Source organism: Zalophus californianus, chromosome 12, assembly GCF_009762305.2.
Source record: "Zalophus californianus isolate mZalCal1 chromosome 12, mZalCal1.pri.v2, whole genome shotgun sequence".
Classification (NCBI taxonomy): domain Eukaryota; kingdom Metazoa; phylum Chordata; class Mammalia; order Carnivora; family Otariidae; genus Zalophus; species Zalophus californianus.
In genome coordinates this window covers 52,264,226-52,408,404 of record NC_045606.1, presented here as the reverse complement: position 1 = coordinate 52,408,404, position 144,179 = coordinate 52,264,226, and the positions used below count along the sequence as shown (strand labels likewise).

The window sequence follows — 144,179 nt, the reverse complement described above, 5'->3', positions numbered from 1 at the left end:
AAAGGGGATATGGACATGTAAGTAACACCCATTGCTCTCCTGGGCCCTGGCTTTCCCATCTCCACCAGGTAACACACTCGGAGCCCGTACAGCTGTAACCGGCGCCTTGCCGGGTCTTTACTTTTTCGTCCTCTCCTCGTCCTCTCTCTGCCATCCCCAGGTTGTATCTTTTAGAGGGAAGCGGTCGCTGGAGGTAGAGCTGGACGAGTCTAGTGCCTGGGAGACTGGGGGCCTCCGCACGAGCGGGAACAACTCCGTTGAACAAGGTTGAGCGGCGCCGTGGGGAGGGCGAGGCAGGGCATCCCGACTGGGGCAGCCGCCCAGCTAGGTTCGAGAAGCGCAGCCTTGGGGGTCTCGGCTTCTGTGAGCCCTGCCTGGCCGCTGCGTGCCGCTGCCCTCGCTGCGCAGTGCTGTCGCAACTACGGCATGGGGTGTGCCCATCTGGCGGCCCCGAGACCCGGAGGTTGTAGAGTTAGTTCTCCCAACGTCAGCTCTGACTCTTTTCCTTTGTTCCTTGAGGTGGAACCGATTCAAGTTTCAGCTAAGGGCAGTCCTGGTGAATCGCTGCAGCAACCTTCTTTCATCTTTCTAACATCTTTTTTAAACTAAAAAACTAAAAGAAAAAATACAGCATCCTTCCACTTGGTTTCCCTTCTAGATAGTTTTTCCTCTAGCAGTGAACAAGTCTTTCTTTCGAAACTGCTAATGTTGATCCCAAAGTTATTTTGATTGCATTAACTTAACTTATGGGGTGGGGGTGGGGGTGAGGGTAGGTGTCTTTTTCTTATGCAAAAATGCCCCTTTCCGGTGAGACCAGATTTAACTATCTCCGTGTTTGTCCTTTTCTACCTCGTTTTTCACCACTCCTGAGCATTATCTCCCAATCTTTTTTTGCTAGTCCAGCCACCAATTTGTATTGTACCCGTTCCTGTAAATTCTTGGAATTCATTGAAGATTCTTAGGGTTAAACTTTTTTGTGTGTGATTTAAACTTATAAACAAGTGAAGAAGCTATCGTTTATTTAAGACGAGGCTGTAGTTTAAATGCCAAAAGAGGGAAGATAGGAAAAAAAAACCTTTGTAAAATATATCTGAACCTAATGGTTTGTACAACTGGAGAATCGTTCTAGATTAGTTACCAATTAATTATAACTCCGCCAGTGTATGGGTGCGAGGTGCAGCTGTCCAGGAGACGATTTTGTATAGTATTTTTCTTGTACATTACTTCCAGTAAATATTTGAAAATATATTGAAGTAAAGTTGATTTTTTTTTTGGTCACAAAAAATATTAAGAGTTATTGTTGCAGTTCTGATGAGCTGCAGGTATTTTGAACTCACTTCTGGAGGTGCAGAGCCACAAACGCACTTTCGGGGCTTAGTTTTGCTCGAATATGAATTTAGATAGGTATCAAACTGTAACTAAGACAATATTTGATAAATGTGGGATGACATTTAATTTAATGAAGCATGTACTTCTTTGCATTTGCTGGCAGTTCAGGCATAGTTAAAGTGAAAGTTCTCCTATATTTCATAATAACTGGGTCTGCCAAAACCCATGTATTAAATAAATTGTCCAAGTGAAACTCAACTAATTTTGGCCTTTGTGTATTTCCTGAAGGTAATATTGTTAACTGTTAATAAACACTCCTGACACTACATTTAAATGTTTGCAGATTCTGCAAACTAATTGCTCATTGTAATGTTGAAATAATTTGGATATTTCACATTGAAATGAAAGCCTTTCTCTGGAACATTTTAGACTTGCATTTTAAATGCATGAGATGTAATTGATTTATTTGTAATATTTTAAATGGTATTAATAAACTCAGATAAAAGACTAGGCCAGTTAATTTGTATTTTTTTTCCTTTTTAAACTATGGACATTTGCATTTTATCTTCAGTTAAATGTCTAATTTAAACAAAATATAACCCTGTTTTTTTGTGGTAATATTTAAATAACTGCCTTTAAGATATTACTTAGATGGAATGATCTATTTGGTAAAGCTGTGTTCTCTGTTTACCGAGATTAAGATTATAGTGTCTAAGAAATGTAATTAATTATTTACCAGTAGATTTAGCTCAAAGCATCAGGATTTACTGACCTCTTCAAATTTGTACTAAGTCACCAAACAATTCGAAGAAATTTCCCTGTTCTGCTTCCTTCTCTCCAGAAGGAGTCAGGTTGTTGGCCATTGATTGTATTTGGTATTTAAAAGGCCAAGCCTTACATTGGTAGATCAATACATCTAAAATAAAAACATGGGTTTGGGGATAACTTTTGTTGTTAGGGGGTGGAGGAGGTCAAGCTAACAAAAGCTTGTTTTTGGCATTCCATGTCTTAGCTAAAGATTATGTAGAGGTAAATATCAGTAGTAGATTCCTGTTGAAATGAGTTATCTGTTCTTTTAAAGTCTCTAAACAGCCACCAAAGAAAAGGAAGGTTAAACCTTAATCTATTTACTAGGCTATTGTTCATAGGTGTCAATGATGCCAATAAAAAAATATTGTCTTGTTATGTCTAAGTGCATTTAAGCAATGAGTGTTCCTTGAGCCATACTTTGAAACATAAAATACTTTAAATGTTGATTGATGTTATATCAAACTATTTCATTATTAGATTAATATTATTATTTTGAATCAAATTGAATAAAAAGTTAGTGTGTTCAGATTCTTCTAAGTTTAGCTTCTTTCTTTCTGTTTGCATTCTCTCCGCCCCAAGTTCAGTCTTGGTGTACTTCTTGACCTGAAAAATTTCCACGGAAATTTCTATAAAGTCATTATTATCCATAGAAACAGAAGTGAAAAAATAGAGAGTACTATGAATATTGTAAACTCAGAAGAAAAAAACAATTAGGGATAAAATATTTTAGAATAATGCAGTTTGTAACCAAGTAGCACACTGCTTTAATCCTGTTGTCTTTGCAGATGCTTGAGATCTCCAGTCCTTATGGTTTTAGGCAAGCAGGGTTAGCCCTGATTCTTTGGTATACTATAGTTCTAAGTAATGGTTTTAAAAAGTAAAATAGTCTCTTTCTGTCACTTTCTTCCTAGGAATAACACGCAGAACACAGTTTAAGTGTTGTTTCTTTTTTATTGAAAGTTGCAATGCTGAGGGATTCCGAGAAAGCGGCTCTGAAGGAGTTAAATGTAGTGGCAGGTAAGAGGAAAGCTGCTTGGTACATTTATAATATAAGTTGCATTACATACAGAATCACATTTGATTTAAGAAGTGGGTAATGACAAGGAGAGATATTGTCTGGAAGATTTCTTTGGGGGTAGTTGAAGGGGGACAGATTGCAAACTTTCGCTTTTCTCTTTCCCCTCCTCCTCCTCCCCCTTCTAGCTCTGGTTTATTTTGTTTTGATGGTTATTGAGCAGTATTTCTAGGTTCACTTTGTGGAGGGTGGGCAGGGTTCCCTTTTGGGGATGAACATCCTCTTCAGAGGACAGAAGGTGCAAAATTGTGATTTCTTTCTGCTTTGTCTGTGGTAAAGCACCTCTTAAGAGTGCCTGAAGGCTCTCACAAATGAAGCCAAAGGCTGGATCTCACTTTGAACCAAGAGACGAGCTTCCAGTCTTCAGATCAAGGTAGAGTTAAACTAGTTGTTGACCTAGAGGTCAGGCCAGCTTTATCAGTGCACCCTCCAGAGACTGGAACAGGGCTATGGCTCAACCCAGCCTTTCTGTTGATCTGCCTCATTTCTTCCCCAAACTTTCTTCCCTACCTTGCTTTATCCTTTGCTGGTTCAATTTCTCTCTCTCTCTCTCTGATCTTCATCTTAGGGACATGACTGTGACTTTTGACATTGGACTATCGACAAAAATATTTTACGCTAGAAGCTTAATTTAAGCCAATGTGATGAGTTACTCTCCCTTATCAACTGATATTAGAAAAAGTTCTTAGATGGTTTTGCCTTCCTTCAACTTTATTCTTACCCCAATCTTGGTATAACTTCCCAACTGGGCTTCCCTTGGGGAGAGAATGCTGAAATTAAAAATTAAAGACAAGCAGGTGATGAGACTGGACTCCTGAGTGGGCAGATCGATAATACTGCCATCAACATTTTCATCTCCCTGAGGATCTTTTGGTGAGATTACTGAATAGAATGTTACAGAAGTCCTGTGGAGGAATTCCTTTAAATTAAATATTTTATTTTGTAGGATTAGCTCAAAGGTCAGATGATCTTTTAGGTTGGTAAGTTAAGGCAGGAAATTTAGAGGAACAAAATTGTAGACGTGATTATTCTCTGGTTGCCTAAGGTGCTAGAGATAGATATAATGAAAGAAGTTCTACATTTTGCTCAATTTTTCATATGAATAGCCTCAAAGAGGGGTTAATTTGATACAGGTATTTTGAATAAACTGGGGTTTTTATATTCCTGCTGTTTTTTGCTGCTTCTGTCCAGACAGGCATCATTATTTCTCCCGGCACCCGTAAGAAAAACTCAGGTATGATCAACGCTTTCTTTTCTTTCTTTCTTTTTTTTAAATATGATTTCCGCAGTTGCCTGCCTTTCTTTCTTTAAAATATAGCCCAGCAGATGAATTCTATCACTGTATCTAGAAAAAAAGAAAATCGTGTTAAGTAAGGAATCAAAAGCAGTGAGGTGTGGAGTAATGGTGTACTCATTTTTAAGTTAGGACTGTCTCTGGGTGGCATCTTTTGAGGACTTTGCTTGTTATACAATTGTTGCTGTTGTTTAAAAATAAGATTCAGAATTTGCTTGCGCCCTATTTATTCCCTGCTTCCGGATTAAAGGAAGGCCGGTAATTCCTTGCTATCCTGGCCTTCAGCCGCTGCGGCTTAAGGGGATGCGCGTCAGTGGCCATCTCTTTAGGTTCGCTGCATTCCCGGTGCGCACAAGTGTTGATTTGCTGTAGCGTGGGGGAGGGGGGAAATCTATTTTCTTTGGTCCCTGGGCGCGTGTTTAATCTAATTTAATTTTCTGCGGAGTCTCCTGGAGGTGAGGAAGCAGCCTTATACATTTAGCTTTGGTTCCTAAGGACTGTCGGGGCTTCCAGAGCTCTAGGGACCGCGAGGAGAGCCTGGGGTGATTGAGAGCCAGGAATAAAGCTCCCGCTCAAAGCTGCCGCTTTTCACTGCTGTTCTAAAGCCATTCTTTCAAGCCCATCTAGGGGGGCTTCCTTTAAGCCCACTCCCTAACTTTGCTTCTCAGGCAAGCAAGCACTTCTTGCTGCGCGGGAGGGAACGGCGGAGGCGCCCTCTGCTTCCCAGGCAGGAGCTCTTAGCTGAGGTCCGGACTGCCCAAAGTTTCCCTCATTCTCTTTTTCTATGAATTCGGGGGGAGGTTTTGAACCCGGGAGAATTTTCCCAGCCTTTCTAAACGCTACCTCCTCTTTCCTCCCCGCTCCTTGACGGGCCGGCTGACCTCAGAAAGATTCCTCTGAGACCGCCCCCCCCCCCCCCCGGAAGAGCTCCGATCGGGCGAGCCACATCGTCCACTCGGGGGTTAGAGCGAAGGGTCGGCCGCAGTCTGGGAATCTCCCCGCGAGTCCCAGCCCCCGCCCGCTGTCCCCAAGGTGCCGCGGGTCGCAGCTGCCCGTGTAGCGCCCTTGCACACAAAGGCGTAGCGGGCGCCTCCGCTGGCTGCACGGACAACGAGCGCCACCATGCGCCCCGCGTTCGCTCTGCAGCGTGCCGAGCGCCTGCCTTGCCCGCCCGACCCCGGCCAGAGCTTCCCAGAGCCTCTGGCCTCGCGCGAACCGACCGTGGGAATCGCGGCGGTGAGACTCCCCGGAGCTCACCTCCCCGCTCTCTAAAGACGCTCGGGTCGGAGTGGCTGGGGGAATTGCCTTTCCTTTCCTTGCTCTCCAAATTCTCAGCATCCGCGAGCGCCTGGACCTCGCGGCCTTTCTGTCCCACCCTATCTCGGGGTGGCACGCCCTGCGCTGCGTCCTGCCAGTGCCACCAGGGCCTTCCGCGGCAAGGACGGGCCTAGGTCGTTCTTCCCAAACTTGCTTGGATTTCTCTTCGCGACGACTGCCTGCCCTTCTTCACCTTCAGTGTTCTTTTCTTGGCCAAACTGCTGAATTCACTCGCACCCGCCCCCAACCCTTGCGGCGTTCTACAAAGTGCAGCGTCCTCCTTCCGCGGGAAGTTTTAGTCTTGTCACTTTATTATTGGTTTGCCAAACTCAAATCAAGGAACTTCCGCACCTTTACCCACACTGTTATCATACAGGAAGCAAAACCAAGTCTGATTGGCTGTGAAAAAAAACTGCCCTTTTTGATTTCGGGAATCAAACAACAGTACAGCCATCTCATTGACTACTTAGGAGAACATTAGATAGATAGATAGATAGATAGATAGATAGATAGATAGATAGATAGATAAAGAAGTAGCTATAGTTATAGATTTAAAAATAGATCTATTGAGGGGAGAGAGAGAGAGAAAATCATTGTACCTGTTGAACAATACTCAACTTTTCTTTACCGCGTTGCATCCTAAAACCCAGCAACTTCCCTCGGGCTTTCTTCTCCCTCTTTGCCTCTTGACCCTTTGGGCAGCTAGATATTTGGGGAGTGCTAGCAACATTCTCCAGGCCCCATATTTTGGTGATAACTGAAGGAAAGGAAGGACGAAAGCACCCTTTAAAGGGCTTTACTTGGAGCATGTCCTGCAGCTCTATGAGCGGCCTGAGGAAAGGAGCCGGCTCCTTTCTTAGGCGCCTCTAGGACTTAGACCCTCTTGTCTTGGAAGTTCATTGTACATGTTTGGATCCATGGGTTATACTTTGTATGGTGGAGGTATGCCAAGGATTAAAATTGGCACTAATTGATGGTTATGCACGCACCATCTATATGCATTTAAGGCACCCTGTGATGCTGCTGCACCGTAAACATTTCCTCACCGCTCATATCCACGGAGTTCTCAGAGCAGTACACCTGCGCATGATGTGGCGCCAGCCTCCTAGCGCCTGTGGTTAAATCCACGAACTCAGCTGGCGCGTATCTCCCTAGCGGGTAAGTCAGGGGAATGACCTATCAGGTCTGCAGTGAGGGCCTCGAGTGCCAAGCCCCTGCAGCCGCCGATATAGAAACATTCTGGCCGCCAGAAGCTCTAGGATATACTTGACGCGACCACCTCTGGAGCCGCCACCACCCTCCTCCCTCCAAGTAGCCGATGACTCGAGCGCATGTTCCCACCCCTCTCTCCGGGGTCCGGAAAGCCAGGAAGCGCTGGAATGCCTCGTTCTCTCACCCTATTGTGCCTAGGTGTTGCAAACCACTGGAGGACAGAGCTTTGCGCTTTGATCTCATGTCCCAGTCATTCTTTAGCACAGAGGGGTGAGTTTAAATTAAATTTCTTTCTTTACTGATAAGTTCTAATGGGCCTCAGAAGGTGAATAATTATGCAGTAACATTTCATGGGTTGTTGGAATGGGAATTCCCACTGAGCTGTCACCAGGAACAGAATTTCCCGGTAGGCTCAATGCTAAATGAAGCTTCTCAAGGAAGCTACAAGTGTCTTTCAGATCTCAGTGCAAATGATAGTCCTTCCCTGCTCTCACCTTTCTTGCCCCTGCAAAACAGTTTGTCGTCACATTTTTCCATTTAAATTTACCTGTGGCTTAAAAATACTTAAAAAAAAACCTCTACTAAAGATCTTATATTTTAAGGTTAGAAAATATTTGCTTTGATTATTAAATATGCGTACCTATTAAGACAAAGCACACACTGATGAAAGCTGGGACCACATTTTCCTAGAAAGAGGGCAGGTGAGCCACCTGGGACCTGTCTCCGAATATCTGAATTTAGTCTTGCCATTTCTTGTCACTTATTTTAGTGAATTAGGCTTTTTTGCTTGAATCCTGAGAAAAAGGGTCAAACTGGGAGCTGCCGCAATCGGTGTTCTGAACCTATCCAGTTTGCGAGTTCAGAAATGGACTTTTCCTTGGGCGGGGGGGGTAGATTAAAAGTAAAAAACACCTTTGCTACTTTATTCAAAAAATAGTCATCTACCTGTTAGAAAATGTGAAGTTAATTTTTAAGATGTTTGTTTTTAATTCCCCCCAAGATATTGAGAAACAACATCAACTCTATGAATATTTAAATGGATGATGACATTTTGATACTCAAAAGGAAATCAGACTCAAACTAAATCAAAGAAATCTAAATTTGTAATTTAAAAGCACAATGGAACTCTTTATTGTTTTGTTTCTTAAAGAAAATCCTTTCTACCCCATTCACATCAGTGTTTCATTGCATAGCATTTTCCTTGTTTACTTTTCTCCCCTTTAAATTTCTTTCTTTAAATGAATTAAGCTCCCACCAGCTTTAAGATTTCTAAATCAGCACATAGAAATTGGAGCCCGCTTATCAAGTTTTCACTTTTCTTTTGGCAACTAATTTGAAAGGGCCCAAACAATGAGTTGATTTACATTATGTTCATTTCACTCTGTACTCTATGTGAATGTTGAAAAAAAAAAAAAAACAACTCAATAATTCACCTAGGGTTATCTTTGCGTCTTTGAGGGAACTGATCCTTCCAGCTTTAAGTTTTAGCCACTCCATTTTAAGCAGTGAAATAGAAGAAAGAAAGTAGATGTTTTCCCCCCCTAGAGTTCAGATGATTGTGTAGTTCAACTGAAAGTAAAGGATTTGTACTGTGCAATTTTGCACCCAATTTAATGTCCCTAATTATGCAGGTACCCTATCATCAGGTTTCCTATCATTTCAGGAAGTTTTGTGCTCATTCTTCTACACTGATCAATGCTTCATTTCTCTCCTACATACCTATCCCTTATTTTGGCTTTTTTTTTTTTTTCCATAAGCAGTTTCTTTCCCCTTTCAATTTAACAAACAACGGCCTTTGTAAGGGAGGGGGAACCTGGTGGCAGGTGGAAATGTATTTAAAAGATATTCACATTGGTTTAGTAATGTTTTAAAAATATTAAGTTGTAAAAATGCTCTTTAACAGAATTTGTCTATAGATATATAAAGTTTCTATTTAAAAAATAAAGTTTCTATTTGGGGGAAATAATCATTTTAATAACATTAAGTTATATTTCTTCCAACTTTAATAATGTTCTTGTAGGTAACAATTCAGTAGCTTTTGTTCTGTGAGGCAAATTAAATTTTGCTCTTTCTTCTAATAAATATTTGGCTTAAAGCTGCAGTAAAGTTTGAGTAAGGTACACGTATATTTTATTTCCTATGCCTTCAATAGTGACATATTGTAGTTCATTATCACAATTGAATGTTGTAATAGTAATGAACAGAGAGCAGTAAAATAACCTTGTAAATATTTTGTCAACAGAACATCATATATTCTTCAGTTGCATATACTTTATAGAAAGCATATAATTTATTTAGTATATGGTATAATTATTAAATGTGAACACACTTTGCTTAGTGGTATGTTTACTTGAGTGTTTTACTATGTATATTCACGAAAATCAGAAGCAGTGAAGTGTTCCGTTCTTAAAATTCCACCTGTTGTTTTGCAGAGAAAATTTTAGTTTCATAAGAGGAGTGTAATAGTGTCCCCTGTTGCAAAGAAATGGTATTTATATCAGTGAAGTTGTTTGGGAACTCCTTATTTTATAGTTCAAAAGCAGTGGCATGGTTCTTTTTACTTCATTTTTTAAAGTAAACTTTCCATTTTGAAATAATTTTAGATTTATAGAAAAATTATAAAAATAGTACTGTGAATTCTGGTAGTTTTCCCTATTATCATTTTACCTTACTATGGTATATTTGTCAAACCTAAGAAATCAATATTGGTATATAATTTTTTAAAAATAAAGAATAGAAGTCAACGATGTTGCATGGCATATCAGTCAGTGGCAGACTGTAGTTTAGAAAAATGCTGACCTCTTTTTGGTCAGCTTGCCTATGCAGACACTACATAAGAGTAAGTTACATGGAAACCTATTCCTCAGGGATGTGCCTTAAAAGTATAGTTTTTTAGAATGAAAGTTTTTATTTCTTTCATAGTTAATTAAAATACAAGAAAACATAACAGCTCAGTTTTTCTTATTTATGGAAGCATCAGATTAAATTTTGAATGTTTGACAGTTTCACTTCAAATTATCAAATATTTGTTCTTAGCAATGTTTTATTTGTAGCCTAGACCTATTTTTTATTCTACAATTTAGAATGGTTTATTTACTCATTATTATTGTCCTTAATGTAGTAACTACAAAATACAAGTAATCTAGTGATTCTATTTATTCCCTCCATATTTTTCAAGTTAAATTTTGGGGTTATTTTTGCTAAGGAACTAGTTTGTCAGAGTACAGAAAGCGTTAAAACCTAATTGTTGTCTTTTTCTCTTTTTAAGCACAGATAAATATATCTCCTATAGGAGCAATACATTTGCATGGGTTTTTGTCCTAAGTAAGATTATAAAGAATTTCATTAAAAAAAAGGAAAGTATTCTTTATTTGGAATGTGTTTTTACTATACCTAGGGTTGCCAGATGAAATACAGGATATACAGTGAGATGTGAATTTTAGATAAACAACAAATAATTTTTTAGTAGTAGTATGCCCCATGCAATATTTGCAACATACTTATACTAAACATGATTTGTTGTTTTTTTGAAATTCAAATTTCAGAATTGGATGTCCTGATTTTTCATTTCTTCATCTTTTCAAATGAAATTTATGTATCCATAAAGACAAAGCTAAAAAAAAAAAAGACAATATAAAAACAAAATAACTTGTGCCTATTCATGGAAATGCTAAGAACATAATGAAATTAGGATTTACTTGTTACCTGCAGGGTGGAATTATAAAATTGATTTTCCTATTACTCTTTTGTGTTTCTTATTTTTCAGCTCATTTGGCTTCATTCTGAGTTATCCTTATACATTTAGACTACTAGTACTATCTTGCGTTCTAAGATACTCTATTTAGCTAGCTTTCAAGAAAGTATTATTATGCTGATGTTTGCTGTTCATTATCTCCACACTTCTTTGTAGTATTAATGCTATAAAAAGGGAGGTATCTTTAAAAAATCCTAATTTCTACTATTTAGATCCTTGTAGTTGAGACCCTATACTGAAGTTTTGCTCATGTAAATTCTATTCCTTAGGTACTTTACACCCATGTCCTGGATTAACTGACTTAGTTAAAGTGCACAAACATGGACACCTATTATTTCCAGAAGCCATGTATAAGCCGTAGCAGCAGTACTGCGTATCAAATTCCCTTGCTCGGTATTCCATAAAGTATAACTAAAGAATCAGAAGTTAAAGTTCTCTATCCCGGGAGAGTTTGTTTTTCCTTCTGTGGAAGCATTGCTATAGGAAATAGAGGTAATATCCACAAATTTGTTCATGACATTTTCTCTTAATATAATAGTTTTCTTTCTTGTGGTTCATTTTCCTGTTAATTTTCCTAATCATTTCTTGTCTTTTGATAATTATTGTTTGTGATTATCCCCAGAAATGATAGGTAAAATTCTGTCTAGCTTACATACAGTACAGGCTAGTAAAGGGTGAGGAAGAGAACGAAACTGGCATCTAAGGTTTATCCATCTTGCCTTCACACAGCTCAGAAAGTGAAAACAATATTAACAGCCATGTATACCAATCAGATAAATCATTAAAAACAATATATGTAGTTTTTTATCTATAAACAGGAAATTTATCAAGGACCCAAAGCTGCTGCTTTCACTAGGCAACACATTTAATTACTGTGAGGTTTCAGAGAAACTGGTAAGTGGGAAGTTTAGGAAAACTTATTTTGGATGGTGGCTTAATGATCATTCCTTGGAAAATTAAATTGTTAGTAGGTTCCCACAAACCATTCTACTTTTTTTCTTCTTTATTTTGTTTTATAAAACCAATTCATTTTTTAAAATATGAAATATTTAAAAAAATATTTTTAGAAAGATAATTACCCCTCTGGATTTTAAGAGAGGCATTCACAAACAAGTGCAAATTTGTCAAATCATATTACCTGCATTCTAATCCAAATACTTTCCATTTCAATAAAAGTTTTAAAATTCATTTCTTTGGAGACAATTAGATGCTCACTGAAGATATTCTAGAAAGCACAAGAAATTGTGAAGCAGAGGAAACAAATTACCTTAACCCTACTTCTGAGATGTAACAATTGTCTTTATTTATAATCCTTTTTAATTTTTTCTTGCATATATGTACAAGAGTGTAACTTACTTTTTTCCCACTAATATTAAAATAAATTTCCCTCACTATTAAAAATTATGTGCAAACATAATTTAATTTTATTTTTAAAAATTTTTTTCTTTTATTTACTTATTTATTTATATTTATTTATTTATTTTTATTATTCTGTTATGTTAATCACCATACATTACATCATTAGTTTTTGATGTAGTGTTCCATGATTCGTTGTTTGCGTATAACACCCAGTGCTCCATGCAGTATGTGCCCTCTTTAATACTCATCACCAGGCTAACCCATCCCCCCGCCCCCCTCCCCTCTAGAACACTCAAACTGAGGGTTTTTAATTTTTTTTAAAATGACTTATTTATTTGACAGAGAGAGACACAGCAAGAGAGGGAACACAAGCAGGGGGAGTGAGAGAGGGAGAAGCAGGCTTCCCGTGGAGCAGGGAGCCCGATGCGGGGCTCAATCCCAGGACCCTGGGAGCATGACTGAGCCGAAGGCAGACACCAACAACTGAGCCACCTAGACGCCCCGCAAACATAATTTTAAAAGGTTGTAAAATACTGTATGGGCTGCATGTATCAAAATTTTACCTGCTTCCCTAATACTGGGCATTTAGTTGTTTCCAAATGATTGAACATCCTCATGCACATTTTGTTCTAATTTCTGATTATTTCCTTAGGATACTAGAGGAGAAAGGAATTCTTGAGGAATAAGAACATTTTAAAGGCTTTGGATAGAGGGGTGCCTGGCTAGCTCAGTCGGAAAAATGAACTCTTGATCTGGAGGTTGTGAGTTCAAGCCCCACCTGAATGTAGCAATTACATACATACATACATAAAAAAATAAAGGCTCTAGATAGATTACCAGATTACTGTCCTGGAAGTATGTAGCAGTTTATACTCCAGGAAACAGGAGTTGAAAGAACCAGCTTTAAACGCACTGAATTCTTAATCTTTGTCCAATTAATAAGGAAGAAATAAATTTCATTATCGCTTTAAGTCGCAAATTTTAGATTCCTAATTTTTTTCCATATGTTTATTTGCTATTTTAATTCCCTTTGTTGTGAATTGTCCTTCTATCATTTTACCCTTTTTTGTTTGAAAGATTTTTATTTATTTGAGAGAGAGCAAGCACAAGTGGGGGAAGAGGCAGAGGGAGAGGGAGAGGGACAAGCAGACTCCCCACTGAGCATGGAGCCCCACCTGGGGCTCAATCCCAGGACCTCGAGGTTGTGCAAAAGTTAGCCGCTCAACCTACTGAGCCACCCATGCACCCCCTATGGTTATACCCTTTTTTGAATGAGAGTCCACTTGATTGCAAAATGAGACAGATGGTCTGGGCCAATGGAGAACATTCTGGGGCAAGAATTGCTGGCTCTGGAAGCAGAAAATCTCTTTAAGGCTTCATACCATACAGTTTCCTTAAACTGAGATTTGAAAATTGGTTTCCTTTTATTAGTACTAGAATAACAACAGGAAGTGGCAGAATGGAACCTTATTTATGCTATCATTTTACAGAAGAATTTTGGGGAAACAACCAGTTCTATTTCCTAACTACAAATAGACATTGTTTTGCACTGTCACATGCTACAAAAATATAGATTCAGTTGAACATGGTAGCTTTAACTGGTTGAAAAGTAAAAATAGATTCAGTCAATAAGTTTATAGGATAGGGGCACCTGGGTGGCTCAGTTGCTTAAGTGCCTGACTCTTGATTTCAGCATAGGTCATGATCTCAGAATGGCAAGATGGAGCCCTGCTTCAGCTGGGCTCCATGCCCAGTGGGGAGTCTGCTAGAGATTTTCTCTCCCTCTGCCCCTTCCCCCTGCTTGTGTGCACTCTCTCTCTCTCTCTAAAAAAATAAAATCTTCAAAAAAATAAGTTTATAGGGTAATCAAAAAAATAACTTTAAGATTTTTATAGTTTATTAACTGAATTGGCCAGATGTTTTGGCCCCTGGATGCATGAAGCCACAGAACTGACCTTTGAAGAGAGTTCATTCATTCATGGTCATCATAGAGAACTCTGATTTGAATGAGCTCTGATAGCTGGACAAAAAGATCTATTTCAAAATCTTAATGTTTTTTGGACATTGGAGAAATAGTGTCCAAGAATAAAGTCTGTTCTACTCAATTACTAATTAATTCTGTTTTTTAAGTTTCTTACAAAATTCTAAATGAGTTATTGTATTGTATTGTATTGTATTGTATTGTATTGTATTGTATTGTATTGTATTGTATTGTATTGTATTGTAATACATAGGTGACATGTACATTCGCACTTGAAAACGCTTAAATATAACCACTAACGAGTCTTAAACTCTTGAGGCACCTGGCTGTCTCAGTTGGTAGAGCACATGACTCTTGATCTCTGGGATGTGAGTTCGAGGCTTACGTTGGGTGTAGAGATTACTTAGAAATAAAATCTTAAAAAAAAATAGTCTTAAACTCTTGAGTTGTTGGATTAGGAAAGGAAGAAGAGGGTGAGTAGATTGGACATACATCATATCTAATATAGCTTCAACTTATAGTATAGACAACAGTATTTTATAGTGATATTTTATTTTATTTTTTTAAAGATTTTATTTATTTGAGAGAGAGAATGAGAGAGAGAGAGAGCACACGAGAGGGGTAGGGTCAGAGGGAGAAGCAGACTCCCTGCTGAGCAGGGAGCCCAATGCGGGACTCGATCCTGGGACTCCAGGATCATGACCTGAGCCGAAGGCAGTCGCTTAACCAACTGAGCCACCCAGGCACCCCTTATAGTGATATTTTAAATGATATATTTGCTTTTGTTCAGAAATTTAAAAAAAATCAAATCAACAAATACTAAATGCCTACTTTGTGTTCTACTAGTACTTTGGGTTAAAAATAAGCCTTGAGGGCGCCTGGGTGGCTCAGATGGTTAAGCGTCTGCCTTCGGCTCAGGTCATGATCCCAGGGTCCTGGGATCGAGTCCCACGTCGGGCTCCCTGCTCAGCGGGAAGCCTGCTTCTCCCTCTGCCTCTCTCTCTCTCTCTCTCTCTGTCTTTCATGAATAAATAAATAAATAAAATCTTTAAAAAAAATAAGCCTTGAGCATGATCATGAATCAGTCATAATTTGAGAACTTACTTATAATTGTAAAACAAAAGTAAAATATTCCTTGAGTTCCTTCTCTAAGGGAAAAATTATGATTTGAAAAAAATAATCACCCCATCATCCTGCCCTTATGACTCTAAAGTTAACTATTTAAAAATTTAACAATATGTAGGCATTGTAGAAAATGCTCAAAGTGTGTTAAAATAACTTAAACCTTGGTGTGTGAGTATATATGTATTTACCGGGAACTAAACCCAATGTATTTGGATCTCAAATTGTTATGTGGGGACAGAGATTAATTTAGTTTGTCCTCCAAATACAGTTACTTAATTATTAAGTAAATTTAAATACTCTGCTGTGTTTAACAAACTAAGAGAGCTCACTGATGATGCTGAATCTATTTAGAAAAGTAATAGCTCTTTCTTTTAACTATATACAGAAATTTCCAAACGCACTAAAAAGAGACCAAAACAATGAGGACAAGAGTGTGTGCCTTTTTAAAACTGGCATGCAACAGAGAAAATAAGTTAACACTTACTGGACTTACTTGTTCTATCCATGCTCAAGCTTATAATTTTTATTCATGAATTCTATATATAAAAAGACTGGGTTTTTTTTGGTCTAGAACAATGTTTTTCAACTTTTTTGGGTTGTTGTTTTTTGGTTAACAAACTCCTTTGAGACTCTGATGCAGGCTATGGATCTTATCTTAAAAAATATGCTCATCTCAACACTTCTCTGATGCCTACAAATGGACCTTACATTTAGAGTTAGAGGTGTACTCTTGAGTCCTTAGTTTGTATGCTCTACTAAAATGTTACACGTTTAGGAGGAATTTCACTTGAGTAAATTCAAGAAAGTGTCTTTTATCTTTGGTTCTGTCATCTAGATTGATAAAAATTAACATGAAGAAAGGAGAAGGGTTGGGGCGCCTGGGTGGCTCCGTTGGTGAAGCATCTGCCTTTGGATCAGGTCATGATCCGTGGCCCTGGGATTGAGTCCCGGGTGGGGCTCCCTGCTCAGCAAGGAGCCTGCTTCTCCCTCTTCCTCTGCCCCTCCCCACTGCTCATGCATGTGCGGCTCGCGCGCTCTCTCTCTCCCTCTCATGTGCTCTCTCAAATAAATAAAATCTAAAAAAAAAAAAAAAAAAAAAGAAGGGTTAACTCTTGCCTATCAGAATGTGGAGTTTCCATTTTACAATGTGAAGATTCCAATTTTACTTAAGGAGCAACTTGAAATACGTAAGAAGTGGGGTGCGGTGTTGTCCCTCACATTTCAGAAGTATATGATCAAAATTTTGTGACGTTTGTACTTCTCATGCTTGTTCTGTATCTGCTGGGGTTGTGATATAATTTAGTAGTGGTTTCGCCAAATGTTTTAATTTTCTCTAAGTTAATGTCCTAAAGCCTGCCAATATGGAAATATATAGAATTTTATAGTTCATCATTAAATTTAAATTTCAAAACCCCAGTTTTAAAACAATTGCGTTTCTTGAGGCGGTAATTATTTTAGAGTATTTGGAAAGTCATTTGTATGAATAGTAGTCTGAGTATGGTTAAGCAAACCTAAACCACTTTTGATGACTCTACCTTAGCCAATACTTTACTCAATGCAGAGGTTATTACTTTTTTCAGTTACATTTGTAAATCTGTCTTGGTTTCTGCATGATACAGCTGTCAAGATCTTTTTTTATCTTAACCAAAGAAAGGAATGATGCATTAGCAAGTGGGTTGCAAGTGGAACAAAAGAGTTATGATAAACACCCTGAAAATAAAGATAGCAGGGATGATTCAACAATGAGAGACAATGTATGTAGATACCAGGGTCTAATCTTCCCATACACTCTGTGTGTGTGTGTGTGTGTGTGTGTGTGTGTTTGTGTTTGTGTGTGTGTATGGTGTGTGCAGGGGAAGACTGAAGGGTTGTGGGGAAAATATGCTATTGCTGGAGCAGCTGTATTTCTAACTCTTCCAAATTGTAATTGGGTTGTGTACAAGAATTTTTCAGAGTGTGGGTGAGCAGAAAAAAATCCAGCTTCACATCAGAATGTTAACCAAAGAGGAACCATGTACCTTTGTATTTTTGTAGTGTAAGGAGGAGGCAAATAGCAAGTTGTTTCCTATGTGAATAGCTCAAAAGTACCTTACCATTTCCAATTCCATCTTTGCGGGATAACAGGTTAGCTGAGTGTGTGGAATCCTCATTCTGTCACTTCATTGGTGTTTGACCTTGGAAAGGTTCCTAAATTACTCTGTGCCTCACCTTCCTCACTTAGTAAAATTTGAATAATAATAGAATGTAGCCTATTGTCAGTAAGCTAATACTTATAAGGCTCAACCACAGTGCTCAGTGAATGTGAACTTCTTTTTAGTACTTCTACCTTACTTTATATTATTGATCTATTATTGTTACTACTACTAACAGGAGCATTCCATTTTATAAAGGAAGACATTTACCTTCTCTTTGTTATTTTGGAGGTTTTCTCCTTTCTCTATACTTGGGAATCCTGCTGACCTTGCTGTTATTCTTGATGACTCCACTCTTGCTCCTGCCTTCCTTTGGTGTCCTTGTACAAACCATCTGTGAGAGCCAGGCCTTTTCTTTTTGGCTAATATGTCACTTATTAACCCTTCTCTTCTCAGGGCACTTAGCTCAGGAAGTCAGGGACTAAAGGAATTTATGAAACTAATGTAGGCAAAGGTGTAATTCTGCCTGAACTGGGGCTGTGGAACTAGGAATTTAATTGAAATTTGTACCACTTTTTTAAGTTTTCTGAGGATATGATGGTGGAATGTTTTTCCCTTCCATTCCTTAGCAATCAGCTTTTTTTCCATTTTTTAACGTTTGAGTGTTTTCAAATACTTTTTCTTCTTTCTTTGGGGTTTTTTTTTTCTTTCTCACTTTTTTTTTCATTTTTGCTTCACAATTGTCCAGAATGTTTTGGTAATTTAACAACTTCAATCCTTTTCTGGGAATCTTTTCTTGACTTTCAACTGGGCAGAAAATATTTTAGCCATGTATTATATTACTGTGATGTAGTAAAGCTGATCAAACAAAATACCTCCATTCAATAACAAACTTTACTTGCCTTATAAACGATAGCATTCCATCATTTATACCTACAAAAACACAGATCAGTTTACTAGACTATTCTTTCCCTCGGTTTAATAATGTAACAGTAATTGCATTATTTACGCCTAATTGTCTAACTTTTGCTTTTCTGTAATTTCAATAAACTTCTTTAAATAGATCCTCAAGTAGTTAAAAAGAAAAACATTTTATTATGATTAAACTGAACCTTGATAATTGAGTATAAGTCATTAAGAAAACATGCCCAACAAATTCAGTTACATTGGTGATGCTTTTTAGCATATTTCCACAGACATTATAGTCAAAGATACTATGATTTTGTCCAAGAAGTGTGTCTCTTTAAATTTTTTTTTTTTGGCTTGGAATTCTAGTATTTCCGCAATTTTTCCCATGTAAAAAGCATCCAAATCCACAATACTTAGACATGTAAGTAAACACTAAAGGAAAAACAGATCTCATACCTTGGGCTGAATTCAGTGTTCTTCCAGTGGTGTGGACGTACAGAGTTTTTTAGGGTGTGGCTAGTTAATTTTATTAGACCATGTAACTACTGCCCTAACTTTGGTTGGATCCTCGCAATGACCCAGTGTACTTCTGTGAGCAATGACTGCGCACTCCATTCAGCTAGCCATCTTCCCAAATTAACTGTAGACAAAAGTCCTTGGGGCTGTGATTGAGACTGTGGGCTCTGGAGTTAGACAAGGGTATGAATCGTAGAGTCCAAGACTCAACAAGTTATACTTTCTTTAAGCTTCAGTTTTCTTCTCTTTAAAGAGAGATAATATTAATAATAAATGCCATTATAAAGTTGATATGAGGACTAATAATTAGTGCTTCTCCCACACCTATGTGAAAAATTTCAAAAAATGTTAGCTCATTAGAAGCAGAAGTTTAAAATGGTTTTAGGAAAATTCAAAAATGCACTGGGCCAGAAGTGTGTGAAAGCTCATATATTTGCAGTATGAAGGATGCTGTTTTTATTTGCTAGCACGTAAAGTTATTTAGTGGAAAGAGAATAAGGTTAAGAAAGTCGAACTTAGTATAAAGTTCCATTTAATAAATCTAGTCTTAGGGTAAGAGGAAATAGCAGCAATAGCAGAATCCAGCAGCAAAAGTAAAGGGAGGGGGATAAACACTTCTAAATCCTGGACTAGCAGTGGGTATAGGTAGCACGTTGTGACGGAAAAGCACAGTACTTGGAGGTAAGGTATGTGAGTTTCTGCTCTCTTATCAACATATGATGATGATGTTGGACTGGATGTTTTCAGGGTTTGCTTCGAGCTGTTAATATAAATCTGAAAAATTTTCTTATATGTGGAATAAATGTTTAAATAGGCTATTTAAATGTTTAAATAGATAGCTTCCCAAAGGTGTCCACATACTCATTCCTGGAACCTGTGAATGTCACAGGAGCTACCTTACATGTCAAAAGGGACTCTGCAGATGTGATTAAGAATCTTGGGATGGGAACATTATCGTGGATTTTCTATGTGAGCCCAACAAAATCACAAAGGACCTTATAAGAGAGGAAGGTCAGAGATATATGTGACAAAGGAAGCCAGAGATCAGAGAGAGGTAGGCCAAAGAACATGGGAAGCTTCTAGAAGTTAGAAAAGAACAAGGGACAGATCTGTCCCCAGAGCCCACAGAGACTGATTTTAGACTTTTGACTCCAGAACTATAAGACAGTAAATCCATGTTGTTTTAACAATAAGTTTATGGTAGTTTGTTATAGCAGCAATAGGAAACAAGCAATGGAAAAGCAATACAAGCTTTATCAGTGTGGTTTTGCTAAAAGGAGGCAAATTGTGTTACTTGAGATACTATGTAGAGACATCTGGTGAACCATGCTTTTTCTATATGTATATAATTATGGCTTTTAAATGAACTTGTTGGTTTAATTTTTTTAATGTTGAAATAATTTGGTATTTTTTGGTTTTGTTTTATTTTTAAGATTTTATTTATTTGAGAAAGAAAGAGAGAGAGGTATCATGAACGGGGGGGGAGGGGCAGAGGGAGAGGGTAAAGCAGACTCCGCTGAGCAGGGAGCTGGATGTGGGGCTCGATCCCAGGACTCCAAGATCATGACCTGAGCCGAAGGCAGACACTTAACTGACTGAGCCACCCAGGCACCCCAGGAATTTGGTACTTGAGCGTACAATTCCAAGTTCCTTTTCCTTGTGGGCCAAATTTCCTATAAGATTTTTATCTATATTACAACACATTCCCTAGTCTTGAGGACTTCCTGGTCTTAGGAAAAGACTGATTTCTGCCAGCCATGATTCATAGCCTAAACTTATTCAGACTGACCTCAATCCAAACCTGGCTAAGCATCCTTGCCCTCTGCTTGTCTTTTACCTTTGGGTTTGGATATAGTTACAAGAGACAAGAATGAAGCACTAGTTTTGAAAGGGGTGGGGGGAGTACCTTTAAATACCTGGCCTAGAAAGTCCTAAATGCAGTGAAGGCAGCTGACCAGAGGTCAGGATCCATCAGAGCCATCCTCTAAATGTTAGTATGTTATAGTAGCCCTCAGACCTCACCACATTTTATACTTTGTACCACCCTTCCTTCCTAAGAGAGAGAGCTAGCTATTTAGTGAGTCTTACAAAAAACTGAAACACTGAAGAGGGTACCATGGAAGAAGGTACCCATGAAATACAAACAATTTAGCAAGGGTAAGGTATGGCACAGATGTTAGTGAGAAGAAAAAACACCATGTCACATCTGTTCTATAACTAACCCAACTGATCCACTTTATATCTTGCCACTCCTTAAAATAAGCTGTAGTGTCTTTTTATGTTAAGTCAACTTAGTATTATGTTAAGTCAAATTAGGTCATAGCTAATAACTTGGTTTTTAGCTTACTCAATATGTTAGTTTAATAGTATACACAGAGTGCTTTGGATATGACCTACTGTATGAAAATATTTCCCATTCGTGTCCACCTATGTGGACATTCATTGTTTTAATCCTGAACTATTATTCCAAAAGGTTTGTGAGGTGGAATCATTGGTTGATTAGAAAGTTCACTCATAAGAACAAGTCAAGGGAAGAAACTGGGAGAGATGAAAGTGAAAGAATGAAGATAGAGGCATTGGGAGACATGGTTTTCAAGCCTTTACTATTTCTTCTACCATTAATAATAATTAACAGATTATTTCAAAATTAAATTAAGCCAACTCATGTACTATAATAAAACTCTAAAATAAATTAAATTAAAATTAAAATTGTCATATGAATGGAAATAAAATTTTTTATGGACTTACACTAGCTTAGAATAGAAGTAAACTATCCAGTGGGTCACCGATGACTAGAAATACTCATAACTAAATGGCATGATGTGGTTGTTAAAGCAAAAACAATTTGGAGCCCACCAGGTCATCTTTTCAGTAAATGTGTGTGCCTCATTTTGACAGCTGTCTTCAAAAACTGAATCACCTAGCATTTATTGTATCTAAGGCACTGTAAGAAGATAATGCATCTTGAATTTGCTGATTTGGTACCCTGAATAATGTGGCATTCATTACTCAAAGCGCTTAAATAAATATCAAGTTGTGAACTATAAACCTAAACATATTATTATTTAATAATTAATTTATAAGAACTTTAATGAGTGATTTAAAATTTAAAAATTAGATTTGAATCTGAAGTACCTTTTCATTTCTTTTTTTTAAAAGATAAAATTCTCAATCCCTAATTTAGCTTCTTTTTCAGTTATAGAACACCTGCTTTAAGAAAAAGTATGGGAATTAAATAGAATTATAAAATTGATAATGTATGTGTACATGATGGTTCATTTTGTTTTTTTTTTTTAAGATTTATTTATTTTGACAGAGAGACAGAGAGAGAGGGAACACAAGCAGGGGGAGTGGGAGAGGGAGAAGCAGGTTTCCCGCTGAGCAGAGAGCCCAATGCGGGGCTCGATCCCAGGACCCTGGGATCATGACCTGAGCCGAAGGCAGTTGCTTAACGACTGAGACACCCAGGCACCCCATGACTGTTCATTTTGAAAAAATTATCACAAGTGTCCCCAAAATCCTGAGCTCTTCAAAGTACAAAATTCCATAGTTGATTGGAATAATTTGGGGGACAAGGTGCTAAACTAGTGTTTTAATTAAAATGATATATTTAAAAACCATTTAAAGAACAGTACAGCAATTTTATACTTTTGAATTGTGTCAGTCCCAAAAGCAGCTGGTCTTTACTTACTTTCCACCTTTATTCGCTGATTACCCCCACAGATTCTTATGAACTGTTGGGGACACCAATTCTCAGTATGGCTGCTTGTTCTGGTGAGAGAAGTGACTTTAAGAGAATGCTGCCTATGGAGCATCCTTTAAAATCTTTTGTAATAAAATGTGAATAAAAATTAGGTGGGGCTATTAATTAGAAAGGAAGGTGTATTATTGATGTCTGTAGGTATGACCATGGGGTTGGTGTTGACAGGTTCAAGGGGAAAGTAGGCATTGCAGGTATAAGCATACCTTAGAGATATTGCGAGTTTGGTTCCAGATCACCGCAATAAAGCAAATATCACAATAAAGTGAATCAAATGAATTTTTTGGTTTCCCAGTACATATAAAAGTTATGTTTACCCTATACTGTAGTCTATTAAATATGCAATAGCATTATTTCTATAAAGCCCCACAATGTACATACCTTAATTTAAAAAATACTTTATTCCTAAAAATGCTAGCCATCATCTGAGTTTTCAGCAAGACATAATTTCTTTGCTGGCGGGGGGTACTGCCTGGATTTTGATGGCTGCTGACTGGTTAGGCTGTGGTTGCTGAAGTTGGAGTGGTTGTGGCAATTTCTTAAAATAAGACAATAGTGAAGTTTGCTGATTCAATGGACTCTTCCTTTTATGAACGATTTCTCTGTAGCATGTGATGCTGTTTGATAGCATTTTACCTACAGAACTTCTTTCAAAATTGGAGTCAGTCCTCTCAAACCCTGCTGCTTTATCAACTAAGTTTATGTAATATTTTAAAACCTTTCTTGTCATTTCAACAATCTTTACAGCGCCTTCACCAGGAATGGATTCCATCTCAAGAAACCACTTTCTTTTCTTACCCATTTGAAGCAATTCCTCATCCATTCAAATTTTATCATAAGATTGCAGCAATTCAGTCCCATCTTCAGGCTCCACATCTAGTTCTAGTTCTCTTGCTATTTCTACCACATCTGCAGTTACTTCCTCCACTGAAGTCTTGAACCCCTCCACACCATCCATGAAGGCTGGATTCGACTCTTTCTAAACCCCTGTTCATGTTGATATTTTGACCGCTTCCCATGTATCACAAATGTTCTTAATGGAATCTAGAATGGTGAGTCCTTTCCAGAAGATAATCCATTCACTTTGCCCAGATTCATCAGAGGAATCACTATGTATGGCAGCTATAGCCTTATGTAATGTATTTCTTAAATAATAAGACTTGAAAGTTGAAATTACTCCTTGATCCATGGGGCTGCAGAGTAGATGCTGTGTTAACAAACATAAAAAGAACATTTATCTTATTGTACATCTCCATCAGAGCTCTTGGGTGACTAAATGCATTGTCAGTGAGTGGTAATATTTTGAAAGAATTTTTTTCCTGAGCAGTAGGTCTCAACAGTGGGCTTAAAATATTCAGTAAACCATGTTGTAGACAGATGTTCTTGTCATCCAGGCTTTGCTATTCCACTTATGGAGCACAGGCAGAGTAGATTTAGCATAATTCTTATGGGCCATAGGATTTTCAGAATGGCAAATGAGCACTGACTTCAACTTAAAGTCACCCGTTAGCCTCATTAGCGCCTCTAACAAGAGTCAGTCTGTGAAGCCAGCCTATGAAGACAGGCATTGACTTCTCTCTAGCCATGAAAGTCCTACATGGTGTGTTCCCCAATGTAAGACTGTTTCATTTACATTGAAAATCTGTTGTTTAGTAGATACCTTCATTGATTTTAGTATATGTGCTGCCGAAGCGAGCACGATACCTTCATTAATTATCTGAGCTAGATCTTCTGGGTAACTTGCTGCACATTTATAGCAGCACTTGCTGTTTCACCTTGCTTTTTTTTTTTTTTTTTTGAGAGAGAGAAAGAGAGAAGGAGGGAACAGGGGAAGGGCAGAGGGACAGGGAGAGAGAGAATCTCATGGAGCCCGATGCAGGGCTTGATGTCACGACTCTGAGATCATGACCTGAGCCAAAAGCAAGAGTCAGACACTTAACCAACGGGGCCACCCAGACACCCCTCACCTTGCACTTTTATGTTATAGAGATGGCCTCTTTTCTTAAGCCTCATGAACCAACCTCTGCTAGTTTCAAACTTCTTCTGCAGCTTCCTCAGACTTCACAGAATTGAAGAGAGTTAGGACCTTGCTCTGGATTAGGCTTTGGTTTAAGGGGATGTTGTAGCTGGTGTGATCCTTTATCCAAAACACAAAATTTCCTCCATAAATCTGTTTCATTTTTTTTTTGAAGATTTTATTTATTTATTTGAGATAGAGAGAATGAGAGAGAGCACGAGAGGGAAGAGGGTCAGAGGGAGAAACAGACTCCCTGCCGAGCAGGTAGCCCGATGCAGGACTCGATCCCGGGATTCCAGGATCATGACCTGAGCCGAAGGCAGTCGCTTAACCAACTGAGCCACCCAGGCGCCCAATCTGTTTCACTTTTTTATCATCTTTTGTGTGTTCATTGGAGTACAACTTTTAATTTCCTTCAAGAACTTTTCCTTTGCATTTCCAATTTGGCTAACTGGTGCAAGAGGCCTAGCTTTTGGCCTATCTTAGCTTTCGACATGCCTTCTTCATTAAGCTTGATCATTTCTAGCTTTTGGTTTAGAGTGAGACATGGGTGACTCTTCCTTTCACTTGAACACTTATGGCCATTGTAGGGTTATTGGCCTAATTTCATTATTGTGTCTCAGGGAATAGGGGGGCTTGAGGAGAGGAAAGAGATAGGGCAATGGCCAGCAGGTGAGGCAGTTAGAACACACACACATCTATCAATTAAATTCACCATCTTAATGTGTGTAGTTTTTGGTGACCCAAAACAATTACAATAGCAACATCAAAGATCACTGATCACAGATTACCATAACAAATATAATAATAATAATGATGAAAAAGTTTGAAATGTTTTGAGAATTACAAAAATGTGACACAGAGACAGGAAGTGAGCAAATGCTATTAAAAAATGGCACTGATAGACTTGCTAAATGCAGGATTGCCACAAATCTTCAATTTGTAAAAAATGCAGTATCGAGGGGTACCTGGCTAGCTCAGTTGGTAGAGCATATGACTCTTGATCTCAGGGCTGTGAGTTCAAGGCTCACATTGGGTGTGGAGACTACTTTAAAAGTTGAATTGCAATAATGAAGTGCAATAACAAAACTCTATAAAATGAGGTATGCCTGTGTTTGCTAATCTAGGAGGGATTACAGAATTGGAGCCTGAGGTTCTCCTGCTCTGAGGTTTTTAAGCAAAACCATACAGTACTGTGCTTTTCCTCCTGCCCTCCCTACTCTGGAAACAGAAACCACCGAGACCTCTACATCCATCTATAATAGCAAAGTAGCCACAGCAAGAGACATGAACAGGTATTTCTCTCCAAGAAGACATACAATGGCCAAGAGACACATGAAAAGATGCTCAACATCACTCAGCATCAGGGAAATACAAATAAAAACCACAATGAGATACCACCTCATACTGGTTAGAATGGCTAAAATTAATAACTCAGGAAACAACAGATGTTGGTGAGGATGTGGAGAAAGGGGAACCCTCTTACACTCTTGGTAGGAATGCAAACTGATGCAGCCACTCTGGAAAACAGTAGGGAGGTTCCTCAAGAAGTTAAAAATAGAGCTACCCTACGACCCAGCATTTGTACTACTAGGTATTTATCCAAAGGCTACAAGCATAATGGTTTGAAGGGGCACATGCACCCCAATGTTTATAGCGGCAATGTCCACAATAGCCAAACTATGGAAAGAGTCCAGATGTCCATGGAGAGATGAATGGCTAAAGAATATATATATATATATCATATTTATATATATAATGAAATATTACTCAGCCATCAAAAAGAATGAAATCTTGCCATTTGCAACAATGTGGATGGAACTGGAGGGTATTATGCCAAGTAAAATAAGTCAGTCAGAGAAAGATGAATACCATTTGATTTCACTCATATATGGAACTTATGAAATAGAACAGATGAACACAGGGTAAGGGAAAGAAAAATAAGACAAAAAGAGAGGGAGGCAAATCATAAGAGACTCTTAACTACAGGAAACAAACTGAGAGCTGCTGGAGGGGCGCTGGTTGGGGGGATGGGTTAATTGGGTGACGGACATTAAGGAGAACACTTGATGGAATGAGCACTGGGTGTTGTATGCAACTGATGAATCACTAAATTCTACCTCTGAGACTAATAATACAGTATATGTTAATTAAGTTGAATTTAAATAAATAAAAAAAGTAGCCATAGGCTTTCAGTGTTAATGCTTCTAAACAATAAATCTGTTCTCAACCCCCACTCCTATTTTTATTTTCCATTTAAAAAAAGTGGCATATGCACAAATGGTTTTATTTTTTTTTCACAATATTTCTGATTATTGGCCGAGTATACTTTAGAGAAGCTGGCTGTGTCACTGTAAGTGGAAAAAGATACAATTAAAAATAGAGATAATATCACTAGATGAAATTACATATTTAAGTAAGTGGAAAATATGACTCAGTTTACCAATATTATTTACACTGAACTTATAGATAATATATTACATAAAATAAAGTACATGTAAAATTTAAACAAATTACTTGATTGAATAATAGAAGATGGCTTTTTAAAATTTTCATCAATAATAAAACTAACTCTTATTTTAAGAAGTAAGTGTTCATACACAAATATGCCTGTAATTCTGCAAAACCTAAAGCTTGGAATAATGAAATCTTCCAGATGGATCATGTGAGGCATTTCACTTACTGGTAAATTGGAAGATAACTATGTAATTTTGACAGAAATTTTACATTGTAATCCTCCCTATCCCCCTAATAAAGGGATATAACTGAATTTTGGGAAGCACTGGATATTCATTAAAAGAAATATTAAGAGAGAGATTATGAGAAAGTCCTATGGTCTGAAGAATAGGACTTGCTCAAAGTGCTTTAATATGTGTCACAAAATGCTGGAAGCTCCAAGGTAAAATCATTCAGCTCCAATTACATCTCTCTCTTTACTAAAATCTTTCAATTTAATTAATTGGATAATTTTTCTCTCTTGGAATATATTCCCAATTTTATAGCCGAAGTTGACAGGAAAACAGATTCATTTTGTAGGAAACTGCTTTACAAACACATGGGTCAGAACATTTTTACAAAGGAGAGAAGCAGGCATTATCTCACATGAGTTTAGCAAATTTTGTTTCCTTTAAAAAATCTGAAGAGAAGATGTTGTGTACATAGAACATGTCTGTACTTGAATAGCATGATTCTAGATATTGATACATGTAACAAAAGAGATCAAAGCATGCCAAATAATTACTAAGTACTTTCTTTGCATTACACAAAGATAAAATATGTGCTAACTCCAACAGCATCACTGCACTGACTGTGCATTTACTAATTTAAAATATATATCTCGATTTCTCAGGAGTTCTTGATGAGTTCCCTGTTCCTTTATTTTCCCATTGTGCAGGACCACTATCAGATCTGCATTCTGTATTGTGGAGAGTCTGTGAGCAACCACTAGGCAAGTCCTCCCCTTTCTGGCCTTATTGAGGGCATACTGAACCACCTGGAAGAGAAAAGGACCTGTGATTGCTAGCTTGACTTAGATGCTAATAAACTTACCCAAATCAAATTGGTAAAGGTAATCTAGTAACATTCTTTGTGTATTTGCTTATCCCCAAAGGCAACTGCCCTGCTTTGTGAAATACTCACCATACTCAATAGAAATCTAGAAAAAGTAATTATAGACACATTTAGACTTCTAAATAGAAAAGCTTTTGTGATAATAAAAATGAGGTGGTTGTCTGTATGTAACTAGGTGGTTCCAAACTGAAGAGTCAGAAAGTAGTATTTCCACACCTAAGTAGAATGTCTAATTTACTTACTTCATTTCTTCTCATAGTATTTATTTATTTATTTTGGTAGAATTTAGCTATAAAATCATTCTGGCTAAAGTCTCAGCTATGATGGGTTATAAGGTACAGGAGAAATGAGAGTGGAGGCTGAAAACCAATATTTGTTGAATATATAAAATATTCATCCCAATGATGGATATCTAATTTAAGTCCCTGCAATAACCCCATAAGGTAGGGGATATTTTTTTTTTGTGATGAATAAACTGAGATTCGAAAAGTCCAGGTCACTTGACCAAGGTCATACCGCTAGTAATTGATGAATCCAGGATTACAGCTCAGGTATGTTTGATTCAAAAAATCATGTTTTTTCTTTCATTAACACACTGTCTCCTTAGAAGTCAAGAATGATAATCATTTACAAATAGCAATTGTGTGATGTTTAATCACATAAGCTCTAAGATCAGACACCCTCTATTAAAATTCAGGGAAGTTACTTAACTTTTCTAAGCCTTAGTATGCTAACCTATAAAACGCACATGGCTAATAAAACAAACTAATTCATCAAGTTGTGAGGATTGAGATAATAGCATATAACGGGCACTTGGTAAATTACCAATGTTCATTTAACAAGTAAGTGCCTACTGTGTGCAAGAAACCATTAGAACACAAGGACATAGCAAAATTAAACATCTGAAGGAGCCTGCAGTGTAGGTCTATTGTCAGTCTCTTTTTTCCCTTGTTTTCTTCTCAAACAGAGCTAACTGTCTATAGAAGATGGAGTAACTAACAGGCTCTGACACTGCAGTGTAGATTACTCTTTTATGCATGCAGATTGCCTTATTAATTTGTTTGGTATCATAAACATAATGATAAATAGGAAAGTTATTTTTCTTGGGCTTTTTCCTTGACTGGAGAAACATTTCAAGAATTGGGCCTTTCTGATAAATCAAGTGAGAAAACCTTTCTAGAACATAAGACGCCCTGTGTCCCAAACTCCCTCCCACCTACCCACCAGCCTCTATCTTTTTTTTTTTAAAGGCCAAAACCTTAATTAGAACTTGTGACCCTATGATTACAGTTCTCTCCAGGTCTTTCTTGCCCCAAACTGACCTTGATTTCTTCCACAATACTCCACTCTCTTATTTGATATAATATTCTGAGATGAAATAAGAGAAAGTTACCTTTTCATTCTCATTATCAAGGGCTGAAGTGGCCTCATCCAACAGTAAAATTTTTGGTTTCCGGAGAAGAGCCCTTGCGATAGCTAGTCTTTGTTTCTGGCCTCCAGAAAGCAGTGTTCCTTTGAGTCCAACTTGTGTGTTGTATTTCTATTACAGGAACATGCAATTAAGAAAGCAAGGCTTGGTTATTTAAATTAGCATGGCAACTGTGGGCGAGAACCATCTAAATATTTCAAATTTTGCTACTCTTGAAAATTTGTGTCCCAACAAGTGCTGAAATCTGTTCTTGAGCTCTGTTGCAAATAAACGCTAAACCAGCAGTAAACACTACCATCTCATTTACATATCTACGCAGATCAACAAACAGCAGACCTTTGCCATTAGGCTTCTACAAAGGGTCTTGTTTGAATTAAAGCATAAGAAAAAAATTACTGGCGAATATTCCCAGTAAACACAAATCTTTTTGCATTAAATTCTATTACCTTCTATTTTCAGGTCAAAATGATTTAAAGTATATAAAAACAAGGAAATCATTGGGTTTCTTCACTCTGGCTCTCACCAAACCAGGGGCACATCTCTCCAGGGACTGGGATCCTGTTCTCCGTCCCGCAGGTATCTTCCTAGCAGTAAATTAGGTTGGTGTCTGTAGACAGTCCGTTCATCTTTTCGGGCCATAATAGTGACATTTAGCACTCCCAATGTTTCCGTGGCCCTCCTACTTACTAGTGACCTTTTCTCCAGTGTTTTCCTCCACAGAAGAATAAAGAAACTGCTGGAGGAGTATCCTGAAGCTGTTGTAGTCTGCTAAATCATGACCAGTCAGTTCAGTTGGTACAAGCAGGCTCCCACTTGCCTTCTAGATTGTCCCATTGACTCTACTTCCCTCCAAGGTTTCACACTGTTTTCTAGTACCCCTTGACAATTGTCTAACAAATATATACTATTGATATCTAGACAAGAATGTGTGGATGGATTGATTCCACTGGGAAAGCAAGTCTAATTATACAACCTTGTAAAGGTGGATCCTGTAGCAGCATCATAGAGAAGATGCAGCATGTGATTAATATGCTGTTTGTCTTAGTGACTTAGAGAAGCTTGAATTAATTGCCTTTCCCTCCACATCTGACTGCCTTCAAGGGGTACCATTTGGGCGGAGTGGGTATCGAGAGAGCCTGTCACACAGCCTTATGATAAATGTGTCTACTTCACCTCAGAGTTCATTTTTCAATTTAAAATGCACAGTTGTTTGCTTTATATAAAACAATGGTGTCTGAGTTACTAAAGACCAGTAAAAGTGTCTTCTCTGAAGTGAATGCTCTCCAAAAAAAACAGACTTTTATCTCCTCTGTGCTTTTATCTAGGACTGCCAGCACACTGGGCCCCTTCCTTCTAAAATACATTTTATTAAATTTGGAATCACGGGGCAGGATAATCAGATAAAACTATGTCATTCATTTCCACACACCACAAAGTTCCCGTCCAAATTAGAGAATCCAACCCTAAACCAAAAACTGAGAGAGGATTGGGTGGAAATGATAATGGTTTATAGCTCTTCCTGCCAGTCTAGCTTAAATTGTACATGGGTTGTTCTAGTGTAGCTGAAGAAGATAACAATACTAGCTTAGAAATCCCTTTGCATTTCCTGGCCTTCTCTGGATTGCAGGAAGATCTTAGCATCAAGAATGAATTGGATGAAGATTAAATTCAGATGTTTTTGTCCATCATTAAGCAGAACAGATTATAAATGTCAATGTACACATTGTCTCAATACCAACCTAAAAACATTTGCAGATACTTAGAGTGAAGGTTTTCATTTTTTAATGAAGAATCACAGGGGCACCTGGGTGGCTCAGTCAGTTAAGCGTCTGCCTTCAGCTCGGGTCATGATCCTGGAGTCTTGGGATCCGGCCCAGCATTGGGCTCCCTGCTCAGTGGACAGCCTGCTTCTCCCTCTGCCCCTTACCCTGCTCATGCTCATGTGCCCTCTTTCAAATAAATAAATGAATAAAAGCTTTAAAAAAAAGAACTACAGAGTTTCATTTTCCTGTTTAAAGATTTTATTTATTTTTATGAGAAAGAGAGAGAGCGCACAAGCAGAGGAAGTAGCAGCAGAAGTCTGCAGTAGCAGAAGTAGAGGGAGAGGGAGAAGCAGGCTCCCCGCTGAGCAGGGAGTCTGACTCAACTCAGGAGGGCTCCATCCCAGTCCCCTGAGATCATGACCTGAGCCAATGCTTAACCAACTGAGCCACCCAGGTGCCCCTCATTCTGCTGTTTAAACTGAAAATCTAAATCAATTTTCTGGCAAACACTGGGATGGATGGTGAGTGTCCTGAAATATGCAACCTGTTTATGACATGCTTAAGGAACAATGACTCCTCAATATGAACCTGGGGCTAAAAGCCAATTGGGTTCTGGAGAGAACATCAGAAAATCTAATCCTAAACCAACTGTATTCTAGAGAATCCCTGCAAACCCTGGAGAGAAATTTAGGGTAGTTTCAGTGGTTGAAGTCTTATTCAAGGAGCCATGATGTGTCCTGACTGAGAGCTGCATCTATACCTGGTAAGCTTCTCAGAGGATCCTCAAGACCAAGGTGGTGTTGCTTCAACTCCCCTCCTAGGCAGGTATTTCTGGATGTCTGCAGGTCATCTCCATGGTATATAGTATAGATGTTACCCTTAGCATTCTCCAAATTGATGCCTTGCTATTCACCCTCTGAGTTTGAGTTGCCAGTCAGGTCCACAATCCCTTACCAGAAACGCTTAGGTCTATATCTGCTTAAGAATTCTTTTTTGGGGGGCGCCTGGTTGGCTCACTTAGTTAAGCTTCTGACTCTTGATTTCGGCTCAGGTTATGATCTCAGGGTTGTGAGATCGAGCCCCTTGTTGGGCTCTGTGCTTAAGATTCTCTCTCCTGCTCTGCCCCTCCCTTCCGCTCTCTCTCTCTCAAAAAAAAAAAAAAAAAAGCAAACAACCTGTTTGACGTTATTTATTTTGTAATCTCTATACCCAGTGTGGGGCTTGAACTCACAACCCTGAGATCAAGAGTCACATGCTCTACCAACTGAGCCAGCCAAGTGCCCCTTGTTTGTTTGACTTTAGAAGAAAATATACCACAAATTGTATATACTATAATATATATTTAGTATGTGATATATAATAACACCCCCAGAAGTTCTGGGGAAGCAAGTGGTAATCAAACATATGAATATTTGTACAGAAATATTTGATTATTCATTCTAAGTAGGATTAATAAAGACTATATATGGCTTCACAACATTTTGGCCACAAAATAAGTTTGCACCAAACATACAAAATTTGTGTGTAAGGGATGGAGTTTAACAGCTTTTGGAAATTGGAACTGGGGAACAGAAAATGTGGACCTGCATTGCTCTCATCCAGAATGTTGTAAAGCACCAGGGCGTGTCCTTTTAATGCCAATCTCTGCCATTACCACAAAGGCCACAGTGCCTCCTGGATGAGCAAACAAGAGGCTGAATTTCAGCAGCAATTTTTTGCTTTAAAATCTGATCACATTATTTCTTTGCCTAAAACTGTCTAGTGGTTTCCTATTTCCAATAAGACAGAGTCCAAACTTCTTAGCCTAATATATCAGAAACTTCACATTTAGTCTCTGGTCATGTTTTGGCCTCTTCTCAATTCCCCAATTTATGCCTTATGCTCAGGATTTTAAATTTATTTCCTTCCAAACACCTGAAACTCTTTCACATGTATATGTTTCCATGTGAGCTTATTCTGTCTTCTAAGTATGGATTTGTCTCCTCTCTGCCTGGGGAACTCCTACTCATTCTTCAAAATCTGGTTTAAAACAACATCTTCTGTGTGATTTTCTCTGAGCTCCTAAAGAATTTGTCATTCCTTCCTTTGTAAGCTCATCACACACTCTGTGTGCTTTTATTCCAGCAGGCTGTCCAGTGTATCATACACTTTCTTGCTCACTTTTCACAGACATTCCTGAGCCACGTCTTGGTAATTCCACTTTTCCAATATCTTTTAAATCCTTTTCCTTGTTTTATTTCACTTTATAATTACTAATTCAGGCACTCATAACATTGGAAATAGCTCCTAAATCATCTCCCAACTCCCTCTCTTTTCCTCACTACAACAAATGATCATTTACATTCCTGCTAGATGTGATGTCCAATGTCCTATTCCAAAATGATATTTTGGCACCAGATTTCTTTATGGTTCTACATATTTTTTTTTCGGTAATGGTGATATGAAGGTAAACTAAAGTTAAAAACGCTGAGAAACAAGTCATTCTTTCTTTTAGGAAATAACATCATCTTGGTTTCCAAAGTTTATTGAAAAAAGTTAGCACACTGAGTCTCTGCAAAATGTAGTTTTGGGTAAATCTGGGAAATAGGACAACAAAAATAATGAAAGATAACAAACAATTTAAAAGTCAAATGTTATGACTATGTGGGAGGTGACAGGAGTGGTGGGGACTCTTCTAAGTAAGGTGGCCATGGAGGGTCTTGGCAAAGATGATATTTCAAGGAGCTCGAAAGTTAAGGAGCTGGCTCTGCAAAGAGCCAGAAGAAGGGCGGTCCTGGCTGAAGAAACATTTACAGCAAGTGTAAATGTCCTGAGGTAGGGAAAAACTTGGTGTGTTCATGAGATAGAAAAGAGGACAGTGTGGCTGGAGGAGAATGAGCATATGGTAAGGAAGGAACTGGAGAGGCAAGCAGGACCAGATCACAGAAAGCTTTGCCAGCCACATAAGAAATTTGAACATTATTCTAAGTGCAAAGGGATGCCATTAGGAAGTTTTAAACAGGAAGGGACAGAATCTAATTTATGTTTTTAAAAGATCCCCCTAGTTAGCGTGAGGAAGAAGAATTACAATGGAGCAGACCGGTAGCAGGAAGACAGACTAAGATGCTACTGGAGTGGTCCAGGGGTGGGGGGGATGATGGTGGTGTAGACATGAGTAGAGTGTATATGGATAAAAGGTAAAGAATCAAATCAATCAAATCAATTAATATTCAGTGAATACAGTTTGGTTTTGGAAAAACTAGTCCCAGAAACATCTCAATCTTTGCTTTTTACATATAACTTTGTATTAGATGCTAGCAATAAATAAATTGTATAATTCAAGTAGCACATAAAAGCACTTAGGCTTACGTGGCAGCTTTGTAATTCAAGATTTCAGATATTTTTCTTACCTCAGGGAGACCCTCAATAAAAGAATGAATATTTGCTGCATTTGCTACTTCTTTTATTTCATCTAATGGCACAACACGGCTGTTATCACCATAGGCAATGTTGTCAGCAATGCTACAGTTGAAGAGTACAGGCTCTTGAGAAACAGTTGCTATTTGGGAACGGAGCCATTGTACATTCAATTCCTTTGCATCCACACCATCAAAGAGCTGCCAAAAGCAAAATGGAGAATGGTATGTGAAGATCCAATAACTGTATCATGTTACAGTTCACTATATTCAAACATATACAAATTATAACAAGAAGGGTAGGAATTCAAGCTACCTCACAGTAAAATGCTATCCAAGGATGGATCATAAATCGTACTGTACAGAAGCAGAGTGTAACTGACTAAAATGCCAACTCCTAAACTTACTTGACATTTCTACAAACAGCCACATAGTCTAGAGACTTGCCTGGATTAAAGTCTAGAGTAAAGCCTGGTGCTTTGTGCTGAAGTCAGAAGGAAAATGAACAACCTCTACTGTAATAGGACCCCACTTTATTAAAGCCCAGAGAGAGAAGGTGTAGACTGATATAATAGTCCACATATAGAGGTATGTCACTTTGTACACAACCATGCTTATTCACATGAACATATAACAACATTCAACTGGCATTTGATGAGGATACCTACTAGCTGATGGGGACTCTTCAGGTATCAGGGAAATAGTGGTAAGCAAGACAAAGCTCTTGCCCTCCTGCAGCTTATATTCTAGTGGAGACAGGCAGGCAATAAACACACTAACAAATAAGCAACTCAAAAAAGAAAGTGTTATGAAAACAGGATAATGGGATTGAGAGTGACTGAGGATGTGGGGAGGAAGTGGGAAGCAGGTTGGTGAATGTGTTATTTTCTACAGAGTAATCTAAGAAACCCGACCTAAGGAAGTAACATTTAGATTGAGACTTGAATGATAAGGAATCAGCAAAAAGGTTAGAGCGAGAAAATTCCAATCAGGGAAACAGCAAGAATGAAGGCCATTAAGTGAGTTTAAAGAACACAAAGAAGCCAGTGAGACAACACACGGTATCTAAGGTGGGGAGTTTGGAGAGAGAGGCAGGAACCAGATCATGAAGGACCATGATTGATGGAATGGACTCTGTTTTATTCTAACTGTGGTAGGAAATCATTGGAAGGTTTAAAGGAGGGATGTGCTATGTTATGTGCAAATAGATGACTGTTACCTAATTTTGGACTAAGTGTTAACTCAGTGTTACCACTGGTAACAAGGGAGCTATTCTGGACCATTTTGTTTTGCAAATAGTCATTGAGAATCTGTGATGGGGGAAAAAAAAACCACCCTGTAAACTGCAGGAGAATGAGGATGAATATGACAGTCTTTGACTTTTAGGGGCTTAGGATTTTTTGTGGGGAGGAGGAGGCAGAACAGGATGGCGTGTGTGTGTGTGTATGTGATATGGTGCTGGTTGGGGGGAGAGGATATTGAAAACCTGAATGTAAGGAAGAGTAAGAAAGGTGCCAGGTGAGAAAAAGTCACTGGGATTCTAAGGAGAAAGAGGCTGCATCTTTTCTGAGATCAGGATGCAGGACTTAACGGAGCTGATTTAGGTAAGCCCTAACCATGCTTAAAAGTTTGAGAATTGGTGGGCGGAGAAGGCCAGTGGGAGTAGTAGGAAGCCTGAATCAGGGCGGCAGAGGACATTGATCTCTGTCTTAAACCAAGAGGATAAAGAAAGAGCCTAGATACAGATATCGGAACCTTCCTCTACAAGAATTCCGTATCTTGTAAGATCAAATTTCTTTTTTTCTTAAAATTTCTCATTTGTAGACTTTTAATTTTTTTAAATTTTTAAAAAAATTTGAGTCTAGTTGACACCCAATGTCACATTAGTTTCAGGTGTGCAATATAGTGATTCCACTTCTCTATACATTATGCCGTGCTCACCACAAGTGTAGCTACCATCTGTCACCATTCAAGGCTAGTACAGTATTACCGGCCATATTTCCTACGTTGTGCCCTTTATTCTTGTGACTTATTCATTCCATAACTGGAAGCCTCTATCTCCCACGTACCCCGCTTCATCCATTCTACCCATCCCCCTCCTTCCCTCTGGCTACTATCTGTTTGTTCCTCTGTGTTTATAGGTCTAATTCTGCTAGTTTATTTGTTTATTCATTTGTTTTGTTTTTTAGATTTCATATATGAGTGAAATCATGTGGTATTTGTCTTTCTCAGTCTGACTTACTTCACTTAACATAATACGCTCTAGGTCCATCCATGTTGTCACAAATAGCAAGATCTCATCTTTTTTTATGGCTGAGTTATATTCCATTGCATATATATATATATATATATATATATATATATATATATATCACGTCTTCCTTATCCATTTGTCTATCAATGGACACTTAGTTTGCTTCCATATCTTGGTATTATAAATAATGCTGCAATAAACACAGTGGTGCACATATCTTTTCAAATTAGTGTTTTCATTTTCTTTGGGTAAATATCCCGTAGTGGAATTATTGGATCATATGGTATTTCTATTTATAATTTTTTGAGGGACCTTCATATTCTTTTCCACAGTGGCTATATCAATTTACATCCCTACCAACAGTGCATGAGGGTTCATTTTCCTCCACATTCTTGCCAACATCTGTTATTTTTTATCTTTTTGATTCTAGTCATTCTGACAGGTATAAGGTGATATCTCATTGTGGTTTTAATTTACATTTCCCTGATGACTAGTGATGTTGACCACCTTTTTATGTGTTGTTGGCTATCTGTATGTCTTTGGAAAAATATCTCTTCAGGTCCTCTGCCCATTTTTAAACTGGATTTTTTTTTTTTTCTTTTTGGTATCGAGTTGTAGAAGTTCTTTATATATTTTGGACATTAACCCTTTACTGGAGATATCATTTGCAAATATCTTCTCCCATTCAGTAGGCTGCCTTTTTATTTTGTTGTTTTCCTTCACTGTGCAAAAGCTTATTTTGATGTAGTCCCAAGAGTTTATTTTTGCTTTCATTTCCCTTGCCTTAGATGATATATTTAGAAAAATGTTGGCTATAGCCAATGTCAGAGAAATTACTGCCTCTGTTCTCTTCTAGGACTGTTGTAGTTTTAGGTCTCACATGCAGGTAATCTACTTTGAGTTGTTTTATGTATGTTAGAAAGTGGTCCAGTTTCATCCTTTTGCATGTAACTGTCCAGTTTTCCTAGCACATTTATTGAAGGGACTGTCTTTTCCCTATTCTATATTCTTTTGTCAAAGGTGTGGCTTTATTTCTGGACTCTGTATTATGTTCCATTGATCTATGCGTCTGTTTTTGTGCCAGTACCATACTGTTTTGATTACTACAACTTTGTAATATAACTTGAGGTCTGGAATTGTGATGCCTCCAGCTTTGCTCTTCTTTTTTTTTAAAGATTGTTTGGGCTATTTGGGGTCTTTTGTGGTTCCATACAAATTTTAGGATTGTTTTAACAGCTTTGTGGAAAATGCTGTTGGTATTTTGATAGACATTGCATTAAATCCATAGATTGTTTTGGGTAGTACAGACATTTTAACAATATTTGTTCTTCCAATTGATGAGCATGGCATATCTTTCCATTTGTTTGTGTTGTCTTCAATTTAAGATCAAAATTTCTGTCACCATCATGACTGAAGAATCTTTGAGTCTTTGTATTTTGTATTTAGCCTCAAAGCCCTATCCATCATTTTTGTTATTGGTTTGCTTGTCCGCTTAGTTAAGGGAGAGAGTTTTTTTTTTTTTTTTTTTAAACTACTGCAGTGTTTGCCCTATTCAAACCGGTAAGGATGATTAAGCCCAAGGGAATGTTTAAGAATAGCACCACTAAACCCTAGATAAGCAGTACTTAAAATCAGTCTTACCACTTGTCCTTGCACAGGGTCATAAAATCTCTGCAGAAGTTGGATAGAAGTGCTTTTTCCACAGCCACTGCTCCCAACAAATGCTACTGTCTTCCCTTTCTCAATACTGAGGGATAAGCCACAAAGGATGAGAACATCCTGGCGACATGGATAGAAAAAAGAGACCTCTCGAAACTCTATATTCCCTTCACATGTATCCTGCGAAAGAAAGTTGGCAGGGTTTAGAATGATAACTTAAAAGATTGTAACACATTATAGCACATTGGCTGAGTGTTTCCTGAAAATTATGCGTATTTCCACAACCATTTTATTTTAAACAGTATTCCTCTCTATAGAGCTGTTGACTGCATGATCATTTCTGTCACTTTTGTTTAGATTTTTACATCTGTACTTCTTGTCTCCATCACTGGACTTCACCAACTTCCTAAAAAGCACTTGTTTCCTTTGGTTTCACTACCTAGACATAGTCTAATCTGCAGACTAGCTGTTTGACCAAATGTTCTGAATAATTGTATATATCTTTAAAAATTTAGTTTGTCTTTTACAGACCTTTATTGCTTAATTCGGAATAGCTGGGGTCCTCATAAACTATATGTATAAATGTTATTTTTCTAAGTTGGACCATGTTTTACAGTTAATATATATTATGCTTTGAATTTGGGCTTATCTTTGTTTTCAATTGATCATTATTTGGCAGTGATGCCTAAAAGTTTATTTTTCTCTCTATGCTTCAATCTCTTTTGATAATTTGTAAACCAATACTTAATATATACTAGGGATGTTTACAAAAGACTTTCCAGACCTATCACTAAATGATTAACTTTCCCTTTATATATTTGGTTCTAAGATTTTGGATTCTTTTGAACTTCATGTTTGCTTGCCCTCATTCAATTTCATTTGAAATAGTCTGGTTTAATAGTCATGCTCAGCATATTCTGAACCCAGCATACAGGCAGCAGGCAGGGGTAGGTGGAGGACAAGAGCATCAAAAAATGTTTGATAATGATACTCTGTTGTCAAAAGAAAGAAATGTTAGGATATATGCCAAAATGTTAAGTGCTGTAGTAGCTTATTTTTAGCTTATTCAGTGCTTTCTGCTTTTCCCTGAAATGAATATTATTTATGCAAAAATGTTTAACAAAATCAACCCGGAAACTACAGAATAATGAAGAGTGCATTATTTTTGTGTACGCTCTGTGCCTTTGGAAAAGGCATAGAGAGATTTTACACTACTAGACTTTAATACATTTTAAAATTTATTCTTACTATTTTAAACATTTTTTTACAAGATTACTTATTTTTTTGAAAGAGAAAGAGAGAGCTCGAGCAGGGGGAGGGGCAGAGGGAGAAGGAGACTCCCCACTGAGCAGGGAGACTGACTTGGGGCTCAATTCCAGGACATCAAGATCACGACCTGAGCCAAAGGCAGACACTTAACCGACTGAGCCACCCAGGCAACCCTATTTTAAACATTTTATTATGGAAAATTTCAAACATCTACAAAAGCAGAGAGAGAAAAATGTAATGGATTATCTCCCAGCTGCAAAAATTATCAACATTTGCCAGTTTTGCTTTCCCAGATTTTAATTTTTAAAAGCACAGGGAGTGATATTTAGAAGTATTTGTATATTAAATAAATTAATTTTATAGTCTTTATAAGAAACATTTCCATATTCCATGCCATGTAATGTAGTTCTATGAAGACATTTATCTATGAGATACTCAATCCCTTTACTGTAATGTTCTGAGAGAAATGAGTAGCAATGTTATTATACATCTAAATCGTAAGATTAAAGAAAAGTTTTCTATATCCTTTACTTTCTAAAAGACAAATATGAAATCTTATTTTGACTATGATGTATCGTTGAGCATTTTATTTTGAGAATTTCAAGATCTTTTTATTTCTGTAACTAAGGGCTGGCATTCCTTTTAATAATTAGGCAGCTTTAGGGATAATATACAATTTTAAGCTATCATACATATAAATCTACTGTTAAAATGGATTCTTTTGAACTTCATGTTTGCTTGCCCTCATTCAATTTCATTTGAAATAGTCTGGTTTAATAGTCATGCTCAGCATATTCTGAACCCAGCATACAGGCAGCAGGCAGGGGTAGGTGGAGGACAAGAGCATCAAAAAATGTTTGATAATGATACTCTGTTGTCAAAAGAAAGAAATGATAATTTTGGGGGATATAATTTTAATTATATGGGGAAATAATTTTAATGAAAAATTTCTTCTAAATATATACCTAATGGCTATTCTTACTTTTAAATTTAAACTGTCTTGATAAGTCTTAAAATTGAATATATATTTAATGTATAAGATACTATTAAGAGGCTTGTTTTGAAATTATACAATCTCACTATTATTTCTCTTTTAATATTCATGGTCTTTTAGAGTTTGTGGTTAAATATGTGTGTCTGTGTATTGTGAATTTAATAAATATAGTTCCTTTTTTTCCCTCTTCTTATTGCAGATATATTTTCCCATAAAATATGGTATCGAAACAGCAGGCATTATTCACTTTGTATGAATTATCAGAGAAAAAAATGAATTAACTCTAATGCAAATCTTCATCCAAGACTTCATCCAATACATCCAGCCAAAGCTTCAGCTGTCTAAATAAAATTAAATATATAAATCAATTCTTTGTTCAAGAACATTCTCAAGGCGTCAGGCAAATAAGCTAGAAGTATATTTTTTAAGATAAAATATGTATATGTTTTAGTAGTAGAGGTGAAAATTTGCTTAAGACAAGATCCCCTTTCTCTGTAGCCATAACAGTTATTTTATACAAGTTTTTAATTCTTTAGAGCACTATCTTTTGCAAAGTTATCAAATAATACCTTCATTTAAGTCTCTATATAGAAAGCATTCATGTGTATAATTAATAATGTGGACATTTAAAATCATATTTGTGCTTACTGGTTTTTTCCCTTCTTGACTATAGCTGTCTATAGTTGGTTTCTTTTCCAGCAAAGCAAACAGATGTGCAGCCCCAGATTTGGCTCTCGAATATTCAGGTGCCAAAACAAGTGTTTCTCCAATGGCCATAGCTCCATAAGCAATTGCAGTAAAAACTCTATCAAAAGATAAAGCATTTGAATCTTAGGTCCATTTTCAAACAATAGAACTCTAAAAAAGTAAAAAAATAGAACCCTGAAAAAGCAGGCACAGGAATATAAATAAAGAAACACCACTAATGTTGAAGCCCCAACAATGGTATCTTTTTTGTTTGTTTGTTTTTAGTAAATTTATTTATTTTAGAAAGAGAGAGAGGGAGACAGAAAGAGAGAGAGAGAGAGAGAGTGCACAAGTAGGGGGAAGGGCAGAGGGAGAGAGTGAGGGAGAGAAATCTCAAGCAGATTCCCCAGTGAGTACGGAGTCTGACATGGGGCTCGATCCCATGACCCCGACATCATGACCAGAGCCAAAACCAAGAGTCAGACACTTAACCAACACAGGTGCCCCAGTGATATCTCTTTTGTAATTTTCTACCACACAGTGATCATCCCTAGCGTTGTATACCAAAATAACCTTTGGAGCTCAGGTAATCTTAAAAGTTTCTCTTCCAATTAGAGACAAAGATCAAAGGCACTAAACTAGTGAATATAAAACTTCTTAGCCACCTTGATATAAGGCTCACTCGCTTGGAGATTTGACAGAGAATTCAACTGACAATGGGAAGAATGAGTCTCTAGTAGTGAGATCTGAATTTACACAGGAGATATGAATGGATATTTTTCCTTCTTTTTTTGCATATAATGTAGTTAGAACAGACAGTTGATGCCAGATGATTTGTTATCTGCCTGAAGTGCTACATGCCTTAAAGAGAGCAAAGCGTGGAGATTGTACTTTGTTAAGGTCCTCAAAAAATCTGACTAAAACATACCTTAGCAAGCCTGGAAGAAGAGCTTAGATCTTTTAGGTTTGCTATACAGATTATGATCTGTTTCAAAACATGTTTTAATTATAAAATAGTAAGTATGCAAATGATGTCTGAAAGCATGCAGATATTCACAGATATGTGGCATATCATGTGGCCATGGTCAAATATTTTTCTCTCATTTTCATTTTAGCCATGGAAACATTTTAATAGAATAAAAAAATGTATAATCCATAGCAGAACTGAAAGTATAATTCAGCTAAGACTGTACAAGTTCCAGTGGCAATATTTGTTTATTTATCATTGAACTATAATTGACATACAATATTACATTAGTTTTAGGGGTACAGCATAGTGATTCAACATTTTTTATATATTATAAAATGATCACCACAGTAAGTCTAGTTACATCTGTCACCATATAAAGTTACTGTAATATTATTGACTATATTTCCAGTGTTGTACTTTATATCCTTGTGGCTTACTTATTTTATAACTGGAAGTTTGTATCTCATAGTTCCCTTTACCTATTTTGCCCATCCCCCTACCCCTCTCCCCTGGCAAGTAAAAAGATCACAGAACCCAGTTTCTTATTTGCCGTGCTGGATCACAGCAAGGTAAACATGTTCTGGTCTCCTTGTGAATTTCTCTGGAGATGGAACCTACCAATGGGTGGATGTTGATGCAATCTCTTCAATGACCTAAACCTCAGATCCTGAATCCTGTTGTCTTTTTTTTTTTTAAGATTTCATTTATTTATTTGAGAGAGAGAGAATGAGAGATAGCACGAGAGGGAAGAGGGTCAGAGGGAGAAGCAGACTCCCTGCCGAGCAGGGAGCCTGACGTGGAACTCGATCCCGGGACTCCAGGATCATGACCTGATCCGAAGGCAGCCGCCTAACCAACTGAGCCACCCAGGCGCCCTCTTGTTGTCTTTTCAAAGGTCAAGCACAATATAAAATATAAAAACCACTTTACTTGGATGTCTGACGCTTATTGTAGCCATTAGTTCTGTGATGTCAAGGCATTTTTAGTACTAATGTATATGGAAATTGTTTAAAGCTCAAAATGCCATTCAAAATACTCAATATCCAGTTATAAATATCAGAAGTGATTACTGAGTTTAGGTAACACATCAGAGTTTTTGTTGTTGTTGTTGTTGTTGTTGTTGTTTTAATGCAAGGGAAAAATCTGACTGAATCAGACTTAAGCCTCAGTCTGATCCAAAAGTCAGCAGGTGAGATAGGAAGATCATTGGATTATGAGTCAGGAGACCTGGATTCTAGTCCCACAGGGATAGAGGCTTCTCAGAACAACAGAGAACATCCTTCCTCCTCTGATTTCAGACATGCCAAAATACCTACCTGTCCTAAAATTCCCACAACAAAATTCAGTTTAAGCATTAAGGATAAATATACAGAGGTCAATGTCTTTGTTAGGTCCCTCTTTAAAAAAAAAAAAAGATTTTATTTATTTCAGAGAGAGCGAGAGAGAGCAAGCAGGGGGAGAGGAGAGAGAGAATCCCAAGCCAACTCTGTGCTCAGCATGGAGCCCAACTCAGACCTCGATCCCACGACCCTGAGATCATGACCTGAGCCGAAATCAGGATTTGGATGCTCACCTGACTGAGCCACCCAGATGCCCCTGTTAAAATGTCCTTCTCTTAAAACGGAAGTTTACTGAGAAGGGGAGAAGGGCCTTCCATTTAGAACTTGTATCTGTGGGGTGCCTGGGTGGCTCAGTTGGTTAAGCGACTGCCTTCGGCTCAGGTCATGATCCCAGAGTCCCGGGATCGAGTCCCACATCGGGCTCCCTGCTCAGTAAGGGAGCCTGCTTCTCCCTCTGACCCTCCCCCCTCTCATGTACTCTCTCTCTCTCATTCTCTCTCTCTCAAATAAATAAATAAATCTTAAAAAAAAAAAAAAAGAACTTGTATCTGTGAGAGATAAATGACCTGAAGGATGCACATTAGAGGAAGAAAAGTTTCAGTAGAGAAGGGAGAGTATCAACTAAAAGCCCCAATGCTGTCTTTATTGTGTTATGTATTGAAGGGAAGGTAAGTCCAGATGGGGGTTGATGTTAATGAGGATTATACTAAGGAGCCTAATTTTGTGGTGAAGGAACTATCTGGGGGTTGAGTCAGGACATTAATCTTTTATATGTTTTTTCCCAGGTGGGTTCTATATAAACATAGGCCAATGCTGGTCTGCTACAGAATGTGCCCTAGCTGACTCTGGCCCAATTAGCTAGAATGAACTAAATTGTGATTCAACTTTATTCAAAAGCTATTTATTGCACAACAAACAGTACTTCAACTTTGTGGGTTGGCCAGGGTTGAGGGAGAATATTGAGCAGTAAGAGGTCTTAGAAAGGATTTTCAGGTGCTGGGCTTCTTTTTCCCTAGTTTTATGGGTTCCCCATGGGCTCATGGGGCCATTATCATTGCATCCTCACTACAGTGATTCTTTCAAGCATGTCCAAGCAATGGGGGAAAAATCCCCTTGCCTATCACTGCTGCTAAAATCAAATTGGAATTTTACAAAGATTCTTTGTCTAGAAACAACACAAAACACAGAAATGAATAATCCTAATTTTAACACAGCTGATCCAAACAGGAATACCCTGGATAGTTTATTGGTTCAAATCTATTTGTCTCCCCTTAATCTTGCTTCCATACCCAGTTTGTAAACCTTTGGTGACTTACTCTAAGAGTAAGTATACTGGGGGGTTAAAGCCTAGGCTCTGAAGCCAGACCACTAAGACTATATCCAAACTCCACTGTTTATTTACTACCTGTGTGAACTTGGGGCATGTTCTGTGCTCCTGTTTCCTTATTGGCAAACAGGAGATAATAGGTCTATCTACATTTTACAGCATTGTTGTGAGAATTAAATACATTTATAATATAAAGTGTTCAAGTTGTTATTACTCTCAGAACTGAAAGTTAATGGGACACTTTTTGTTGGCAAATAAGCTTTCATACTTCTATAGAGATACATCAGCCCACCAGGTCAAATCACAACTTCTGAAGCCCACACTCAGTAATTTTTTTCTTTTTGACTAGAAAGCAGAGTATTTTTCCTCACAGAGGTGGCCATTATAATTATACCCATACTCATGCTCTTTTCCCCTAACATCCATGTAACACTCCAAAGATTCTTTTCTTCCCACCCTAAATCCTTTCCTCAACACATGGAAGAGAGAAAATACACAAATTTTATTTGGTACTTTGGGTTTGAGAGAATGTTTTCATATATATGATGCCACTTGATCACCTAGGAGATAAGTAAGGCAGGAAGTCTTATCCCTTCTTAACAAACGGGGAGACTCGAGCTCTGAGAAATTAAGCATTTGTCCAGGATCACACGGTTATAAACAGGTAGGGCTGGGACCTGAACCCCCTTGTTCACTGTACTTTCCCTTACATGGTGTTCCTTCCAGTGGAAAGTTGGTTTGAACTATCTCTCCCTGCATGTTGGGGCTTGTTACCACTTTGTTTCCCATTTTAGAATCTTCAGAAGGCCCTCAATAATCCAATCTGCCTTGATTTGTCTCCTTTAGATTCCTTCAGTGGTTGATCCCTCTATCTACTCTCCTTATCTTGTCTTCTTCTCTTCTGGATAATCCCTGAGGAAGAGCTGGGTACAAGTTGGGTGGCTGCCACGGCAGTGAACACTGAAAGAAGACTTTCCTGTTTTCCTTGTTTTGGCTACTTAAGGCTGCTCTACCAATTATAATGACAACACACACAGTTCTTCCATGGCTGCTTGGCCTACCAGAGCAAAGATGGTGGTGGAGGCCTAGCTTGTCTCCTTCCATCCCTTAGTATTTCAAGGCCTCAACCAACTATTAATAATCACTGAAAACCCATTATGCTGATTATTATATGGCCAATAACCACATTTACTATTCAGAGTCCAAAGGATTTCTTGTCAAGAACTTTATTTGGAATTCTGGAGGACTAGGCCACCACATATGAAATGCCTGGTTCTGCTTCTCAGCAAGTTTTCAAAGTTGTGGCTTTTATTATTACTGTACTGAAGGCTGCTGTGCCTGATTCTTTCTTACCTATCTGCTTCCTGCTAATATGTCTAGCAAAGAAGGAAGAAATAAAGATAGAGGGAAGTTCTGAAGTAGAGGTATGGAAAGTTACAAAAACCTCTGCTTGGACACCTACTGGTTTCTGACCTAAATTGTAAAAGGCAAGTCAGCTAGAATCTAACCTAAAGATGCTAATGGAAAATCAGACAGGAGAAAATAAACTTATTTTGTATTTTTCAAAATCTGTACATTCATAGTGTACATCGAAAGTTTTGCCAGGGCTAACAGAGGTGGGGGAGGTGGGGAGAGTTTTACTATACATAGGTGTGTGAAAACCTAAATAAGAGATTTTCTAAATGCCTACTCAGTGTTGCAAGCCAGCAGAATGAAAATGTTATCACCTTTTTAAAATGCTTATCTCAGGGAAACTTCTATAGTAACAGAGATGGATGAAGACAGCTTCTACCATTAGAAATGTATGTTGTCTTTTTTTTTTTTTTTAAGAGGAAAAAGCTAAGGCTGATAGTAGCCTTGCTGATAAACTAACATTATGAGTACATCAAAGGATTCTGCTGTTAAAATTGTGCATTTTCCTTTCCCAAGGCACACTGTCATTTCTGACAGAGACAGCTTACCCATTCCTGTAGCTATAAATCATGAAAGTATGTTCACATTTATTGGATGAATAAAACATCTATTTTTTAAATAATAAATTAAAATATGACTTTACCAATTTTTATATAATTCTAGGAAAGTTTCTGGTAGTGGCCAAAAGAAAACCCTAAGGTTTTAAGCAGGTATGGAAAACAGCCTGGCATTTAGTTCCTATGCTCATATTTCTTAAAGTGTGATCCTCAGATTCTGTGCTTCAGAATAATCTGGATGTTTGTTAAAATGTAGGTTCCTGGCCCTATATCAAATCTACAAATCTCTGGGTTAAGTTTGTGAGGTGAGACCTGGGTATCTGCGCTTTTAACCAGCTCCTTGATTGTTGAGTTGGGAAACCACTGATTAGAGAACAGCACAAAGTTCTTTTTACCTAAGGAGGGTTCTAATAGGAGGAAGTTTTCTTTGTAAACTCCTTCCATTCAATTAGTTGATTAGATAGAAAACTGTCTGTCACCCTAGATTCTGGAAGGCACAGAGTCTACTAGGCCAGGTATAATTGAGTGTGTCCAAAGGACAACTGTAACACATTCATGGTAGTTGGGGGCCACAGTGAGTCTCTAGCTCACCCTAGATTCTGGAAGGCACAGAGTCTACTAGGCCAGGTATAATTGAGTGTGTCCAAAGGACAATTGTAACACATTCATGGTAGGTGGGGGCCACAGTGAGTCTCTAGCTCAGATAGCTCCCTATTTCTTTCTTTCCGCAGGGTACTGGGAAATACCAATGTGATACTGTTCATTAACCACTGCCCTTATATTAATAGTCCTACATATGTTCTGATAGCTAAAAATGCTTATGTCTACAGAAATGACCCATTTTAATGAATTTAATGAAAAGAGATTCAGGATATATGGTAGATTAGTAGGCGGAGTTTTTGTATTGGAGCCTTTTGATTCCCCTATATTTTTGGGGTCATAAAATAACATTAAGCAAGTTGCTTGTTCTATTTATGTTAAGAATCAGCCCATCTCTGGGTATTCACATGTTGGAAAACTAAGAAAGAATTAAAAAAAAAATTTACAGAAGATCTGTGAACGTTTTCTATAAAATTAGTAATAACAATAATCATAATGACAATAATAATAAAAGAAGCCTGCTTTAACAAAGCCTCTGGCATCTTGAATTGTGACTATGAGAGCAAGTTAGGAAACTTGCATCTTTAATCTTTTTTATTTTTGTTTTTAAGTTTTTATTTAAGTAATCTCTACACCCACATGGGGCTCAAACTCACAATCCTAAGGTCAAGAGTTGCATGCTCTTCCAACTGAGCCAGACAGGCGCCCTGAGGTTTGAGTCTTAATTTTCCCCATCTGTAAACTGGGAATCATATTGCACATAGTAGTTGAGAGGCTTAAGCAGATAATACCTGACAAATCCCTAATATTGAGTAAGGACTCAATCCAGGTTTGCTGTTATAGTGATTATTATATGAAACAGAATGATGTCAATTGCCAGCATGACTGTAATTAGCATGATTTTGAGGAAAAATAGGAGCCAGTCAAGGAAACAGAGGAGGAAGAGCCAATGACAAGGAAGAAAAGCCTAGAGAAGAAAATGTTTGAGGAAGGAGAGTATCAAATGTTGCTGAGAGGTCAAATTAGGTAGATGGGAGAATGAACAGTGGATAACTGTCTGGGTGGGTGAGATGGAGGACAGTGGTGACTCTGATAACAAGTGGCATGGTGGGAACCAAGGCTTGACTGGAATGAATTTAGGAGAGACTGTGGAGATGAGAAGGTGTAGAGAACAAAAATAGGCAACTCTGGAATTTGTTTTGCTGCAAAGGAGAGCAGAGAGCCACTCAAAATAGGTAGAAGGGGACTTAGGGTCATGGGAGAGATTTCTTTCTTAAGACAGATGATTATAAAACAAAAAAATAGTGACAGAAAAACTAGTGTGAAGAGAGGATTGCTGGAAACTGCTGGAACTCATCATAAATAGGGACAGTTACTTCTTCCACAGAGATGGCAGGCATGATAGACCATGTGGGTAGCCTGGTGAGTTTGGTGATGGGAAGATGAGGTTCTCTTTTTTTTTTTTTTGAGAGAGAGAGAGAGAGAGAGAGAGAGAGAGTGGGGAGGGGCAATGGGAGAGAGAATCTTAAGCAGGCTCCATGCTCAGCCTGGAGCCCAGTGCAGGGCTTGATCTCAAGACCACGAAATCAAGAGTCAGATGCTTAACCGACTGAGCCACTCAGGTGCCCCAAGGTGGTTCTCTCTTGACTGCTTTGTTATACTACCTTCAGGTAAACCTATTAAAAATTAATTTGGTTTACAACAGGGTTTTTTAATGTATTTTTATTTATTTTTAAAATATTAATTTATTTGAGAGAGAGAGAGAGAGAGCCCGAGTGGAGTAGGGGGCAGAGGGAGAGAATATCCAAGAAGACTCCCGCTGAGTGGAGAGCCCCATGCGACGCAGGGTTCCATCTCACAAACCATGAGATCAGGACCTGAGCCGAAACCAAGTTGGACACTTAACTGACTGAGCCACCTAGGCGCCCCTACAATGGTTTTTAAATATGAAAATTCTTCTGTGAGAACTGATAAAATCATTAGACATCCTACATTAGTATGAATGTATTTAATTGGCTAGCCTTCAACTAATACTAAAGACCAGTAACCCTGAAGAAATGAGACCCTAGGGATTTAAAGACGGCTACAGAAAGTTCAGAGCAAAATGAGGAAAATATGTTCTGAGTCAAACATTTGGCTTGCAAACTTTTGGAATACAACCAACTTTTAAGCTTGTGATTGCCTGTATCAGAGAACCAAGGGAAAAACTTGCTAATTTAGTGCAGGCTGGTGAGCTGAATAAATTACTGTAGGCGATTCTACATTTGGCTTCTTGTTAATCTAAGTAAATTAGTCTGTGTAATCAGAATGAAGCCCAATACTAAATGTCGTACTGTGGTTTATGTATTCATTCAGGCAATACTGCAAACTGTTTTAAAGTGTAGGAAAACACAGAACAAGGAGCCTACAATTTCTGTTGAAATTTCAAATACAGATATTCCATTTTACAAGGAAATCTGCTTCCAGGAAACTGCTAAGGGGACTTATAGTCAGGTAAGATTCAGGAATACTGGGTTGGTGAACTGTGGACTATTTTCTTCGGAGTGCTTAGCAAAAAAACTTCCTGGGAACTCAGTTAATATTTGATAAATAAATAAATACATAATCACATGAACAGAAACCAAAATTATTGCAAGTTATTCTGAAATTATTTGGCTTCTAATGACTTAAAATAAAAGGATTTTATGTGTTTATCTCAGACAAAGAGAAAGAGTCAGCACGAGTGGGGGAGAGGGGCAGAGGGAGAAGGAGAAGCAGACTCCCGGCTGAGCAGGGAGCCCAACATGGGGCTATTTCCGAAGACCCCAGGATCATGACCTGAGCCGAAGGTAGATGCTCAACTGACTGAGCCATCCAGGTGCCTGGGCTTCAAATGACTTTAAGTCATTTCCTCAAATTGAATACATATACTCAAAGTACAACTATGTGCCATCACTGAGGAATTCAAAAGACTGTGCCTGAGTCTTGGGAGGCAAACCCCAAAGGGGAGTTCTCAACATATTTTGCCAAATGACACCATGTTTGGAACAGGTGTAATCTCCCAAGTCAGTATTCCGAAGAGGCTGATCCTTGCTTTGATGTGTGTTTTGGTGGGCTTGTAAAAAAACATAACATTACTTTTGGAGTCAAATAATGTATAGATTTCTCTAGCTCTAAATATTTAGCAGTGACATTTATGATACAGATTAGCAACGTTCTGTCATCTTAGGGAGTCTTAGGAAGTTCAGAATTAACATTCAAAATTAATTTTTCTAATTTCAGAAGTTGAAGTTAGGTGTTCTAGAAAGTAAAGCAACTATGCTCAAACAAATGCCTTGAGAAGAGGCAGCCATTGGAATGCCATGATCAATTCCAAATGTGACTTTTCTAAAGGGAAGTACTCATTTATATGTGTTTCTTCTGAAGCAATTTGCTTAGCAAAGAACACAACCTCACAAATGAACAGTCTTATTTGATAATGCCATCTCCACCCTGGGAGTTCCATGATGTCTTACAAATTCTTGAAGGAATGGATGACAACAAGGCATGTTTTGCCCCTACATTCCCACATTCTAGTAAACTGAAGTAGGGAGAAATTCATCTGTGAGTTTTACTCCGATTACTGATACTATGTCAGTATCAGTTTACCAGGTAGACTGCGCTTAGAGATATTAAATAACAAATTAATATTTAAAAACTTTCTTAGCATGTATTTCCCACATATGTGATTTAAATGATCAATAAAGTATAAAGTAGGCATCTTTCTGGTTAATTTAAGTACATAACCCATTTGCAGGATTTAAATATTTGCACAACTTACACGAACATGCCCTCTGGGGTCACTCGTCCAGCTTGAATTAAATAGGCTCCAAATCGAAACCCCACTGCATAGGCAAAATATACAAAAGCATGGCTGAATGCATAACAGCTTCCAAAGATCTGTGCTTTCTTCAAGGTATTTCTGAAATGCACAAAATTTACTAAGTAATGGCGCATAAGGTATAGCAAGTTCATTTTAATAAATGTAGAGTAATGAATACAGAAGACTAGACATGTTACTTAAGGGATATACAAGTTATATACAAAATATATGAGTTTTTAAAAGTGAGAATTATTATATAGAAAACAGACAATATAATGATTGTATAGTTCTATACTCTATAGTTCATTGTAACAAAGTTGCAATGTCTGTCTATTTTCCAAATGAATGGACAAGGTCTGTGAATGAACAGCTAATGAAAGAGGTAAAGAGATTTGGTTTTGAAGTATTTAGAAATATTTTCTCTCATAACCTTTCACTAGCACAATAAGTAGTGGAAATTAAAGGGTGGTACCAACCACAAGCATGAGTGTAAAAGAGTATAAAGCTATCTCTCTGCTAAAGTAATACAAATAGTATCACTAAGTAAATGTGATAAGGAGGACTAGTTTAAAATTAAAAGGAGTGATAACATTTGTCATATATACATTCATTTTAAAATGTGAACTATTTTAGAAATTCAATATAAAAGACTGAGCAATCTTATTTTCTTTCTTGAATATGTTATTTTCCTCAATTTTGTTTCAGGAAAATAATAAACATGTGCAGTTAGTAGTAGTTCATAGCAACATGGGAGGACTAAAATATTCTACCTGTGCCTGTTTTCAATTGCTTTTTCTAGTCTCCTCTTGGTGAAGTCATATGAAAAATTATGATATACCATTATTAGGAAAGATTCCAGAGCAAATGAATTGGCAGGCAAACCACTGTTGTCATCCAGGAAGACTGCCTTTACAGGGACAACTATAGTTAATGAAGTCAGTATGAATCTACCATCACCTGTGCTGCATCTGAAGTGTCTCCTCATATGCTTGCTCAAAGGCTTTTTCTCTTGTTAATGACACTATAGTCCGAATATTTTCCACAGCTTCAGTTGCTATCTTATAAAATAGGACAATAAAATAAAGAAATAAAATTAGTAATGGTTAAACTCTGGTTGTGATTTCCAGTCATTTATACTGGGGGCATATTCAGTGTAGCATTAAGTCAATAAATTTTCCTGACAAGTTTTCTTAGCTTCTTTTTTTCTTTCCCAAAAACATTTTAGGAAAATAACATTTTAGGATAATATCCTAGAATAACATTCTAGGATAATAGGCTCAAGAAAAATTTATTTTGAAAAGATTTAGTCCACTGATCTAAATTCAGTCCCCTTGGAGTCTTCACTGAATTTCTATAAAACTGGTTCCAGGGGCGCCTGGGTGGCTCAGTCTGGCTGCCTTCAGCTCAGATCATGATCCTGGGGTCGTGGGATCAAGCCCCACATCAGGCTCCCTGCTCAGCGGGGAGTCTGATGCTCCCTCTGCCTCTGACCCTCCTCCCTGCTTGTGCTCTCTCTCTCTGTTTCAAATAAATAAATAAGCAAACAAAAAAAGGATTTAAATTGGTTCCATAGGCAGAGATCAAACATTAGCATTATGTTCATATGTAATTATGTGAAGAAATCATGAGATAATTCAAGAAGACAGTAGAGAGAATCAAATAATCGATTCTGGCACAAAAATGCAAATACCAACCAAAAAACCTCAGGAACACTGCAGTAAAGTAATATGGGTAAGGCTATTAAATGCTATATAAGTTACAGCCATTTCTCTTTTTTTTTTTTTTTTAAAGATTTTATTTATTTCTTAGAGAGAGAAAGACAGAAAGCACGAGAGGGAAGAGGGTCAGAGGGAGAAGCAGACTCCCTGCTGAGCAGGAAGCCCGATGTGGGACTCGATCCCGGGACTCCAGGATCATGACCTGAGCCGAAGGCAGTCGCTTAACCAACTGAGCCACCCAGGCGCCCAAGTTACAGCCATTTCTCATTTTGATGTCTGCGAACTTAAAAAGATATTTAATTTAAATATAATTAATGCCTTTCTTTCTTTCGTTCTTTCTTTCTGTCTGTCTCTCTCTTTCTTTCTTTCTTTCTGTCTTTCTGTCTTTCTTTCTGTCTCTCTTTCTTTTTTCTTTTGGAGACAGAGAGAGAGCACGGGATGGGGCAAAGGGAGAGGGAGAGAGAGAATCCTCAAGCAGATTCCCTGCTGAGTGCAGAGCCTGACTTGGGACTCAATCCCAGGACCCTAAGATCATGACCTGAGCTGAAATCAAGAGTTGGCCACTTAACTGACTGAGCCAGACAGGTGCCCCAATTCTTTTCCAAATTTCTATAATTTTTGAAAAGAAGGAATAATCACATGAGAACCAAAATGGAGGAAACTTTTGGCTTAGAATAACTTGTTGGACATGAGAACACATGTTGACGTCAAAGAGAAACTTCCTGCTTTCCCATTCTATTTCCATAATGGCAGAGTAGACTGTGGGACAGAGGAAGACCTAGGTGGTGACCCAGTGTTATTTAAAGAATAACTGGGTTATAGGAGAGAACCAGATTTCTGGATGGTGGGCAGGATACTGGGTTTCTGCTCTCAAATTTGACTTTGAGTTGTTCTAAATTCTCATTAATTTCAGAGTAAGTTCAAAGTAACCTCCATTTGTAACACATACTGTAGTATGCAAGAAAAATGGATAAAAATGCTGAAGACTTGAGGGAAAAAATAAGCAAAAAAATCTTTGTGATCATTTTTCACAATGGAGAAAGGACTAATATCATTATAGAATCCTAGAAAATAATCTTCTTGGGATGCCTGGGTGGCTCAGTTGGTTAAGCGACTGCCTTCAACTCAGGTCATGATCCCAGGGTCCTGGGATTGAGCCCCGCATTGGGCTCCCTGCTCACCGGGGAGCCTGCTTCTCCCTCTGCCTGCCACTCCCCCTGCTTGTGCTCTGTATCTCTCTGGCAAATAAATAAAATCTTAAGGAAAAAAAAACAACACTTCTTTAAAAAAAAAAGAAAGGAAATAGTCTTCTGTAAAAAAACAAAAAACTAATACAGCTATTTTAAGTCTGAAAAGTAAAACATTTGATGCTTTCTCCAAATCTACATATGCAACTGAAGACGGACCGATATGTTTTATTGGTCCCTATTCTAAGTTTTGGTGTTTGGTAAATAGATTAAAAGCTACTGAGAAAAACTACAGATTATTTGTTTATTAGAGTTATTGATTGTATAGTCTGGGGTTATTCAAATAATCCAAAAAGGAAAAATTGAAGGACACATATACAATTAAAGCTCATGATATAAAAATTAAGATGAGTAAAATATAATTAATTAGGGCTCCAATAATTTGGAGGTTGTGATAATTTACACCACAGGGAGGGCCAAACAACTTTTCACTGTCTCTGAGGCAAAATATGCTAAAATAGTTCAGTCTGTACTGCCCAAGCAGACATTCCAAAGGTCCTTATCTAGTCCAAGGAAGGTGGAAATGTCCAAGGGTCACACAAACCAGATTTCAATGAGTCATGTGCTTGGCATCCCAATTCATGAATATTCATGCTACTTATAATGTTCCAGCTGTTATAGTCACTGTGATATAGACCATAACTGGTATGAAAATCATTTTCAGATTCAGAGGGTGTTCACCCAAGTGATAAAAGTCTTTGAAACTATATAATTAGAGGAATAGCTTAAAGACCTGTGTATGGATGACTTAGAGAAGACTTGGCATTTACATGATGCAGTTTCCTAAAGGCTGCTATGAGAAACAGGCTTTGGACCTCTACTGAGATGAAAGCCAAGAAGGGTAGAAGGCCACCAACAAATAGACAAACAAACAAATACCACAACCAAAAACTGCCTACCATCCAAAGGCTATTCAAGGGTAGGCAGCCTGAGAAAGTAATGTACTGCTTGCCACTGGGGAGAGAGGATTGGAAAAAGATGGACACTTGACAGAGATATTGTGCAAGGGATTTCTTCTTTGGGTAAGTGGTTGGATCAAATGACATTTCTTTCAATTATTAGATGTTATGAAACTACAACACTAATGTCCCCTAAACTTCCAATACAATGATTATTTTTATAAATATGATTGTTCCTGAGAAGCATTTTCCCAGTAACTAAAATGTTCATTTCGATCAGTATAAAGATGGTCCTTGTTTCTAAAACTTTATTTTAGGCACTATCAGTAACAGCAAATTGCCTTATATTCAGTATCTTTTATTTCCTCTACATTTTGAGAAATTAAATAACTAAAATTGTTTAAGAAAATTTAATTATTCAACAATCAGAGAATGTGGAATCATGATGTTAGCCATTTCCCTCATGATATGGTAATATGGCTGGCTTTACTGTGTGTCTTCCAGACACTATTCTAAGTGTCTTGCATATGATAATGCTAAGTGTTTTGTGTAATACTCAGAAAAATCTGCAAGTGGTATTATTATTATTCCTTATTATTATTCTTACAGAGGAAGAACTTGAAGTCCAGAAAGGTTGACATAACTTGCTCATATCACACATTCGTTAGTGATAGAGTCTGAAATCTAATTCAGCCAATTTGACTCTAGAGCCTATACTCTAAATCACAAATCCTATTACTATAGCATATCTATACCCCATCCTAAACTAGTCTGATGCATTTCAATACATATACACCACTTTATAGATAACCTAAGAAAGGAAGTTAGCATACTGTAAAAAATGGGAACTCTCATTGTTTTCCTCTTAAAATGTTATGATGGTAACAATCTTTATTTTACCTTCCCAGCATGCTTAAGTTGCTGCTTATCCTTATTGGCAAATCCAGTCATAGCTGTGGTTTCAATCATTCCTGTCAGAGCAAGTACTGGAGCAATACTCAGAATCAAGAGTGTCATCTCCCATCCATATATGAAGGAAATGATAATTGACAGTCCCATGTTAGTTGTATTTTGTGTTAAGACACCAACCCTTGAACCTGTTGCCTATAATAAGACAGATTTTGGGGAAAAAAAGTCAATTAATTTTAAATTTACAAGAATTCCTATTATAGTTTCTTACAAAACAAGGCAGGCTTTCTTTTTTAGGATTTATACTTACATTTTTACTTTGAACCTGTACTTAGAAATTAAATAATACCCATACTTTAAAAACTGTCCTCTACTAAGGAGTCATTATGCTTTGTCTACCTTATTTATTTTTTAAAAGATTATTTATTTGACAGAGAGAGAGAGAGAGAGAGCGCACAAGCTGGGGGAGTGGCGGAGGGAGAAGCAAGCTCCCTGCTGAGCAGGTAGCCCAATGCGATACGGGGCTGGATCCCAGGACTCTGGGATCATGACCTTAGTCGAAGGCAGATGCTTAATGGACTGAGCCACCCAGGCGCCCTGCTTTGTCTATCTATGTTGAATGTTGTCCTTTGACATGTCCTTATCATTCTCTGAATATGTCCTTACTTTCTGACACAGAAAGATTCTGCAGGCTCTACCCCTGGAATCTATCATTTCTCTAAGGAGTCCTGGTTCCTTTTGGTGGATAATGTTATTTAGAAGTCCAATATATGGTGTTAGTTCTGCTCATTATTAATAGCATATCAGTGGACAGAACTGGGGAATGTGTATGTGTGTGTGTGTATAGATGCAGGCACAAACTGAAATATATATTTCTCTACTTATATGAATCATGAATTCACATCGATACCGCCAATTACAATCCAGCACCATGAAGTTATTTTCAATTTTCTTCCTTCTTATATTTGTTATGCCCTTCTGCAACAGTGAGAAACTTCGTTCCCATTTTCTTTAATTGATTTATGTGATCAAACTCTCTATATGTAACCAATCTGATATCACGGCCCCTGATTCTCCCCTGCATGGATACCCTTCTCCTTCTGCTCTGGCTTGGCCTTCCCACACCAGGCTGCCAGCACACATGGATGAGCAACTCACCATACGTGGGCTCCAAAACCCAACATTCCCCTTTCTTCTACACTGATGGAGGGGCTGGCACTCTTAGTCACTATACCGTAGTAGTGAATTGAATGATTGATACTATTCATTAAGGTGTATACTTTTTTTTAAAGGATTTTATTTATTTATTTGACAGAAAGACACAGTGAGAGAGGGAACACAAGCAGGGGGAGTGGGAGAGGGAGAAGCAGACTTCCCGCGGAGCAGGGAGCCCCATGCGGGGCTCGATTCCAGGACCGTGGGATCATGACCCGAGCCGAAGGCAGACGCTTAACGATTGAGCCAGCAAGGCGCCCCATTAAGGTGTATACTTTGGATATCGTATCTTGTATTCCATTTTCTGCATTTTATTTGGTTTCACTGAGCAGAGGTTTAAAGGAGCATTATCAAGATATATTGAAAAGGAGTTGGAAACATCATGGTATAAGGTAACTTAAAAGAAATTCTGAAAAGAATCCCAAATAAGTAGAAATATCTTTATAACTATTTTATGAGAACTATATGTCTTATGAATCAGCTTTCAGTGGGACACATGATAAGTAATAAACTGAAATGTTGAATTCCTTTAGTGCTCAGATGAAAAAACGAGACTCCATTCACCTAGAAAAATAGCTATAATCAACAACAATATCAATTCACATTTTAAAAGATTTGTTATGATCCTGAAAATATGACCATTGGAAAAGGTTTAGATAATGTTAAAATTTACATCCTTCCAGACAAATACACATACACATTCAGGTCAGGATTATTATGTGTAGTTAGCTTTGTATCCTGCTTTAATCCCTTTACATTATGCTGCAAGCTTTTAACCTGGGTGATTAAATAGTCTTCAGAAAATATTCAGGGGGTGCCTGGGTGGCTCAGTCGTTAAGCATCTGTCTTCAGCTCAGGTCATGGTCCCAGTGTCCTGGGATGGAGCCCGATGTTGGTGGGAAGCCTGCTTCTCCCTCTCCCACTCCCCCTGCTTGTGTTCCCTCTCTTGCTGTGTCTCTGTCAAATAAATAAAATCTTTAAAAAAATATTTAGATTGCTTCCAACTTTTCACTATTAAAAATAAAGATGTAATGAGCATTTCTGTGCAAAATCTTCATGCTCATCTTTTATTTCTTAATGTTAAATACCTAGACTAGAGTTATACATTAAAGGGTATATACTCTTACATTCTTGATAGATATTATCAAATTGCTTCTCTAGAAGATTATATCAGATTTCACTAAAGTACCCTCAAATTAGTATCATCATTAAAATAACAACAATAGGGCACTTGGGTGGATCAGTCCGTTAAAGGTCTGCCTTTGGCACATGTCATGATCCTGGGGTCCTGGGATCAAATCCTGCATATCGGGCTCCCTGCTCAGCGGGGAGTCTGCTTCTCCCTTTACCCTTCCCCCCCTTCTTGTGATCTCTCTCACACACACTCTCTCTCTCAAATAAATAAGTAAAATTAAAAAAAATAACAACAACAAAAAGCCCTGTGTCCCCCAAGGCTGTGCCTTTTTCCTAAAATATTTTTCTGGCTTCAGCTTCAAGATTCATTTGGTAATCTGCTATTTCCCTATTTCTCACTAAAAGAAAATTCCAAAAAAGTAAAAACAAGTAATAAGAGCAAACACCAAACAAACCATTAAATAATGAAAACTAAGACAGACAGGTAAACTATTTTAAGTGTCTTAGGGTATTATACACTAATTCTAAGACCTATGAGGCTGAAATAGGACTGTCATTTGCTACTTAATGCTGACTTACACTCTGACTCTTGAGATTTGAAGGATGATGCTGGAGAAACATGAAATTGTATGTTATGGGATGAATTGTGTCTCTCTCTAACCCCAAATTCATATGTTGTGGTCCTGACTCCTGGTTCCTCAGAATGTCACTATATTTGGAAATGAGGTCTTTAAGGAGGTAATTAAGTTAAAATGAGGTCTCGAGTGTGAGCCCTACTCCAATGTAAGTTATGGAAATTTGAATGCAGACATGTGCTCTTGCATGGGAAAGACCATATGAGGACACAGCTAGAATATAGCTGTCTATAAGACAAGCAGAGAGGACCCCCAAATGAAACCAATCCTGCTGACACCTTGATCTTGGGCTTCTAACAATCAGAACTGCGAGGAAATAAATTACTGTTGTATAAGCCACCCAGTCTGTGGTACTTTATAATGGCAGCCCTAGCAAATGAATATACTAACTTGTTCCTCTCCTCCCACCCCCTGCCTTTTGGTGATGGTGGTAGGATAAGAAGAATCTGAATATATTTTTCCTGTTCCAGGAATAATTAACAGAAAATAATAGACATCTGGCCTTGAAAAATACAACAAGAACTAAAGGAAAACAGAAAATAGCCTTAAAGACCTAGAGGACAGTGTACCTCTGGAAAGAATTTAGGACTAGAATCACAGGAATTTTTTTTTAAGATTTTATTTATTTATTTGACAGAGAGAGAGAGAGAGAGCACAAGCAGGGGGAGTGGCAGGCAGAGGGAGAAGCAGGCTCCCTACTGAGTAAGGAGCCCAATGTAGAGCTCGATCCCAGGACCCTGGGATCATTACCTGAGCCGAAAGCAGACGCTTAACTGACTGAGCCACCCAGATACCCTGGAATCACAGGAAATTTAAACTTCCTTAGATTCTTTGGCAACATGCACAAAGATACAAGTTTTTCTTGGAAATTAAGAGCAGAAAGTCATGACTAAATAATTATTTAGATAACAATTTATGGATTATTACTATGTCTATGGCAATTTGCTAAATGCAGATAATACAACTTTTTTTTAAAAGATTTTATTTATTTTATAGAGAGAGAGTGGGAGGGGGGTGCGGTGGAACGAGAGGGAGAGAGTATCAAGCAGACTCCCTGCTGAGCACGGAGCCCAATGCTGGGCTCAGTTTCACAACCCTGAGAGCACAACCTGAGCTGAAACGAAAAGTTGGCTGCTTAACAAACTGTGCCACCTGAGCACCCTGAGAATACAAATTTTATAAGAAAATTATAGTGTACAAAGAGGAATGGCTAGTATAAGAAAATAAATGGAAGAAAACTCAGAATGCAATTGTAGAAATAAAATAAAATTCCATATGATAAGATTTCTGCTTCTGGGATAACAAGAAATGGATTTATCCTGTCATATGAAACAAGGGCAGAGATGGGAAACAAACAAGGTGAGCCCAGTGACTGCTCCAGTTTGGCCCTTGAAAGAGCGTCCAGGCTGGAGTGTAGGGTGAGCAAACTGAGACAGAGCCCAACAGACTCCCTAAATTAAGTAGACAAAACTGAGAATCTGGGCCAGCTAAGGAACCTAGAGTTCACAGGACAGAACACCAGAGAAGGGAGAGGTACACAGAAAGAGAAATCTGGAGATCTGCAGAGGGTCTTCTTTGAATATCAGCTGAGAGTCTTGTGTGAGGGCTGGGAATAGTGCTCAGTCACACCTGCCAGAGGAAAACCTCATGCCCTCATGCCCTCAGAGCATTGGGTAGAGTATATAAGGGTCTTTCCTCAGTAGTAGGTTCTAGTCCTGCCTAACAAACCTTAAAATTAAGACCCAAAGGATTGAGCTGTTTCCAGGTAACTTAACTGAATCCCAGAACAAAACAAGAATGTTTATAGAAATACAAAAATATCCAGCACCCAAAAATGTTATATTCTCAATGTGTGACATCTAGTCAAAATTTACTAGATATATAAAAAAGCAAAACAGGACCCATGATGGCATAAAAATCAATCAATTGACACTGATCCAGAACTGACACAAATGTTAGACTTAGTAGATAATGACAATAAAAGTTATTACTAGATAACATATATTCAAAAAGTTAAGAGATAAGGAACATATAAAGAAGACCCACATCAAAATTTTACAAATGCAAATTTCAGTGTCCATAAAGTTTTACTGGAGCATAGTCATGCCCTTTCTTTACCTATTGTGAGTGGCTGTCTTAGAATTATAATGATAGTGTTGAGTAGTTGCTAGAGTAACCATATGTGCGACTGTCCTCACTTTGTACTGCTTCTCAGTGTGCTACAAATCTGTGATGCAATTATAATTTGACAGCATGTTTAGTGCCACATGAATTGCTGTACTATGACATTTTATCTTAGTTTTAAAAATTACCATTGTATATCCATCATCTAAAAATAAGAAAGGAAGAGAAAAGTAGACCTTGAATGTCCTACTTTTAAGGCATAGTGGACTGTGGATTACTTTTTCTGATCAGATGCCACAGTGTTGTGTTTATTATGACATTCTATAGTACTACCAAATATACAAAATATGTCAACATTTCCAGACTAAGCATTCATCACAATATTCTTAATTTACAGGAAAGCAACATTCATAAGACTTAGAAAATTTAAAATGGAATATCTCATTTTAGTAGAATTTCTTCATAAAACTAAAAAGTGAAGATGAAGCTGAAACCAAAGTAAGTTTTTGAGTGGCTCATTCATTAGCTAAGCAAAGAAAATCATTTACGAATCGTGAGTTAACTAAATCATGTTTAATTGCGGCAGTGGAAGAAATGTGTTCAGCGAGCATAAACCTGTATCAGACGATTAGCCCCTAGGTGAGAACAGTTGCTCAGAAAGTTGACAACACTGCAGCATCACCAATAGTCAATCAAAAACCAGGTATATTTTTTTGAATAGTTTTCCCTGGCTCTTGATGGATTGACATATGTTACTGATACTGCTCAGTTGTTGGTTTCTGAGGAGCCAATGCTGAGTCTGAAGTGACTAAAAAATTTGCTGCTCTAAATGGTTTGTGTTGATCAACTATAGGTGATAATATTTTCTAAGAAGTTAAATGAAAAGGAAGTGAGTATAACCTGAAGTGGAATCTGCTAAGATATATTACAACTAATGGTATAAAAATATTTGTGGAGTAGAAAAAAAGGCTTACTTGGACAAATCTACAAAGTTTGTGAAAATGTAAGATGTGTAGAGACTCGGTTTATTCCCTGTATTACTTATCAACAAGTATTTTGTGGAAAATAATTTATCACACATTATTGGACAATTATGGTCAATGATGAAGTTCATTTGGTCTTATAGACTTAACCATCTTTATTTCTATTTCTGTCAAAATTGGAAGCTGGATATTTTGACTTGTCTTACCACACAACAGTTTGAGGGTTTAGTAGTGATAGTTTCACTGCAATATTCTGAGTTCAGGGCTGAGACTAAAATTTTCCTTTACAAAAAGAATCCCCTTTAACCACTATTGCTCTGGATATTAGCTTTTGCTTAGACTTGATAATGTTTCTTAATGAATTCAACCTAAAATGGTAAGGCAAAACAGCAATTATATGCCAACCTTATACTGTGGTAGAGTCATTTTGATGATGACTAACATTGTTTGAATCACAAGTAATATCAAACTGTTTTATACACTTCCCATGTCAAAAAGTTCAATCAGGAAATGAGGTCACCCTTGTCCAAGTAATGATATCCTAGCTCTGGCTAGAATCCAATCAATTTATCTGGCTCTTGGAATTAAATGAAATTTTTATGATTTCTTGGGACAATATAATTATAGTTCTGATAAGAAGAATTCTTGGAACCAACATTGTATCTGTCAGTGGTATATATCAAGTGTACATTACGGCATGAATAACACACTTTCTTGTGGACAAAAATGAGGTAACACTTTTGGGTGATGAAAAGGGGTTGCTAGAATATACAGAAATAATACTTTATAGTTTTGTGGAACCTAGTATTCCAAAGAATCTAAAATGGCTTTGTACCCTTAATAACACTATATATTACATAGAAAATAGTCTGTTGACAGATGTATGACAATAAACCATTACTTTGAGCTCAAATAGTATCAGTTAAATTGGTTGTATTCAATCGAGTATTTCAGGAATCATGTTGTTCTGAGTTTATTTCACTAACATGTTTTTCTCATGACTCTCAAAGTACCACAATTTCTAAAAATGGCTAAGGGTGTATATGTTTTTTGGCCATTAGTAAAGGTTTCAAAGTTCAAAGTAATTTTTAGGTTTCAAAGTAATATTTATTATTATTAGGGAGCGATTTTTTGAACATTTACCCTAATACATTTGATAAAATAAAATTTAACTGAAATTGCATGATGAAGAAATTGAGATGGAATATGTCATAAGTTGAAAAGATAGGAACTATGACCCCGAATTAGTATTTCTTAATTCATCTCTAGTGTGTTTTTGTGAAAAAATAAATAGCAGACAAATAGGATTTGTAAATAATTCTTCCTTCAGTAGAAATAGTATTCATTCAAGTTAGATATGAATCTGCCTTTATATTGCAAAGCAAGCGTTTATGTGAATTACATGCCAGTAGACATAGTCTCACTCTTGGAAAACTTCTTTGCTTGTCTTGCTTTTTAAATTCGACAGCTTTAAAATCTCCCATCAGTATTTCAACCATTTAATTTTTAGCTATTACTTTTCAATGAAAATGATCTGACTTGCCCAGAAATTGTTATGAGACCAACATTTACAAATTGCAACAAGAAACTTTCCAGTGATCAAATGGTATTAGCCAGATGCTTGTAAGTAATCAGGCTGACAAATATTTTCATTAATTTTTCTCAATGAGAGACAACACCATTTGTTAAAAACAACTAATGAATGTAAGGCGAGTGATGTTGGTCTTTCAGTTCTAATTTGTTTTTTTGGCTGAAGTAAATACTTGATAAAAGAGAAGATGTCATACATGTCTAACATAGCTGCTAGTAGGAATGCCTATTTCACTGGAATTTTAAAAAATTTGAATGATAGGTAGTAAGAGAAAAATATCAGCATGGTAAAGAAAAAAGTAGCAGTACATCAAAAACTTATGATGTATTATATGCTGGCTAACTGAACATAAGAAAAAAGGAGCAAATTTTATGGAATGGAGATTCAACTGGAATTATAGGGATATTTTTCCCTAAGGGAGTGAACCCTGTAATTCCTAAACACAGAAATTGTCATTCAGATAATTCTATTGTGCTATGGAAGATTAATGCTATGCTCATTACTTGACTATTAAGTGAAATTTTATTCATCATTTTTTCCACTTATGCCAGTAAAATGGATCTTCTCAGCCCTATTTTAAAATTTAAATTCTGTCTAATAAATTTAGAACCTTGCCTTCCAAATAATGAAAAGGAGTTCCAGGAAGAAATGAAGATGATGCCACTTTTCCCCTTGAGCTTTTTCTACATCATAAAATTAGTTTTGCAAGACATTATGGCTGCTTGGGAATATTCACAAATGTAACCAACTTGTTCTATTTTGTGGTAAGACAAATCTATCCTTGGAAGGAAAAACTACACTTTCTTCTTTTATTAAAACTTCTAAATTATGTGTATGTTTTCATTTGGCTATGTTTTCTTGTCTTACTATTCAATTCTTAGCTCTTTAACTCATTCTTGGTATCTTCTTTAGTCCTCTGGTTATCCTCTTATATGTGCTAAATCTTTTTTTCCCCCTTTTTATTATTTTTTATGTGACCATATAGTTGACATACAAGGTTACATTAATTTCAGGTATACAATGTAGTGATTCAATAATATCTTTTTTTCTTGTTGTTAAAAATATCCTGAACTGAAAGACTTCCTTATATCTTTCATTGAGAGCTCCCAGTTAGCCCTGAGACTTACCTGGTCTCCTTAAGGAAGCGGGTCATCTTAGTATAGCTTACAAATATGTACAGATACGTGTATGTGCACACATACACACTGCATACATACATCATTTAAGAATAAAAGCAAAAAAAAAAAAAAACCAACCCCCAAGAAAGCAATATACATACTCCTTGGATTTGTGCTATATCTATGGCTAATATTGTTGTCAAGGCTCCCGTGCTGTTTTCCTTATCATCAAACCAGGAAATATCCTAGAGAAAAAGGAGAATTAACATGTGGTTATGAAAAAAAAAAAACAAACCAAAACAAAACAAAGAAACATATGGTTATCAAAAAGATTCTTTTCTGACTTGTGATTCTGTTGTAATAAGTCAGAAGGCATTTACCTGCCCCCTCACTCACAGGTATTTAATTCTTATAAATACTATGGATCAAATGACTTTTGTTTCTTCACAAAGATTCATACTTAGATACAAAATGAAGAACGTAAGCCCAGTAGCTTGGAACATTACCAATGCTACAATACTGTACAATAATCAACATCAAAAATGGTCACTTTGAACCACCAAGGAAGTTGTAATTTTACTCCACAAGTAATTTGTGAAGAGAAGACTATTAAAAAGTTAATGCACAAAACAATTTAGAAATATTTCCAAACAAAAACAAATACTGCTAAAATGTCTATATTATCCAAAGCAATCTATACATTTAAAGCAATCTCTATCAAAATACCACCAGCATTTTTCATGGACCAGGAACAAACAATTCTAAAATTTGTATGGAACCACAAAAGACCCTAAATAGCGAAAGCAACCTTGAAAAATAAAAGCAAAGCTGGAGGCATCACAATTCCAGACTTCAAGCTGTATTACAAGACAATATAGTACTGGCATCAAGACAATAATAGTACTGGCACAGAAAGAGACACATAGATCAGTGGGACAGAAAAGAAAACCCAGAAATGGACCCACAACCATATGGTCAACTAATAATCTTCGACAAAGCAGAAAAGAATATCCAATGGAAAAAAGTTTCTTCAACAAATGGTGTTGGAAAAACTGGACAGAGACATGCAGAAGAATGAAATTGAAACAATTTCTTACTCCATACACAAAAATAAATTCAAAATGGATGAAAGACCTAAATGTGAGACAGGACACCATCAAAATCTTAGAGAAGAACAGAGGCAGCAACCTCTTTGACATTGACTGTAGCAATTTCTTACTAGACACTTCTCTGGAGACAAGGAAAACAAAAGCAAAAATGAATGATTGAGACTTCAGCTTCTGCACAGCGAAGGAAACAATCAACAAAACTAAAAGACAACCTATGGAATGGGAGAAGGTATTTGCAAATGACATATCTGATAAAGGGTTAGTATCCAAAATCTATCATGAATTTATCAAACTCAACACCCCCAAAAGAAATAATGCAGTCAAGAAATGGGCAGAAGACACGAACAGACATTTTTTCCAAAGAAGACAGTACAGATAGCTAACAGACACATGAAAAGATGCTCAACATCACTCATTATCAGGGAAATACAAATAAAAACCACAATAAGATACCACCTCACACCTGTTGGAATGGCTAAAATAACAACAATGGAGACAGCAGATGTTGGCAAGGATGTGGAGAAAGGGGAACCCTCTTACACTGTTGGTGGGCATGCCACTGTGGAAAACATCATGGAGTTTCCTCAAAAAGTTAAAAATAGAATTACCCTATGACCTAGCAATTACACTACTAGGTTTATCCAAAGAACACAAAAGTACTGATTGTAAGGGGCACATGCACCCTGATGTTTATAGCAGCATTATCAACAATAGCAAATTATGGAAAGAGCCCAAATGTCTATCAACAGATGAACTGATAAAGAAGATGTGGTATATATATATATATATATATATATATATATATACAATGGAATATTACTCAGCCATCAAAAAGAATGAAATATTGCCATTTGCAATGATGGGGATGGAGCTACAGCATATTATACTAAGTGAAGTAAGTCAGAGAAAGATAAATACCATATGATTTCACTCATGGAATTTAAGAAACAAAACATATAAACGTAGGGCGTGGGGAAAAAAGAGAGAAGGAAGCAAACTGTAAGAGACTCTTAACTATAGAGAACAAACTGAGGGTTGATGGAGGGTGGGGGATGGGCTAAATGAGTGATGGGTATTGGGGAGGGCACTTGTGATCAGCACTGGCTGTTGTAAGTGATTAATCACTAAATTCTACACCTGAAACCAATTTTACCATGTATGTTAACTAACTAGAATTTAAATAAAAACTTGAAATTAAAAAAAAATTTCCAAACCTTTCTGTCTAAACTGATGAATGATAAAAAGTCTATCTCCTTCTCTTTAAGACCCACATAGGCAAGATATTCCCTGACACTTCATATTACTTCCTAGATCTTATAAGCACGGGGCATTGTGAGAGGCTAAAGAGGCAAAAAGGCCAATGTAAAACCCCTGTGGCCAAGAATCATGTGATCTGAAGGAGATAAGTCAAAAATATAAGCAAAAAAAGGATAATGTTATAGCCAATTTTATTTTCAACAGAAAATAGAGATAGCACATCTTAGCACTTCTCAGCCTGAGGAATTCTGATTTCCTTTTATTAGCTATTGAATGTTTCCTCCCACTCACTCAAACCACTTATATCTCTTGTGGATTAAAATCATGTGGAGCCTGTCTCTGAAAAATGACTTATTTTTAGTAAGTGAAGAGTAAAAGAATTGTTGGCTTATAACTCAGCCAGGGCCCTGACACCCAGGTTACATGTTTCTGCCAACTAAGTAAACAGAAGCATAACAGAATGAGGGCTGTGTATTAATCACACAGTTATGTGAGAAGAAAACTCCCGTGGAGGAATATGGCAACAGTGAGGGTGGGTACAACCTCAGTATGACAGCACTACTCTGGAAGTACAACCTCAGAATGACAGCCCCTGCACTGGAAAAGTGTTCCAAAGAGTTAAGGATCCAAGCTACCCAAAGAGCATCCTATAGAGATCACAATTTGCACTACCAATCATCATTTTGAAAACACAATTCAAGAGCCTAACATACTGTGAACACACATCAGCAATGATAATAATTATAGCATTCTTGAACTGGAAGACATTACCTGTTTTTTTTTTTATTGTATACTCAAAAAAAGTAAGATAAACTTTACATTTTCTAATTATTTCTATATTTCAACATGGCATGGAATGCACAAAGAAATTTTAGATACACTATAAAGTAAAAATCTAGAAAGGATAATTTATTATGGAATATTACATTCTTGATTCTAGAGTAACTTGTATAACACACTAGGCATAGGATATATATGTGACGAGTCTTAGTCATTATCTATGTTCAATCAATAAGATGTCCAAGATTACTTTCCAATAAGTCAGCAATGTGTACTCCAGGGACTGTATTCCAGCGTAGGCAATATATGCTAAAACACTTAGAGTTTCTGGAACATAGCTGGTGTTGAGTAAAAATTAGCTTGCTTTTTCTTTTCCTGATGGTAAAATGATTGTAAGTAAGACTATCAGGTTTTTTGAGACTAGTAAATCCATTTTTTCCCTATAATTCAATAATTATACTAGAAGTAAAAAAATACAGTAACATTATGATGCATACATAGTTGGTACATATTTTCTCAATTAATCATCATAACTGTATGAGGTAGATACTATGACTATCCATATTTTATAAATGAGGAAGCCAAGGTACTGAGGGATTAAATAACTTGCTCAAGGCCACATAGCTGGCAAGTGCTGAGGCCAGGATTTGAACTTAGGCAACCAGATGCCAGAGTTTTTAATCAACTATCATGTTCTACCTCCCATTTAACTGAAGCATTATAGTTGAGTCTCATTACCTGTTTCTCTTGCTTCAGGACTTGTTACCTCAAATCCTTTTGGAGGTAGCTTTTTGAAATCCCTTAGTGATCACCGTTAATTCTATCATCTCATGATTTAGAGACCCCCAAAGAAGCCCTAGCCAATCTAATTTAAAGAGAAATAGGCAAAAATACATATCTGTTCAGAAATCCAGCAGATCTTTAGGTCAATATTTATCGTTAAGAAATTAAATTTAGCTTTGAGCAATGAATTATTTTCAACCATTGAAGTCAGCAACACTGAGAACATTCTTTTCAATTGGAAGGATGTCAAGTAATCAAATAAAATACAGATTTTATACCTGCAAAAAGACCACACCTGATTCCATAAATACCTCTACCTCAAACGAAGTTTCAAAATAGTTATAAAAAACGGTGCAAGTTTCAGGATGCTTTCTAAGCCTTAAAAAGTCTTAGGACAAAAACCAGGTAATAAGAGTTAGGCAAAAGTACACATTAGGAGTCCCTTAATATAGACAAAACTGAAACTGGGAAGGTATTTATAAAGAAAAGGCCCGATATCTTACTCTTCTTTTTCCCCAATTTGAAAAAGCAAAGATAAGAAGCAAAAAGAATGCTAAAGCATGAAGAGGACAACCAAACAATGAGCTAAAAGGGACTGAGTTGAATTTATGGGCAAATTTAATAACATCTGCTGAATAGCTCAGAGTTTCTGTGTGTGTCTTTGAATGTGTGTGTTTTTTGAAGGATCATAGTTTCTCGTTTATAAATCAGGGAATTCTTATGGGCAGAAGCTACTTTATCCAAGAATGTTACTGTCCAGCTATTTACATAGCTAATGGTAGGCAGAGCATTAATGTCTAGTATTAACCTTCACGATATTGGATTAACAGTAACCACTGGTTAAACTGGCTCCTGGGCTTGAGACTCCACCAAAAGCACACTCTGAACCTCTAGAGACAAAGTTCAAAGCAGTGTTTGGAAAAGTTATATATATTCTTTTGTTCAAAACATTCAGACATTCAGGGTACACTGTCAAAAATTCCTGGAAATTGAAAAAAATAAATTTCCTTGAATGTGGAAAAACAAAAATGAGCAGAAACTGTCAATAAGTGTGAAATATAGTATTAGTTAATTAAAATCCTACCTAATTCCATCAAATATTTGAGTAAAGGATATGAAGTGTTCATAAATAAAAAACAAAATTAAAGTATAACTTTAACTTGAGTGAGTTGTGCAGGCATTAAATGGTTTTATGATCCCTCAAGTATATTTTTGTTTTTCTGGATTAAGGAGAGTCTTCAATTATCTCTGACAGACTTTTGAGCAGAGAATGTCAGGCCCCAACTGCTTCAGAGCATCAAGTTGCTCTGAGAAAACTTGCACTTGCTTTACTGAATTTTGTAGCTTGTAGTTCCCCGAAAGCAAAAAGGCCTAGGATTTTTTTTTCTTTCTCAAAGATTTTATTAAAGGTCTTTACGGATTAAAATCCAGTCTCCAGGTCCAGCTGCCAAAGAGACCCTGTTATGCTGTGGGTACTGGCTGTGGCATAGCAGGCGGCTCTGGCTTCCCACCCTTCTGTTCCGAGATGGGGGTGGTGGGCAGTATCTCAACTTTGGGTTCCACAATGCTCACATGATCCGGCAGGGGCTTCTTAGAAGGCCAAGTACTTTTGTTACTAGGCAGCCCTCTGAGCACTATTGCTAAACATCACAAGATGTAAAAACTGGCTTTGACGACTCAGCTGGAGTGACAGTAATTCTATTTCTGAAAAGCAATGACCTTGGCAGGAAGCTATTTCCTCCTGCACAGGGAGCTTTGGTGACAGAACGTATGGTAAAGGGCTCCGAATGAATATTAGCTTTCAGGGAACCCAATACAGGGAACGCAGCCTCCTGAAAGAATTTTAGAAGTGCCGATCTCAGACATTCCTGCCACTTGCCCCCAAGATTCACTTCTTAAGATTACTACTTGATCTACCTAGTTTTACTTATTTCACAGGTGGCATTGATCATCTGTGTATGGCAGGCCAACCTGCCTCAATTCAGGACTTTTCTGATGAGGACAGAGAGATTGGCTGCTTTCAGAAGCATGGAGTGAAAAAACTTAAGTTATGCACATGGACGAGACCTAGAAGAATTACCTCCTCCTTTTAAAATATGTTCCCTGAGATATTGTAGCTCTTAATTCTTCTCAGGTTTTATATGACCTTTCAATCTGATCCTAAAACACTACATTATACATTTAAAAAAAGGATTTGTCAAGATAAATACAAGGAGAAAGGAATTCTGTTTTCTATTTTCAAACAATTTTGAACTTGCTCCTGTTAGAAAAATATACTGTAAGAACTCTGATGTTAGATGCTGCTTAGAACACAAAGAGCATGGTCTTAAGGGATCAAAGGAAAGATTGTGTCAAGAAATTGACTTGAAAAACTACAAGTTGGAATATTTAAAAATACATTTTAAATAAAATAAAAAATCAACTAAACACTGACCTGATACAACATGGCTTTAAATGCCAAATGTCTTAATCTCATAGTTAAAATTTCCCCTGCTCTGCCATAAAATAATCCCTGGAAAACAAAAAGAAAATCTGTATTTATTCTTAATTCTCTTTTCTATTTCTTTGTAACATTTAGTCACTACATTTACTTATTTATATTTTATTTATTATATTGTTATTTTTAACTCAGAGAGGATGACATAAAAAATAATCATGTTCAAGATTGTTTAATTCATTAAAAGCTTACCTGAATGAAATAACTAACAAAGCAAATAACACCCAAAATGACAAATATCATGGAATATATCTCAGCATCATGCTTTAATGTGGTTTTATCATCATTTTCAAACATCTGAAAAGGAATAGATTTTTTTATCAGGTGATTGGAAGAAAATCTAAAAGAAATAAAAAACTGCAATGTCTATCAGGAATTTTGAATGGATTTCAACATAAGAATAAGATTATATATACATTTTGGGGGAAAATAAGTGCACCATTATTCTATCCACTATGTTCATTACACATGATAAAAAATGACTTGCTGTCAAATTTCTCACTTAAGCTATGTAAATATGAGATCAGACAATGAGTCTTCTATCTGCTATTATTATCGCAGTATATTTTCAAAGAAATCACCAGTTTGTTTGAATTACTATTTCTAATAATTGCTAATAACTTAAGTTTCTTAATATTCTTCTATTTATGTACTAAATGTACTAAAGTACAATGTACTTAAATGTACTTTAAATGTAATGTGAGACCTTTATACATGTCCCTAGAAATTGTTCCTAAGATTAGTAATTATACATATATTGGCATCTATGTTGACAAAGCGTAGCTGTGCAAATCTGGGAGACTGAAGACTTAACGTGACTGTGTTCTTGAATCCATCAGCTCTCCTGAGTCCCTTGGCACAATCCCAAGCTCTTGTTATTTCCTCTCCTTGAGCTGGCTGGTAATAAAAAACGGCCATTGTTCGGACTAGTTGAAAGAAGAGTAGTTGTATTTGTCTATTTTATTGCTTCAGTGCTTTGGAATGCTGATACAGCACTGGAGTCAAAATTAGAAAACAAAGTAATTTCTTTACTGATTGCCCAGTCAACAAGGCCCAGCCAAGACTTCACAATAGAGGCTGGCTTATCCCCTGAGAACGTTTGTTAACCTTCCTATCATGGATCCTACACTATGGGTGACCCACTGCAAGTCCCAATTTCCCCACTGCTGGGTCAAAGTACAACAGGTCTGTTCTCTCAGACTATATTTTGTTTAAAATTGTTAAAAATATTAGCAAATTAGCCTTACTTACAGTTATGATTTTTGCAAAGATGATGGAAAATACTGGATGAACAGTTCCATTTAGAACAGCAGCCAATGTCCCCAGAACCACAGAAAGCCATTCAGACTTGATTAATTTAAAAATTTTAAACAGAGAAACTTCAGGAAGACTTGTCTATGAATAAAATACTTTGGTTAAAACCCCAGTTTGAGAGCATAATGGAACCTAGAGAAGTTAGCCAATTTTAAACAGATTTGTAATGTAAAATATCAAATATAATAGGTGGCAGAGTAAATGTAGAATATTTCTTAGAAAAATTTCACCACCCACATGACTTGATGTCCTCAACATGTAAATCTTACCCCAAAGCGACTATTTGTGCAATTTATCCTTTTGGTATTTCACTGTTACTGTCATTTAAAAAGTACAGATTAACTCAAATTCTGACAGCTAATACTCTCAGAAGAAATGATAGGCATATTTTCTTTATTCCTAGATGGAATATTATACCCTAGGATAAGACAAAAGGAACTAAGCATAGACCGAAAGTAAAAATTTTACTAGCATTTCAAGCTTGAAAGTTTTCCAGTTTCATGACTTATTTTCAGAAACATTTTTTCTAATATCTTAGTTTAAAGCTTGTTTTGGGGTTCCCATTCACAAGTAAAATTCTGCAATATCTGAGCATATTACTTTAAATCACCAAGCCTCAGTTTCTTCATCTCTCCAAGGGGGATGATATCAGCTCCTATAGTCTCAGATTATTTTTATTAATTTTTTAAATATTTTATTTATTTGAGAGAGAGAGAGAGAACACAAGCAGGGGAGAGCACAAGCGGGGGAGAGGGAGAAGCAGACTCCCCACGGAGTAGGGAGCCCGATGTGGGGCTCAATCCCAGGACCCTGGGATCATGACCTGAGATGAAGGCAGCCTCTTAACCAACTGAGCCACCCAGGCACCCATCGGATTATTTTTAGAATTAAGTTTAACTCGGTATTATTATAGAGGAAGGATTATATTGTGCAAAAATCCCAGGTCTTATACAGAGAAAGCAAAATGCAAGTAACTATTTTGGTATCTGTCAGCTCTTTCTGGGATGTGTGGAGGGTGAATGGGGAGATAGCAGTCATGATGATCAGAGGATAAATAATATGATAATGATTTCTCCTTGCTCTTGTAAACATATGTAGTGGATTTATTTCAGAAACCTAAAAAAATCTTGTGAATAACTTTGTTGTGAGTAATTACTTTGACTAGTAGACAGCAAACTACTAGGCATTTCATATATTAAAACTTCCTCTTGACATTCACTCTTGAAGTAATGACATTTATGAACCTAATAAGAGAATTCTTCAGGAATGACTACAAAATAGTTGTAATTCTTGCTTTAATACTAGTCTGGCAACTGTAATGTAAACCCTATTGTTTGAACAATAGAACTTTTAAAATTCTAAAGTCTTCATAGTCTATTTTCAGGATGGGTAAACCACAGTTATATTGGGTTACTTAATAATTTGACTATTATCTTTCCTTCTGAAGTTTTCTGAAGATCATCATCACAAAAAGTCTTACTTTTCAGTTAGGTGACTGTTCAAAAGAATATACAGAAATTTAAAAAGTTGCATACCAACTCTTTGTCAAGCACTGAGCAGAGATTTTCTGTCAAAGTTTTTATAAAATTACCTCATTTTGTAATGAAACTAAGACTTAGTGTGTCCCAGGACATAACAACAGTAAATTAGAGACAGTAAATATAGGTAGGCTATCTCACTCCTACAAAATAATGTATCCTTTTGTCTTTGGAAAAATATACAATAGCAGGTTAAAGAAATGGGTATTACTTAATGTTATAAAGATAGAAAAGGATAAAGTAAGACAAAAACAAAATGAAAAATTTCAGTAAGATCATGAAAGTTTCTGTGCTCCCTAAATATGTTTCAGGTTATAGCATGTTTTAAGAGAATCTGATATAAAAATATATGAAATTATAGATATTTTGTAAAGAGATACAAAAGGGCTTTAAAAAATTAAAAACCGGGCGCCTGGGTGGCTTAGTCAGTTAAGAGTCTGACTCTTGATTTTGGCATAGGTCATGATCTCAGGTTTGTGAGATCAAGCCCTGCATCTGGCTCTGTGCTCAGGGGAAAGTCTGCTTGAGATTATCTCCTTCTTCCCCTCCCGCTGGCCCTCCTCCTGCTGCTGCTCTCTCTCTCTCTAAAATAAATAAATAAATAAATAAATAAATAAATAAATAAATAAATAAATAAATAATCTTTAAAAAGTTAAAAAACAAACCCTCCTAAAGAATTTTAAATTTCATATATTTTAGAGCCATAATGAATTATTACTGTTTTCATACAACAAACTATATATTTAAAATGTACAACTTGGTAAGTTTAGATATAACTATACACCCATGAAACCATTAGATAATGAGCATATCCATTACCTCCAAAATTTTCTACTGCCTTTTGTAATCCCCCTCTCCCACACCTCTCAGCTGCCAATCCTCTTCCCCTACAATCACTGACATGCTTTCTGTCACTACAGATTATTTTGCATTTTCTAAAAATTTATATAAATGAAATCATAAAGTGTGTATTCTTTTTCATCTGCTTCTTTTGTTCAACATAATTACTTTGAGATTTATTCATAATATTGTATAAATTAACATTTCATTCATTTTTACTGCTGAGCAGTTTTCCATTGTATGGATATGCCAAAATTTATATATCCATTCACCTGTTGACATGAATTTGGCTATTACAAATAACACTGCTATGGATATTCAAATTCAAGACTTTTTGTGGACATATGCTTTCATTTCTCTCAGGTAAATACCTAGAGATAGAATGGCTGGACCAGGTAGTAGGTGTATGTTCAACTTTTTAAGAAATTGCCAAACTGCTTCCCAAAATGAGTTTACCATTTCATATTCCCACCAGCAAAATGTGGAGTACTGGTGGCTTGACATCATTGCCAACACTTACTAGAGTCAGTCTTTTTAGATTTCACCATTCTATTAGGTGTGTCATGATATCTCAATTACAAGTTTAATTTGCACTAATGACTAATGACGTTTGGCATCTTTTTGTATGCTTGTTTCCCATATGCACATCTTCTTTGGCAAAATGTCTATTCAAATCTTTTGTCCATTTTTCATTTGGATTGCTGGTATTCTTATTGTGCTTTGGGAGTTCTCTGGATATTTTGGACACAAATCCTTTATCAGATATGTGACTTACATATATTTTCTCCCAGATTATGGCCTATCTTTTCATCTCTTAAAAGTGTTTTACAAATAGCAAAGGTCTTGATTTTGGTGAAGTTTAATTTGTAATTTTTTTCTCTTTTATAAATTGTGCTTTTGGTGTTGTATCTAGGAAATCTTTGCTAAATTCAAAGTCACAAAGATTTTCTAATGGAAGTTTTCTAACTTTAGGTTTTATAGCAAGCTCCGTAATCCATTTTGAGTTGATTTTTATCTGTGATCTGAGGTATGGATTGAGGATGATTATTCTGTATATAGTTGTATAGAGGTATGGCATCATTTCTTGAAAAGACTATACATTCACTATTGAATTGCCTTTGGACTTTGATCTAAATATAATTAAACATATATGTGTGGGTCTATTTCTTAACTCTATTCTGCTCTATTGATCTATTTGTTTATTTTTGTGCTAGTGGCATTTTATTTTGATTACTATAGCTGTATACTAAGAATTGAAATTAGGTAGTACAAATCTTCCAACTTTGTTCTTTTTCAAAGTTGTTTTGCTTATTTTTTCCTTTTGATTTTCCATTCAGAAGCAGTTCGTCAAATTTTACAAAAAAGCCTGCTGAAATATTGATTGGTATTGCCTTGAACCTGTAGATCAGCTTGAGGAGAACTGACATCTCAATGATATTGAATCTTCTTATTCATTCTTACTCTTGATATACATGGTATATTCCTCAATTTATTTAGCTCTCCTTTCATTTTTCTTTGTGATATTTTATATATTTCAGTGTGTGGATCTTATAATTTTTTATCAAATTTATCCCCAAGTATTTCATATTTTTGATACTACTGTATATGACATTATTTTTAAAATTTCAATTCCTATTTTTTATTTTTGTATATTGATCATGTATTCTGCAACCTTGCTAAGCTCAATTACCTGTTTTAGTGCCTTTTTTGGGGTGCATTCCATAGGATTGTTTACATAAATAATCATGTTATCTTTGAATAAAGACATTTTTATATCTTTCTTTCCTATCTGGATTCTTTTCATTTTCTGGCCTTATTGCATAGGCTGGAACTTGGCACAATGTTGATTAAAAGTGGTGGGAAGTGTACATCTTGCCTTGTTCTTGATCTTAGTCTTTCACCGTTGAGAATGATATTAGCTGTAGATCTTTTGTTGTTGCCCTTTATCAGGTTGAGACAATTTCTTTCAATCCCTAGTTTGCTGAGAGTTATCAGGAATAGACAGTGCATTTTGTCAAATGAATTTTCTGCATTGATTGAGATGATTAGTTTTTTCTTTTAATTTTTTTAATAAGAGGAATTACATCAATTTCTTAATGTTAAACCAAACTTGTACTTCTTAGATAAATCCTACTTGGTGATGATGTATTATTTTTTTTATATAGTGTTCATTAGATTTACCAAAATTTTGTTAAGAATTTTTCCATCTATGTTCATTGTTGGATATTTATCTATAATTTTGTTTCCTTGTAACATCTTTGGTAATTTTGATACCAGAGTAATGTTGGTCTCATAGAATAGGAGCTCCTTTCTCTTCAATTTTCTGTTCGGTAGAATTCACCAGTTAAGCCAACTGGACCTGAAGTTTTCTTTAAGGAAAATGTTTTCACTACAGATTCAATTTCCTTTGAGCAGATGTAGATTATTCAAGCTATTATTCTTTTTTAATTAATTTATTCTTGAGTGGGCTTTGGTAGTTTGTGCCTTTCAAAGAATTTGTCCATTTCATCTGAGTTGTAGGATTTATTTGCTTAAATGTTTTCATAAGATTATCTTATTATTCTTTTAATATCTGTAGAGCCTGTAATGATGTCGCCACTCTCATTCTTGATATTGGTAATTTGTGTGTTTTTTCTTAACTTGTTTAGTCAGTCCAGTGGTTTTTCAGTTTATTGATGCTCTCAAAGAACCAGCTTTGGATTTCATTAATTTTTTTTCATTATGATTTTCTTCCTTCTAGTCTCTTAAGGGGTAACTTTATTAATTTGAGGTCTTTCCTTTTTATATAATATAGGTGTTTAGTTGTATAAATTTCTTTCTCAATACTACTTTAAGTCTCATATCATATATTTTTTTAAAATGTTATTTTTTTAAAAGTTTTAATTTAAATTCCAGTTGGTTAACATACAGTGTAATATTAGTTTCAGGTGTACAATATAGTGTTTCAACACTTCCATCCATCACCTGGTGCTCATCATGACACGTGCACTCCTTAATCCCCATCACCTATTTAATCCACCCCCCCATCGCCTCCCTGGTAACCATCAATTTGTTCTCTATAGTTAAGAGTCATTGTTTATTCAAATGTTTTTGCCTTTCCTTTGGGAACATATGAAATACAGTTATAATAACTGTTTACTGTTCCTACTAATTCTACCAAGTGTGTCATTTCTGGGTCTATTTCTATTGATTCAGTTACTCTTCATTTTGGGAACTATTTTCCTGCTTCTTTACTTGTCTGGTGATTTTTGATTAGATGCCAGACACTAAATTTTACTCACTGGGTTTTTTTGAATTCTTTTTTTTTTTTAAGGAGACTTGTTGCTGAGTGAGGAACCCAGCGCAGGGCTCTATCCCAGAACCCCAAGATCATGACCTGAGCCAAAGTCAGGCACTTAACCAACTGAGCCACCCAGGCACCCCAAAGATTTTATTTTTTTAAGTAATCTCTACATCAAACATGGGGCTTGAATTACAACCCTAAAAACAGGAGTTGTATGCTCTACCAACTGAGCTAGCCAGGTGCCCCAGGACTTTTGAATTCTTATATATATTATTGAGCTTTGTACTGGAACACATTTAAATTACTTGGAAATAGTTTGATCCTTTTGATGTTTGCTTTTAGGTTTTGTTAGTTGGGTTCAGAGCTGCATTTAGAATGGGGCTATTTCTACCCCTCCCACCCCACCTCCCAGGGTAATATTTTCCTTAATATCCAACTCTACAACCCATGAATTTAGAAACTGCTCACTCTGGCTCATTTAATAAGAATTACTATTAAACTGGTGGTTACCAGAGGGGAGGGATGGGTTAAATAGGTGATGGGGATTAAGGAGTGCTCTTGTCCTGATGAGTACCAGGTGATGTATGGAAGTGTTAAATCACTATATTGTACACTTGAAACTAATATAACACTGTATGTTAACTAACTGGAACAGTTTTTTTTTTTTTTAAAGATTTTATTTATTTATTTGAGAGAGAGAATGAGAGAGACAGTACATGAGAGGGGGTAAGGTCAGAGGGAGAAGCAGACTCCCCGCTGAGCAGGGAGTCCGATGTGGGACTCGATCCCGGGACTCCAGGATCATGACCTGAGCCGAAGGCAGTCGCCTAACCAACTGAGCCACCCGGGCGCCCTAACTGGAACAGTTTTAATAAAACTGTTTTGAGACAGTTTTAAAATAAAAACTTAAAAAAGAATAAGAACTACTCCTGACCCTTTGTGAGCCTTTGTGAAAGGATTATTCCTTTCATTCTTTCTGGTAGATCTTTCCTCTGTCTTTGGAAGTTTTCTCAATAAATGGGCTGATCAGTACTCAGATGAAGACTCAATGGAGAACCTATGGAGATCTCTGGAACTCTGACCAGTTCTCTCTTCGTTCTTTGCTCTGAGGATGCTCCCTAATTTGGCTTCCTGTGTCCTGCATGTGTTTCCCTTCTAGCTCTGAGGCTTAGAAACAACCCAGGCAGTAACATGGACCAATGATAAAATTCTCCTCATTTGTTTCCCTTTCCTCAGGGATCACGATCTTGTTCTGCCTGATGTCCAATGTTAGAAAACTGTTTCACATGTGTTGTTTCGTTTTTAGGTGTTTCAAGCAGAAAGGTAAATCCAGTCCCTGTTAACCTACCTTGGCTGGAAGCAGAAATCTCTAATTTCATCTGGTTTTCACAGCAATTGACACAAATGATCTCTTCCTCTTTTTTTATTATTTATTTTTTAGGAAACAAGGGGAAATTACATTTTTTATTTATTTTTTAAAAGGTTATTTTATTTAAATTCAATTAATTATCATTTAGTGTATTATTAGTTTCAGAGTTAGAGTTCAGTGATTCATCAGTTGCATATAACACCCAGTGCTCATTATTATATCATGTGCCCTCCTTGATGCCCAACACCCATTTACCCCTCTCCCAGCCCCCTCCCCTCCAGTAACCCTCAGTTTGTTTCCTAAAGCTGTAACACTTTTCTTCATCAGCTTCTATGATACTACACTTTCTTGGCTTTCCTTTTATTTTCCAGTCATTCTTTAGGCTCCTTTGTTGGCTACTGCTTTTCAACCTGAATTAAAATTTTTCCTATCCTAGCTGCTTCTCCATCTATAATTTATTTCTCATTAGAGAGCTTTAATCAGATCCATCGGGTCCATTACTTAACCACCATCATCTCTTCCCTGCCCTGTTCTCCTTGATCCCACCCTGGTTCCCAAATACCATTCTCCACACAGCAGCCAAATCAGATAAATCAGTACATGCACTCTTCTGAATAAGATTCTCTTAATGCAACAGTTCTCAACCTGCTTTGTGTCATGAACCCCTTTGGAAGACTGGTGAAGTCTGAGGATTCCTTACCAGAAGAATTTATAACAATGTGCTAAATAATCCATAGGTCTCAAAGAAAACCAATTAATTGAAATATAGTATTCAAAATATTTAACAAAAAATTCAAAGTTGTGGTAGTTATGGTTGTGCTTCATTATTAGCACATTAAATAACAAGATATAATAGTGATAAGTGTGAAGATATTCTAACATATCTATAACAACTATAATGTGATATCAAAATTTCTGTGATTTTTAGGGGTGCCTGGGTGGCTCAGTCGGTTAAGCATCTGACTCTTGATTTGGGCTCAGGTCATGATCTCAGAGTCGTGAGATCAAGCCCAACATCGGCTCTGAGCTCAGTGGGGAGTCTGCTTGAGATTCTCTCTCTCTCTCTCTGCTATTCCCCCGCTCATGTGCACTCTCTCTAATAAATGAGTAAATCTTTTAAAAAAATTTCTGTGATTTTCACTGGTGACATCATAGGCACTGGTAATACTAATGTAGTTTGTTGTTCATATTCATAATTAAATTAATTTTTTATCAACAATAGGTGGGAAAAAAAGTTACGATTTTTTTTATATTCAGGATAGTTGCCTTTGAATTCTATCCAGATTTTCCTGTAGGTCGTGGACCACTGGTTAAAAACCCCTGATAACTTTCTGTTAGAGTAAGAAAATCTAAAACTGTTATTGTGGTCTACAAGGTACTACAAGATCTGGTCCCTGAGTATCTCACACAACTCTCTGCCCATACCTCTCTTCTTAGTCACTGTGACCCTCAACTCCAGGCCATTATATTAGTTATTCCCTCTATTTAAAATAATACCATCTCTCTCTTGGTTACTGATTTATTACCTCTTGGGTCCAAATCCACCCTTTTGCCTTATAAACATTTTTCCTCTACCAGTTAAGAAGATGTCAAGCCCTGTCTGTTGAGGGTACTGGAAAAACACTGCAGGAGGAGGGAATTTTTCTTCCTGTTCTTTCTGGGGTGGCTTCCTGGGAAGGCTCCTCCAGGATAAGCTTTTCTCTCTGCTGCTCTGCTTGCAGTTTTGTCAGAGTAGGTGCCTGCTCAGTACAGTTTTCTCCTATGTTTGGCCACAAACTGCTTTCTCCAGTTCTTGGCTTGGCCAGGAGAGATGTAACCAGGGGACCCAGACAGCATCAGCCTGTGGTTTAGCCAGGTCACAAATGTCTGCAGAGGGCAACCTCTCCAGCTTCTGGTTCCAACAGTGCCCCATAGCTTCTGCTGGAACCTAATAAGTTCTGGCATCAGGACAGATTTCCAGCAAACTCCACCAGTGAGGTACCTTAGCAACTTCTCTGCCATCCAGTGAACCAAAGCTGTGCCCTCTGAAGTAAGGCATGAATCTCAGCCTTTTTGGGGGAGAAGAATGAGGACTCTTCCTTGGGTCTCTATGTCAACCTCAGTAGTGGTTGCTACTTTTATCTGCTACCTCTGCATTCTTTAGTGTTCTCTTAATTTTCACTAGCCAATTCCTGTTATGCCCAGAGGAACTAGAAAAAGAAGGACAAGTCCATTCTTAGAAAGTTTTCTTGCCCCCAAAATGACCTGTGACATAAATGGTCTTATTTGAGGGCCACTTTCTTAGAGCATCAGAGTGATATTACAGTGAAGTTTGGGAAAGACTGATGCTTTTGTACACTTAGTATTATAGTAATATTTTATCATAAATTCTAGATATTATAAGAATTAAATAAAAATAATTGGAGGACATGTGGATAAAACTTGTTGATAGTTGAACCATTACCTCTTTATATTGGATGGATTCCTCAGACTTGTCAGGAAGGTCTGACTTGATGCTATTTGTAGAGCACAAAGGAACTGAGTTGATACTTTTTTCAGTAGACATTGATTCCATCTGTTCATCAGCTTTTTTAATATCCTTAAATGAAGAATTTACATGTTACTATTAGAACACTGTTTCCAAAATTCAAAAGACTTTTATTAAGCATCCCTCTAAAACTGTATCACCTCTGATACTGAAAGTCCTATATTCCTGTACAGCTCTTACTGAAGTTTTCAGGCTTGATAGAGAGCTAATAAGTCCAACTTATACTAAAATGTTAGTGGGTGACAATAGCTTATTGTGCCTTCTTTTTCAAAGACCTGTACAATTAACTGGAGAAAACAATGCCTTAGTTCAAAACAATTATTCCACTAGTAGGGACAGATTTTAGTAAAAAGAGCTCTGTGAGGGACATGACTCAAAGATACTCTTTCTGACTCCTTTTTCCTAGCCTTTTATGGAGCTTATAAATTTATAACATATAGCTAGGCACTTAAATGTGATGCTGACCCTGGGCCTGAGAGAAATCTCAGGAGACAATAACACTTTCCAGGCCTGCAACTGCAGCCCATTCCAAACTGTTCAGAAAGCAAAATCAGTAGGATCAACTCCTAGAGAGTAAGAAATCCCAGAGACAACAACTTAAAAAAAAAACAAAACAAAACTGTTTAAATCACAGGATAGGATGAAGTTCTATACCAGACTGCTCTAAGTCTAGTTTTTGCTTTTCTTGCTACTCAGAGAAATGAGACCAAATTTCATGAAATAAAGGAACTATGTATTTTCTGCTCATCACTATGTGGTGTGAGTAAATCTGTGGCTTCCCCATGAAGAGACGGGGAGGGGAGACAGAAAGCCTTAGGTGGATTTAGGTGCAAAGGAGAATATGCACGTGGAAGGCTTTCCAGTGACTGTGATTCTTGGACAAGCTTAACAACTGTTAATCAGGCATCTCAAAGTACAGTAAACTTTAAGCAGCCTTATAGTATCCTAACATCTTTAATCAGACATTATTCTATGCTATCACTTTCTCTTTTTTTTCTATAAATTTCTCTACCAAGAAAGAAATCTTTTACTTGGCTTTTTTCAGGAGCTATTTACTTTGTGGCAACTTTAAAATAAAATTTCGACCTCTTCTCGTGATAAATTTTTCTAAGAAGGCCGAGAAGGCTGCTAGACAAAATAATGATGACAGGAAGTTTTGGTATGTATCTATCTATACCTGTTTTTATTTAATTTTCATGTGAAAAATCACTAAAGGAATAGGTCTGAAAATAATCACGTATGACTAAAGGAATCGGTTTGAAAATAATCATGTATGTTCAAGATAAATAATTACAGCATTAATCTTCATGGTTTGAACTTCTGTAAAAAGTTTGATTGGATAATGCTAATATTAGTAATATAATAAAATTTAGTATGCCAACAATGATTCTAAGCACTTCACATGAATGACTCATTTAATACTCACAGTAATTCATAAATAAGCTACTATTATTTTCCCCATGTTACAGATTGGAAAACTGAGGCACAGAGAATTTAAATAACTCGCCTAAGGTCCTAAAATTACTAAGTGGCAGAGTCAGGATTTTCAAGTTAACAGTGTCTCCAGAGCCCATAATCCTAACCACTGCTATACTGTTTCCTGGGATTGATTCTCTTAGCAACATTAACTTCTTAGTACTTATGATCATCATGGATTCTAATAAACTGATTCATCTGGATACTATAGGCATAGTGGCAAATACACATTTCTAGAGTTTCAGAAATGAGTTACTGTCTATGTAGATATCATGAATTGTTATATTTACTATGCAGTACCCAGAATATTGTGGTTGTTCACTGAATATTAAAAATGGTATTGTTTTATCAGAATGAACATTACTTTAGGTAATGAGAGACTACTAATCCATTTTGAATAAGGTATTTTAAGTATTTAATACATTTATACCACAGACACTCCATTTTTATTTTCCTTACATTGTGAAACTCTTTAACCTAAGACCTAATAATAGAGTTTTTTGTTTAGTTATAATAAAAAAAATGTGGTTTATATACACATGTTACTTCAAAGAGATCTGAGTGTTTAAAAAAATCTCAAAATATGGTTAAACTTAACCGTAGCTATTTTCTTTTATTATTGTACTTATTTGAAAATATTGAACTTCATAATTTCATAAATTATTAAGTCTACTCTGGAATGAAAATCATGTAAATTCAACTGGCATATAACAGCTAACTTTTATTTTTAACGGAAAATACAGCCTAATGTGAAATAAAATTGGAAATGGCAGTTTTTGAATCAATATAAGATTATATTTTCAAACTTTTTTTTATTATCACTGCTTTATAGCAGATGTTTAAAAATAATTCATTCTAGCATTGTGGAGAAAGCTAGGGTTTTAAATGTGAAGTTTCAAGTTTGATGAGGAGATGGAGGGTCATAACTTTCTAAATTTCCTAATTTGTGAAATATTATTTATTAAGTTTTAAATTTTAATTCCAGTATCGTTAACATATAGTGTTATATTAGTTTCACATGTACAGTATAGTGATTCAACAATTCTATACATTACTCAGTGCTGGTCATGATAAGTGTACTCTTTAATCCCCATCACCTATTTAGTTTACCCTTCCCCCCCCCCAACCACCTCCCCTCTGGTAATCATCAGTTTGTTCTCTATAGTTAAAGAGTCTCTTTCTTGGTTTCTCTCTCTCTTTTTTTTTTCCTTTTACTTATTTGTTTTGTTTCTTAAATTCCACACATGAATGAAATGGTATTTGTCTTTCTCTGATTGACCTACTTCACTGAGCATTATATTCTCTAGCTCCATCCATGTTGTTGCCAATGGCAAGATTGCATTACTATTTATGGCTGAATAATATTCCATTGTATATATACACCACATCTTCTTTATCCATTTATCAATCAGTGAACACTTGGGTTGCTTCCATAATTTGGCTATTGGTTTTTTTTTTTCATAATTTGGCTATTGTAAATAAAGCTGCAATAAACATAGGGGGTGGATGTTTCCCTTTGAATTAGTGTTTTTGCATTTTTAGGGTAAATATCAAGTAGTGCAATTACTGGGTCAGAGCGCAGTTCTATTTTTAACTTTTTGAGGACCCTCCATACAGTTTTTCACAATGGCTTCACCAGTGTGCATTTCCACCAATAGTGCATGAGGGTTCCTTTTTCTCCACATCTTCACCAACACTTGTTGTTTCTTGTGTTTTTTGTTTTAGCCATTCTGACAGGTGTGAGATGATATCTTATTGTAGTTTTGATTTGCATTTCCCTATGGTGAGTAGTGTTGAGCAGCTTTTCATGTTGGCCATCTGAATGTCTTCTTTGGATAAATGTCTATTTATGTCTTCTGCCCATTTTTTAACTGGATTTGTTTTTTTGGTGTTGTATAAATCCTTTATATATGAAATAATAATATTGACATCAAAAATATAATCAGAAAGTTGAAAAAGTAAAATAAACCGCAAAGGGGTGAGATTTGTTGTCTGTACATGACCCCTTGCAAAGTAGACTGCCTTCCAGGTCAAGAGAAGAAGACTTCTTCTTCTTCTTGGAGGAGGAAGTTAGCTACAGCCTAATTCCTATAATTTACATTAATGTGTTCTAATGAAAAAACTATGTGAGATCACCTGGCATGCAGAAATGTGGATCCTAAAAAAAGGAATTTGCCAGAGTGCCTCCAGCATTATCATGACTCCTTCTGAATGGGTACCATAAGCTTTCTGATCTACCTGAGAGGATGTGGTTTATATACACATACATTTGTGTGTACATCCCTTCATTCAGCAGGCATTTACTGAATGTCCATTGTGTGTCAGGCACTGTGTTAGGTGATTCTGACACAATAAAGTAAGTCAGAGTAAAAAAAAAACAAAAAACTCTTCTGCCTGGTTTCTAAGAACTTCCATGATTTGGCTTTCTAATACAACTGTTTTTGATTGTTCTCCCAACATTCATCTTTACTCATGGAAGGAAGGCTGGTCTTTCTGTTTGTTGCACACCAAGTTCCTTCTTACCTCCGTGGTGCTGTTCCAGCTATGCAGACTTCTCTTCCTCTTCTAACTCCCACCTTCCAGTCTTGAGACCTCTTCATGAAACCTTCCATGGGTAATCTAACTCCCCTTCTCCCCACCAACTTTGGTTATTTCTACATTTTGTAACATCCGTATGAAAGAGTCTGCATTTTGCCTCTGTAGCTAAGTTTTCAGTATTTAAGTAGGGATTATGTGTTAAATTTGTGTTCTAATAAAAAGATGACAGTATATAGAGTTAGACTGTTCTGGATCTGCCATGTACAAGCTTTGAAGCCTATTTGCAGTGTGCCTGGCAACTATTAGGTACTATGAACCCATTAATTCTTTAATTTTCATTATATTATCTAGCACAATGCTGAGGATATTAGTCACATTGAATTTCTTCATTGAGGAATTATAAATAAACCTTGGTTGCTTTGTGAAAACTAAGATTATGATTCAGGACTTCTGTGGAATGATCTCTGAAAAGTTAAAAAAAACCCTGCTAACATAGCATTATGTCACATAAACATACCTGTGACATTGCAAGTGAATAATATAGACCTTGCTTTGCTATTAGTTCAGCATGTGTTCCTTTTTCCACCACCATCCCATCTTTCATAGTCACAATGAGATCTGCACTTCGAATAGTGGAAAGCCGGTGTGCTATGACAATTGTAGTCCGACCTTTGCTTGCCTACAAAACAGTAAGTATAGAAAATAAACATGAAATTAATACAAATAACAAACTCTGCAATATTCAAGAAAGCTTATTGTAGTATTATTTTATTGCTTTTAAAGATTCATTTGAGAGAGAGAGAGAGAGACAGAGTATACATGCAAGTAAGAGGGAGGGGTAGGGTGAGAATCTCAAGCAGATTCCCCATGGAGCTCAGAGCCTGACACAGGGCTTGATCTCACAACCCTGAGATCATGACCTGAGCCAAAATCAAGAATCAGATGCTCAACCAACTAAGTCACCCATATGCCCCTGTAGTATTATTTTAAATATCAAGGAAACTTATCTGTGAATATAGAAATTTAGACTTTAATAGATTAGGAAGGCCAAAAAATTAGCATAAAAAGAAAATCAGAAAGTTAATTAGATTCTAATTTGGTGGATTTAAAAAATTATAGTATCCTGAACTAGACAGGAAACTAAAGATCATTTAATCTGAGCTATGTAATAGTTGCCTGGCTATTAGTAACTAAAAGTAATTAATTCAGTAACTTAAACTCACTTTTTCTTCATCTCTAAAATGGGGATATTACTAAACTAGTGGGGTATGAAATTCAAGGTAATATATGTCTTCACCTCTTTTAACAAGTATCTTACAGATGTGGAAAAGTACACATAAATGTATAGATCAACACATTTTGACAAACCAAATACATCCAGATGCATAGTATCCAGATTAAAAAAAGGTCATTGCCAGCACTCTGAAACTCTTCAGGCTCTCTTCAATCATTGTTACTGCTCATCCACACCAACGGTAATCACTATCTTGACTTTAAATAGCATAGATTAGTTTTGATTTGCTGTTGTCGGTAATCACTATCCTGACTTTAAACAGCATAGATTAGTTTTGATTTTCTGTTGTTATTTTATATAAGTGGAACCATGCAATATATACCCTTCTGTGTTTGTGAATTTTTGTTCAACATTATGTTTTTTGATATTCATCCATTTGTTTTATATAGTTATAGATCATTCATTCTTATTACTGAACAAAATTCCATTTGTATATACCACAATTTATTTATCCATACTATTGTCAGTTGGCATTTGGATAGTTCCAGGGTTTTTCCTGTTATGAATAGATTCCTATACATTTTTATTGGATGAACATATGTAGAGAATTCTTCTAGTTATATACTGAGAAGAACTGCCCAGCTTTTTTAGGTTCTGCCAAACAGCTCTTTAATAAAGTGGCTGTCCTAATTTATAAACTCCCAAAAGTGCAGGAGAGTTATGGCTACTCTATATTCTAACACTTGGTACTTTCTGTCTTTGTCTGGTAGGTAGGTACTATCATATTGTGGCTTTATTTGCATTTCCCTGATGACTGATAAAGTTGAACAACTTTTCATATGGTTGGTGACAATTTGGATATTCTTTGTTGTGAATTGTCAGGTTTTGCTTGGTTTTCTGTTGGAACTGTCTTATTCTAGTTAATTTTCAGGACTTGTTTATATATTCTATATATGAGGACTTAGTCACATACTATTACAATGATTTCCCCCCCTAAAATGGTTGTCTTTCCACTCTCTTAATGATGTCTTTCTGAATAGAATTAAAAAAATTTTAGTGAAGTGCAATTTATCAACTTTTTGCATAATTTATGTATTTTGTGTCCTATTTTAAGAAATCTTTATCTACTCTAATGTCACATAGATGTTTTCCTATCTTTTACCTTACTATGTTTATCATTTTGTCTTTCATATTTAGATCTATAATTTATCTGGAATTGACTTCTGTGTGTGGTGCAAAGTAGGAATCAATGTACATTTTCCCATTTGGTTAAACAAATGTCCTAACAGCATTTCTGAAAAGACCATTCTTACTTTATTGCACTGCAGAGTTGTCTTTGTCATTAAATCAGGTGACCATTACTTTGTGTCTGTTTTTGTATTCTGTATACTGTTCTACTATTCAGTTTGTCTGTTATTGCACCAATGCTATACTGTCTTAACTACTACAAATTTAAAACAGGTCTTGATATCTGTTAATCTGAGTCTTCCAGCTTTATTGCCCCTCTACAAGACTATCTTGACTATTCTTGAAATAATGTATTTTCTATAAATGCCTAGCACAATAATGGATACTTTTGGCATACTAAAGGCACACTAAAAATTTTCTGGTGCTCAAGAACTGATAGCTAATATTATTACTATTAGTAGTACTGCTATATTACTGCTATTTACTTTTATAGTTCTTATTTTTATTTTTATCAATTACAGAAAAGGAAATTGGGAGTTCAGAAAATGTAAGAAGCTTCCTTAAGGCTCAGCCAGTCACTGGAAGGACTGGTACTAGAATCTGGTATGGTGTTCTCTAGTCTCTGAAAAGGGTCGCTCCATGCAGATGTACTTAATAAAGCAGATTAAGTATTTCTTTCAAATTCTATTCCAAATCTATAAGAGAAGAAAACTTTTCAGAACAACTTATTAAGATTAAATAATAATGTGGAAACAGATTAATAACAAAATATTATATGGAAGTTTATGTATCATGTTATAACTATGTTAAAAAATTTATCCATAGAAGATTATACCTATATGAAAATATACCAACATACTCATAGTGCCTGTATTTAATTACTGGGCCTATGGATTGTATTCTTCTTTTCTCAATTTTCTTAATTATTTAACATAAATGTGTTTCATTTTTGTTTAAAAGCAAGAAAGCTAAATCAATAAAAATAAAAGCAAGAAAGCTAAAATAATTTGGGTAAGTTCTATTTCTAATAACTTTGTTCCTATGAGTAATATATATATGTACACCAGAAACAAACAGATGTAATTATGAAGAACTGAAAATAGTTACACTGTTATGTCTTTTTTTTTTTTTACCATTATTTTTACAGTACCTTCTTTAAAATAAAAAAAGAAAGGTATATTTTGAAGCATTTGGTTTATGTTATGATGACCATCTGGAGAATTATCCAGACTAGGACACTCTTGAGTTGGACAAAAGTGGCAAACTGGAACTTTCTCAGGACAATCTGGAGATATGGTCATATAACTAAAATTAAAACCTTTGGGATTCATGGTCTAGGGTCAGAAAAGTTACCGTGAGCCCAGAAATGGACCCTCAACTCTATGGTCAACCAATCGTTGACAAAGCAGGAAAGAATATCCAATGGAAAAAAGACAGTCTCTTCAATAAATGGTGCTGGGAAAATTGGACAGCCACATGCAGAAGAATGAAACTGATATTCTCTTACACCATTATACAAAGATAAACTCAAAATGGATGAAAGATCTAAATGTGAGACAGGAATACATCAAAATCCTAGAGGAGAACACAGGCAGCAACATCTTAGACCTTGGACAAAGCAACTTTTTGCAAGGCACGTCTCTGAAGGCAAGGGAAACAAAAGCAAAAATGAGCTATTGGGACTTCATCAAGATAAAAAGCCTCTGCACAGCAAAGGAAACAATCAATAAAACTAAAAGGCAACCTACAGAATGGGAGAAGATATTTGCAAATGACATTACAGATAAAGGGCTGGTATCCAAGATCTATAAAGAACTTCTCAAACTCAACACCCAAAAAACAAATAATCCAGTCAAGAAATAGGCAGAAGACATGAACAGACACTTCTCCAAAGAAGACATACAAATGGCCAACAGACACATGAAAAAATGCTCCACATCACTTGCCATGAGGGAAATACAAATCATAACCACAATGAGATACCACCTTACACCAGTCAAAATGGCTAAAATTAACAAGACAGGGAACAAAAAATGTTGGTGAGAATGTGGAGAAAAAGGAACCCTGTTGGTGGGAATGCAAGCTGGTGCAGCCACTCTGGAAAACAGTATGGAGGTTCCTCAGGACATTAAAAATAGAGCTACCCTACGACCCAGCAATTGCACTACTGGATATTTACCCCAAAGATACAGATGTAGGGAAAAGAAGGGGCACCTGCACCCCAATGTTCATAGCAGCCATGTCCACAATAGCCAAACTGTGGAAGGAGCCAAGATGTCCTTCAACAGATGAATGGATAAAGAAGATGTGGTTCATATACACAATGGAATATTGCTCAGCAATCAGAAAGGATGAATATCTACCATTTTCATCGACATGGATGGAACTGGAGGGTATTATGCTAAGGGAAATAAGTCAATCAGAGAAACAGAATTATCATATGGTTTCCTAATATGTGGAACATAAGGAATAGTGCAGAGGACAATAGGGGAAGGGAGGGAAAACTGAATGGGAAGAAATCAGAAAGACAAACCATATGAGACTCTTAACTCTGGGAAACAAATTGAGGGTTGTGGAAAGAGAGGTGGGTGGGTGGATGGGGTAACTGGATGATGGAAATTAAGGAGGGCACATGATATGATGAGCACTGGGTGATATATTCAACTCATGAATTATTGAACATTATATCAAAAACTAATGATGTATTATATCTTGGCTAATTGAATTTAAATTAAAAAAATTCCAGTGAAATCATATAAATCATTCAAGTTCCAAATGGCAATAGAGAGGTGGTTAACTACTTAAGTTGGGTATTCTACCTGGACTTTAATTTTTAAAATTACTTAGGGAACTAGGATTGGGGATGGAGATAACTACAAATCATCAAGGCTAGGCTTCTGCATTAAGCAGATATTGTTACTAATTTTGGTTCTTGAAATATAGTCATCTGTGAACACACATACACATATAAAAATATATTTATGTCAGGAGTACATACACACATATATACATATTCAATATAGGTATATACATGCCTGATGTGTGTGTGTGTGTGTGTGTGTATGTGTGTGTGTGCATGTATGCATGTTTTGTACTCAACCATGCCAACTAAGAATGTTATAATTTGGGTTAGTAAGGAGGAATGACACCTAAAGCTCAGAACTGAGGACAGGTCACTATATCACAGTCAAAATTTCCTCCTAGTCATGGTGGCAGTAGAGACCAATTTCATGGGTATATGAACTATGCAGTTGCTCAAGGCCCTGTGCTTGGAAGGATCCCACTCTTGGTTTATGCTCTGCTGTTGTCATCTCATAATTCTTAATAATTTTTGATTAATAAATAAATAAAATCTTTAAAAAATAATTTTTGATTAAGAGGCCCCACATTGTCTTTTCTCACTGGGCTTCATAAACTATGTAGCTGGCCCTATACACTGGTAAAAGTAAAAAGGTTTCTATGTAGGTGGACCTTAGCTGGTTTGTGTCAAGCATAGATATTACGAGTCCTTAAAACAGGTAGATTAAAAAAGGAAAAAAAAGGGTAGTTTAACATCTATCCAAGGTAGGGTCTCTCCCTGTCATGACTTCAATAACATTATAATAATGAGACTCTATAATTATTATTCAAAGCATCTAAATGTGTATTATATTTAACCTACATCTCCTATCACATAGACTAGATAATACAGATAGTTGTTTCTACCTCCAGCAGCCCTTTTTCATTCTTCTTTTCTAAAAATATGAGATAATGAGATATGACTAGCACCTATGACTAGGGGTGGGGAGAGGGAGAGAGAGAAGCTTAAGCAGGCTCCACTCTCAGCATGGAGCCTGATGTGGGGCTCTATCGCATGACCCTGAGATCATGGCCTGAGCCAAAATCAAGAGTCAGACACTTAACTGACTGAGCCACCCAGGTACCCCCATAAATAACTGATTTTAAATTATTAATCAAATATCTTCAAGCTGCAGACCCTTGAGTCTTTACTGAGAGCAATTCTAAAGCCCTTGACAGAGCTAATAAGGGGGGCAAAAAAAGAATTACAACATAAAGTAAAAAATGTATAACAGAAATTATATAAAAATATTACAGGGGAACAGAAGTAATTAACTGTTTAGATGAATACAGAAAGGTTGCCAAATAGATGACTTTTGAGTAGGGTCTTAATGAATGGACAGATATTTGCCAAGTGGGAAAAAGAGAGGAGGGGCAATTATGATAGAGGCTACAGCAAGACCAGGTAGTTGGGCCTAAAAGAACATGGATTTCTGAAAAATACTGAGGTTCACATATAGCAGAGGTGTGTGAAGAATGGAACATGGGGCTAGGAATAGAATATTTGGGGCTAGTTCATATAAAGCAATGTTAAGTAGTGTTTCTTCTGTAGGGACTACAACTTATTGGAGGTTTCAGAATGGGGGAATTGTTTATATAAATGATATCTGTCCTTTATAAACTACCCAACACTCTGTATCTACATATGGATACAGGACTTTCAAGGTCTTTCTCAACCCTTAGACTCTATTTTTTCCCCTAGAGGTCAATCTTACCATGTTTTTGAGATTTAAGAGATTATAAATGATCAAGGTAAAAATGATTGATGCTGTAATGAATAAATATAGGCATGATATTTTGGATTATTTTTGCTGCTTTTTTTGGTCTTTTTACTCAAGACAACTGAATATAAATATGTTAAATATTAAATACATATATTGAATTATATATGTGTGTGTATAATTTTAATTTCAGGTGACTCACATTGATTTTATCTTTTTTTTAAAAAAGATTTACTTATTTATTTATTTAATTTGAGAGAGAGCGAGAGAGACAGAGAGAGAGAGAGAGAGCACAGAGGGAGAGGGAGAAGCTGACTCCCTGCTGACTAGAGGGCCCAATGCAAGGTTCTATCTCAGGACCCTGAGATTGTCACCTGAGCTGAAGGCAGACGCTTAACCAACTGACCCACCCAGGGTCCTAGTTTTGTTATCTTTAAAAAAGAAGTAGGGAGACCATAAAATTAATTATTAATTACTGATGGCAAAAATAATTCTTACTTTTGAAAACATATTTTAAAGAGTGTTAAGAGTGTAAAAGGTTCTATAACATTCCTCTATTTGGTTTTGCTCACGCAGTCCTGTCAGCTGTCTGGGAAGGTAGGTTTCTGAGAGACAGGAAAATTGAGGCTCACAGAAATTAAGTAATGGATGCTAGTTCATATAGCGGGTAGGTGGCAATGCTGCAACACAACTCAGGTCCTTTGAATGCTCTAAGTTCACAAACTCTGCTGCATCTCTGTGACATGATGTGTTCCTGTTAATGTGACTAAAGCCCTTTGCATTGACTGCTTCCCATACCCTGCAAATTTTCTTTTCCTGTATCTTGTACCAGCACTAAAGACAGGCCTTCATTTGGCAAGTGTATATCTTTGTAACAGTTCTATACATGAACGAAGTATACCTATTTAAACTCCCTCTGTTGAAACGTGGATAATGATAAGAATTACTGATCTTTAAGAGTGATCTTATAATACTCGACATACATGCCAAAAGAGCTATTTTTGATTCTATAACATATACTTCATTTAAACAATATTTATAAATATACCCTCTGATAGTTTATTATGTATAATTTAAAAGATGGGTGGTTTCTAAATTTTATAAAAAACAAAAAAGTGAATATTTTGGAAAAAGATAATACCAAAGCAATGCCTCAAAAAATGAAGAGTCAATTGTATTTTTAAAATAAGACAGACTTTTGTTTTCAACCCAAGATGGACTATCAAGAATAAGATTTAAAATAAATAAATAAATGAATAAATAAATAAATAAAAGAAAAAATAAAAATAGACAATACATGGGGTGCCTGGCTGGCTCAGTCACTACAGCATGTGACCCTTGATCTTGGGATCATGAGTTCGAGTCCCACATTGGGCGTAGAAATTACTTAATAAAATATTTTTAATAGTAGATGGGCTGCTGAAGCGAGCACAAAACAAATTTTTTTAAATAAAAAAATTAAAATAGATAATACCTTCACATAGTTCAAAAATCAAAACAATAAATAAAAAAGTAGACATTGAGAATTCTGCTTCCATGCATGTCTTGCCTCACCTGGTTTTCTTTCTTTTTTTTTGAAACAGACAGGGTTTTATTAGTGTCAGGTATACAATATAGTGATTCAGTAATTCCATACATTACCCAGTGCTCATCACTGACAAGTGCACTCCTTAATCCCCATCCCCTATTTCACCTGGTTTTCTAATTTCCTCTCCCATAGGTCACTGCTTTTAACAGTTATAATGTTCATTTTTGAAAATACAAGCAAATGCAATTATGTATGCCCATCCTTTCTTACACAGAGGTTAACACACTATATACATTATTAGGCACCTAAAAAAAACAAAACAAAATTAATAATATATAGTGGAGACTTTTTCTTATCACTACGTAGCGAGTTTCCTGGTATAACATGGTGAAGAAACTACTCAAAGCTAGAAAAGAGCTCTTTGAAAGGATTAGAGGACACCATACCCAGCACTCATAGAGGACAGGAAATAATGCCTGTTCTGAACAGCATGACCCTAAAACTTCAAAATGCGTAGAGGTATTGAGTAGAGTACAAAGAGTCATGCCTCAGCAGTAAAGAATAATTTGCTCTAGACCTAACATGGCTCTAATCTAGCCTAACAAAAATTAAAAGCAAAGCCAAAAAAAATAAAAAGGTCAAACTGTTCTTAACTTAAAATTCCATCTCTCAACAAATGTTAAAAAAAAAAAACAACCCAGCACCCAACAATGAAAAATTCACTATTTTTGACATACATTAAAAAAATGACCAGGCAAGCAAAACAGCAAGAAAATACAACCAATAATGAGGAGAAAAATCAATTAATCAAACTGCCCCAGAACTAATACAGATGTAAGAATTAGTACACAAGGACATTAAAACAATCATGGTAGCTCTATCCCATATGTCCAAAAAATTAAGTAGAGACATCTAAACTATAAAAATGACCATAATCATTTTCTAGGTATGAAAAATACAATATCTATGAAAAAAACGTAGATGGGAATGATGAATTAAATATTGCAGAAGAAAAGGCATGTGAACTCAAAGACAGCGATTGAAACTATTTAAAATTAAACACAAAGAGAAAAGAGAATAAAAAATATATTAAGAAAATATCAGTGAGGTGGGAGACAAAATCAACCAGCCTAAGGTATGTGTAATTGGTATCCCTGAGGTGGGATAAAAATATTTGCAGAACAATGGTAAAATGTTTCTACATTTGATGAAAGCTATGATCCCACAGATCCAAGAAGCTCAACACAGGAAACATGAAGGAAACTACTCCAAGGCATATCAAAATCAAATTATTTAGTAGTAAAGAAGAAAATCCTAAAAGCAGCCATAGGGGGAAAAAAAAGACACATTACATAGAAAGGAGCAGAGATAAAAATGACAGTAGATTTCTCATCAGAAAAAAATGCATGCATGCAAAAATAACCCAAAAACTCTATCAAGCCTGAAAACTTCAGCAAGAGCTGCACAGGAACCAGACTTTCAGTATCAGAGGCAATGCAGTTTTAAAGGGATGCTTAATAAAAGTCTTTTGAATTTTGAAAACAGTATTCTAATAGTAACATGTAAATTCTTCATTTAAGGATATTAAAAAAGCTGATGAACAGATGGAATCAATGTCTATTGAAAAAAGTATCAACTCAGTTCCTCTGTGCTCTATGAATAGCATCAAGTCAGACCTTCCTCACAAGTCTGAGGAATCCATCCAATATAAAGAGGTAACAGTTTAACTATCAACAAGTTTTATCCACATGTTCTCCAATTAATTTTTATTTAATTCTTGTAATATTTAGAATTTACGATAAAATATTACTATAACACTAAATGTACAATGCATGTCTATCCCAAACTTTACTGTAATATATCACTGTGATACCCTAAGAAAGTGGCCCTCAAATAAGACCATTTATGTCACAGGTCATTTTGGGGGAAAGAAAACTCTTAAGAATGGGCTTGTTCTTCTTTTTCTAGTTCCTTTAGGTGTAACAGGAATTGAGATTAAGAGTCGCATGCCAGGTGTCTGGCAAACTACAGATTTAATGCAATCACTATCAAAATACCAACAGGATTTTTCACAGAACTAGAACCAATAATGCTAAATTTGTAAGGAGCCACAAAGTATTTTAACTATACTGGAATTAAAATTAAAAAATAAAACAGAATAAAGAGCAAAGGATATAACCAGAGTAAAGAGGTTTATTTCATAATGATAAAGGGGTCAATTCATTAAAAGAACATGACAGTCTTGAATGTTTACGCACATAATAGGGCTCCAAAATACATGGCACCAAAATGAATACAACTGTAAGAACAAATCCACAATAATAATTAAATAATTCAATACCCCTCTTTCAGTAATTTATAGAAGTAGAAAGAGAATTTGTAAGGATAAGGAAGACTTGAATAATACGATCAACCAACTTAATATAACTGATGTTTATAGAACATTCTACCCAACAGCAAAATGCACATTACTTCCAAGTCAACATAAAATATTTAGCAAGATAGATCATATTCTGTGCCACAAAACAAGTCTTAATAAAATTAAAAGGATTCAAGTCATAGAAAGTATGTTCTCTGACCACACCGGAATTATATTAGAAATTAATACAGAAAGATCTCTGGAAAATCCCCAAGTACTTGGAAACCAAATAATAATTCTCAAGTAAATGACCTCAAATTCAGCCTAAGAAAACAACACCAAAAGAGCAAGTTAAGCTCAAAATAAGCAGAAGACAGGAAATAATAAAGATCCAAGTAGAAACCAATAAAATATAAAAGAGGAAAATAAGCCATAAAGAGACAAATACATCAATATAACAGAACAGAGAGTCCAGAAAAAGACCTACACATATATGGAAAATTCAATTTTTCACAAAGGTGCAAAGGCAATTCAGTGGAGAAAAGACAGTCTTTTCAGCAAATGGTGCTGGAACAACTGGAAGTCTATATGCAAACAAAACCAACAACAATAAAACAAACTTCAAACCATATCTGGCACCGTGGACAGAAATTAACACAAAGTTGATCCCAAACCTAAATGTAAGAACTAAAACTATAATACTTCTAGAAAAAAATGTAGGGAATAATCTTTGTGATCTTGGGTTTGGCAAAAGTTTCTTAAATAGAACACTAAAAGCTTGATTTATAAAAGAAAAAATTATAAATTAAACTTCCCAAATTAAAAAGTTCTGTTCTTTGGATGATGCTCTTAAGTGAACAGAAAGACAAATCTCAGATGGGAAGAAATATTTTCCAATCTTTTTTCTGATAAAAATACTTGTATCCAGAAATACAAAGAATATATAAAGAACTCTCAGAACTCCGTGATAAGAAAACAAATGACCCAGGGTGCCTGGGTGGCTCAGTTGGTTAAACGACTGCCTTTGGCTCAGGTCATGATCCTGGAGTCCCGGGATCGGGTCCCGCATTGGGCTCCCTGCTCGACAGGGAGCCTGCTTCTCCCTCTGACCCTCTCCCCTCTCATGTGCTCTCTCTATCTCATTCTCTCTCTCAAATAAATAAATAAAATCTTAAAAAAAAAAGAAAACAAATGACCCAGTTAAAAAATGGGCACAACATCTGAACAGACACATTAACAAAGAAGAGATACTGATGGTCAAGATAAAATATAAAAATAATAGCACATAAAAATGTTCAACATCACTAGTCATCAGGATAATGCAAATTAAAATAATAATGAAATACCACTACACATTTATTCTGATGGCTAACATTAAAATGCATGGTTATCCCAAGTGTTGGCACAGATGTGGAGTAGCTGTAATTCTCATATATTATAGGAATGTAAAAGGAAAATAATTTGGTAGTTCATTTATTTAAACATACTCTTACCATAAGGCCTACCCCTTTAAATCCTAGATATTTACCCAAGAGAAATAAAAGTGCATGTCCACAGACTTAAATATGAATGTTCAGAGCGACCTTATATGTAATATCCAAAAACTGCAAACAAACTAAATAACTTTAACGGGCATCAATACCAATGAGCTCAAACAGTGGTACATCTATACAATGAAATACTATTCACCAGTAAAGAGGAACTCTTGATACATTTCACAACATCAACAGGTCTGAAAACAATTATGCTGAGTGCTAGAAGTCAGGCAGGACAGAATACATGATGTATGATTCCATTTACACAAAGTTTCAAAAAATACATAGTAATCTATACTGGCAGTAAACAAATTAGTGGTTGACAAGAGTGGGGCTGGGTGGGGAGAGGGAGGATTGGGAGGGAGTGTTTACAAAAAGCACTTAAAAATTTGGGGGGTGATTGGTTCATTATGTTGACTGTGGTGGTTTCACAGGGGTACATGTATGCCCAAACTTTCCTAATTGTATACTCTCGTATGCGCAGTTTAAGTCAATTAAATCTCAAAAAAAGCTGTTAAAAAAAACAATGTCAAACAAAAGAAGCATCTGTATTTATAGCACCCAAGTTGGCCATTCTTGAAGTTCTCGAAGAATCCTGAATGGGATTGAGGCATTTTATTGAATGTTATGCAAATGTAATGATAAAGTGGATTGAGGAGCAACTAACTGTATTGTAGGTAGGAAGATTTATTTTTCTTAATTGCTGCAAGGTCTGATAATATACACATAATTATGTTGTTAATTGGCACAAGCATATGTGAGTTTCTCTAGATTATATTTATGTGTAACATAGTACGCCAAAAAGAGGTCAAAACACTAAAATGCTTAGTGCTTCCTTTATTTTTCATATTGCCAAATATATAGATGTTTTATTAAAATAATAAGTGAAAGATAATTGGGAAGAGAGTTTTTATTGTTTGCTTTTTGTTTTCCTCAGTTTCCTATTTACTTGTATGTGGTAATTCTAAGCCTTGCTACACAGAAACATCCTAATGAATGGTACAGTAAAATTGGTAAAAATGTGATTTTTTGGCTTTATTTTAATTAATTAATTAATTAATTAAAGATTTTATTCATTCACCCAACAGAGAGAGAGACAGCAAGAGAGGGAACACAAGCAGGCGGAGTGGGAGAGGGAGAAGCAGGCTCCTCGCCGAGCAGGGAGCCCGATGCGGGGCTCGAGCCCAGGACCCTGGGATCATGACCCAAGCTGAAGGCAGACACCCAATGACTGAGCCACCCAGGCGCCCCTGCTTTAGTTTTTTTTAAATAAACTTTATTTTAGAATAGTTCTAGATTTAGGGAAAATTTGCAAAGATACTAGAGTATTCATGTACCCTGCACACAGTATCCCCCCGTGTCAAAATCTGACATTTCTATAGTGTGTTACAACAAATGAACCAGTAGCAATACATTATTAACTAAACTCCATACTTTATTCAGATTTCCTTAATTTTTACTTATTATTCTTTTTCTGCTCCCTGATCTCCTTCTCAATACATTACATTTAGCCATTATGTCTCCTCAGGCTCCTCTTGGCTGTGACAATTTCTCAGATATTCCTTATTTTTTATGAACTTGATAGTTCTGAGGAATACCAGTCAGATACTCTGTAGAATGTCCCTCAATTTGGATTTGTCTGATGTGCCTAGTTTTTAGAGGTAAGACATTCAGCCTACACTGATCGCACTTTTCTCATTCAAACTTCAAGTTTAATTGTATTCTGGGTCTTGGAGACCCTGAGACTGGCCTACAGCATCCTAAAGGGGAATGAACATAAGAATGGGGTTGTTGAGTAGGCATGCATTAGGACTACCTGTGCAAAGGTGAAAACACTCAGACACCCAGGCTCCTGGCCCATATCTCTCTCATTTATTCAATTACATTCCCTTGAGGTGACAAATGTTATTTTCTAAAAGCAACCAGATCTCAAACCTTATTGATGAGGCTATAAGATGTTACCAATTAGCTTAATAATTTCACAATACTATTAAACACTTCTCAAAGCAAATTGATATGTATGAAATTTACTTAAAAAATATAAAAAGGGCACATATAACACAGATACTCTAAGGAGAATCTAGAGAAAAGGAAATTGTAAAATCAATTAGGAGACTGCAGTTAGAAAAGATTTGAGAATGGTGTGCAGCACCATGACATAATCAGAATTACGAAGTTTCCTGATGCAGATTGTATTATTCTAGACCTTCTTTTCTTCATGGGAGGCTCACTTCACAGGCATTTTTGTAGACCTCTCTTCTAATATTTCTTCGCTTCTTAGCCATTACATATGGAACAAATTTACTTATTTTGCAAAAGTTCGTGCTGTTGTCTGACATCTGGAAACTGACAGTAAGGGATGACATTTCTCTAGTTGTGCCTTAGTGAGCATTGACGTTCCTGCAAACTGGAAGGTCCTGCATTTACCCATCTGTACCACTTTTACTCTGCCAGGTTCATGGTCTAAACTAAATATTTGATTCAGGTATATATTATATTACAGTTTATTATAGCATGAATTAGTGTCTGAGTCTTTCAAATCACAAAAATGCCTAATACTTTAAAAGGGAAAAAACTAGGGGTCTCTGGCTGGCTCGGTCAGTAGAGCGTCTGATTCTTGATCTTGGGGGTTGTTTGAGTCCCACATTGGGAGTAGAGGTCATTTAAAAAAATTACAAAATAAAAAGGGAAAAAACTATGCTCTAAAAAACCTATAAAATGGGCTTCCAATTATCTTACACACGCAGGGTACTATAAAGTGCACTACAAAAATACAGCTCCACTACATCACCAAAAATGTGATCTAGAACTGATGTACTAGCCGTAGGAAACAACCCTAATTGACTAATTGTTTCAGACTTAAAACATAGGAGAAATTTTGGAAGTCAAGACCTCCTAGAAAACTGGTTAAAGAAATTTGAGCTGATGCTTTGTTTTTTAACAAGAAGTACTGTAAAAATAAAGGAGATAGCGGAATCCATTCCACTGATTTTTCAGATGTCTCAGAGAAGATGTGGTAGATTTTCAATGTCTTTGTTGCTATTCTTCTAGAGAGTACCAATTTGAAAGAATTTCCTAGTATCTTCTCCTCCTTCATAGTTTAAACAAAGCTAAAAGCCAGACAATTAGGTATTTAACAAAAAAAGGTCAACAGGAAGGTAGGTCTCTATTTGACACTGTGCTGGCATTTGTTTTTTTAGATTACTTTGCAATTCCATGCACAACAATAAATCACCAGGTAATTAGCCTGCACTTTGAAATAGAGGGTGTTTTAAAACAACCCTCATGGAAATGCCAGGACAGAGATAAGGGCCAGAGGAGGCTAGCTAGCTTTTCACCAGTGGTGATCATGTGCCTTGAATAAAGGTGGGCAAAAGGAAAAGAAAGAACAATGTAAAGCTGTGAGCATTTCAGAGGGCCTGAATTTGACTGGTGGGTCAATTAACAGGGGTAATATACTCTCTGAAGAAGCCTGTAAACACAGAGTTCTCATGTCCCACAGCAAGCAAGGGGTGGGAAACCTATGGAAGGCACGTTCCCACTGACTGCCCCCTTCGCAGGTTGGCTCAGGTTAACTTGGGGCGCTCTGATGACATATACTCCCTAATGCAATACAGTCTTATGGTCTTCAAATTCTTTTTTTTAAGCTGCAAAATCCTTTTATCAAATAAAAGCACATGTGGAAGCTTAATAGATTTAAATTAACCATACAGATTAATGGTTAGTTGCCATTTGAATTTTTGGGATGGTGGTGCACAGCTCTACCTGCTCATCCACCCCATCTCTCTACCTTCTTCCACTCCTCAAGAGGCTCCTGGAGGCGCACCCGGGTGTCTCAAGTCAGTTAAATGTTTGACTTCAGCTCAGGTCATGATCTCAGGGTCCTTGGATCAAGCCCCATGTCGGGCTCCCTACTCAGTGGGGAGTCTGCTTCTCCCTCTACCCCCCCCCCCCCGCTCATGCGCGCAGGCTCTCTCTAATAAATAAATAAAATCTTAAAAAAAAAAGAGGCTCCTGGAAAACCCTAGTACCCTAGTTCTCCAAGAATATAGTCCAAAAAAAACCTCTCATTACTGTTTTACAAATTTCCATCTCTTTGAGCTACTGAATTTCAATTGACCATCTGCTATAAGAAGGTCTTTATGGTAGTTTTATGGAAACACAGGATTTTTGGTGTCTTAACTACCTTTTTATGATGTTGAAAGCCAACTGGCTTGCCATTCTTCTGAGTCAACACTGGTTCCATAGCTGAACAATACAGAATTACTGTCAGGTCACTTCACCTGTCCAAAAATGCTTTCTCTTTTGTAAAATGGAGTGGCAAATAGCAAAATATCAGCCCCTTAGAAGCCATATTTAATAAGTGACTCACCTCCTACTCAACCTCTTCTTTTCAGTTTGCAGGAATCTACTCATATGAATACACACACACACACACACACACACACACACACACACACACACACTTAGGTTAAGACTATTTAGAGAGTAAAACACATTCAAAATCTAAACTCTTTGATGAGATGAGGCCACATGTACTACCTAATTAGGAATATGGAATAGTATTCCAAAGTACGAAGTTTTCTTTTTATAACCTGAAATATCTCCATTCTCCCTTCCAAATAAGTTAACAAATCAGTTAATAATTGATAATAATAAAATTATTCATAGCCATTTAATACCTTTCTCCTTTATTAAACAAATATCTGTGGAGAAATTACAACAAGAAGTAAATGGTGGGCAAGAAGAGAAAATGCTACAATAATTAGCTCATCTTTCTCCCCAAAGGGAATTATATCTTATTTAGCCCAGAATACTGACCTATAAATAATATATTAGAGATATCTTATTTGGTAGCAATTAGAAAAATTAATATCTTATATAGAAGGTTTTCTTGTGGGGGAAGACGAGACTTAGGAATAATTTAAATTTACAGAAATCATCAAGATACTTACTTGTATCATGGAAAAATGTTTTGCTATATTGTTAAGGCTTTTTATTGTATTTTTTTAAGACTCTGAAATGTCCTGCTAAGTAATAACGATTTAAACCCATTTGTGAAAGAAAAACCCATGAACTATATATATACAATAGGATCAAAATAAGCAGCTTAAGGGGACAAAAGTGAGTCTATTATAAGCTGACATGGGAGCCTCAATTTGGGGGATGGTTTTTTTCTTTCCCAAGGAGGCAATGTGGTTTTAGAAAAAGCCTAGTATTTTGTTTTTCTGTTTTTTTTAAACTCTGGTAAAATATACATAACACGAAATTTACCATTCTAACCATTTTTAAGGATTGGGTCCTCCTGGATCAGAGAGGCCAATTCCTTCTGTGTCACTATTCTTTTATATTCAGGCTTAGATTGTTATTTTTTTTTTAGTGGTCAAATATACATAACATGAAATTTTAACCAGTTTCAACCATTTTAAAGTGTACAGTTTAGTAGCATTAAGTACATTCATATTGTTGTGCAACCATCACCACTATCTAACTCCAGAACTTTTCCTTCTGGAACTCTATATCCCTTTAAACCATAACTTCCCATCCCCCCCTTCCCTTAGCCCCTGGTAACCTCCATTTTACTTTCTATCTATGAACATGACTATTCTAGGTATCTAATGTAAATGCAATTACACAATATTTGCCCTTTTGCATCTGCCTTTCAGTTAGCATAGTATCTTCTAGGGTCATCCATGTTGTAGCATGTGTCAGAATTTCCTTCCTTTTTAAGATTGAGTACTATTCCATTGTATATACATATATTTTGTTTATCCATTCACCTGTCAATGAGCATTTGGGTTGTTTCTACCTTTTGGCTATTGTGAATGATGCTGCTGTGAATACTAGTATACAAATATCTGTTGAATTCCTTTTTTAATTTTCTTGGGTATATACCCAGAAGTGGAATTGCTGGATCATATGGTAATTCTATCTTTAATAAGAGGCTAATTTTGAAGAGTGATCTGGATTAAGATTTTGTTTAAGTCCCTAGTAGATGTATAATCTTGGGTCAATATAGCATGGTGGTTATATGAATGAGCTAAAGAAACATGTCTGGGTCCACATTTTGGCTTCACTGTTGCCTAGCTGTTATTCAACCTCTCTGTGCTTCAGTGTGCAAATCTGTAAAATAGGAAAATAAGTGGGTTCTTATAAGGATTAGCTACTACCACCCATTTGTTCCTTTATTATACCCAAAATAATGACTCATGAATGGCCTCAGGGGGCCTATAAACCCCTCAATATATATTATATGTAAATCTTTGTGTACAAGTGCAATTTGTAGATTTCTCTGAGAAGTTACAGTGGTTTATTTTTCCCTTTTTTAGTCAGATTCTCAATGGGGACCTGATCTATCAAAGGGGGAGAAGCACTACCCTAAAATAAATTAGTAGTCTATAATTTAACACCAAGTCTAATAAATGTGAGCTTGATTTGGCAGGCTTATAAAATGTTCCATGATGCTTTTAGAATGAGATAGTCTCTATCTACCTTTGTTCTTCTGGCTAAATTCCAGCCAAGGAAATCCCCTTGCAGAAATTCCCTTTCTGTTCTCAACTATTATAATGTTGCTACAAATGGTTTAAAAAAAAAAAAAAGAAAGAAGGAAGAAAAAAATGAATAAACCCCTAATTCTACATATAAAAAGCAAGATACTTAATTGACAAAGATGCACCAAAATGTGTAATAATTAACCTATCTTTAACTTTGGATAGCCACTTCTTTGGGCTTAATTTAATAAAGTAGCCCACAGCTTAACACAGTATACAAATTTTCTTATTGCTCAGTTCTCCAAGTAATATAAATATGTTAAGGGGCCTCTGAGGAAGATCAACAGAATGCATCACAGTGAGAAAGAACAGTAATGATAAAGAAAAGCCCATGAGGGCTGCAACAAAGCAGCTCTGTCTCTTCAAAGAATAAAACTGTAATGGAAACCCTTCCCTCATAATTAGCAAAGGGTCTGTTTAAAGGTTCTCCATTGATGTGGTGTAGCTGACCCTCCCTTAGTAATAATTATTCTTAGATTTGCATACCACTTTTCACATTTCAAAGAGCTTTCACAGGCTTTATCCAAAAGTCAGTGTGGGCTTCCTCTGCTTCCCCAGGGGCCTAAAGGTGTTGACTGCCATCCCTCCTCTACTGGGACTGAAAGGAAGCCTGCTGCATTGACATGCTGGGTCCAAACCAGTAGCAGAGTGGAACCACATAGACTGTAGCATAAATCTTTATCCACTGACCCTAGGTCCTCCTCATGAACAAGATAAGCGAAGCAAAACTACTTTGCAACAAGCCTAACTTGAGAAATCCAGAAAATAGAACCTCAGGCCTTGAAACATTTGAAACAATCTGACTTGCAAGTGATAAGAGTAACTAATAGATAATTCAATAAAGTAGTGGGCACTCTGGTTGCCAGTATCCATTTCTGGTTGCACAAAGTTAGTATTTAAAAAGAAAAAGCCTGTAATTTTCTTAGGCAGAAAACCACATTTTCAAACAAGCTCACAGTAATATGTGTCATTAGGCCTTCTGAAGGGTCTAAAGGCCATGATTTAAAAAAGGGTTTGGGGGCACCTGGGCGGCTCAGTTGGTTGAGTTTATTCTTAATTTCAGCCTCAGGTTATGATCTCAGGGTTTTGAGACTGAGCCCTGTGTTGGGCTCCATGCTCAGCAGGGAGTATGATTGAGATTCTCTCTCTCCCTCTCCCACTGCTCACTCTCTCTCTCAAATAAATAAATAAATCTAGAAAAAAAAAAAGTAGCATTGCCCATTGAAAAAAGTATTCAATGGTTTTTCATATCACTGCCACCAACTACTCTCCCAAATGCAACATAATTTGGTAAAGGACCATCCCTGCATTGTGGTCCTGAAGGGTGTCAGTAGTATGCAGTAAGCAGGAGGTCAGTGTGAGGTTAGAGGGCCCAGGGCTCTTAGAGGAGGATGGTTCAAGGGCAGGACAAACCAGACTGCTTCTCCACTGGAGGTGAAATTAAGTTAAAAAGTCTTTGGGGGTGCTCTAAAGAGGAAAAGTGGTCACAGAAGAGAACGCACAGGTGTGTACAGAAGAGGCTGGGAGTGAATGTGGTTATAGCTGTGATGGTGGTAGTGGTGTAGGGTTATTATGGGGAGGTGTAAAGTGCAGACCTATTGGAAAAAAGGCATATATGGGATGATTGCTTGGATATCAGCCTGCTATATGTTTTTAGCACTAACTATAGCATCTTCTTCTCTCATCCAGATAATTTCCATCATGTGTAAGTTTTTACAAGGGTGAACACTCTGCATCAATACCTTAAAGACAGCTCTGAACTCAGTAAATAATCTACTGCAGAGCCATACTTTCTTGTGTTAAAAACAGTGTTGAACCAGGAATATGGAAATAAGAAATGATTTGCTCACTTACTTTCTCCAGTGCAGCTTGAACAACTGATTCACTTTCTGTATCTAGGGCAGATGTAGCCTCATCTAAGATCAGGATCTTTGGGTTTCGAACTAAAGCTCGAGCAATAGCGATTCTCTGTTTCTGTCCTCCACTCATTTGTGCTCCTTTTTCTCCTACCAAGGTATTAAATTTCTAACGAAAAAATAGGAAAGAGCACAGAAAGAGAAGGCAGCATGATGAAATCATTTGAACAGGAAATGACAATCACAGTTGTGTTTTAATACCCAGCTTAATCACTACTTCAGCCTGGCTGCTTTTGACCTTTAATTTTTTTCTTTGTAAAAACAAACAACTATTTGAAAAAAAGAGTCTAGTAAAAAGAGAAATTTAGCCAGGACTAAGAAAAATTTGACTAGGACTAAAAGAAATGAGAACGGGGACTCCTGGGTGGCTCAGTTAAGGGTCTGCCTTGGGCTCAGGTCATGATCCCATGGTCCAGGATCCCAGGATGGAGTTCCACATCGGGCTCCCTGCTCAGCGGGGAGTCTGTTTCTCCCTCTGCCGTTCCCCCTGCTTGTGCTCTCTCTCTCTGACAAATAAATAAATAAAATCTTAAAAAAAAAAAAAAGGAAATGAGAACATATGATCATCAAGGATTTTTAGGTAGATTAACAATAATTTGAACCAATTTTCAAAGTTTTTAAAGACAGTTTTAGAATGCACTGATATCTTTAAAAGAACCACAGTAAGACAACTACATTCTTAACTATTATTTGAAAGATTTACTAGCAATTTAATATATTACCTACAATTTCCTTCCTGGATATTTTGAAAAAAAGTATGAGAAGATTAATGCAAAAACAAACTTCTCAAAATATTTTTCCATCTTGGAACACTTTTTAGACCTTTTTATTTATTTATTTATTTATTTATTTCTTATTTTATTTTTTATATTTTGGGATATACATCTTTAACAGAGTAGATATCGTTAGATATCTGAGGTTGGAGGTAATTTCTAGAACTAATGAAACATAGTAATACTGTATTGGAATAGGTCTATGACCTAAAGCTCATTTCTTCAAGGATATAAATTTAAATATTCTTTCTAAAACTTTGATTATTCTAGAGTCTGACCTTCACATTTTTAAAAAACATAAACCTTATTGAGAAATAATTTATACACAAGAAAATGCACACATTTTAAGGGAATGGTTCTATGAGTTTTGACAAATGAGTACAGCCATGTTATCACAACCCCAGTAAAGATTCAGAATATTTCCATCACCCTAGAAAGTTCCCTCATGAATCCTTCCAGTCCAAATCCACACAATGATTTGATTTTTATCATTATAAATTAATTTCATTAGTTCTAGAACTTCAAATAAACAGAATCATACAGTGCATGCCTTCTTTTGACTCATTTTTTAAGAGCAGTTTTAGGTTCATGGTACAATTGAGAAGAGGGTATAGAGATTTCCCATATACCTTTGCCACACACATGCAACATCCCCCATTCCACAGGATGTCCCCCCATCCAACATCCTCCACAAGAGTGGTACATTTGTTACAACTGATGAACCTATATCGACACATCATAATCACCCAAATCCATTGATTACCTTAGGATTCACTCTTGGTGGTGTACATTTTATGAGTTTGGACAAATGTATAATGACATGTATCCAATTGTTATAGTATCATACAGAGTATTTTCACTACCCTAAAAATCCGCTGCGCTCTGCCTATTCTTCCCCACCTCCACCTCAAACTCTGACAACCACTCATCTTTTATTACTGTTTCCATAGTTTTGCCTTTTCAAGAATGTCATATAGTTTAATTCATACAGTATGTAGGTTTTTCAGACTGGTTTCTTCCACTTAGTAATATGTATTTAAGATTTTTCCATGTTTTCATGGCTTGATTGATCATTCTTTTCAGCACTGAATAACATCCCATTGTCTGGACATACCACTGTTTATTCATCCATTCACCTACTGAAGGACATCTTGTTGCTTCCAAGTTTTGACGATACAAATAAAGCTGCGATAAACATCTGTGTGTAGGTTTTTGTGTGAACCTAAGTTTTCAACTCCTTTGGGTGAATACCAAGGAGCATGATTAGTAGATAATATGGTAAGAATATGTTTAGTTTTATAAGAAACCAACAAACAACTTCCCAAATGCCCATACCATTTTGTATTCACACCAGCAATGAATGTTGCTCCATATCCTCGTCAGTATATGGTGTCGTCAGTGTTTTGGATTTTGGCTATTCTAAAGGGCATGTAGTAGCATCTCATTGTTTTATTTTGTGTTTTCCTGATGACATATGATGTGGAACATCTTTTCACACACTTATTTGCCATCAGCATATCTCCTTTGGTGAAGTGTCTGTAAAGATCTTTGGCCTGTTTTTAAACCAGGTTGTTTTCTTATTGCTGAATTTTAAGATGTGTTTATATATTTTTGGATAAGAGTTCTTTATTGGATATGTGTTTTGCAAATGTTTTCACCCAGTCTGTGGCTTATCTTCTCATGCTTTTCACACTGTCTTCTGCAGAGCAGTTTTAATTTTAATGAAGTTCAGCTTATCAAGGACTTCTTTCATAGTTTGTGCCTTTGAGGTATTGAAAAAATCTTGCAATACCCAAGTCATCTCAGTTTTCTACTACATTTTCTCTAGGAGTTTTATGATTTTGCATTTCATATTTAGGTCTATGATTCATTTTGAGTCAATTTTTGTGAAAAGTATAAGGTCTGTATCTAGATTTTTTTACATGTGGATGTCCAGTTGTTCCATTTGTTCACTGAAATGAGCAATAACACATATTATATGTGATCTGTTGTATTGCCTTTGCTCTTTTGTCATAGACTAGATGATTATATTTATGTGAGTCTGTTTCTAAACTCTATATTCTGTTCCACTGATCTATTTGCCTATTCTTTCACCAATACCACACTGTCTTGATGACTGTAGATTTATAGTGAGTTTTAAAGTTAGAGGGTGTAGTCCTTTAACTTTGTTCTTCTTCAATATTGTGTTGTCTATTGTGGGCCTTTTACCTCTCCATATAGACATTAAAATTGGTTTGTTGATATCTACAAAATAACTTGCTAGGATTTTGATTGGAATTGCACTGAATCTATAGATCAAGTTGGGAAGAACTGACATCTGGCAATATTGAGTCTTTCTCTCCACACACATGGACTATCTCTCTATTTAAAAAATTCTTTTTTGATTTCATTCATCAGAGTCTTGTAGTTTTCTTTATATAGTTCTTGTACAAACTTTGTTAGATTTATACCTAAGAAATTCTTTATTTTGGATGCTAATATAAATAGTATTGTGCTTTTAATGTCAGATTCCACTTATTCATTGCTGATGTATAGGAAAATGACTGACTTTTGTATATTAACATTGTATCATGCAGCTTTGCTATAATTGCAGTGTGTACTTTTTTGGTCTGTCTTACCTAGCATATTTTTGAGATTCATCCATATTGTGTGCATGAGCAATTTACTCCTATTCATTTCTAAGCAGTGCTTCGCACAATGTGAATCTACCTTGGGTTACCAAATTTAACAAAAACAAATAAAAACAAAAAACCATGGGACTCAGTTAATTTTGATTTTCAGTTAACAGTGAATACTTTTTAAGCATAAGTATATCTCATACAATATTTAGGATATACTTATGCTAAAATTATTCATTGTTTATCTGAAATTCAAAATGTACTGAAAATCTTGTATTTCATCTAACAATCATATATCAATCACAATTTGTTTATCTATTCAGCTGCTGATGAACATCTGCACTGTTTCCAACTTTTGAATAGTATGAATAAAGCTGCTATGAACATTCATGTACATAATGTTCTTGAGGTCATATTTTCATTTCTTTTGGAAAAATTTGTGGGAATAGAATGCTGATTTATAAGTGTATGTTTAACATTAGAATAAAGTGGCAAATTTCTTTCTAAAATAACTGTACCAATTCACTTTATTCAGAATGAATAAGAGATTTAATTGCTGGGCGCCTGGGTGGCTCAGTCATTAAGCATCTGCCTTTGGCTCAGGTCATGATCCTCAGGGTCCTGGGATTGAGCCCCGCATTGGGCTCCCTGCTCCACAGCAAGCCTGCTTCTCCTTCTCCCACTCCCCCTGCTTGTGTTCCCTCTCTCACTGTGTCTCTGTCAAATAAATAAAATATTTAAAAAAAAGAGAGATTTAATTGCTTTACATCCTCATCAAAAGTTATTATTGTTATTCTTTTTAGTTTTGGACATTCTAGCAAGTGTGGAATGGTATCTCACTTTGGTTTTACTTTGGATTTCCCTGTTGACTAATAATGTTGAATATTTTTCATGTGTATATTGTCTATTTCTTTTTGTGGGTGTGTGAAATATCTGTTCAAGTTTGTATACTTTTTTGTTTTATAATTGTGTTCTATATATATCCTGGGTGCGTGTCCTTTGTCAGATGTGTGTATTGTGAATATTTTCTTTCACTCTGTCTTGTCTTTTTATCTTCTAAATAGTGTATTTTAAAAGGTTTTAATTTCAATAAAGTTCAATTTGTCATTTTTTAAATAGTAAATACTTTTCTATCTAAGAAATCCTTGGCTACTTCAAAGTCATAAAGGTTTTTCACCTTTTTATTTTTGAAGTTTGATATTTTGTTTTTCTTTTTTTTTTAAAGATTAATTTAGTTTTAGAGAGAGAGTGTGAGCACAAGTGGGAGGAGGGGCAGAGGGAAAGAATCTCAAGTGGACTCCTTGCTGAGTGGAGAGCCTGACTTGGGGCTCAATCACATGACCCTGAGATCATGACCTGAGCTGAAATCAAGAGTTGGACGCTCAACTGATTGAGCCATCCAGGCGCCCCTTAATAGTTTAAGTTTTTACATTTGATCTAAGATCCATGGCAAATTAATGTGTGTATGGGGTGAGGTAAGGGTCACATTTCATCTGTTTTTCTCATACGGATATCCAATTTTTCCAGCACCATTTGTTGAAAAGATTTTCTTTTCCCCCACCAAATTAATACTGGCCTTGTCAAAAATCATTTGACTAGATATGCGTGGGTCTATTTCTGGCCTCTATTTTATTCTACTGATCTACATGTCCATTGTTGTGCCATTTCCACTGCCTTAATTACTGTCTTAAAATTAGATATTTTATATCTTCCAGCTTTGCTGGGTTTTTTTTCATAATTTTTTGCCTGTTTTTGTCCTTTAAATTTTCAAATAAATTTGGGAATCAGCAGGTCAATTTCTAGACACACAAAAAAAGACTACTGGGATTTTGACTGGTATAGCATCAAATTTATCAATTTTGGGAGAACACATATCTTTAAAAATACTGCATCTCTAAATCAATGAATAAGTTACATTCTATTTATTTAGATCTTTAGTTTCTCTCAGAAACATTTCATATTTTTCATATAGAAGATTTACACCTTACGTTAAATTTGTTCTACTTTAACATTTTTTGATGCTACTGTGAATGCCACTTTTAATTTTATTTTCATTTGTTTTTTTTTAAGATTTTATTTAATTTATTTATTTGACAGAGAGATACAGCGAGAGAGTGAACACAAGCAGGGGGAGTGGGAGAAGGAGAAGCAGGCTCCCTGCTGAGCAGGGACCCCAATGTGGGGCTCAATCCCAGGACCCTGGGATCATGACCTGAGCCAAAGACAGACGCTTAACGACTGAGCCACCCAGGTGTCCCTATTTTCATTTGTAACCGTTGCCACTATTTAGAAATCTAGTCAACTTTTTTTTAAAATTTTTTTATTGTTATGTTAATCACCATATATTACATAATTTGTTTTGGTGTACTGTTCCATGATTCATTGTTTGTTCATAACACCCAGTGCTCCATGCAGAATGTGCCCTCCTCAATACCCATCACCAGGCTAACCCATCCCCCCACCCTCCTCCCCTCCAGAAACCTCAGTTTTTCAGAGTCCATCATCTCTCCTGGTTCGTCTCCCCCTCTGACTTACTAGTCAACTTTTTTTATAGTTATAGGTCTTACTAAGATTATCTACTTCTTTTTCAGTGAGTTTTGGCAGTTTGTGTCTTTCAATAAATTGACCCTCAACTAAGTTGTCAAATTCATAGGCATAGCTTTGCTCATACTATTCCTGTAATCTTTTAATCTCTTTGAGATCAATAGTGATGTACTATCTTTCATTCCTGATACTGGTAATTTTTCTTCTCTTTTTTGATTATCAGCCTTGCTGATTTTACTGATTTCATTAGTCTTTTCAAGCAAACAGCTTTTGATTTTAATGATTCTTTCTAATGTTTTTCTGTTTTTGCTTTCACTGATTTTTGCTCTAATCTTATTTCCCTTCTGCTTGCTTTGGGGTCAACTTGCTCTTCTTACTCCAGTTTCTCATATTGGAAGCTTCATTTACAGATTTTGGATCTTTTTTTCTTTCTAAAAGAAGAATTTAATGCTGTAAATTTCTCTTAAAGCAGTTCTTTTTTTTTTTTTTTAAAGATTTTATTTATTTATTTGAGAGAGAGAGAATGAGAGAGAGAGAGCACATCAGAGGGGATAGGGTCAGAGGGAGAAGCAGACTCCCTGCCGAGCAGGGAGCCCGATGCGGGACTCGATCCTGGGACTGCAGGATCATGACCTGAGCTGAAGGCAGTCGCTTAACCAACTGAGCCACCCAGGCGCCCAAAACAGTTCTTTAACTGTATTCTACAAGTACTGATACATAGCAGTTTCATTTTTATTTAGTTTAAAATAGTCATTAATTTTCCTTGAAATTTCCTCTTTCAGGCATAAATTATCTACAAGTGAGTTATTTAATTTTCAAATATTTGTGGATTTTCCAGTCTATGGCCATACCACCCTGAACGTGCCCAATCTCATCAAATATTTGCAGATTTTCCAGATATATTTCCGTTACTGATTTCTACATCTTAATTCTATTATTGTCTGAGAACATTTTTTGTATGTTTTCTTTGAACTTGCAAAGTTTTTTTTTTTTTTTTTTTTTATGGCCCAAACATTATCTATCTGAGTGAATGTTCCATGTGTACTTGAAAAGAATGTATTCCGCTGTTATTGGGTGGAGTGTTCTATAAATGTCTGTTAGATCTAGTTGTTTGATAGCATTGTTCAGGACATCTATAGCCTTACTAATTTTCTGCCTACTTGTTCTATCAAGTACTGAAGGCTTCAATAAAATTGTGGGTTTGTCTATTTCTCCTTTTAGGTGTAGCAGTTTTTGCTTCATGCATTTTGAAGCTTTTCTTAAGTGCATAAACATTTAGATTATGATTTCTTGCTTATGGGTCATAGTTTCCTGTTTCTTTGTATATCTGATTATTGCAGAATATATACTTAATTCTGTGCATGTTGGAGAAACTCTGAATTCTGTTTTCTTCTGAAAACAAAGTTGATTTTTGTTCTAGTAAGCAATTCGAATCCTGACTGATCATTTTGAACTTGTGTAATCCTGGTTTTATGCTTTGTTGAGGTGAATCTGTAGAATAATCTCTAAACTTGGCAGGACCCAACATATAAGTTCTATCTCCTCTGGGGATCTTGTCATGGCTTGGTTTTAGAATTTGTTAGGGCAGGTCTAGAGTCAGCATACTCTAAGGTATAGTCTTTACTCCTAAGGTGTGGCCTTTTTTTGGTGTCTCAGCTATATGCCTGCTGTATTAAAAAGGTGTTAATGTTATCTCTCCACTCTGACTGGGCTGTGCTTTCAACATCCCCAGCACACTCCTTGACTTGTAGTATCTCTGTTCTATTCCCAGCTTTGTAGCAGCTGCTCTCTGGTAATCCTTGGGAAGTTTTATTCTCAGATAAGGATTTCCAAGGGGTGCCTACAGGGACTTCTACCCCAATACCTTAACTCCACAGCTCTTTCATTGCCTCTCCAGTTGCTTAAGCTGCCCTGAAATTCTATCTCTGCCTTTCAGTTTAGTCTAGTGCCATGTTCTGTCTGGATTCTAGTTCACAGAGATAGGGTCAGAGATTTGTTCCTATCCAGAATGCTGCAAATCAGGGACTTTCCTCATGAGTTTCATTTTTCTCAGGGATCACAGTTTTGTGTTACCTCTTGTCCAATGCTTGGAAACAATTATCCTATGCCTAATATATTTTAACCAGTTTTATGGTTGTTTATGGGAAAAGGCTAGGAAATATCAGTTAATCTTAATACACTAATTTAAAAATAAATAATTAAAAAAATTTTTTAAAAATTTTTAAAAAATTTAAAAATTTAAAAAATTTAAAAAATAATCTAAAAATATCATAGAAGTAATGGAATTTATTTTTAAACACCAATTTCCCCAATTTTTCTGTAGAGGACTTCTGGAAATTGTATTTATTACTGTGCTTATTATTATTTCTCTGGTCAACCATGGCTGTGGAATTTAGTTTCCATCATGATAAGTCAGTATCTTTAATTTGTTCTTTGGATTATATCTTTAAGATTTACATTAAATTTATAGCAAGGGACATCTTTGTGTAAATACTGGCCTTTTACTAAAGGCAAGTAGTAACTTCTGGGTATGATTTAAGAGGTCCCAGAAAACTTCCTAATTTCAAGTGGGAAACTGAAGATCCTTGGTGTTTGAGGAAAGGAAGTCATTGAAAGTGCCAAAAGGTCAAAGAAAGGGAGTCTGTTTTCCCAAACTACAAGGCAAAAAATGACCTCAAGCCCGTTAATTAATGAGTTTGCTATTCCAATTATGACCCTAAATAATGGGGATAAAAGGTAATTACTGACATAACAAAAGTTTTTATTAAAAGAAACAAAAGACAAAATTATTATGACCCATGGAGTATGGTTTGTAAAATATATTCACTGAAATAAACTTTTTTGTTACCGTTGCCTTTTGGTATAGTAGAATTTTATTCTGTATTTTATTTTTTAAAGAGTTATTTATTTATTTTAGTGAAAGAGAGAGAGAGACAGAGAGGGAGATATGTGCACGTGGTGGGGAGGGGCAGAGGGAGAGGGAGAGAAAGAATCTCAAGCAGACTCCTTGCTGAGCATAGAGCTCACCGCAGGGCTCGATCTCATGACCCTGAGATCCTGACCTGAACTGAAACCAAGAGTTGGACGCTTAACTGACTGCACCACCCAGGTGCCCCTTATTCTGTATTCTAATTTCAAATCTCATCCTTTTGTAATTCACAGGGTGCTCCCCACAACAGTTTCAGGTGATATTGATGAATGAATACTTTGGGAAATGTAAATCAATGGTTTTTATAGCTACCAATTCTAAATATCCATTAAAATCTGACATGTCCTAATATCAAGAGTTTTAGTTTATTATATCTCTTTCCAAATATGATTTTACATTTCTTGTCCAATATTGGCTTCATGTGCTTCTAAAAATGGGTCCTAGTTTTCCTTTTGCCTTATCACAGAACCTATCTCAACACTGTCTGTGACATTCCCACTTTTAGCCACAAGATGGCCTTACAAATCAACATTCTGCAGACAGCAATTCTCAGCTTGGACCGATGATCTTGTCTCATATTTCTTTGGTATATTTTAATATATGCTTCATTTATTTTTCTTTTCCAGTTGCAGTGAGAACCAGTAAGAACTAAATATGATTTTTAAAAACTGAACTTTCAGTGATGCATTTTTTCTTTTGGTTGCTGCCATGCTTTCTCATTTATAGACATTTCATCTAGGACAATCCAACAATTATTCACACTCCCCCTACTCTGTAGAAATTATTGTTTTGTTATCTTATTTTGGAATATTGCACTGCTTTAGTTCTAAGCTAAGACCACAGGCTACATAGTGTACTTACATTGGGAAATGCCATTATAAAATCATAAGCATTTGCTTCCTTTGCTGCTTTCTCAATCTCTTCATCAGTCACTCCATCTCGTCCATATTTAATATTGTTATTAATGGTGGTCTCAAACAAAACAGGCTCTTGGCTGACCACTCCAATATGTTCTCGATAATGGTGCACATTTAAAGTTTTGATGTCATTCCCATCCACCATGATCTGCCAAACCAAAGAAATGAATCATGTTGTGATGCCTTACACTGCATTGGGTTTAGTCATTTTTTACTAGTTCAAACCCTAAGCTGAGAAGCAGGTATTTCAGAGATCAAAGACTTATTTTGATAAAATATTTATAGTATGTATATTGTCAACAGACTTTTTCTGATAGATGGGAATTGATAAAACGTCAAAAACCTGGCTTAGAATGTCTTGTCAAACCACCTTAATATCTTAACTCTTAAGAAAAACAAATTAGTTACTATGTAGATACATGCTATAGGAGCCACAAATGTTATCATGTCAACGCATGTAACAAACTTCAGTTTTGTTATTTTAAGACTGATGTGACATTTGCATATTTTTCTAGGAAATATACTTTTTTTTTCTTTTAAGTTTTATTTCCCACATGGGTCTCAAATTCACAACCCTGAGATCAAGAGTCACATGCTCTTCCAACTGAGCCAGCCAGGTGACCTTAGGAAATACCCTTTCTTCTCTTCAACACCCCATTTCACTGCAAAAGGCAAACATGTCTTCTATTCTTTTGTATAAATAATAGTAAATGAACACACTCTTCTTCACAGATAGTGCCATTACCCATTACTCCAAATATTCCAGTGGCAGAGCCAACGTTTGATAATTATAACTCAGAGAGCCTGTCTTTCTCACCAACTTTGGTATTCTCTCTGGGCATGGGTATTCTATGAAATTGCTTTATGTACAGCATGCTTATCCAATTATTTATTTAATATTAGCATGAATAAATGAGTTTAGTATACTCTAAATGAAGACTTAGGAAGTCAAATTTAAATGAAATCAGGCTCTAGCAGAGTAGATTTTCTTTTAAATAGTTGAAAAATCTGAAGAGAAGCATTAAAAATCATGCTTCTGTGACTTCATAGTCTTATTCTCTATGCTATTTACAAGGTAACAAAGTCAAGTGCAACATTATGGATGACAGAAAAAAATGAGAGAGCATATTTTCTACAGATATTCTTCTGGGAAGTTTTGAGAAACTGATAATCTTGTAAATTCTGGGTACTACAAATTATGTTATTTTTCTCCACAGCTTTCATCACCTTCTATCATACTATATGGTTTACTTGTTTTATTTGTCAGTCTCTACTTATTACAGTGTAAATTTGATGAGGGCAGAGGTTTTTATGCTTTGCTCATCAATGTTCCCCAGGACATAGAACAGTGCCTAGCACACAGTAGGTTTTCAATAAATATTTGGTGAATGAATGAATATGCAGGAAAGAAAATGATTTGGCTTTTCTCAGCTCCACTGTTAAAAATGAAAAATTGATATATCTGTAAGCTCCTTGTTATAGGTCGTATTTCTTAATTTCATCATGTGGGCTATGAATGATTTTATCTAGGTACACTTACAAAGCCGTTATCAGGATCATATAACCTTTGTAGAAGCTGGACTGTAGTACTCTTTCCACTGCCGCTGGGGCCAACCAAGGCTACTGTCTCTCCAGACTGAATTTTGAGATTCAGATCTTTCAGAATCTATTGGGATGTAGGGAGAAAAATTCTATAAAAGTAGGTAAGTGAGAATATAATTCACATATTTTCAGAAATTTAATGTATAATTATAAACAGAAATGAACTCTGTAACACTTAAAAACAAATTTAGATCTTGTTTTGTTTCATGTACATGTATAATAAAAATTGACATAATTTTGGAAAATGAAATTAAAAAATCTCTTACCATCTCTCTATATAAAGAGGAGAGCTAGATTAAGAGTACTCATAGAATATTAACTAGCCACAGCAAACTGTTCACATTTTGAATTTATATCAATTTAATGACTACCAAGTTAGTGAAAGCTTTTATCTTCTAATTTGCAACAACTGAATGAAATCTTGCCAGGTATTTTCATGAGGCATTTAAGGAAATTCTTTCTTAAAAAATATATTTAACATTATCGCAGAATATATTGCAAAGTAAAGCAACCAGCAAGACTCCCTAGGTGCTCCCATGAATGGGATTCCACCATTAGAAACCCTCTTCTTCTGGTAGATCTTATGTGGACATTTCAACTTTGGGTAGCACTTTAAAATTATTCTCAATAACTGAGGGTTGCTACCAGCTTTAAGCGTCCTACAGACCTGCAATGTGAGAGAAGCCTGACAAATAATTATCCTACCAAAATGACAATAGCAATCAACCTTCACTTATCTTTGCTTGCATTTATATGTACAGAGCCAGAAAACATGGGAATCTCTCCTTGGACTCTCTCACTTTAATCTCCCCATTTGTAAAGAAACAGACCCTTTAAATAAGCTAAACTTTTTATAAAACTTTCAAAGGGTCAAGCAGAGAAGAATTCTGTCAAGGAGGTGAGAAACTGGGGACTCCTGATGGGAGTACCTCCTCTCCCATCTGCACTTCTACTCTGGAGTTGGTTTCTGTACTTTCCTTGGAAGAATCTGTGTTTGTTTGTTTTTTAAAGATTTTATTTATTTATTTGTCAGGGAGATAGAGAAATAAAGAACACAAGCAGGAGGAACAGCAGGCAGAGGGAGAAGCAGGCTCTCCACTGAGCAAGGAGGCTGAAAGGGAACTCAATCCCAGAACCCTGGGATCATGACCTGAGCTGAAGGCAGCTGCTTAACCGACTGAGCCACCCAGGCGTCCCAAGAATCTGTGTTTTGTTTATTTAAACCATATAGTATGATAGACGGTGATGAAAGCTGTGGAGAAAAATAACATAATTTGTAGTACCCAGAATTTACAAGATTATCAGTTTCTCAAAACTTCCCAGAAGAATATCTGTAGACTTTTTCTTTGTTTAAAATTATTCATTCTTTAGCTTAATAAAAGGGCCATATTTCAAAAGTTCACTTAAAAATAGTTGTTTAAAACCCAGAGAGCATTTTACCATGCAATATAATGGCAAATTGGTACTTAAGTGTTCAAGAACCAACCCAAATGTAGTTGCAAATGTGTTTATGTTAAGAAAAATGGTAGAAGACAACACTATTCCAGTAATGGTGATTAAATAACAAAAATTTAAAAAATAAAGAGCTTTGAAAAGAGAATTTCAACCAACAACTTAGAGAAAAATAAGGAAGTAGGAGTAGATAGATCTTTTCTGGATGCAAATTATGCAGGGGGCATGTGGGCACTTTAAACTGTATTAAAGGTTGATGTCATTAGTAATTTTTATCAATTTTACTTAAAATCATTGTCTCCTTTTTCTTTTCTTTTTTTTTAAAGGTTTTATTTATGAGAGAAAGAGAGCACGAGTGAGCAGAGGGAGGAGTAGAGGGAGAGGGACAAGCAGACTCCATGCTGAGCATGGAGCCCCACACGGGGCTCCATCTCAGAATCCTAAGATCATGACCTGAGCCAAAACCAAGAGTTGTACACTTAAAGAACTGAGTCACCCAGGCGCCCCATGGTCTCCTTTTTCTATGAAATAGGTGTTTTATTAGTAATACTCTTTGCAATTTTTAGCTGTAATTACTTTTTTTTGGATAAATACACAAATAAAATGAAAAGAAAAAGAAAAGACAGATAAATATTTTCACAAGAATGTGTCAAAGACTAAATGATGGAGGGTGGAAAAATTCTGTGCTGCATATGTGCCTGTGCACGCACATGAGTGTGTATATGTATCTAAAAGTGAGGAAGAAAGTACTTGAGACACAAATGCTGGTGCAGTAAAGCTCTTAGGAAAGGGAGAAGGGAAAGGCACAACATGTGCATAATTTCTCCAGGTTAGAGGCTAGAAGGTTAAAATGAGTTATCTCTGTTGAGTGGGATAATATCCAGGGACCAGCAATAGGTAATGCCATCAATCCAAGACATTTTGTTGTGCTCCCAAATGCAGAGTAAAGGAATTTCAGGGTATTGAAAATGTTTTAGTCAGCTGAATGCAGAAAAGAGGCTGCAAAATGTAACTAGCTCTTCCAGAGTTTTTGGTCCATTACTGATCTTTCTTTCCCTCCTACTCTTCCCCCCTCCCCGCTTTCTCTTTCCCTCCCTTCCTTCTTCTCTTTCTTTTTTCTTTATTCTCTCTCTTTCTCTCCTGAAGTGTCAAAGAAGAGTAGTAAAATCTTGGTCAAAATGATCCTAAAATAATCTCTTAAGAAGAGATCTTAGCCAGTATAATATCAGAAAACTGCACAATTCTATAATTCAATTAAGCTACCTTGACAGATGGTCTTGATGGATAACTGAAAGAAACATTTTTAAATTCCACAGTTCCTTCTATGCATTCTGGTTTATATCCTTTTGTTGAGAAGTTATCTATTGCAGGTTTCTTGGAAAAACAAAGAGAATGTTACAAATCTTCAATGGACTAAGTTGACACTCTACATCCTACAAATAGTTTAAAGATGGTTTTCTTTCACAGTGTTTCCTTTTCTGTTTCAGAAGTATATTGAGTTAGACATGAAGGTTTCCATAAGACACAATGTCTTTGCAGAAGAGTTAAAACAATCTCTTTCCATAGCCAATTGTCCAACATGGATTTTGCCCATCTTTTTGTTTTAGTGAAGTAAGTGTGTCAATTTTTTGGTTTCTTTCTTGCAGTAATGGTAGTTTTCTTTCAGAGCAATTTGAAGTCTTACCTTATCAATAACCTGGAAAATACTAAAGGCAGCTCCTCTGGCTATAGTGAAGGTTTCAAAGTTAGGGGCTGCTGTTCCAATGCAGTAACTACTATGGATTACACTAAAAAAAACCTATAGGAACAAGAAAATAATATTTACCCTCCTCAATTATGTAAGAGAGACAATAGAATGAAATGTATACATCGTTGAGATCAGAGAGATATTAGAGAAGTTAGGTGGGAAGGAATGGAAGCTGCTGTCTAAACATAAAGGAAACAAAAGTTAATTCAAGTATGATGGCTTTTTCTTAATGTGGAACAACTTTCAATCAGACGTCTTCAAGAAGACATCTTCTTATCACCTGGGAAGTCTGAGTAGGAAAATATGCTTACTGAGGAGTGCTTACTGGTTGAGTGAGGAGGTGAGTTGCACTTCCTCCTGGCTGGTAAATCCCTCAAACTTTACAGAAAAGGATGTCATAGATTTCACTAGCATAGAGACACTGTACTATTTCTGTCCAAACATCTCTGAATTCGTGTATTATTGGACAACTTTCATTTTCAGACAGACACATGTTTGCAACAAGTGAAATAAGGAAAGAACCCCATAAGCCAGGTGCATTTTCCCTATCTCACAAATGAGGAAGCTAAGGTTTAACAAGTCATTTGCCCAAAGTCACACATTAATTGAGAAGTAAGGATGTGCCCCAAATTTCTCATGCTCAAGTTTCATTTTTATAAAAGTTTTAATGATGAAAGTCTCAAATCCAAAAGATAACTTTAGTTGACAGAAAAGAAATCTACATAGAATGGGAAGGCCAAATAAGAACTGAAGTATATAGACCAGATCAATTCAGTTCAGCAAGACAAATTGTTCTTAATCCCGAACTGAACTGTTTATTGTTGAAACCTGGGAGGATAACTGAATAAATTAAAATTTAACACAAAACCCCTAACAGTTTAAAAAAAATCTCTAAATTGTGATGTTGGACAGAGCTGTAGATAGTGTGACTTTAACATTACCATACGCTGAAAGGACAAAGGAAGGGCAGGAGAGTTTAATCTACAGAATGTTTCCAGAGGGAAGACATTCAACAAGGTGAATGTAGAGTGCCATCTTACCTCAGCAAGTTTGAAAGGGAAAAGTCTCACTAGAGACTGGCCTTTTTGATTGCTGGATTAAGAAAACTCTATATCCCAGTGGAGACTTCATTTATGGTTCTTCTAAAAGCATGGTGCTTTTAAAGATACACTGGATGAATAAATCCTGCCAATTCATAACTATGATTTAAAGGTATATACAAATCATTTGAAGGAAACAAGTATTTGTTAAAAAATTCATTTTGGATATTCATTGTCATTGACAAATTTTTACTAAATTCTAGGTAAGAAGAGACTCTATAGGCCAGTTACCTTTGCTTTCAAACAAGACTTACAGCAAGAACAGTTCCGATGGTATAACCAGGTTCTCCACTAAGAATCAAGGAGGTTCCATACCAAAGAGCAAGTCCATAGGTTCCATTCATAAAAAAGTACACTGCACCAAGCGAGAGTTTAGAAGCTATTGCCTTTCTTATGCCAATATCTTTTGCGTATTTTAGATTCTGTGTATACCTTAAAAAGACAAAATGCAATGTCACAGACTTTGGGAAAAATAAAACCAAGCAAATATTGTCATAATTAAAGGAACAGACCTTTGAATTTCTTTTTCCTGGGCCCCAAAGGCTACAACTGTTCGGACTGAAGACAAGACTTCTTCTGCCACAGCCCCAGCTTTGGAATAGGCATTTAATTCCTTAGTGGTCAATGAGATGATTATCTGTAATAAACCATGACCACAGTTAAACAAAAAAATGACCCTGAGGCAGTAACAACGTGCAGAGAATTTAATTCAGGTAGAATCTAGAACAGCAGAATTTTATTATTGAAAAGGTACTTAAGATCATTTGATGTAACTTTCTCAGTTTGCAAATGAGGAAAGCAATGGCCAGAGATATTAACTGACTTTTTAAAGTCTCACAGCAGTGGCAGAGCTTAGTCTGATGTAATCTTCAATCTAAATCTCTACTCTGCCTTCTACAAGTAGCACGTCACTGTTCCCTTCCTATATGTTTAAAACCTTAGAAAATGGGTACTTACATTAATAAAATTGGGAAAGACTTGATTTGGAGATGTGTGTTAGGGACACAGTCCTTTTTGGGTGCGCTTTAGAAACTGGTAAGCCTAATTTGACTTGATATGTTATTATGTAAAAAGCAAGTCTTCCAGAGATTATGGGTCACAGAAGCAGGAAGAGGAAGATGATCCTGCATAGGTCTGGAGTGTGACCCCTGAAGCTATTACTGTATAATGTAAGCTACATAGTACATGCTATATCTCTAACAGTAAGAGGTGAGATTTAAGAGACAGAGAGGAAGCAGAATATCATGCTTGTTGATATTAGGCAGGCTTACCTGATTTTTCAAAATTTTAAAATCAGAATGTGCCTTTTTCTCTATTATACATCTCACTTTCTACTCCTTTAATAGTAAAGGATTTCATTTAGTTTAGCACAATGGTTCAATGAAATGGAACAGGAGGAAAATTGTCCTCTGAGCTGTGAGTCTTTATTACCTACTCCCATAACAAATTTAATTTTCAAAACACATTCCACATAATTGGAGATGATTTTATATAAGACACGCTTGGATAGTTGTTAATGTCAGGAGGTAGCATAAACTGAGTAATACTCTTTATTTTCCGAATTCACATATGTATCACTGGAGAGGAAGCAGCACCTAGCAAAAAGCCTTGTAGATAGCAAATGTTTAATCAATGAATCAAAGTAAGCTAGAAACCACCCACCCTGGCTTCTTTCGTTATTTGGATAACTTTGACCTTTATTTGCTTCTTCTTTACAACCAGTTAATATAATAGCAGAACTTAGATTTCCCACGGTTGTTCCTTTTAAACTTCTTATCCATTTTACTTTCCTGTGCAGTTAAGTTTAAGTTCTGATCTCAGTAACACATAGTGGGCAATCTTGCTATTGAGGAGGTCCTTATTTCAAATATGCTGGGGATGAAGATTTTTACAAGGGTTATAAGGTCAATACTAGAAGTCTCATTAAATAAAGATTTCTTGTATAAACATTGAAGCCTGTTAAGAAATTATTCAGCCATAGAATATTTTTATTGCTGCAAATTCTCTTTTGGTTGAACTTGTATAATGTTAGCAAATAAACTCAGTGAATTTTATGGCTTTGATTTCCATAAAGAGTAATTAGCTTTGCAAAATTAAAAACCTCATCCATCCCTAAGAATGCACTGTGTCTCCAATCTAGGAGATGGATATATACATTTCTAGAATAGCCAGACTTGATTTGGAGAGAGATATTAGGGATATATTGGTTGTTTTTGTACTTAACAAAGAGCATTGGTTTCAAATCCAGATTATAAATAGATTAATATCTTGTGGTATATTCACAATAGTGCTAGAAATATAATTTAAAATGAAAATACATAATTTGTTTAAAAAATTGAAACAGATTTCTAAAGTACCTAAAAGTAGACATTAGAAGACATTTGCAATGTAATTCAAGACTCTTATAAAAAATATAAACTTGAAATGGCTGACATGAAAAAGTGTTTACAGTTTTAGGATTTGCTTATTCTGGTCTAGTGAAATGAATTGCACACATTTATCTGGAAATTTAGAACACATAAGGCTCTTCTCTATCCATGCTATCATTTGAAGTTGCACTAGGCTACTAAATGAAGAGGAATTTTTTTAATGTTAGTAAGATATTAAAATTAATCTCATTGTGACCAAATAACTTGAAGACAAAAAAGTGATTAATAGTGAATACAATCAAAAGTATTGGTGATGTTTAATATCCCTTTCCATTTTTAAACATAGGATATGAATAGAAATTCCTTTTTTGACAAACTTAGTAAAAAACCTAGTTCACACTCCTGTTTTCAGTCAACGCTGCATTAGCCATCTTGCCTACCCGAGAAAATATGGCTGCTGAAGCAATTATAAGAGGTGATGTGGAGAGGGTCACCAGGGTGAGTTTCCAGCCCTTGACCAAACCAATTGTCAGGCCAATAGAAAAAGTAGATATGTTTTGAAACAACAGAGCAATCTTCTCTCCAATACCATCACTGATTTTGTTGATGTCACTGAAACAAGTAAATAAATGCAGTTAAGTCACTGATACAGCATATATGAAAACAAAGTCGATATACTACACATCCATCCTCTTACTCAGTCATGCGAGTGTTAAGTTCACCAATGTCACAACCATCAAACCATCTGATGTCCTGTGCCAAAACTGAATGGAAAAACTGTTTTCGAATTCTTTTGGTCTGTCGTGCTGCTGTCATAACCCAAAAGGAAATCTGCATGTAGCCAAAAACCAAGGCAGTAAATCCTATTCCAATATAATACAGAGTCAACCTGAAAAAAGATTATTGGAAATGTTAGTGAGACTCAAATGCAGTTTTTCCCTTTGTTATAAAAAATGCAATCTATCATAATATTTGATTGAGAGAATTTGTGCTAGAACCTATAAAATAACTAAAAATAAACCTCCATGAGAAGTAAAGTACATTGAACATAAAAATCTAGGTTTCCATAGTCTAGAGTATGTCTTTCTTACATTACTAGTAAAAACTACTATTTTAAAACATTTGCTATTTATATCTTCTTTCAATAATTTTTAATACTTTCACTTGAAAAGTTACATTGAAGTAATTAAGATAGCTGTACATGGAACAGGTGGATGAAGAAATGATAGTAGTCAAAAGCACTGTAAAAAATATTTTTATTTTTTATTTTTTAAAGATTTTATTTATTTATTTGACAGAAAGAGACACAGCAAGAGAGGGAACACAAGCAGGGGGAGTGGGAGAGGGAGAAGCAGGCTTCTTGCGGAGCAGGGAGCCCGATGTGGGGCTTGATTCCAGGACCCTGGGATCATGACCTAAGCCGAAGGCAGACGCTTAACAATTGAGCCACCCAAGCGCCCCTGTACAAAATATTTTTAAAAAAATATATTATTAAATACAAAATTCAACTTCAGGAATTTGTCCTAAGGAAACATGTAAAAAGATTAATCTAGCTGGATGGCCATGGTAGTTAACAACAATAAAGAAAAGCTGAAAACAATCTAACAGGAGACCAGATAAATGGAATCATTAAAGAAATGTACTGGGTACCCACTATGAGTGGGGTTTTAGAGATACAGTCATGAGCAAGATAATAAGGCCCTCCCTATTCATGAAGAGTTTACATTCTGGTGGGAGGAGACAGACAATACACATAGAAAAAGAATTTCATGTTGTTCTATGAGGGAAGTAAACAGGGTGATAAGTCACAGAATAACCAGTGAGTAAAGGTGGGTTGGGAGAGCTAGGGCAGACAGAGTGGTTAGGAAAAACCTTTTTGAGGAAGTAATATTAGAACTGGGTTCCAAAGGGTAAAATGGAGCCAACTCATAAAAAGAGCAAGAAAAGTGTATTCTAGGGAGAGAGAAAAATAATAAGGTCTGAGGCAGGAAAAAGCTTAGCATGTTCCAGGAACAAAAGAACTCCAAAGTGGTATGAAATGATTAGGTCAGAGAATTTAGCAAATATTGTAGGGCAGCCATGGTGCATTGCACAGGCTTTAAGAAAAAAGGTAGACCATTGGAAAATCTAAGCACTGCATGACCTTATCAGTTCAACTTTTAAAAAGATCACTCTGGCTCCTCTATGGAGAATGAATGGAAGCAGGCAGTTTAGTTAGGAGGCTATTGCAATGGCCAGTGTGAGAAGGCTAGGGACTTGGATGAAGATGGTGGCAGCTGATGTATAAAGAAATGGACAGATTCTAGTTATATTTTGGAAATACGGCAAACTGAAATTGCCAATGTACTGACTGTGAGGAATTCAGGAAGGGGAGAAATTAAGATTTTGTTTTGAGCAACTGGGTGAATGGTACGCCGTGTACAGCTGTGGGCAACTGGGAATGGAATAGATTTGTAGGAGATTGTTTTGATTTAGATACATTGAGACCAAGATGCCTATTGAACATCAAAGTGGGGATCAAGTAAGAAGCTGAAAATGAGAGTCTGAAATAGTTGGGGCAGGGTCTAGGCTAGAGATGTAAATTTGAAAGTCATCAGCTTACAGGTGGTAATTAAAACAAAGACTACCCACAGAGAGAGAGAATTAAGTGTAGATAAAAAAGACAGAGGACCAAAGAATGAGCTCCGGCAGACATGGTAGAGTTTGGGATGAAGAGAAAGCGCCTGCAAAAGCAAGCTGAGGAGTGGCCAACATGGTAGGTAGAAAGCCAGGAAAGTGAAGTATCAAGGAAAACACAGAGGAACATACAATTGCTCCCCATTATTCCCAGATTCAGTGTTGGCAAATCTGCTTGCTCATTAAAGCTTATTTTTAACCCCCAAATCAATACTCAGATGTTTTCTTTGTTACTCATGGACATGTACAGAGTGTAAAAAATCTGAGTTGCCCAACAAAGATGTTCCCAGCTGAGGTTGAACAAGGTAACACTCTGCCTTCTTGTTTCAGCTCTCACATCATAAATAAGTGTCGTTTTTGTGGTCTATGTAGTGCCACCTTTTCCTGACTTTTGTGTTTTTGTCTAATTTTTGATGATTCCACTGTTTAAAATGACTCTTAGGCAGCATACTTAAGTGCTGTCTAGTATTCCTAAGTGTAAGAAAGCTGTGATGTATCCTATGGAGAAACTGTGTGTGTTAGATAGGTGTCATTTGGGCATAAGTTACAGTGCTATTGACTATGAGTTCAATGTTAATAAATCAACAATATATATTAAATAAGTTGTCTTTAAATGGAAATACACATAAAATGAGGATATGTGTTGAATGATGAAAATGTTGTGACCAGAGGCTCACAGGAACCTAACCCTGTATTTACCCTAGTAACAATGGTTTAATGTTTGCTAATTCAGTATTCATGACAACTTAAATAAAACTATTACAAATAATAAGAGCTGACTGTTTCCTAATGTTTACAATATTCTAAGAGGAAAATGGGTTATAAAAGCAAATCAAAAGAAGAAATGCAAGATCTGAATACTGAACTACAAAACACTGTTGGGAGAAATTAAAGAAGATCTAAATAAATAGAGAGGTAATCCATGTTCATGGATTGGAAGACTCAATGTTGTTAAGATGAAAATATCCTCAAATTGATGTATAGATTCAATACAATCCCTATTAAAAATCCCAGTAGACTTTTTGGCAGAAATTGGCAAGATGATCCTAAAACATACATAGAAATGAACAGAACTCAGAAGAGTCAAGATAATTTTTACAAAGAACAAAGTTGGAGGACTTATAATTCTTATTTTATTTATTTATTTATTTTCTAAAACTGCACTAATCAAGACAGTATAATACTAGCATAAGAATAGATTTATCAATAAATGCAACAACACTGAGAGAACAGAAACTAATCCTTATATTTGGACAAATGATTTTTAGCAAAGGTGCCAAGGCAAAGGAGAAAGGAGAATAGATAATTTTTTCAAGGAATAGTTCCAGGACAAATGGATATAGCCATATGCAAAAAAGATAGAACCTTATCTTGTAACAGTCACAAAAATAAACTCAAAATGGACGATAGACCTAAGTGTAAAAGCTAAAATGTTCAAAGTCCCAGAAGAAAATGTAGGAGAAAATATTCATGATCTTGGTTTAGGTAAAGAATTCTTACATCCAAAGGCACAATCCGTAAAAGAAAAACTTGATAAACTGTACATCATCATCAAAACTGAAAACTATTGTGCTTCAAAAGAAACCTTTAATAAAATGAAAAGACTAGCTATAGACTAGAAGAAAGTATTTGCCAATCACACATATGACAAAGAACTTTTATCTAGAATTTATAAAATAGAATTCTCATAATTCTGTAATAAGACAAATGACACAATTAAAAAATAGGCAAAATATTTGAACATTTAACCAAAGAAAATATAATGAATGCCTAAAAAGTAATGAAAAAAATGCTCATTATTAGTCACTGGAGAAATGCAAGTTAAAGTCACAATATGATACCACTCCACACCTACTACTATGATTATAATAAAAAAGACAGACAATAAACAAATGTTGACAAGGATATGGAGAAATTGGAACCCTTACACATTGGTGAAAAAGCAAAATGGTGTAGCCACTGTGGAAAACACTTTGGCAGTTTCTTAAAAAGACAAACATAACTTACCATATTGACCCAGCAATTCCACTCCTAGGTATCTACCCAAGAGAAATAAAAACGTATGTATACACAAAGACTTCTACATTGACATTCATAGAAGCATTATTTTTAAATAGCCAAAAACCAGAAACAATCCAAATATCCAACAACTAGTGAACAGATAAACACTACAGGTGTACCCCTGCAATGGATTACTACTAAGCAATAAAAAGGAATGAACTACTGACACGTTACAACATGGATGAAACTCAAAAACATTATGCTAATAAATAAAAGAAGCCAGATACCATACATATTATATGTTTCCATACACATGCAAAGTCCAGGCCATGGAAATTTTTAGAGATAGAAAACAGATAAGTGGTTGCCTCAGGGCTGGGTGTGGGAATGGGAATTGACTACAAAGGAGGGATCTCTGTAGAGAAATGGAAGTGGGCTAAAAAAGGATTGTGGTGATGGTTGCACAACTCTGTCAGTTTACTAAAAATCACTGAATTGTACAGTTAAAACTGTTGAGTTTTATGATAAGTAAATTATGCCTCAATAAAGCTGTTAAAATCATATGAACAGTATAATTCCAATTATATTAAAATTATAAATGCATACTCATACATTTAAAAAAGTATTATAAACCAAAACTAATGTTTATTATCTATTAGTGGCAGGATATTATAAGTGATTTAATTTTCTTTGTGCATTTTTATCTTTTTCCACTATGTACAATGAAAATATTAAGCATATAATCAGAAAAAGTAAATTTTTTACAGAAAAAATAATTTTTACAGAAGCCTTGATACACTTTTTAAAAGACTCTTCCTTAAAAAGAAAGAAAACAACACATTCAATTTATTTCAAATGGAAGATACTATACTTATTAACTCCTCATTTATCCAGTAATCAGACTTCCAAACTACCTGGGATCCAGGAGAAGAAACTCCAGTAGTCCCAGAGCCAAGGTATTTTATTTTGTTTGCATCAGGAAATGAAACTACCTTCATAGTCTAAGTCTTCTGATTCAAAACTGCATGAAAATTAAGGTTGATTTTATGGCTTCATTTATTGAGCATTTATTTTGTGTTAAATATTATGTCAGGCCCTTGACATATCTGAGTATCACTGAATCTTCAGTAAGTATTAACATCTCATTTTACAGATGAAGAAACCAAAGCTTACAGAAGTTACTTAACAGCTTGTATAGTTAAAAAGTGGCAGAGCCCAAGATCTGAATCCTGAATGCATGATCTGAATCCTGAACTTAAAATCTGAATAACTTTAGCAATATTTCTGAGGAAAAAGGGTTCTCAAATAGATTTGGGAAACCCTGTATAAACCCTAGCATCATTCCTCCTTGGAAACTGATAATATACATGAACATATCAAAAAATCAAAAAGTAAAGAAACTTTAATTTTGTTCAACTCTTTTGTTCAACTCAACTGTCTCAGACCAATTAACTATGAACATCCACCTCCTTTTACCATGTATCACCTATTAACAGTCCCATTGTACACAATCTGGGAATTATTCTAGGCCACTACTTGATGCCACTAATTGCTATCAGCCAATATCCGGTTTTATCTTCTTCCTAAATAAGAGAACCTCCATTTTATTTGAAGTGGCAATACGCCCAGCTAAAATGGATGTGATCATAGGACTAGTACAAAAACAGAGGGTGCCCAGTCCCTAATGGCTTTTGAGCCATATTTCATACTTAGACTACTTACTTTCAGATATTTATATGTGAGAGAAATAATTTCTATCATGGTTAAAGAACTATTATAAAGGATTTTACATTAAATGCAATTGAGCTAAATCTAACGCAACCGTGGATATAGTTCACCCCTTCATTTTCAAGTAGATTATGAAAGATATATCAGAAGCAGCAAAAGGGAGGGTACAAGTTGCTCAGAAGTTCATATGGAATTAATCAATTAACTCTTGAGGGAAGAGGAGGCATCATATTTACCAGCAATAATCTTGGGACTATTTGGTCATTATGATTTGGATTCAATAAGAAAATATTCAATTATTTTCAGAATATTTGGTAAATAAAACAAGGATACAGGTTGAACATTAAAATATTAAACTTACATAAAGCTATGAGTCATTGTCTTTGGAAAATAACATAGGTTATAATAAAACTCTTTGATTCCTGATGATTATAGCTGAAAGAGGTATTACCTTATCCTCATCAAAAAAGAGGATATAAAGCAATGATTCCCAGAAATGTGTTCATCAAAACATTAGTTTCATAGGATGTTACCAGGTGTGTGGGGAAAAAATTGGGTCTTATAGTCAAATAGGTTTTAATAACTTGGAGTAAATGGAATTTTACTATACTTACCTGTCCTGTATGTACCCAAGAGGAGGAAAACCAGTTTGACCATGGAACCTTTTTGTTTTCATGTATCCCAAATATTCCAAAACAGAACACCAGTTTGAGAAACAATAGCATAACAAATACTACAGTAAAAATGTTAAGAATTTTTTGGTAAATTTTGTAACCTTCTAATAATTGTACACAGACATATCTTTTCATTTTATTCTCTTTTTAAATCTGTTCTTTAAATGGATGATCCTATTTTTAAAAGTTCCAAATTTCTTTGTAAGAAACTCAAACTTCATGATTATACACCAGAACCCCGGTATGACATTGTAGGAACAGAATTCAGTAGAAGGCAATACACTGGATTTCAATCAGGAATTTTCAAAAGAACCAATATAAAGAAATTTTCTGTAAAATTTGCTAAAAACCAGAACTGTCTCTCAAAGAAAGTTGAGGCTGCAGCAAAGTACAACTGGAGAGGGTGCCATTTACACTGCACAGAACAGTACTGTACAATAAAATTTTCTGTGATGAAGCAAATGTTCCATATCTGTGATATACAAGGTGGCACCAGTCAAATGTGGCTACTGAACACTTGAAATATGACTGAGAATGAGGAACTAAATACTTAGGTTTTATTCAGTTTTAATTAATTCAAATTTAAATAACCATATGTAGTTGTGGCTAACATACTGGACAGTGCAGGTCAAGAATTATAGCCCAGAGAGGAATGTGATCGGTGTCCCTTGGGTTGTGCAACATGCAGGCTGCACTTTTGGGAGAAAAATGAGGGATCACTTAGGTCTGTAGCAAAAACTCTCATAATTTTAGTGAGATGCTACGAAAGTCCAGTGAATATAATCAGTAAAGCAGCATCTAACAAACTTAACACATGACAAAGGAAGCGATACTGTTTCATACATAAACTACAAAAACTGAATGTTTTTATAAATTATTTACTTCAGATTTTACAATTTTTAGTTTGAATACATTACCATAATAGTCTGAAAATTAGTCTTCAAAATTAGTTAATAAAACTTTACGTTTTAATTTTTAAAATTATTATTTTTACTATTTGCTACACATGACTTTTTGGTTTTTAAAGTTTATAGAAGTAGCATTTTTCTGTAAGGTTTGTAAGGAAAATAATTTGAAAATAAGGAAAAACAAATCCTTTAGCCTTTAGGATATGTACCTTCAGTTCTAGAAGGCAAAATTGGCCTAAAAATGCAAATCCCAAAATGAATTTTTTATTGATGAAAATTCTGTCAAATACAACTTAAAGCATATGAACCTACATTACCTTTCAAATCAAAGAAAAAATTATGTATAGTTATATTTCATATATCTAATGAAAGAAAAGGTCTCACTTGCTTTAATCACTTATATGTGATGTTAATGATCAAACCTCAGTTTTCTCCTTGTAAGTATTGGATAACGCAGTATACAATAAACATGATATTAACATTTTATTTGTACTTACTTAATCATATCTTCCTTCAGTTTCTCTTGAGACTGAGTACAATTCTGGTAATTTGCTGTAAAACAGTGTTTTAAATTATGAAAACAATTAATTTATAATTGACCACACTGTTTCATACATAGCCCTCCAAACCAAATATAATGCATTCTCAGAAAATGGACTTAATATCTTAGATTTATAATAATCTTAACTTTCTATTCTTTACACTAAAATTTGAAATCATTATCTCTGGTCTCAAAAAGAACTCTTGCAATGTGAAAAATTATAAGGAAATATTAACCATGTAGCTCATACCTGAAAAAAATTCATTAGGACAGCTCTGATTTCAGATAATAGTTGTGTAAGTAATAGTATTAGAACTCACCTTTCCTGCTGAGATTATGCATTTAGAATTCAGTTTGAGGTACCCCAGGGAATAATTTAGAAAGTCCAAGAAAAGCAAGAACACATGTGAGAGTTATAGAAGTAACAGTCATAGCAAAAATTTAAGTGAAGCTCATTGAAATATGTTGGGTATAACAGCAACATAATAAAACAGTATTTAAAATAATCTTTGGTTTATAAGTTTTATATGTAAACTTTTCTATATATCTTCTAGTAAAAAATATACCACACATTATTATATCAAGGTTGTGATTTCACAAACAGCACAAAACAATGGTCAATATCCACTATCATAATTTTCTTTCTTAAACCTCTATAATTAGCTTTTTTTCCTAGATTTTTTATATATTTATTTTAGATAGAGAACATGAGAATGAGCAGAGTGAGAGAGAGACTCTCAAGCAGACTCCATGCTCAGTGTAGAGCCTGATACGGGGCTTGATCTCACAACCCTGAGATCATGACCTGAGCCAAAATCGAGAGTTGGGTGCTTAACTGACTGAGCTACCCAGGTACTCAAAACCTCTATAATAAACATTTGAAATGAATTCCAGACATCTTGTCTATTCTTTTAGATAACCACAACATCACATATGATAACGTCTATGATCTTTATTTATATGCAAACAATAATTTTTCCCTATTCCATTTATGGAATTATGATAGGAAAAAAATTTTAAAGCAGTTTATTCCATACATTAGAATTAAGACAGAAGTACTAAACTCTAGTGGAAAGTTTTAAAGAGATTAACTAAGCTAATGAAGAGAATAAATATTGTTTCTAAAAATGAGACCTAAAAATCACATAAAAATGGCATATTCTCATTTTGGAGATTATATTAACAGAGGTAGTATGCACAAAAGTTCAGTGCTGGCACAAAAATGGGCCCCCGATCAGTGAGCTATTATTCATATTTTCATTTATAGGAGCAAATAATCCTCCTCTACATTCCTCCAGAAAATCAATGCTAAGTTGAAGGTATATTATTTAATGTCCTCACTTCTCTTTAATAATATGTCATGATATACCAATAATATCAATGTATTTATCTAAACCTTTAACAAACCTCTTTACATATTCATCACATTTGACAGACTACATAATGAAATTCAAAAAACCTGGAGAAGCCTTAAACAAAATCAAAAATTAAAATTCAAAGCAATATCATTTGCTATGTACTGCCCATCCTATCTAAAGCTGGTAAGAGAATCAATTATAGAGTAGCTCTAACAAAAGGAATATTCCCAAGCCTATTGATTTAGGTTGCTAGGGTTTTTTTCCCCCTCCTTCTTTCACTCATTAATTTGGAGAGAGGGACACAGTTGGCAGTCAATAAATATTTACTCAGTGAATTCGTGGTTCCATTTGTTTAATAAACAGAATAGCATCCTTAATTTACTTTCTATCATTAAAATATTAAAAATTAATAACTGTAGACAGGAGATCATCACATGAAAGGATCTAGAGGTGGACGTGATGGTTTTATTCTGCTCAAACAAGACTAGGACACTTGAAAGATTAGCTTTCAGGTGGAAAACAAGAGGATATAAATTAGTATTTAAAGTTAAATAGGACACAGAGTGGGTACAGTATAAAAAGCTAGGCTTATGTCTAAAAGACAGTCCAGGTTTTTTAAAAAAAATTTTATTAAATTCAATTTAACATATAGTGTATTATTATTTTCAGGGGTAGAATTTAGAGATTCATCAGTTGCATATAACACCCAGTGCTCATTACATCAAGGGCCCTCCCTTAATGCCCATCACATAGTTACCCCCCATCTCCCCTCCAGCAACCCTCAGTTTCTTTCCTATAGTTAAGAGTCTCTATGGGTTGTCTCCCTTTCTGTTTTTGTCTTATTTTATTTTTCCTGCCCTTCCCCTATGTTCATCTGTTTTGTTTCTTAAATTCCACATGAGTGAAATCAGATGTTATTTGTCTTTCTCTGACTGACTTATTTCACTTGGCATAATACCCTCTAGTTCCACCTATGTCATTGCAAATGGCGAGACTTCATTCTTTTTGATGGCTCAGTAATATTCCAGTGTGAGTGTGTGTGTGTGTGTGTGTGTGTGTGTGTGTGTGTATAATTACTGCTATAAACACTGGGGTGCATGTACTCCTTCAAATCAGCACTTTTGTATCCTTTAGATAAATACCTAGTAGTGCAATTGCTGGGCCGTAGGGTAGCTCTATTTTTAACTTTTTGAGGAACCTCCATACTGCCCCAGATTGCATTCCCACCAACAGTGTAAGAGGGCTCCAATTTCCTCCCCATTCTCACCAACATCTGTTGTTTCCTGAGTTGTTCATTTTAGCCATTCTGACCGGTGTGAGGTGGTATCTCATTATGGTTTTGACTTCTATTTCCCTGATGCTGAGTGATGTTGAGCATTTTTTCATGTGTCTGTTGGCCATTTGCATGTCTTTGGAGAAATGTCTATTCATGTCTTCTGCCCATTTCTTGACTGGATTTTTTGTTTTTTTGGGGGGTTGAGTTTGATAAGTTCTTTATAGATTTTAGATAATAGCCCTTTATCTGATATGTATGTCACTTTTGAGTATACTCTCCCATTCCGTAGGTTGCCTTTTAGTTTTGTTGATTGTTTCCTTTGCTGTGCAAAAGCTTTTCATCCTAATGAAGTCCCAATAGTTCATTTTTGCTTTTGTTTTCCGTGCTTCTGGAGACATGTCTAGCAAGATGTTGCTGTGGCTGAGGTCAAAGTGGTTGCTGCCTGTATTCTCCTCTAGGATTTTGATGGATTCCTGTCTCACATTTAGGTCTTTCATCCATTTTATTTTCATGTATGGTTAAGAAAGTGGTCCAGTTTCATTCTTCGGCATGTGGCTGTCCAATTTTCCCAACACGATTTGTTGAAGAGACTGTTTTTTTTTTTCCATTGGACATTCTTTCCTGCTTTGTTGAAGATTAGTTGACCATAGAGTTGAGGGTCCATTTCTGGGTTCTCTATTCTGTAACACTGATCTATGCATCTGTTTTTGTGCCAGTGCCATACTGTCTTGATGATAACAGCTTTGTAATAGAGCTTGAAGTCTGCAATTGTGATGCCTCCAGGTTTGGTTTTCTTTTATAACATTCCTCTGGCTATTTGGGGTCTTTTCTGGTTCCATACAAATTTTAGGATTGTTTGTTCCAGGTCTGTGAAAAATGCTGGTGGTATTTTGATAGGGATTGCACTGAATGTGTAAATTACTTCGGGTAGCATAGATGTTTGAATAATATTTGTTCTTCCAATCCATGAGCATGGAATATTTTTCCATTTCTTTGTGTCTTCCTCAATTTCTTTCATAACTGTTCTATAGCTTTTAGAGTACAGATCTTTTACCTCTTTGGTTAGGTTTATTCCTAGGTATCTTATGGTTTTCGGTGCAATTGTAAACAGGATCAATTTCTTGATTTCTCTTTCTGCTGCTTCATTGTTAGTGTATAGAAATGCAACAGACTGCTGTGCATTGATTTTATATCCTGTGACTTTGCTGAATTCCTTTATCAGTTCTGGGAATTTTTTGGTGGAGTCTTTCAGGTTTTCTACATAGAGTATCATGTCATCTGTGAAGAATGAAAGTTTGACTTCTTTGCCGATTTGGATGATTTTTATTTTTTTTTTTTTGTCTGACTGCTGAGGCTAGGACTTCCAGTACTATGTTGAACAACAGTGGTAAGAGTGGACAATCCCAAGACAGTCCAGGTTTTAATAACACATTTATCTCAGATACAATAGCTATAAGGATGCTTTCTACTGTGTAATTTGGAGAAAAACATATAAAATCAGGGAATTACTAATATTTATAATATCCATTGGATAAAAAAGACTATGGATACTCAGTATGTCAGTGCATAGAATTGCTGGATTTACATCTAAAGAATGTTACCTTTAAGGACATGACCCTGAAATAGGATATTACAAAGGTAATGATATATGAAGGACATCTATAATTATGGGAAAACAGAATTCTTTTTTTTCCCCACACCCATTAGATTTCCCTCCTAATCTTTTTTCAGGATTTTTACCATAATTTTCTGCATGTTCATTTTGGCTTCCCCGCTGCATTATGTTCTACAATGCCATGCATGTCCATACACGATTAATGAAACTCTGAGCAGCTGAGATTTTGTCATTCTTGGCTTCTCCTTTTTAAAGGGTGAACTATAGATTAGGGCCCTGGAATGGCCCGAGCCTTTGGTTAAATCATGATATAATCACCACTTCTGATGAAAATTATTTAATTTCCTAGAGAGAGAAGTTGAGGTACACTCAGTCTCAGATGATTTTTATATACCATGAGCAGTTCACTCCTGAGTCTCTAGCCTGCTGGTCCACCCTGCAGATTTTGGACATGTCAGCTTTCATAATGGCATGAACCAATTCCTTAAGATAAATTTCTTTCTCTCTGTCTCTATCTCTATATTTACACACACACACACACACACACACACACACACACACACACACACTCACATCTTATTGATTCTGTTTCTTTGACAAATGCTAATACACATTTTGGTTCTTTAGTCCCTGGATATATAGAAGAATAAATTACTTATATACATATTATGTAGATACTGTGTGATAATACAAAAATCTGTATTATGAGGTGTTTTATTTAATGCTTTTGCATCCCCAGAAATAGAAAAGTAAATACTGAACTCACTTGTATTCGTTTTGCCTAGACATCCACCAATAAGGTCATCACTCATTTCTCCTAAAATCAGTGACATTAGAGGAAGACAGGCTCCATTTACTAGTGATGCCAGTAATCCCAAGATCATGAGTGTGATGTCCAGTCCATCAGCAAAGCGGAACTGAGGAAAAAAAACATGGTGGCATTATAGCTATAAAAAACAAAACCAAAATGAACCTACAGTTTTTGCCATTAAGTAAATGTTATTTTATAAATTAAGAAACTAAATAAATGTATAAAATCATGGAAAAGTATTTGTAAATAAAGTAAAAAAAATCCCCGATCTTAAAGATTTACAATGTATTTTGAAGAAGTGTTGAAAAATATAAAGCAGCAAAATCAGTACAAATTATACATCTGTGACAACATCTGTGACACAGGTCAGATCAGATGTGGGTATGAATCAGAAACTTCCTTCCATTTGGTTGATTCTGGAATAAATTAATATATTTTAAAACATTGCATTGACAGTATCTTGACTTATGGACAGCTGAACTTCAAACTCTCAATTCCTTAGCCTTATCAGCATCATAGCAATGATACAACTAAGTGAAGTGAATAGTAACCATGTGGTAAAAATTAGTTCATCAATGTAATAAATTATATTTTTCATATTATTTTAAATTCCTTGGATGTTTTCTACCCAGGACAAATTCTATTCTTTAAATAGGGGTCTATAATAATTTGTAAGGCTGTTTAGAATAAGAAATAACTGAAAGCCAAATACTGATTGCTTTATATTCTATTCTATAGCAGATCCCAACAATGCTATTCCAAAACAAAAACATGAACAAAACTTGAAAATGTGGATTATTTATCTTACTGAGAAGTCAAGACAAAATATATAATGGTACTGAAATGAAATTAGATTTGTATAACAGCAAGAGGAACTTAGTACATATTTTATGAGTGGAGACTGAAAAAATTTAATGTTTTTTCATTTATTCATGTGATTGCTCATAAATATTTATGAAGTAACTACCAGAGTGTTGTACTTGGTACTACAGATGATAAGAGGGTATCTGATTCTCCACCTTCCCCCAGAATAGTATGTTATCTCCTTGATAAAGTTTGTCATGTTCTGCTATGTCCCATGTTTTTTAGAAATTGACTTCTGAAAAAGCAGTTACTGTTTCATGTGAATTTCTAATGACACTGACAGCCAGGCTGACATAGAGATTAGAGTAGGTAGAGGAGTTGTTTTGGAAACACATTCCTGAAAATGTTCCTTGAACATAATCCTAAAGAAATGTGCTCATACACTTTTTTATGTATAGATTTTACAAAACATTTTAATAATTATTTTTTATTTCAAAAGAATTTATACACTTTAAAAATAACAAAGCAACTTATATCAATGTACCTCATTAGAAAATACTGAAATATAAGCATAAAATAGTAAAAGTCACTCACAATTTTCCACCACTTAGAAATAGCCTCTGATAACATTTATGCATCACATACACATATACACTTTTTTTTGTTTTTTGTAAAATTGGGATCATTGTATAAATACTGTGTTTCTTTTCTTATCTCTATTACGGGAATGTTGGGTTGATTATATTTTTTCTTATTGGAGATAATATTTTGATTAATTACTTTTTAAATTTCCCTTTACCCCCCAGTAGATGTAAACTATCAATCATTTTATGCACTACTGACAATTCCCTAAAATTTTCGGATTCACATACTTTCTAACTGATTTCACTTACTATCTCAATAGGTCCAACAATTTGTTTTCCTACTTTGGGTAGTTCTTGTGGTTTTCTGGAAAATAAATGTTGAAGATGGAAAGGTTACAATGTGAATATAATCTGCAAAATTTTCCAGTTAAAATTGTTCTGAAATATCAAATTGCACTCTTGATAGCAAATCTGCATCAACACTGAAATTTTTAAAAACACACTTACTGATACACAGTACAAAGATTTTTATTATAATCAATGGGAAAGTTGAAACTGGCTGTCTCTACATTAATTAGGCTAACAAATGAAGGCATGCCTCTGAAGTAGAATTTTTTAAATTGTGGTAAAACACATATAACATAGAATTCACCATCTTAACTAATTTTAAGTGTATAATTCATTAGTATTAAGTACATTCATATTGTGCTACCATCACCACCATCCATCCACAGAACTTTTCATCTTGAAAAACTGGCTCTGTACCCATTAAACAGTAATCCTCCTTCTTCTCTCTTGCCTTCAGCTTCAGGCAACTATCATTCTATTTTTCTATCCCTGTGAATCTGCCTACCTTAGTTGCCTCATGTAAGTGGAACCATATAGTATTTTGTTCTTTTCTGTTGGGTATATTTCCCTTAGCATAGGATCTTCAATGTTCAGCTCTGCTGCAGGGCATGTCAGACGTTTTCTCCTTTTTAAGACTGATTACTATTCCACTGTATGTATATACCACGTTTTGTTCATCCATCCATCCATTCATCAGTCAATGAACACATCAGAGTGTTTCCACTTTTTGGCTACTGTGAATAATGCTGCTATTAATATGGGTATACAAATATCTTTTCAAGTCCCTGCTTTCAATTACTTTGGGTATATAACCAAGAGTGGAATTGTCAGATCACATGTGAATTTCGATTGACACTGACAGCCTTGATAAATTCATTTTTAATTTTTTGAGGAACCATCATACTGTTTTCCATAGTAGCTGCACCATTTCACATTCCTATCAACCATACACATGGTTTCTCTACATCCTCACGATCACTTGCTATTTTCTATTTTATTTTAATAGCATCCACCTTAATGGGTATAAGGTGGTGGATTAGAATTTTTAAGCTTTTGTAACAAATTGCTCAAGAGCAACTGTAAGCTTTAAATGAAAGAAGTCCTAGGAAGTATACATTAAGTATACTGTGAATTTTGTCCCCCACTGAAAATTTCATTTCTTAGCTAAAATTTCAAGGAAGTCCAGATGAAAACTGTAAATTGTATTCATTGATTTCAGGGAAATCTGTCAATTAAATACACACACACACACACACACAAAAGATTCTTTTTTGTTTGTATTTGGTTATCCTTATATCTATGGGTGTACATTTTTTAAAAAAAATTTATTTAAATTAATTTAGTTAACATATAGTGTATTATTAGTTTCAAGGGTAGAATTCAGTGATTCATCAGTTGCATATAACACCCAGTGCTCATTACATCAAGGGGCCTCCCTTAATGCCCATCACATTAGTTACCCCACCCCTCCACCTCCCCTCCAGCAACCCTCAGTTTCTTTCCTATAGTTAAGAGTCTCTATGGGTTGTCTCCCTTTCTGTTTTTGTCTTATTTTATTTTTCCTGCCCTTCCCTCTATGTTCATCTGTTTTGTTTCTTAAATTCCACATGAGTGAAATCAGATGTTATTTGTCTTTCTCTGACTGACTTATTTCACTTGGCAGAATACCCTCTAGTTCCATCTACATCATTGCAAATGGCAAGATTTCATTCTTTTGATGGCTGAGTAATATTCCAGTACACACACACACACACACACACACACACACACACACACACGATTGGAGGTCATCAGATTAAGTTTTCTAAAAAAGACATCACAGAAAGATGAACTTCTGACTCTTCTCTCCAGCTTTATAACATATTGTTCTGTCAGGTTTGATAAATAACAAGTCACTTAATTTTATTCCCTCTAAGGTTAATAATTTACTTAAGTACTGGGCCAATCTGCTCTGAGATGTTCCATAGATGACAAGTGCTTTAAGATTGTATAGCCCTTACATTATCCCAAATACTGCTTTTAAAGTTTTTTATTTTATTTTTTAAGTAATCTCTACACCTGTTGTTGCACTTGAACTCATGACCCCTGAGATCAAGAGTCACATGCTCCTCTGACTGAGCCAGCCATGTGTCCCCCAAAAGCTGATTTTAAACAGTAAGACTCAGTATGCTCTCTTTTGATAAATTTTGTTTCAGGGAAACATTTCTGTCATTGACCTTCATGAAAAGCCTTTGAAGGAGGGTTCACATAGTCTTTTGAAGTCTCTCTTCTATCAGAGTTGAGAGTAGAGAAGAGTACATGGGCAGATACAGTGGGAACTCCCTTTCTGGCTATTTGCAGCCCTGCATTAATGAAACAGGCGATCCAAAGGGCTCTTTTGAATTTTACAGCTTATATATCAACATGTAACACAATTATTATGGTAAAAGCGAAACTAAAATAGACTTTAAGCCATTTCAATTTTAAATCTATAAATTAATGGATTATAGGTATAGGAAATTTTTTAACACAAACATATACATATACATCCATTTAGTGAGAAAATAATCAGAATCCAGTATTTTCTTTCATTAACTGTACCACATGGATTAAGTTTCCATAGAGAATTGAATTGAAAATATTCAGGTATTTCTCCTCTTATATTGGTAAGGTACAAGAAATTCAGAAGAGAGATCTGAAGAACTAAAAGTACTAAATCAATAAATCCTGGTTATTACACTTTCTAAAGTTACTATTAAGCCAGTTGTAACAGTGGTTAAAAGGAGGTCCATAAAAATGAAAATAGTACTGTTATTTTTGGAAAAAAATTATAAACATTTTTGTTACAGCTTTGAAAAGGATTAAGGTATATTTGAAGTTGCAAAACATTTTTTTGTAGAATTTAGGCAAAGCTTACCCATTTCTCTGATAATTTTCTTGCATCTCTTCATCTCTTTCAGAATTTGCCATCATATTTACAATTCAATTCTTCTGAAATATTAAGAAAGATATCATGACTGTGTAAAATGTCATCATTTAGTTGATAGAAAGCATTCTTTACATCCCTAAGAGCTTCTGAAAAAGTATGCCACTGAGTTTCATCTTGTCTTCATACTCTGCACCCCAAATGAAGTTTCTGGTTAGGAAGCTCATTTTTTTTCAGATGTTATCATTGAATTTATAATTTTGTTGCTTCATTCTGGGCTTAGTTTTGGAGCTAATAAAAATTCTAGAAATGAAATAAAAGGAAAGCCAGATTCTATGGACAATGCATGTTTTTTCAGGACACCAGATTTTATTCCTATTCTGCCACTGATTTGATTGTAACTGATGAAACTTTTAAACTTCTCATGCTTAGTTTTCTCTATAAAAAGTTGATGCAATAGTTTCTGCTAGTCAGCAGTTTGAGCGAG

At 35.9% G+C, this 144,179-nt stretch overlaps 1 protein-coding gene across 5 annotated transcripts; it reads right to left on the bottom strand.

Annotated features, from left to right (window-relative positions):
- Positions 1-27,402: 27,402 nt before the first annotated feature.
- On the bottom strand, positions 27,403-143,738 carry ABCB5 (ATP binding cassette subfamily B member 5). Of its 5 annotated transcripts, XM_027573670.2 has the most exons (27): positions 143,684-143,738; positions 140,749-140,803; positions 139,007-139,157; positions 133,948-134,002; positions 126,161-126,352; positions 125,904-126,075; positions 123,607-123,731; positions 123,349-123,526; positions 121,932-122,045; positions 121,511-121,621; positions 118,734-118,859; positions 117,138-117,341; positions 107,351-107,521; positions 87,060-87,221; positions 82,445-82,579; positions 72,909-73,052; positions 71,850-71,954; positions 71,595-71,672; positions 65,393-65,476; positions 56,423-56,626; positions 52,616-52,716; positions 51,617-51,757; positions 41,572-41,728; positions 38,643-38,840; positions 34,742-34,948; positions 29,554-29,700; positions 27,403-28,083 (listed from the first exon to the last, which is right to left on the bottom strand). In XM_027573670.2, the coding sequence occupies exons 1-27, from the start codon at positions 143,734-143,736 to the stop codon at positions 27,886-27,888; spliced, it is 3,768 nt and encodes a 1,255-aa protein (XP_027429471.2). In that variant the 5' UTR covers positions 143,737-143,738; the 3' UTR covers positions 27,403-27,885. The 5 variants fall into 5 exon arrangements, with proteins under 5 accessions (XP_027429471.2, XP_027429466.2, XP_027429467.2 ...); XM_027573665.2 differs by lacking the exon at positions 126,161-126,352; XM_027573666.2 differs by lacking the exons at positions 38,643-38,840; positions 126,161-126,352.
- Between the last annotated feature and the right edge of the window lie 441 nt (positions 143,739-144,179).

Coding starts and splice junctions, on each gene's coding strand:
- ABCB5 (XM_027573670.2), bottom strand. CDS start 143,736: ATGGCAAATTCTGAAAGAGATGAAGAGATGCAAGAAAATTATCAGAGA. Junction 82,580..87,059: donor ATTCACTTGCAATGTCACAG/GTATGTTTATGT, acceptor TCTTCATTTAAG/GATATTAAAAAAGCTGATGA. Junction 38,841..41,571: donor GTCAAGAAGGGAAAAAACCA/GTAAGCACAAAT, acceptor TTTCTTTCGCAG/GATACATGTGAAGGGAATAT.